At 35.8% G+C, this 144,179-nt stretch overlaps 1 pseudogene; it reads left to right on the top strand.

The window, feature by feature from the left end:
• Positions 1-12,694: 12,694 nt before the first annotated feature.
• Positions 12,695-15,730, top strand: LOC147006147 (killer cell immunoglobulin-like receptor 2DL2; annotated as a pseudogene).
• The last annotated feature ends 128,449 nt before the right edge of the window (positions 15,731-144,179 follow it).

Genomic DNA, 144,179 nt, shown 5'->3' on the forward strand with positions numbered 1-144,179 from the left:
ACAGAAATGGACTGGACTCACAGGGAAAGGAAGTGGGGAGGAAATTAAATGACTGGAGGGTGAAGAAACTTTTATCAGCATATATTATATCTGAAAAAAAAAGATCTATTTTCTCATAAATACATCAGAGCTATTATAAATATAAATTTCAAATTGGCATAACATCTTTTAGCGTGAATCTTCCAAAAAGAAACTATAACATACATCCTTCCTCTTCCTGTTCTCCAATTCTGTCCTTTTTACTCTCTCTTCAATCTATCTTAGCCTTTCTGTCTGTCTGTCTGTCTGTCTGTCATTCGGTGTGTGTGTGTGTGTGTGCATGAGTATGTATGTGTTATCTTTTTGTACCAAAAAAAAGAAAGAAAGAACGAAAGAAAGAAAGAAAGAAAGAAAGAAAGAAGGAAGGAAGGAAGGAAGGAAGGAAGGAAGGAAGGAAGGAAGGAAGGAAGGAAGGAAGGAAGAAAGAAAGAAACAAAGAAAGAAAGAAAGAAAGAAAGAAAGAAAGAAAGAAAGAAAGAAAGAAAGAAAGAAAGAAAGAAAGAAAGAGAGAAAGAAAGGAAGGAAGGAAGAATAGACCTGGCTAAACTATTATTAGGCATTTCTTGAGAGGCTTCTGCCCTTGCGTAATACAGTCTTCTCTGTCATCATTCAGTCCCTTATGAAACACCTTATTTTTCATTCCTTACATATAATTTTTTTGTTAACAATTCTAATTTTATGTATGCATTCATAGCTCTTTTATGCATTTAAACTATTTGATAGTTTACTCCCAATTTTGGTTTAGAAGTTACAAAATAATCTTAAAGCCAGCATGCCTAAATTAAATATGAGTTTCTTGATTACAACTAATAACTTTCCAGAGTTCAGTCTTAATGAAGGGGCCAATAATTATAGTCATGCCAGTGAATGTCATCTGATCCATCTTTGCTTACCAGTCATTATAATTTTCCAATATCAATTGTATACTAAAAATTCTTTATTGAACTTGCAATCATCATAGCCCATACTAATAAGACTTAATAATGCAGCTGAGACATCTAAAACCTTACTAGAAACTGAATGCATCTACATATTTTTATCAAATCATCCATGTCCTACAGACAATGATTAATGTTATGTTCAAATTAAAACAAAAAACCTAACAAATACAAACAAAGAAACAAAATAAGTGGCTGACTTTTAAACATCACAGGCTCCAAAATACTTTGTACAATCTATAGAAACAATACTTTAACACAGCCACGTTAGCCTTTTGAAGTATCATTGTAAACAGAACCCCAAGTGATATGCAACAACCCTGATCTACAGCAAATTTTTCTAGTTCCTCTGAGTACCATAACCCCTTTCATTACAGGGTCACTTTCTATCCAGCCCATTTCATGACTATGTACTTTCCTAAATCTATTTATTCATTTTCTCATTATGTCTAAAACTGTCACAATTAATAGACACTTTTGTTTAACCCAAATTTCGAAACTCAAATATCTTTTCATTTCAAAGCAGAACTCTATGAAAGCTGTGTTTATTCTTACTCTGTCTTATACTTCACTTCCAATCTTCTCTAGAACCTTTGACAGTCAAGTCACTGTCCCTTGCCCTTCAGTTTAACTAATCTTCCCAAATTCTTCTGAACAAATAACATGTGCTCATCTCCCAGGGAGTCATCTCTGCATGGAGGGGAGCAAAGTTCAGACCAGTCGAAGCAGCCCAGGTGGATGTCAATCTACTTTATTGACTGTGTCAAGATAACCAAGAAAGATGAGACACATTCAGGCATTAGATTGGGAAAAATGTTTTATCACAGAAAAGAGCAAGAAAGATCACATATCAATAGAGTAAAGAGCTCCTTGTCCATAGAATTTCACCCAGCAGAGAGCCTGCACCAGGACATGGCACTTGCACTGTTAAAAAAAAAAAATGATCCGACTACTTACCACTGGGAACACTTTTGCTTTCAATTCTACCCTGCCTTGAGATAAGACCCTTACTCTACCTGACTCTAAATTAGGGGAACTATTGATGAAGACAGTTTTTGTTTCAGAAGTTGAAAATAAGCAATGGGGAATATATGACTCAAAGCCATGAGAATGTCAAAAGACTCTCTCTGGTGAGCATAGCTCATGGTGAAATAATGGGACATATATGTCTATCTGAACTGGGTACATGTTTCTGTCTGGGGCTTCTGAATATATAACATCCTATTTTCACTGTCCTGAGGATAATTGTACTGGCTGATAACTCTGGAAGTACAGACAATTCTTTGTCTGTGGATGCTAATGCTGATCCTTACTTGCCTGAGTTCTGCAGATAGACAGGGCAGCAAAATCTCAGCATAGATATAGGTATGTCCCAGTGCCTTATCAAGCCATATAACAAATATGAAAATTGATGTTTCAGTTTATTTTACTAGTGTAAGGTTTGCTGTTGCCAATGAATATCTAAATACGTTCTCTGCATCTTCTGGTCTTAGTATAGGGTTTTGTTGTTTGTTTGTTTGTTTTCTATGTATCTCTCAATGAGGACTCAACAGAAGCACAAGGAAACAGCCTTAACTAACACTGTTTTTGTTTTGTTTTGTTCTGTTTTGATTTGTTTTAGGTTTTGTTTTGATTTTTTTATTCTCAAGTGGAATCTTGACTCATCCTCTGCTGCCCAGACTTGTAAGATGGGTGATAAAGGTAGTCACTTTCCTATATGGCTATAGTCATCCCCTTAACCCATCTGAACACTAGATTTCAGTGTGGTATACATGGTTCTAGGTTTCACCTCTAATACCTACTCTTTATTCCTTTCCCCTCTTCAAATGAGCTGATTTGTGTAGACTGGGTGTTTTAGTTAGTTTGAGGTTTTACTGCTGTGAAGAGATACCTTGACCAAGGCAACTCTTATATTAGGACATTTATTGGGGTTGGATTTCAGGGGTTCTGTCCTTTATCATCATGGAAAGATGCATCACAGTGTACAGACAGGCATGGAATGGAGTAGCGCACATTACTGCATCTTCTTCCAAGGACAAACAAGAGAAGACTGGCTTTCAGACAGCTAGGAGGAGAGTTTCAATACCCAATCCCACACTGACACAATTTTTCTACTCCACTGAGGTAAGAGTGTAGAGGAATCTTCTTCATGAAGTTTCCAACACATCCTTTTGCCCTCTCACAATAAAACCTGACACTACAGATTCTCACTTGTTACCTTATCTAGAGAAAATATTTTGGTGCCTGAAATTCTTTTCAAACTGGTATGTGCGGCATTTAATTGTTGGTGGATATACCTCATATTTTGACAGCTTTTAAAAGAAAAGAAAGTTTGTTATTTACTTTCTTACCCTATTAAATTTAGTCAAAGAGAGACAAGGTGTTTTTTTTTTTTTTGTTGTTGTTGTTGTTGTTGTTGTTTTTTCTGACATGAGCTTCTTTGTTTTAGTATGTTGGCTTATTAAAGAAGAGATAATATGGGGGCTGGTGAGATGGCTCAGTGGGTAAGAGCACCCGACTGCTCTTCCGAAGGTCAGGAGTTCAAATCCTAGCAACCACATGGTGGCTCACAACCATCTGTAACGAGATCTGGCGCCCTCTTCTGGAGTGTCTGAAGACAGCTACAGTGTACTTACATATAATAAATAAATAAATCTTAAAAAAAAAAAAAAAGAAGAGATAATATATATAATCTTATAAACACTTTGTAAAAGATGTATTAATACTAAAAAGAAACAAAAAGAATGCTCCACTATGAATATGCAGAAGAAACACAGTATATTTTTATATCTATTTAATTGATATTTTAAAACATACATTATTTTTAGTATAGTTTCACATTTTAGTTAATCTAGTACTTGACTTCAAGCTGTTCTTTTGTAATGTCATATATAAAGTCGTATTAATTTTATTAGAAACAGCTCTTTCAACATAACTAGGAATGTGTATATGTATATGTTTCTGATGTTTGTGAGTGTTACTACACCAATACCACATCTTTTCTGTGAAGGTCAAATGAAAAATTTTAGGAGTCATTTCTCCTCTTCCACCTTGTTGATATTCATGTCATTCTGTGTATTCTAAGGTATCTTACCTACAAATCTAGGAAAATCTCCCATTTCTGCCTCTAATCTTACAGAGAAAATATTGGAATTACAGATGTGAGCAAACAACCTGGATGCTTATTGTTTTACCTGTGTTTTGGGTATCAAGTGCAAAATTAAGACCTCAGTCTTGAATAATGTCTATGGACTAAAATGAAGATATGTCTTTATCTATCTATCTATCTATCTATCTATCTATCTATCTATCTATCTATCTATTTAATCTGTTTATCTATTTTCCCACCATCTATCTGCTTATTTATTTATCTAACATCAATCTCCTTATTAGTCTATCCATCTATCATCTATATTTGAGTACTTATATGTATGTATATATGTATATATCTATGAATATTCTATCTACTTAGGTCAATTAAGGCTAATCTTTTATACTTCTATTTTGAATTATTGCCATTTTCAAGTAAATTAAAAGATATAGCATGCAAATAGAGTGATGGATTAGTGCTTAAAGTAATTTTTTTTCATCACAAGAACTGGAATTTAGATTCCACCACAAGTCTAATAAATTTAATATCCTGCAAATAACTCTTAGTTCAGTACCAAATGATCCAACACCTTGTTCTAATCATTGCACTCTTTTCAAGCAAATTCTTGCATGTATATAAATATATTAATGAAAGTAATAAAATATAATAGATGCATATTTCTATATTTATATTATTATAACAAGAAAATAATTCATTTTTAATTAAATAATATGTTTTGATATAAAATCCTATATTTTAGTAGAACACTATTAAATAAGTTTTGTAATTAGGTTGTCAACAACACTTTATATCCTCTAACCAAAAGCAAATGATAAAGTTTTAGAAACCCATGAAGCAAAATGAAGCTAGAAAGAAACCAAGGCACCAGGAAACTTCTCAGCCTTGTGTTCTTTAGGAACTCACATTTCTTTACTCTCATGGGTGAGAGTGGACACATGAAACATATTTATACTCAACAAATGTGTGCTCCTGGTAGATATGTGCTCTAAGAGATGGCTTGTGGTGAGGTTGTGTTTCTGTTCATGAGCTGTTATTAACATAAACTGCATTTTTTATAGGGATTGTGTAATTACAATATACAAACTTACCTGGACTACAAAATAGTGAATGCAGTTGTTCTATAGCAGTGGTTCAAAAAGTTGAAAACACTTTGGGGAATGAAAGACCTTTCACAGGAATTGCATATCAGAAATGTATACTTCATTTCATTCATAACAGTAGAAAATTACAGTTAGGAAATAGCAATGGAAATAACGTTATACCTGGGGGGCACTAAATATGAGGAACTGTATTAAATGGTTTCAGTATTGTAAAGTTTGGGAAGCAGTGTTTAAGGTCCAGAAAGGCTCTAAGGTCTATAGCCTAGTGTTCAACAAACAAGAAGCAGAATTATATTATTTGAATGTCTTAAGGAAAATAAAATTATTTTATATCATTTATGTCAAATATGTTATGGCCATAACATTTACTTTTAAACTGTTTTGAACTTTAAATATTTATGTTAAAAAGAAGTCAATGGATATATAGGTCAACCATACTACCTCTACAGTTTTAATGTGGGTATATGCATGTTTAATATATTTGTATATGCTCATCTTGTTCATGTATACATTATTATTTTATATCTGTATATACAAAGTCAGAAGTCATTATTGTGTGTTTATTTCAGTAACATATCTACCTTATATTTTGAGAGGTTCTGTGACTAAAAATGTTGCTGACTGTTTTGGCTGATGGGCAATTTGAGCTCAAGGACTTTGTCTGCTATGCCTCACCAGCTATGGGATTATATACATACACATTGCTCCTGGTTGAACATAAGTGCCTGAGTCTCAGATTTACACATTAGTACTTTATGCACAAAGTTATCTCCTTAGACTCTAAGTGGTCTTTTGTGTATATGTGTGTGTGTGTGTGTGTGTCTGTGTGTGTGTATGTATGGTATTTATTTTAGCATTATATTAATTTTGCTTTCTATTGTTTTGTTAATTTGTGACAGTTTATTGTTACACAAACCAAGATGTCTCAAGCTCATGGATAGTCTTGACTTCAGCATCCTGTTCCCTAGATTTAGAAATGTGCATCATTATTTCCAACTCTAATACCTGAATAGTAGTTTAATAAAGTTACATTAAACAATTTCAACTTCTGAATAGTGAACTTAGATATTGCTTTATAAATTAGTGAAACATAATTCAAATATGAGGATATAACACTGTACAATACACCAATTGTTAATCTATTTGTAGAAAATATTTTTATAGTAAGCATCTATAAATACTCAATCAGGTTCTTGTACTTTCATTTTTATAAATCTAAAATTCTTACGATGCTTCATTAAGCCGGGCGTGGTGGCGCACGCCTTTAATCCCAGCACTAGGGAGGCAGAGGCAGGCGGATTTCTGAGTTCGAGGCCAGCCTGGTCTTCAAAGTGAGTTCCAGGACAGCCAGGGCTAATACAGAGAAACCCTGTCTTGAAAAAAAAAAAAAAAGATGCTTCATTAACAGATATGATAGTATCACAAAGACATTCAGATACAGGTTTATAACTTAAGGCATCTTCCTAGTAGTCATAAAATAAGATTTATACTTAATTCTAAGGCTAGTTACATTATCTAAGGTATTCAAATTTACTCAAGTGCAGCTCTTAAAGGATGTATTCATATGAAGAATACAAATTATTGAACTTTATATCTAAATTCTAATAATGCTTTCAAAATATTGTAGTTTTTTTCCTAAATAAGCCATAAACAATAGGCCCTTACATTGCAGACTCAAAACTCTTTTGTAAAATTCTTGCATCCAGAAATATAGTATTTTCCATAGACTTAGGTGTTACTAAAATTATTAAAACCTGCTTTATTATACTGAAAAATATATGTTACAAAACTACATGGCTCCAAATCTTTTTTTTATGGGGAGGGGGGGCAGTTAGATATTTTCTTTATTTACATTTCAAGTGTTATTCCCTTTTCTAGTTTTCTCTCCCCAAATCTTCTATCACCTCCCACCTCCCCCTGTTCCCCAACCCATCCACTCCTGCTTCCTGGCCTTGGTATTTCCAAGTACATGGCTCTGAATATTTAGCCAAAAATCTGGCTATGTTCATGTGAGAAATATTTTGGTTCATTTTCTTTTTTATTGGATATTTTCTTTATTTACATTTCAAATGTCATCTACTTTCCTGGTCCTACCCCTGAAACGTCCTATCCCTCCCTCCACCTACTTCTATGAGGTTGCTCCCCCCCACCCACTCTTGCCTCCCCACCCTGGCATTTCCCTACACTACAGCATCAAGCCTTCAAAGGGCCAAGGTCTCTTTGATGCCTGACAAGGCCATCCTCTGCCACATATGCAGCTGGAGTCATCAGTCCTTCCATGTGTACTCTTTGGTTGGTTATTTAATGCATGGGAGCTCTAGGGGTCATCAAAGTTTCTTTTGATGGTCAGTGTACTCTATTTTGTCTATACCTGTGGTGAAACAGAACATTCTAAGAGATCCCATTAGATGAAGCTTGTATTAGTCACTGGAAAGAGAGGCCCATTGGACTTGCAAACTTTATATGCCCCAATACAGGGGAATGCCAGGGCCAAAAGAATGGGAATTGGTGGGTAGGGAAGTGGGGGGGTATGGGGGACTTTTGGGATAGCATTGGAAATGTAATTGAGGAAAATACGTAATAAAAAAAAGAAAGTGAGAAAGGAAAAAAAAAAAAGAAGGATGTCATGCCTCATTATAGCCAGAAAGTAAAGAGGGGGGAAGAGAGAGAGAGAGAGAGAGAGAGAGAGAGAGAGAGAGAGAGAGAAGAGAAGAGAAGAGAAGAGAAGAGAAGAGAAGAGAAGAGAAGAGAAGAGAAGAGAAGAGAAGAGAAGAGAAGAGAAGAGAAGAGAAGAGAAGAGAAGAGAAGAGAAGGAATGAGAGGAGGAGGAATGAGAGGAGGAGGGAAAGAAGGGAGAATGAAAGGAGGAAGATAAAGTGAATGAGGACTAAGGACAGAAGAAGAGGGGATAAGGGAGAGTGAAGAAGCAGGGAAGGGCAGAATATTTTAAAGAAATTAGCTCCTTAATGTCATTTCTGTATACCTATTTGCTTCATATGTGTCCATTCTTATCTCAATAGTCATTTATGTTCAGAAATTAATCAATAAGTTAAATATGTCCTGGTCATTATAATCTTATCGGTTCTACATGCTTTTTCTGTAGACCTTGCTGCATTTAGTACCTAGTAATTATTATCCAGGATATGGGAGGATAATTCAGAAGAAAAATGTAGCACCCAGGATTATTCTTCAGACTGAAATACATATCTATCTCATTTTATTCTATTCATTGATATCCTAATACTCCATTAGAGTTAGAACTCATGTTTTCTCTTTATGTTTATAAAAACGATAAACAGTACCATTCAAAAATTATGAACTCATAAATATCAAACATTTCTTCCTTACCAATTAAAATTTGTTCTTCCCTATGCCATTTCTCGAGAGAATGAGTCTTCATGTTTATATTGAACCAATCTTGTCTCATTTAATATTCTAATGTTTTGCTTAATTAACAATATTGGCCTTCCTGACCTTAAGTTCTGAATTATTAAATTTATTTATTTACAATTTTATACTTGTACATAATGCATTTTGTATTCTTATCCTTACTATCTCTTATCTTCCTCTTGCTTCTTCAACTCCCAATCCATACACCTTAAAAGTCAATTAGAGCCTAATTGAATTGTTCACAAGTATGCATATTTAGAAATGTATCTATGTCTTTTAGAATCTACCATTAGATTATATAACTATATTGGATTATAATCTATAACAATTTATAGAATCTATCTATATAATCACTAGTTTACAAGGAAATATTGGGACTTTATAAGTCTCTTCCTTAGTCATGACTCTTCAAATGGTTAGTCTTTGGTAGAATTGGCATAGGTAACTAGAATTAATGTGTTTTCATTTTTTTCAAGTGGCTATATCATGTTCATAAAATGCATTTCATAGTTATAATCTCATTTAGGTTTTACATTCTTCTTGATCTCACTTCAGTGGTGTTTCCCAGTCTTGAGTCAAAGCAAGAGAGAGATACAAGTACCTATTTTACAGTTGAATATTTACTATGCCATGGACTCTTAACATGTTGGACAGCCATGAATTGCTTCATGAAAAATAAATAAATGAATAAACAAATAAACAAGCAAATAATAAATAAAATGGACTTCAATTCCAATAAGAGAACAAATATTTACCCCTATTTCTTCATGTCACTAATGGATTAGCAGGGACATTCTGACTTGTCATTTAGTAGTATGAAACTCGTTATATTGTATTATATTATAAACTGGTTCAGACTGGTTAAGACTATTGGGACAATTTCTCTATAAACAGCCTGATGTTCGATACTGAAAAAAACTAGAATGCAGAGATGGATTTTAATTAATTTCCAACTACATAACTTCTGTATTTTGAATTGATAGTATGTGGTACCTTCAGCAGGAGGGTCTTTTCCTTTTTCCAATAGAAAAGAGTGATAAGAATATATGTCTCTACAGGTTCTATCTGCCTTTTGGGGGGTGTTTTGGCTAATGTCATCTTTGTTGGACCCTGGGAACCTCTTGGTTTCCTGTCATGACACAGAGTAGGAGAATGCTAGGGCACTGAGGCAGGAGTGGGTGGGTAGGTAGGGGAACATAATCATAGAGACAGGGGAGGAGGAAGAGGATAGGGGGTTTGTGGTGGGGAAAAATTGGGATAATTAAATATGCCAGTTATGTTTTTCAGTTAAAAAGCAAAAAACAAAACAAAACAAAATAAACCCCATGTGTATGTCAATTTGGGAGCCTCTGTAGTTTTCTGGCCAAAAACTCTAACACAGTTATCCAACACCTTGGTAGTGAGACTTCTTTAGTAGTTCATATCATCTGCCAAAAGTCCCATCCAGAAATGAAAGATAGCTCTCTATTTTTTTTTTTTTTTTTTTTTTGGTTTTTTGGTTTTTCGAGACAGGGCTTCTCTGTATAGCCCTGGCTGTCCTGGAACTCACTTTGTAGACCAGGCTGGCCTCGAACTCAGAAATCCGCCTGCCTCTGCCTCCTGAGTGCTGGGATTAAAGGCGTGTGCCACCACGCCCGGCTGATAGCTCTCTTTTAAATTGGTTTGTAAATTATATATCTAACTAAGTTACTAGATGATATGTTTCCATATGCTTTTTTCTTATAACTTTTCTTTGTAATACTACCCCCAACCACTCATCCACAAGTTTCATCTCTAATTAAAAAATGAGTGGGTGGGGTAGCATTCTTATAGAAGCAGGGGGAGGGAGGAAGGGATAGGGCGTTTCCCTAGGGGAAACCATTTGAAATGTAAATAAATAAAATATCCAATAAAAAAAGAAAAAAATTCCAATGGGCAACCAGAGTTCTCACTCATTATTTCCATTGCACCTATGTTCCAACATCCTCTGTCTCTGAAACTAATAGAATAGATTATCAGATTGAGACTTAACCATATATATATATATGTTGTACATATGATTCAATGTATAGTGACATATATGTTAGAATCATGTAGGCAATTACAGAAAAACAGTATTAGTAATTTTTACTATTATTTGTGTGTTTACATTTAATAAATAAGTGATATATTTTGAAATATTGTCATCATTAACTGAAAATATGACTTTTTAAAGTATACTTATAAATTATATATGTTCTCTACAGATGATATCTTGATGAAACATGGAGTGATTGCCTAATAGCTTTTTCCTTTATTGATAATTGTGATTCAATTAAGTTCACATAAGACAAAACTTTTAATCAGAGTATTTCCTTATTACTTATCAGAATTTCTTTCTATATCAAATTTACATTGCTTATACCTGGTCTCATATATTCCTTTTTCTTTTTAACATACACTTTCCGTGATACAAATAAAAAACAACCTGACTCTGTGTTCTCTGTTTTAGATACTACTTCTGAATTTATAGCTTCAGGATTTATTTTCACAAAGAAGGCAACCTAATTTGTTTTTATTTCTCATATGGTTATATATCTAAAGGTATTTTTATGAGCAAAGTAATTTGGTTCATAAGAATATTTTGTAATTTGGCATACACTTGTAATAGGACAGAAAACTCAATGTATTATTTAAGTAAGTAATGTTTATGTTTGTAAATTTGTGAATCACTGTTACTGTAGCATCTTTATGAACATATATTGAAACTTGTATACTTATGACTATTCTGATCACTGTTAGTAGGATGACACCTATTAAAATACTTTATTTATTGTATATGTGACATCACATTTCCTACTACCTATATAAATAGATTGACAGATAACTTTATGAAACAAATGTGTAACCTTAAAATATTGGTTTAAAGATATGGAACTTTCTTATCTAATATTTGTTCACTCTTATCTTTCATTGAAGCTGGGATCTTCAGTCAAAGAGAAAATGTTGTTATTGCAAATTTTGTGTCAAAAACATGTCAGGTGTACGAAGTTTTTCTTGATAAATTGGATTCTTTATTTTTATAGCACCTATGCAGCATACCATTTTTCTCTCCAACTGACATCATTTGCAATAGATATTGTATTTTTTATCGTGTTTTTGGTTCTCTTCTCTTCTTCCTTTATACCCATAAAAGAGTTTTCCAAGTCAATGACTCATGAAACTAAAGTGTCTACTTCTGATCTAACATACGATTTGCCTGTGTAGTCTGGCCAATTTAGTATTCATTTCCTACAAATCCTTAGAAGAAGTCATTTTGCACACCTGAATATTATACGTTTCAGTTGTCTGTTGGCATACCTGGCAGTCTTACTTTCATCGTGGAATGTAATTTGTTCCTGAGCATTAGCTCTTGAATTTTATTTTCAATATATTGGCACTGTTTCAATATCCAAGCTAAACTTTGCTCACCCACCCACACAGTCAAGGAAATAAATAAATGACATATGAAATGAAAGAAGAAATACAGCTCACTGTTACTACTAGTGCTATGTTTCTCCATTCTAAAGTTATAAGAGGATTTGTTCTTGACAAAGATATCAATGTGTAGCCGGCATAAGAAAATATGGTTCTGACATAATATCATAGTAACCATTTTACTTTTTATAGTATATTCTGAAATATGTAATTTCATATGGCTCACCCAACAGTAATGAATACACCTAGCTGAAATAAATGAGTATAGATTTTTTCATTTTAAAAATTTGTATATTTTTTCTCTTGTGACTGTCGTTAATATCTCTTGTTCCCTATTTATTTACCTTTCATCCTCATTAGAATCCATACCCCACTTTCATCGAAGACCCACCCTTAAGATAGCCTCCCTTCATTATGACCTCTTTTTCTCCTTAGAGAAGGGAAAGCCCCCTTTAGTACCACCTCACCCTGGAATATCTAGTCCCAATAGTCTTAAACACACCCTCTCTCTCTGAAGCCCAACTAGGTTGTCCAATTAAGGTAAGGGAATCCAATGCCAGGCAACCGAGTCAGAGACAGACCCAAATGAAGACCAAGCTGCACATCTGGTACAGATATGTAGGAAGCGAGGTCCAACTCCTGCATGGTCTTCGTTGGTGGTTCAGTCACTGCGAACCACCATGGATCCAGGTTAGTTCATTTTGTAAGTTCTTGACCCCTCCAGCTTTCTTGGTTCTATCCCCTAACTCTTCCATAAGACTCCAAAGAGCTCAGCCTGATGTTTGGCTGTGGGTTTCTGTATCTATTTTCATCAGATGCTGGATTAAACACTCTTTAGATAGTTGTGCTAGGCTCCAGTCTCCAACCATAGCTGAGTACCATTAATAGTGTTAGGGATTGGGTTGGCTATATTACATGGGATGTGTTTCAAGTTGGGACAGTCATTGGCTGGCCATTCCCTCAATCTCTGCTCCATTCTTATCCCTATGCATCTTGTAGGGAGGACAAATTTTGGGTTGAAGGTTTTGTAGGTGAGTTGGTGTCACCCTCCCTCCACTGGAATTTCACCTGAACATCTGACTGAGCCAATTCAGTCTCCATATCTTCCACTCATAAGAATCTCAGCTAGAATCACCCCTATGGGCTCCCCAGAACCAGGCTTGTCTCAGATACCCAGGTGCTCCAAGAGATATGCCCCATTGATTGTCATCCCTTTCCCTTTCTCCCTCTCCTCACACCTGATCCCCATCCTGGTTCCCTCTCTCCATCCACCTCTAATGAATACATTGTTTCCTCTTCTGAGTGAGATTCACTCATCCTCTTTTGGGCCCTATTTATTATTTCATACCTTTGGGTCTGGGGATTGTTTGGGTCATGGTTATCCTATACTTTCAGACCCATGTTCCCATATAAGTGATTACATATCATGCCTATATTTCTAGGTGTGTGTTACCTCACTATAAAAAGAAAGGTTGAATACCTCTTGTTTAATTCATATGTTTCAGTTAAAAGTATTGAAAAATCATAAATTTAATTCATAATTAATGTTTCTTTTTAATTTTATAATTACTCCACGAATGTATATAATATTTTAGTTATATAAAACAAGGGTCTTGTTAGTCTTATTAAACCCATGAGTCACAGAGGAAAGATTGAATATGAGGACTGGTATAAATATCCTGAGAGGCTTGGCCATAACCTGACCAATTCAGATGCAGATACTCACAGCCAGCTATCGGACTGAACCCAGAGACCCAAATGGCAAGGTTAGGGGAAGGCTGAAAGAGCTTTTGGGGACTGCAACACCATAGGGAAAAAAAAATATCAATTAACCAGACCACCCAGAGCTCCCAGAGACTAAGCCACCAAGCAAAGAATACACATGGAAGGACCCATGGTTCCAGCCACACATGTAATAGAGGATTGCTTTATCTGTCATCAGTGGGGGGGGGATGTCCTTGGTCCTATGAATGCTTAATTTTCCAGCTTAAGTGGATGCTATAGCAGTAAGGCAGGAGTGGATGGGTGTGTGGGTGATCACCTTCATAGAGGCAAAGGGGAGGGGGAAAAGGTAAGATGGAATGGGGGTTTGTGGAGGGGTAACAAGAACAAGAAGGGGAAAATATTTGAAAATATAAATAAATAAAATAACAAATAATAAAAAAGAAAGAAATAAAATGAGGACTGGAACATAAGGATCTACTCAAATGAGGGATGTTAATAACAAGTATGGTTACGGATCTGAGAATATAGAACATAAGCCTATTTGAGAGTTGAGATGCAGAAACAACTTTTTCTCCATTAGGTTTTGATATGTCATAACACAGGTTCTGAGATTGGAAGTGATTGACATATTCAGAAAAGAAATTCCTAACAATGAAACCATGATGAAATACATAGGCAAGCCATATATTATGGTCCATGCTTCCTCTATAATGCAGTGTGAAAACAGGACCCAAGATAACTGGAGGCACTGAAAGCTTGCCTGCATGTTATAAATATCTGAAAGTTAGATTCCTTAACCATATGTATGTTGCTAGGTGCAGGGGCCTCCTCCTTCAATATGAAGAGGAGCACTAAACTCTTTAAGAAATAAATGAATGAAAACATAAACATTAGAGTAAAGGTTAACAACTGAACTGTCATTTATACTTGATGGAAGGTAAAATTACAGTTTTCTCCAATGGTATACCAACTACTCCAGGGGAGGCCTCATGCTCAGGAGTATTTGACCAACAGCTAATAGACTACATACTGTACTTATGTGCTTTTTTGTTTGGTTATAGTTTGATGAATATATGTTTTTTATTTCATTTTTGGTGGTGTTTTATTTTATATCTTGGCTTTCAGAAGGGAGGGTTGTTATATTTGGTTTTTGGCTTTTTTTTTTTTTTGAGAAAGAACACAAAATTAGGTGTATAGGAATGAAAAAATCTAGAAAAACTCACCAGGGGGAAGGAATGTAATCAAAAACATTTAAAGCAAAAAACCAAATTAAATAGGTGTATCTGGTGTTTATAGGGAGTAGCCATCCCTTACAGTTGATGCAGTATCCATATCCCAGGGATTCTCAGAAATAAATGTGACTCTCATCTGTCACCCACCTCATTTCTTTGACATTTTCATCCTCTGCAGAGATGGAAATGCTTCCTGTCCTCAGAATTGCTTACATCAGAAACACAACACATTCCTCATGTTCCCTGTGAACCTACAGATGCTTTTCCTCTTTCAAAGTTAATCCCCACTAGTGGTCACTGCCTAGTGACCCCAATAGCTTTCAATCCCAGGTCCATCTTTGTCTCCCATTGTGGTTTGGGTCTCAGTTGCTGCTGTCTGCTTCTTCCTCTTCCTTCTTCTCTTCATCTCCCTCTGCAGCCATTGGGCCAAATACAAGGTCATGAATAGTAAGACCAGGAACCAAGTGAAATATAAGAACTCTGGTCCAGCCATAGACAACGAGAAAAAATAAACATGATGACTTGGAGGATATTTAGTCTGAGAAATGCAGCTAGACTGACATACATGTATCTGCAGCAGAAGACTCAACAGAGGTGACTTATGCCTAACCATGCCAAGAGATCTTCGTGGAGATCATGGATTCATTTCCCTGCAATACTCTTCAGGGAATATCTTCACAGACCTATATGTATGCCACCTCATATTATCCAAAGAGGACAGCCAAGCTAGCAATGAGGTGTGAAGTTTTCTTCATTTAGTGAGGTGTCATGAATGAAGCTTTTCATGTTCTTCATCTCAAATCATTAGCTTTGAGCTCCAAGGAACTCAAGTATAAAGAAGCTTGTTAACTGCAAAGGAACTCTGGAGGTCATAAGCATCACTTAGCAAACTTGTGATTCCTTGTGATTAGCTCATTCACTCACTGGTGAACCTGTCAGTTGAGAGTAGATCACTCTTTCTATGGACTCACATTCACATAGTAAGACACAGTTCCCATCATTTACTGAAGGAGGGAAGCTGCACAGTATGGACTCTTGTTAGATATCAGAACACCTCAGTCCTTAACCTTGACTGTCAAGTTGATGGGTTTTAGAATCACCTAAGAGATACACTTGTAGGTATGTCTGCAGAGCTGGTCCCCAAGTGTTTATCTGACGTAGAAATACAGACTATCAATATAGGTGATAGCATTTTATGGGGCAGAGACTTAGATTAAATAAAAAGTACAAATTAAGTGAAAAAATATTTATTTTTAAATTTTATTTTATGGTTAGGATTAAAAAGAGCCTATTGCCTGTTCAGATAAAGGAATATTTTAGAAATTTACATAAGAATATTGAACAAATAAGAAAAATGGATGTACTTGAAATGCAAGCCCAAAATGCTAATAAGACCCAGAAAAGTAAATTACATTGTCAAAATTTTTCTAATGAGAACACAATTCAAGACAAAATTAGCAAAAATGCCTCTATGGCTCCAAACCATTTTTAAGTTTCTAGGTTAGTATATACCATTGTCACATGCTATAAATGCACCATATATGGATTGCTCCACATTAGCTCCACATTATTTTGTTTTATATTTTTTGTTAGTATACATATAATTTTACTACTGATTAAAGGAAAATAAATACTTCAGGACAAAACAGTGAGCTTCAGATTCATATTAGTGAGAACTCAAAATATAAGCAAGGAACAGAAGAGAAAGACACCAATGTTAACTCGGTTCTCTATATTAACTTTCTTTTTCTATTTTCTTTTCTAAACAAACTACTGAGTTACCAAAATATATATCATATCTCTCCAGATATATATCAGAAAAGTTTTATGTGATGTCATGCATAAGGGTATTGAATGAACTATTATCTATAATAGTAAAAATTAAATGAAAACATCTAAACATTTTCCAATACAATACATTGAATAGTACAATTAATGAAAGTGTATTGCAAGGACATAAGAATGATTTCCAGAGTGGTTGTACAAGCTTGTAATACCACCATCAGTGGAGGAGTGTTTCTCTTTCTCCACATCCTCACCAGCATCTGTTATCACCTGAATTTTTTATATTAGCCATTCTGATTTGTGTGAGGTGGAATCTCAGGGTTGTTTTGATTTGCATTTCCCTGATGATTAAGGATGTTGAACATTTTTTTTTTCAGGTATTTCTCAGCCATTCGATATTCCTCAGTTGAGAATTCTTTGTTTAGCTCTGTGCCTCATTTTTTAATGGGGTAATTTGAATTTCTAGAGTCAAGCTACCCTTAGTGAGGTAACCCAATCACAAAAGAAGTCATTAGATATGCACTCACTGATAAGTGGATATTAGCCCACAAACATAAAACACCTAAGATACAATTTGCAAAAGACAAGAAAATCAAGAAAAGGGAAGATCAATGGGTGGATACTTCATTCCTCCTTAGATTGGGAACAAAAATACAGAGACAAAGTTTGGAGCTAATATGAAAGGATGGACTATACAGAGACTACCCCACCTGGGGATCCATCCCATAATCAGCCACCAAACCCAGACACTATCGCACAATGCCAGAAAGATTTTGCTGAAGGGACCCTGTTATAGCGGTCTCGTATGTGGCTATGCCAGTGCCTGGCAAATACAGAAGTGGATGCTCACAGTCATCTATAAGATGGAACACAGGGCCCCCAATGGAGAAGCTAGAGAAAACACCCAAGGAGCTGAAGGGGTCTACAATCCTATAGGTGAAACAACAATATGAACTAACCAGTACCCCCAGAACTCATATCTCTAGCTCTATAAGTAACAGAAGATGGCCTAGTCAACCATCACTGGGAAGAGAGGCCCCTTGGTATTGCAAACTTTATATGCCCCAATACTGGGGAATGCCAGGGCCAAGAAGCGGGAGTGGGTGGGAAGGGAAACAGGGCGGAGGGAGGGTATACAGAACTTTCCGGATAGAATTTGAAATGTATATAAAGAAAATATCTAATAATAAAGGAAAATATTCAATAAAAAAGGAAAGAAGAAAGAAAAAGAAGAAGAAGAAGGAGGAGGAGGAGGAGGAGGAGGAGGAGGAGAAGGAGAAGGAGAAGAAGAAGAAGAAGAAGAAGAAGAAGAAGAAGAAGAAGAAGAAGAAGAAGAAGAAGAAGAAGAAGAAGAAGAAGAAGAAGAAGAAAGACCAAAGTGAGGATACTTCGCTCCTTTTAGAATTGGGAACAAAATACCCATGGAAGGAGTTACAGAGACGAAGTATGGAGCTGAGATGAAAGGTTGGACCATCCAGAGACTGCCACACCCGGGAAACCATCCCATAATCAGCCACCAAATGCAGACACTATTGCATATGCCAGCAAGATTTAGCTAAAAGGACCCTGAAATAGCTGTCTCTTGTGGGGCTATGCCTGTGCCTGGCAAATACAGAAGTGGATGCTCACAGTCAGCTATTGGATGGAACACAGGGCCCCTAATGGAGGAGCTAGTGTAAAGTACCCAAGAAGCTGAAGGGGTCTGCAACCCTATAGGTGGAATAACAATATAAAGTAACCCGTACCCCCCAGAGCTCATATCTCTAGCTGCATATGTAGCAAAAGATGGCCTAGTCGGCCATCATTGGGAAGAGAGGCCCTCTGTTCTTGCAAACTTTATATGCCCCAGTACATGGGGAAACCAGGGCCAAGAAGTAGGAGTGGGTGGGTAGTGGAGCATGGTGGGGGGAGGGTATAGGGGACTTTCAGGATAGCATTTGAAATGTAAATAAAGAAAATACCTAATTAAAAATTGGAAAAAGTTAAAAAATAATATTGTTAAGTGCATTATTGCATATTACATTGATGAACATAATTTCCCTTAATTTCATTACTGTGTAGTCTGTTAACTTGTAATTGTTATATCAAAGCTTGTAAATAATTTTCATTTGTCTTTTGAAATCAAAGTTAATTCTTTTTGAATAAAAAATGTGGCATTTTCATGGTTTTCTTGTTCATATTGTTTATGACTGCAAACAATAAAATAAAATATAAAAGAACAGCCAAACAAATGTCATTTGCATTCATTGTTGTGTCTTTTTTTGCCTTTTTGAATATTTGATTTCATTCTGACTCATTAATTAAATTCTCAAAAAAGGAAAAAAAAACAGAAAGAAAAGACAAGAAAAGACAAGACAAGAAAAGACAAGACAAGACAAGACAAGACAAGACAAGACAAGAAAAGAAGAAAGATGACAAAACAAATCTTTTCTGAAATGAAAAAGAGAAGTGGATCTGGGTGAGAGAGGATAGGAAGACTATAGATAAATAAACAGACAGATGGATGATAGATACATAGACAAACTAACTTTCTCCTGAATAAAATAAACACAGCACACCAAAAATAATTATTTCAGCCAAGTTTAGATTATTTAGCCAGGTAATTGATTGATGTTTCTTATGGGTGACTCAAAGGCAGCCACGTTACTAAAACTCCTGCACTAATACAATGTAATGGTTCAAGATAACTAGTTTGTTGGTGCTCTTGCATAATTTGTAGGTATCTTAGTTTATTGTACAGTCTCAGTTTCAAAGCAGTTATTAATATTTATTTAAATTTGGGTTTGGTGATTCTTGTAAATTTCAGAATCTTTCTAAACTTTACAAGTTTCCTTTTTCCTGTAACCTCATATGCTTCCCCCCTCCCCCTAGAAGGGAGAGTTTCAATTATAGTAAAATAGCAAGACAAGAACATAACAGTACGTTATGCAGAGTACTATGTAGCCAAGACATTCTATCATTAAATTCACAGCATTCCTGCTTAGTTTTCATGATTTTTGAGACAACACGTGTACCATTAGCATGGCAAAGTATGCTGTTACAATTCTGTAATTCTCAATCACAAGTAGGCTTAATTCAGATTTCTGATTTACAGGAAGTATCTTCAATGTTGAAGTTATTGCTTGAAGTTTTCAGAAAGGATATATGCCCATTTTCATCAGATTATGAACTAAGTTTTGTCCGACTGAATAGCTCCCTTCACCATTTCATTTTGTATCTCACTTATCAGTGATTATTTTTTTTCTTTCAGAAACTGTGAGTGTTCTTTGACTTGAAATCCTTTTGCTCATTTCAAAACCAATACAACCAGACATATCATATTTATGCTTTTTATCTCTGCTTTTGCTATTTGTACTTTCATCTTTCATAGCTCTGATTTTTTCTTCAAATCTAAGGATTCATTAACCAAATGAAACCTATACACAAAATCTTGCTGTTGTATAAACTACATATGTAGACACTTTGAAGTAATTCTGTTGTACAGCACAAGTTTATCATTTCTATTTCTCTAGAGTAATTTGAGATATTGCTAAAAGGAAAATAATGTGTGATTAGTAATTTGAATAACATTTACAAAATGTTTTATGGCAATATTTGCTATATACTCAAACAATTAGAGAACAAGGATATTGAGTCTGATGCTACCTGCTTATCACTATGATCAGAAATATCCAACCCTTTGAAACAAGGTAAATTTGCTAGTGATAAGACTTTAGTATTGACTAGAAGTCATAACACCAGTTACCTAATAAATATTTATTAAAAATCACAACTGATATCTACACTATGTTGTTTTTGGTGATAGTTTAAACTGCTGTAAAGAGAAATTTATTTGAAAAGAGGTGGTATTTTGATAGGTATATGCTGACTTGTTGAGAACTGGGACAGCAGAATCATTGCTTGCTGAATACTCTCTTTTTTTTTTTTTTGAAGACTGTCTTTAGTTATATTGTAACACTGTATGTAAAAGTATGTCCTGTTTGAATCATATTTATTATGAAATAGATCATAGTATAAAAGCATACAGCTTGATAAAGGCAACAATTCAACTAATTACTGCTACATCATAGAATTCTTATTTTAGGTAACAAAGAACAATTTTAACCATAGTTATTTTCATTTGACTGAGTATATGAAAAGTTATGTAGGTATTTTGAATTATAACTTCATACCACACTATAAGTGTTCTCTTTCAGGTTGTTACAAGGACATATATGTAACAATTATTTATCAGATGTAATTGGCAACAAATGAATAAGCTCATCCTTTCCAGTTCTTTCTGAACTCTGGCTGACTGGTTCAACTCAGCTGTTCTGGATCACAGTCCTCTCTCCAAGCTGATTGATTCCAATTGGCTTCTCTTAACTTCTGAGTGAATATTTCTGCTTGACCATGAGCTAACTCTGGCAATCTGTTCTTAACTTCCAGCTTCTTCTTGTTCTCTGACTTCTGTTTTTACCTGCAACTTGTCATTGTAAAACTGTTCCAGTAAAACTCCTCCTCCGACCTGCATGGAACTGCAGTGACTGAACTCACTGAGCTGCACACAGCGAATGGCATTGCATTCATTAAATTGTTTCAACTAAACTTGACTCATTTTGTAAAATCTTTATTCAGTTTTGTATTTTGCCTGCCCCTCATTAGACATCATTTTCTAATCAGGTTGCTTTCACAAAACACATGAAACTCTAGAAGAAAGACCAAAATGTGGATACTTTGATTCTTCTTAGAAGAGGGAACAAAATACCCTTGGGAGAAGTTACAGAGACAAAGTGTGGAGCAGACTGAAGGAATGACTATCCAGAGATGTTTGGAGTTTTAAAAAGGTATGCATGTATTTCCTCTTAAATACCTACTTTTATCATCTTCATGTAGTTTATTTTAAATTCTTTTACTTCTGTTTCAGCAATGTTGAAATATTCTTTCTTCTAGAGTTTCATGTAGTTTGTGAATTTTATCTTGTGTATTCTGAGCTTCTGGACTAATATCCACTTATCAGTGAGTGTATATCATGTGAGTTCTTTTGTGATTGGGTGACCTCACTCAGGATGATACCCTCCAGATCCATCCATTTGCCTAGGAATTTCATAAATCCATTGTTTTTAATAGCTGTGTGGTACTCCATTTTGAAAATGGATACATTTTCTGTATCCATTCCTCTGTTGAGGGACATCTGGGTTCTTTCCAGGTTCTGGCTATTATAAATAAGGCTTCTAGAAAGAGATGACCATGAACATACAAGAAGCCTACAGAACTCCAAGTAGACTGGACCAGAAAAGAAATTCCTCCAGATACATAATAATCAGAACAACAAATGCACTAAATAGAGACAGAATATTAAAAGCAGTAAGGGAAAAAGGTTAAGTAACATATAAAGGCAGACCTATTCAAATTACACCAGACTTCTCACCAGAGCCTATGAAAGCCAGACGATCCTGGACAGATGTTATACAGACACTAAGAGAACATAAATGCCAGCACAGGCTACTATACCCAAATAAACTCTCAATTACCATACATGGAGAAACTAAAATATTCCATGACAAAACGAAATTGACACAATATATTTTCAATGAATACACCCTTTCAAAGGATAATAATGGGAAAACACCAATACAAGGACAGACTACGCCCTAGAAAAAGCAAGAAAATAATCCTTCAACAAACCTAAAAGAAGACAGCCACAAGAACAGAACCACAACTCTAACAACAACAATAACAGAAAGCAACAATTACTTTTTCTTAATATCTCTTAATATCAATGGACTCAATTCCCCAATAAAAAGACATAGACTAACAGGCTGGCTACACAAACAGAACTCAAAATTTTGCTGCTTACAGGAAACCCACCTCACTGAAAAAGACAGTCACTACCTCAGAGTGAAAGGCTGGAAAACAATTTTCCAAGCAACGTTCTGAAGAAACAAGCTGGAGTAACAATATTATTTTTGCACACACAGTATTCACTTACATTTTCAAAATTGACTGTACATTACCTAAAGAAAATATCAATATTTATTAAAAATGGGCAAACAAGCAAATATATAAACATGTCCTGTGGCAATACAGTTTCCTTTTGATGCCTTAGAACTAAGGATAAAAATAAGAGTCTGTAAAATTATGTATATTTGATGTTTGAATGTCCCCCATAGTCCTCATTCATAAAAAGAAGTTTCGGTAAAACAGTAAACTATTATTTGATGTTGGTTCTGTGGCCTGAAACAACAAAATATGTAACAAGACATTAGAGAAGAGATGAAGGTATACACAATATCTAACATAAAGAAAGCAAGAAATTAAGAAGTCAAAGTTCATCATAATCTAGAAGACAAATAGCTATGTATGTGAAAGAGCAAAAGTTTACTTAAGTGCAGAATTCCATATAGAAAGGCCTTTCTTCCTACATGATGCATTATCAAACAGCCCCACACCATTAAAGTGTAACATCTACTTTTTTGTGTATGGCACAATATTATAGTCACAGCAGTGCCCTTGCACGTTGCTTATCACCACACTCTCTACTAACTTCACTTTGAGTAAGTAACTCACACTGCTTCACACCTAAGTTTCAGACACCTTTGAAGAAATTCTTTACAGGGTGGCACACATGTACTTCACAGCTTAAATAATCATTTTAGCCCAAAGTATTCCATGCCATAAATTTTCCAGTCCTTGTTGAGAGGCAGAGCCTTTCTGTCTTTCTTTATCTTGTCCATACACCAGTCTTATTTCATTTACTATATCTATATTGAATATTTGTAGTTCTTAAATATATCTTAGGCTAATTTTTCTGTAAAACCTATTTTGTGTATTCATGGAAATTATTCTTCAAAACATATACCCTCTGCCTTAATGATTTACTGATGTTAATAGACACTCTGATAAAGGACAACATTTAATTGGGGTTGGCTTATAGCTTCAGGGGTTCAATATATTATTTTCAAGGTGGGAGTATGGCATTGTTCAGGCAGGCATGGCACAGGAGGAGCTGAGAGTTCAACATCTTTTTTCCAAATGCAAACTGGCAAAAACTGACTTACAGGGAGATAGGATGAGAGTCTTAAAGCCCACACCCATAATGAGACACTTCCTCCAACAAGGTCAGACTGACCCCAAGAGAGCCACACTTCTTAATAATGCTACTCCCTGGGCCAAGAATATGAAAAACGTCACATTCCACTCCCTGTCCCCATAGGCTTGTTCAAACATGTGAGTATAAGGGGGTCATACATACCCATAGTACAATAAAAAAAATGTACTGTTAATACAACTTACAAAGAACCCATAGTCTATAATGTACAGTCTATAGTCTATAACAGTCTCAACAATGTTAAAAGTCCAAAGTTCAAAGTCTCTTCTGAGATTCATCCAGTCACTTAACTGTAATCCTCAAAGCAAGATAAGAAACAGCTAGGCAAATGTTAAACTCTGCATCTCTGTCTCTGATGTAAAAGCAGTCTTCAGATCTCCAACCTCTTTTTCTTTTTTCTTTTCTATTCTTTCCTTTTTATTGGTCATTTTATAAAATATTGTCCTCCTGCCCAGTGTTCTCTCTGCAAACCCCCATCTTTCCTCCCTACCCCCTGCCTCTATGGGGGGGGTGTTTTCCCACCCATCTACCCACTCCTGCCACAGTACTCTAGCATCCCGATATGGTGGGTCATTGAGCCTTCACAGGACCAAGGGCCTCCCCTCCTATTGATGCCAGATAAGATGCAGTTTATGCAGCTGGAACCATGGGTCCCTCTATGTGTACTCGTTGATTGATGGTTTATTCTCAGGGAGCTCTGGGGGGGGGGAGGGGTCCCGTTAGTTAATATTGTTTTTCTTCCTAGAAGATTGCTATCCCCTTCATCTCCTTAGTCCTTCTCTTAGCTCTTGCACTGGGGTCCCCATGCTTAATCTGATGGTTGGCTACAAGCATTCTCATCTGTATTGGTCAGGCACTAACAGAGCCACTCAGTGGACAGCTACACCAAGCTCCTGTCTTGGCATCAGCAATGGTGTCAGGGTTTGTTGTCTGCAGATGGGATGGATCCCTAGGTGGGGCAGTCTCTGTATGGCCTTTTCTTCAGTCTGTACTCCACTCTTTGTCCCTGCATTTCCTTAACACAGGAACAATTCTAGGATAAAATACCTGAGCTGGGTGGGTGGCCCTGTTCCTGAAACAGTAGCTGTGCCTATCTGCTGGATATGGCCTCTACAGTTTCTATCTCTGCCTTTGTTGTATATCTGAAATACAATTACTTTTCCTTCTTTGTTGACAGCAGCAAACTCAATTTTCCTGGGCTGGTTGCATTCCCTGTTACTAGCTTTCCTCAGCATATATCAGATAGCTCTAGCATCTCATACATCTTGGGGTCTTCAGTGTCTTTACAGGTTCTTGGTCTAATATCTGGGATCCACACACGATCTTCTGTGCTCATCCAAAAGCCTTGAATCTCTTTGCCAGCTCTGCCCTCTGTAGCATTCTAGGCTCTGGTTGATTCCACTACACCCCTCCTGTTGTTCTTTTTAATCATCTCATGTTACTGACATCTCCAGTCCTCGGATGTCTTCTGATGCAACTTTGCTGAACCAGTAGCCTCTCTTTATGGTGCTAAACCTCAAAATCTTTGCTTGACCCCTTCAGTCCTGGGTTGACAATCACAACTGAGGCTGTACCTGCACTAGTGGATTTCCTTAGATGCTCACAGTGCCAAGCCTCAGCAAACCTTTTAAATAAACCTGATAAATACTTGTTTATGAGCTTAATATTCATATAAAACTGATTAAAAACCCTGATGTAACCAAAAATTGGAATGGCTTATGATGCAGAGTATTAGAATGAAAAAAAGTAATGGTTTTATTTTCAGTGAACATAAACTTGAAGCATATACAATGTTGAGAAAGACTGATCATTTTACAAAAATATGTTTCTTTGCATTTTGATGTTTTATGTATGTGGTAACTTTCATACTATTGCTTGGTGTCACATTTTTTAAATTGGCAAATATTGAGGAAAACATTCCAGTTCAATAATAATTCTTCCTTTTGAAGATTCCACTTTTTAAAAGATTTTAGAAGACTTTGGTGATTTATTTTTTTAATTTGCATTTTTTTCATTGATTGTATGCCTGTCTGAGGGTATCAGATCGCCTGAATCTGGAATTATAGACAACTGTAAACTGCCATGTGAGTGCTGGAAATTGAACCAGTGCTCTTAACCACCGAGCAACGCTCCTGCCACACAACTTCCATGTTAAAGATTTTAAATCTAATTTGATATTTTTACTGGTATTTTAAAATGATAATCAAAAAGGTTGGCATATGTTAATTCATTGTTCTTAACACTGTTAGCCAAATTTTACCTGTCATACTTATCTGTGAAATACTCTTGTAAAAATTATCTCAGAGTAGAGTGCAGGATGGAAATTAGCAAAATCTACCTCCCTCCTCATAAGGAATCAAATGACAAACTCAGGTACAATTCCAGCAACATTTGCTTTGGGAATCAATCAGTTTAATTCTAGGGCATTGGATTGGGGATTGCAGACCCATTTGATAGCAATAATCACCTTGCCTTTGGCAATTCAGTGCTGCCACCTGTTTAATCCTACTTCAGGGGACCAATTAAACTCATTGCGTTGAACTCATCCAACTGAGCAGCAGTAGCTCCAATATGATGGTCTGGCATTAATGAAACGGTGACATCAAAGCTCTTCAAATGTGCTGTTGCCTCTCTCACTATTTATGTCTTATAGGCTTACTGAAAGGCATGTCTTCTTGACCTTCCCATTATGGAGGATTAGATTTTACAAACTCTACCCACTCTAGTACTGCAATATGTCTGAGCCTTAAAAATCCTTTCATCAACACTAAGCCAAGGGATATCACCTATCTCCAACTCCTTTCAATAGGCAGTCTCTTTTTCAAATGTTCAGGCAACCATTCAAACAAGTGTTTTGAACCTTTGCAGTTCTCTATATTAACCTAGAATCTTCTCTCAATGACTCCATATAAATAAACTCAGCCAAAATCCAGACTTATGTTCCTATCACTATTACTCACACCCTTAAAAGCTATTTCACAATATATCCTCAAGACTTCTGCATGAATGAATTAGCAAGATACCTGAGCTCTTTAGCAGTATAGTGTACCTCCACATAGACTACACTTTCTTCCTTCCCTGGGGGAAGTTATAAGTCTAGAGGCAACATTGGAAGACCCTGAGGTCTTTCCTGGTATCTTTTTCAGGGAAAGTCACTGCTGGTATAGCAGATAATGAAAGAATAATTTCTTCACATGAAAGTGCAAAAGACAATATATCAGTAGGTGGGAAATGGGTCCATTTTCTACCAAGGACAGAAAGACTACTTCCTCATTTGAGATAAATCATTAAGAACTGTAGATTTTAAAAATATCAGACTCAAGACAGTCTTCTTACACATCTCCATCCCAATTGCAATATCTGATTCTATACCAACTAATGCCTCTACTATAAACAGCAACACCATCCATGGATGGAACTTTATTTTTATATTTATAATTCAGTTGATCTCATAATAAGGGCTTTGTATGGTTTTATCCAACTTGAATTTTGTGCCTACTGGAGGGAAGGTTCTATTCCATGGCACACTTAGTAAATGTAAGATTCTTTCTATGCATCTGGAGCCAGTCAAGGTTGTCACAGAGATCATTGTTGTCCTCCACTGTCTTCTCAGATTATAAAAGTTGTTTAATTTTATCACAGGGTGCATTCAATTACTTTGTAATTTTTTCCCCTGGAGATGTTAGGAGCAACTATCAATTTCCTTGTTGTCTTTTTTTTCCTACAAATTATCCATTGTCTCTCATAACTAGTGAATCAGGATAATAAAATACATTTATCTCCTTGAGTTTGTAAAATAGTTCACATCATGAGTTCTCAATGTTCTCTCAGTTAGTTTAGATGTTTCAGTAACTGTATAGATTTCAATTTCACTACATGTTGGCAAATTGTAAAATCTATCTTTTATACTTTTATCTTTTATACATTTTTAAAAACATTCTTTATTTCCATTGTTCTAAAACTACTTCTGGCACCAAAATCTTTGTCAGTTCTGTTTCTGTGGAAGAACAAAAAATATAGAATATATATTGTATATACGATTTACTAGAGTGGCTTGCATTTTGTTCTAGCTAGTCCAACAATCACAGAAGGTCTAAAAATTTAATAGTTGTTCAGTCACTTCCCTGGAGTATGGAACTTTCTAGTGGTTACCCCAATTCCCCATCTCCCATTGCTACATGCTTCTATTAAATTTCCTGTCCCTCTGTACTTCTCCCCTGTCCTTTCCAATGCCTGATCCTGTCCACATTTTTCCCTTTCCCTCCTTTCTTCCTCCCAGGTGCTTACCTCACTTGACCTCCTGTGATTATATTCTTCTTCCTTTTATGTAGGATTGAAGCCTCTATACTTTGGTCCTCTTTTTCTTAAGATTCATATGGCTTGTGGGTTGTGTTGTGGATATTCTGAGACTTTGGGCTATTATCCACTTATCAATAAGTATATACCATATGTGTTCTTTTGTGTCTGGGTTACCTCACTCAGGATGATATTTTCTAGTTTTGTCCATTTGCCTGCAAATTCCAAGAAGTCACTTTTTTTAATATCTGAGTAATATTCCGCTCTGTAAATGTACCACATTTTCTGTATCCATTCTTCTCTTGCGGGACATCTGGGTTGTTTCCAGCTTTTGGCTCTTATAAATAAGGTGACTATGAACATAGTGGAGCATGTGTCCTTGTTATATGTTAGAGCATCTTCTGGGTATATGCCTAGGAGTGATATAGCTGCATCCTCAGGTGTAATTTTCTAAGGAACAGCCAGGCTGATTTCCAAAGTGGTTATACCAGCTTGTACTTCCTCCAGCAATGGAGGAGTGTTTCTCTTCATCCACATCCTTACCAGAATCTGCTGTCACATGCATTTTTGATCTTTGTCACTCTGATTGGTGTGGGGTGGGATCTCAGGGTCATTTTGATTTGCATATCCCTGATGAGTAAGGATCTTAACTATATCTTTAAGTAGTAAGGCAAAGGGCACTGTCAGGAGGACAAAACTGCAACACATATATTGGAAAATGATCTTTACCAACTCTACATCCAATAGAGGGCTAATGTCCAAAACCTACAAACAGCTCAAGAACTTAGACTCTAGAGAACCAAAAAAAAACCAACCAAACAAACAAACAAACAAAAAAAAACCAAAAAACAAAAAACAAAAAACAAAAACAAACAAAACCTATTAAAAATGGATACAGAGCTAAATAAAGAAATCATAGCAACTGAAATCCATATCTCAAAACTTCTCTCATTCCTTTAATTTCTGATACATGCCCTCCTCCCCACTAATTCCTTTGTCATATTCATGATTGTTGGGAGCTATTAAGACAATACTATTGTCCTGATCTCCAAATTGGGCCTCTCCCCCCCAGAAGAAAAGTGGGTCAAAAGCAGGCCACCGACGCACCGCTCTGAGAACAACCACAGATTGTTCCAGCCCTAAGTCAGCACTGGATGTCCTGACCTCAAGATGTACCCTGATATCGTCATGTCCCTGCTTCCCCATGTAGTCGCCAAAAGAAAATTTTCTGCTGCCCCATCCCTCCTGCTGAGGTGCATTTCTGCTGCCCCATTCCTCCTGCTGAGAAGTACTTCCCCTTTTGCTTGTTAAACCTTGAGCCTTGCTAATGCAGTGAGACCTTGATGCTACTCAGACTGCTTCTGTGTGTCCTTCATTGCACAAAGTTCTCATCTCTCTCTATCTCCCCCCCATTTGGTTCTTAGGAAAAGGTCCCCTCGAGACCCTCAAATAACTGGATCGGCTGGACGGGTCACATGATGATTAATTGTGTTTCTTCTTGGCCTTGGTAATATAAGTACTTAGTAGTCTGTATTTAGTATACAAGCAAGGACAGTGGTTGTCCAGAGTACATTTTCTCTGAAAGGAGCCATGTCAGCATTATGGAGAAGAACTGAGGAGATCTTACCCCATTTGAAATTATGAGATATTGTTTACACTGTCTGTATCATGTCTATAGTGTGGATTTTCACAGCACTTCTTCCTAGATTCCAGCAGCTACACACAGTCTTCTAAAGTGTTCCCTGAACATGGCAAGGTATAATATGACTTATGTTGAACTGAGCCTTCATCTGCCATCAATTGTCATCATCTTGGCCATGAATCTGAAGTCACCATTACTCACAGCTAAAGGATACTTCTTCATCGAAGGCTTGAAATCAGCATTTATCTAAAAATATAAATGTAATTAATTAAAAGGACATTTTATACACACACACACACACACGTGTGTGTGTGTGTGTGTGTGTGTGTGTGTGTGCAACAATAGTATTTTCTCTGAAAGTTCTTTTGTCCTCTTAAGTCATCAGTTTTGACCAGACATATACACTGAGAATGAGATCACATCCAATTAGAGAGTGGTTTACCAAAAGACTCATTTGTCTATTGTACATAAAAGCATTTCTAATTTGAAGATTCCTGTTTTAGTTTATAGCATTCACTGCTTGGCCAAAGTCTTGATACATCTCTCCCCGGTAGCCTGTGTTTCACCTTGTGACACTCTTAAGACTTAGCCATGTTGGATCGTGTTTCTAACTCTGGCATTTCTAGAAGTGTTAAGAGGGGAGAGAACAGGAATATCTTCTATTCTCTAGATATTAGTTCCATAATAAAGAAATCCATGTTGAGAAAATGAGCCTAGGCTATGTTTGAAATATATAGGACAGAGAACCTCCAGAAATAAGTTCATATACGATATATTCCCATCTAATCATTATTTTAAGATGGATTGACTAAACAAGTCTTTTTTATTGGATATTTTCTTTACTTACATTTCAAGTGTTATCCCCTTTCCCAGTTTCCCTCCTTCTGTGAATCTCCTATACCTTACACCCCTCCCCCTGCTTCTATGAGGGTATTCTTCCACCTACCCAATCAACCTACCACTCCCACCTCCCTGCCCTCAAATTCTCCTACACTGGGACATCTATCTAGCCTCCATAGGACCATGGACATCTTCTCCCATTGGTGCCTGACAACACCATCCTCTGCTACATATGCGGCTGGAGCAATGTGTTAATTCATGTCATTTCCATTAACAATAATGATGTTGTCATAAAGCATAGCTCTAAAATACTAATGAAGGACCATAGGAGATATAAAAATAAAATATGTGACAATAACTAGAAATGGTGTTAAAAACTGTAAGTATATTGCAACAATGAGCTACTCTTCCACATTTATGCCCTTTTTACCTGAAAGTAGTTTGCCATTTGTTCAAATTTATATTATGACACAGAATAATCAGTAAGAAAATTACTCCAAAATATAGCAAGGAAATAAACATTGTAATTAAGGTGGTACATTAAGAGGATTTCATTAAAAGGAGGGCTTCAGAGAAAAAATTAACAATGTAATCTAATAAAATGTGATTGTTCCATAACAGTAGAATTGAAAACAAATCTAATCATATAAATAACTAAAAGTAATCATTTTAAATAGAGTCCAAAACAAGAATATCAGATACATGAAGAGCAAGAAGAATTCAAGAAAGAGATGTTTTATGTAGAATATAATAATAAAATAATTTATTACCAATACTATAGTCATTGAATGCTATTTTAATATCAGACCAGATAAACTTCAGCATTCTTGCATATGCAGCATCCTCCAAAGTACAGAAAGAAAATTAAACCCATGTTCTCTGAGATATATAATTGAACCTCAGTTATTTCTTATGAACTGAGAGAGTATTCAGAAATTTTAAATACTTTGTTCAATGCCTTAGAAATAGAGATCTTGTGGAGATTTCAAATGTATTCAGTGTAACCAAGCCACCAAAAAAACTTTCAATATATTTCAGATTTCCATCTCTTTTTATTATGTAGGAATAGTTATAATTGAATATATGGTATAAGCTACTGAAAGATTAAAACATAAAAATGGTATGTCCCTTTGAACTTCTAAATCTTTTATGACTCCACAATACAGTTCTGCAATGGATACTACACATTTTCTTTATTGTGGCTATGCATATTATTCCTCATGAATTTTTGTTTTCATGTACAACCCAATATGTTCACAGCAAATGGTGAATATTGTTTAATATTTTTTTTATTTTAATAATACTGATGCTGGCTTCATCATATTATATTGAGATAAATAAGAACTTAAGTGTACGGATGTCTTAAATGTATGGACATGGTCTATTAATGCAAATGTCTGGATTATTGTTTGTGCTGGCAGAAAATTATAACTTTAGGAGGATATTTTATAATTTGTACCTGATATGGCATGTATACCCATAGATTTGTGTTTGCTTTGAATTTGTAGCCTGACTTCTCCACAAAGAGTTGCATAAATGCAGAAATGGACACCTACATGTTTGTATCATGGCATTAAGATAATCTGGAAGTATAAAGTCCTTTTTATTAATTATTTTATTTATATTATATCTATATCACATCTCCTCTCTTCAAGTCCCTCCCTTTCTCCTCCTCTCCCCTTGACTGGCCCTCCCTTTCACCTCAGAAAAATAGAGGAATCCCCTGCATATCAACCTGGACCCCTAAGGGTCCAGGTTAGTTGATTGCATGGTGGATTTTGTGGTTTTCTTGACCTCTCTGACTCCTTCAATCCTCCCTCCCACACTGCCACAGGATTTTCTGTGTTTTCTGTGGGTCTCTTTATCTGTTCCCATTATTTGCTGGATGAAGTCTCTCAAATGATAGCTATGCAAGGTCCCTGTCAGCAAATATAGCAGAAATATCATTAATAGTATCATCCATGGGCTCTATGTCATGCCATCAGTCTCAAGCTAGATGAACGATTGGTTGGACATTCTCACAATTTCTGTTCCATCTTTACCACTGTGCATATTGTAGGCAGGATAATTTGTGGGTCTAAGATTTTGTGGCTGGGTTGGGATCTCATTCCCTCCATTGGAAGTCTTGCCTGGTTATAGAAGATGGCTGATTTCAGGCTCCATATCTTCCATTGCTAGGAATCTTCGCCTACAGTTATTCTCAGAGATTCCTGAGTGTTTCCATTGATCTAGATTTGTACCTCATTTTGAGATGCCCTTTCCCTCTCTAATTCCAGTTCTCTTACCCAGTACTGTCTTTCTTCATCTTACCCCAACTTGATCCCATCTGTTGGCCTCCCCACCTGGCCTTCTTCCTCATCTATCTCTGACATAGATGCATATTTACTCTAGTTCTCCTTCTCAATGTGATTAACTGATCATCCCTTGGTTTATTTCTTGTACTTTATCTTCTGTGTTTCTGTAGATCATAGCATAGTTATCCTGTACTTTATTGCTGATCTCCACTTATAAATGAGTACATATCATGTTTGTCTTTCTAGTTATTTACTTCATTCAGGACTATCTCCTCTATTTGTATGAAATGTGTATGTATTTGAAATTTGTATGAAAATTTCATGCTGTCATTGTTTTTAATAGCTGACTAATCCATTGTGCAAATGAATTCTGTTTTCTCTATCTATACTTTGGTTGAAGGGACATATAGGTTGTTTCTAGTTTCTGGCTATGACAAATAAAGCTGCTATGAACACAGGCAAGCAAGTGTCTTTGTGTTATTCTAGAGGTGCTCTTGGGATTAGGCCCAGGAGTGATATAGCTAGGTATTGAGGTAGAATTATTTCCAATTTCCTGAGAACTGCCAAACTGATTTGCAAAGTGGTTTTAAAAGTTTGTACAAGCCGGGCGTGGTGGCGCACACCTTTATTCCCAGCACTCGGGAGGCAGAGGCAGGCGGATTTCTAAGTTTGAGGCCTGCCTGGTCTACAGAGGGAGTTCCAGGACAGCCAGGGCTATACAGAGAAACCCTGTCTCGAAAAACCAAAAAAAAAAAAAAAAAAAAAAAGTTTGTACAGTACCATTATTGGAGGAGTGTTCCCGTTTCTTCATAATTGTCTTAGGGTTTTTCTACAGCAAATAAACACCATGACCATGGGAACTTTTATAAGAACAAGATTTAATTGGGGCAGACTTAAAAGTTCATTATCCTCAAGGCAGGAGCATAGCACCATACAAACAGGTATGCTGCAGAAGGAGCTAAGAGTGCCAAATCATCAAGGTTTCTAGGACTCCCTTCCAGACATCTAGGGTGAGGATCTTAAAGCCCATATCCAAAGTGACACATCTACTTCAACAAAGTCATACCTCCTAATAGTGCCACTCCCTGAGCCAAGCATATAGAAACCATCACAACATCCTTGCCAGCATGTGCTGTTACTTGAACTTTTGATCTCCACCATTCTGATGGTGTAAGAAGGAATCTCAGAGTGAATTTGATTTGCATTTCCCTGATGACTTAGGATCTTAACCATTTCTTTAAATGCTTTTGTGATCATTAGAGATTGCTCTGATGAGATTTTTCTGTTTAGATCTAAACTCAGTTTTGTAATTGGCTTATTTGATTTGTTGAAATCTCATTTCTTTTCTTTTCCTTTTCTTTTTCTTTCTTTCTTTTTTTTGTTTTTTTGTTTGTTTTGTTTTGTTTTTTTTTGTTTGTTTGTTTGGGTTTTTTTTGAGACAGGGTTTCTCTGTATAGCCCTGGCTGTCCTGGACTCACTTTGTAGACCAGGCTGGCCTCGAACTCAGAAACCCACCTGCCTCTGCCTCTGCCTACCAAGTGCTGGGATTAAAGGCGTGTGCCCCCTTTCTTGAGTTCATTATATATTTTGAATATCAGCCTGCTATTAGATTTAAAGTTGGGGAAGATATCTTCCCATTCATTTTACTTTTAATTAATTTATTTTTTTGTACTTCATATTCCATTCCCCCCATCCACCCTCTGACTGCTCCACACCTCACAACTCCTCCCCACCCCTACCTCCATCCCAGTCTCAGGCTGTGATAAGAAGACGACCATCTTCAAAATAGAAAGAGAACTTCATAATAGCAGAGTGAATTCCTGACAGTAATCTGGTTACTATCCAAGAAGACAACAGTGTATTCAATCAACTATGCTTCTTAAAAACAAGGATAGCAGAGCAAGAATGCCATGGACCCTGGAGAAAAACTATTTGGGTTTAAATCCTGGCTCTGATTCTTGATCTCTATGTGGCCTTTGTAATAAAGTGTTGTCAGGAGGATGCATATACTTTGATGTTTAAGTAAAATCAGTTGTTAAGTTTAATAAAAATAAACTAAAAAATGTATAAATTTAAATTAAACTACATTAAATATAAACTATAGTGTATTTTATGTCATTTACTTAGATTATATATTAAGCTGTTTCTTTCAGTACAGTTATCCCAATGTGTTTTGTCATAAAAAAGTCACAATAGTACATTTTCATAATAATTAATATATATATATATTCCTTTTGTTAATGCACATTTTTCAAAAGAGCACATAAAATATGCAGCAAAGCAAAATCTTGTTGGAAGTATATTTTATTGATTTTACTTTTTAATAGTGTTTTTACAAGTAACATTTTTGCAACAGTAGGAAGTTTTTAAAGTGTAAACAAATTCTGTGTGTCATTTAGTAGATGTCTTTGAATCTACATATAATGCAATTAACATATGGTCTGTCCTGCTTATATGTTTTAGAATAAGAAAATGTGTTTATCTTAAAATATATATGAGAAAATAAAACTAACTTTCAACACATTATTTTTAACATTGTTGTAACCATCCCAAATGTGATCATAAATTTCATGTAAGATATGTATTTAATTGAGCCTAATGGTTTTAATACTGATGAAATATACACTATTATAGAAAGGTAACATACAATACACCTATTGTTCCTGTATAAGCATCAAATTAAATATACATCTTATATTTATTTGAGTATCCAATTATTTTTTACTTATTTATTAAGAAGTGATATTACTGTTTGACTTAACTCAAGATAATCCTGCTTTAATCTCAACAACAGTGGCAAACCTATTGTGATCTGCCACTTTCTTTAACACTAAATTTAGCATTTCATATTCATTGTAAACTATATAAGCAGTATGAATAATAATTAAATATCAATTAAAAATAATGTTAGACAAAATACTCCATCATTCAGACAAAGTGGTAGGCTTAAGAATGGAAAAACATTTTTACCAATTACATATACAATATTGTGGTAATATGTAAAATATATGAGGGATTCAAAAGACAGGTTATCTAGAGAAATAACAAATTTAAAAATGGAGTATTCATCTAAACAAGATTTTTCTAAAGAGGAAATATAAATGATCTCAAAAATACTTAAACAGATGTCCATCTTCCTTAGTAATCAAGGGAATATGAATCAAAATTACTTTGAGATATTATCTTACACCTGTCAAAATGGCTAAGATCAACAATGCAAGTGAAAGCTCATGCTAGCAAGGGTCCGGAACAAGAGGAACACTCCTTTGTTGTTGGTGGAAGAGCAAACTCATATAGCCACTATGAAAATCAGTTTGGGAGTTCTTAAGAAAGGTGAGATTCAGTCTACCTCAAGATTCAGCTATACTACTCTTAGGTGTGTACCCAAAGCATGACTCATGTTACCACAGGGAGACTTGTTCAACTATTTTATAATATCCAGAAATTGAAACTGCTGAGCCCAGCATCTCCCTGTGGGGAGAGAGTGATATTGTTCTTGCTTCTGGGACAGAGTCCTGGTATCAGCCTTCATGAGTGTTGATGGCAGCTGTGGGCATAGGGCTTATTTGTATAATAATGTACATATTTCACATTCTTTTAGAAATGTCCTCCCTGCTAATATCAATGATTCCATGATAATTAGAAATAGAGTCTAGGTGTCAAGGGTGTGACTATGTCTCAGGAAAATGGTAAAAACTATCATTTCAGGACATCCCTTAAGATTATGGGAAAAAGCTCTAAATACATGAGATCAAAAAATATACAATTTTTCATCTATGTAAAAGTTAAGGATACAAAATTAATTATATGATGATCTTCACAAATCAAAAGGAACAAAAGCAGCTGTGCTGTGAGTCAACTTGTTAAAAAATAATTTAAGTAAGGATTTAATTGTGGGGAGGGGTAATTGCAGGAGATTCCCTCCTAGCTAACTTTTTGTTTGTTTGTTTGTTTTTGCTTACAAAGGCAGGCAGATTCCTGAGTTCAGGAACAGCCTAGGACAGAGCCAGGTTAGGTTCAGGTGTGGTGAAAATGGTAATTAGAGGGCAAGGTCACACCCAAACATCTTCTGATCTGTGCTTAACAAAGGCAGACAGATCTGTGAATTATTTTCCAGTGTTGAGAAAAAAAAATGTATGTTTGTTCTTTCCCAAGAATCAAAGGTCTGTGGCTGGTTACAGGATGCTGATTCATAAGAAAATCAAAAGGAAAACCTGGAATAAATGAATTGATATGTAGAATTAAAGACTGAACCTACAAGAGATAGATATCTGGAGTCTTAGGATAAAAAGAGAGCTACTTGGAAAACTGACACACACACACAAGCAAAGAACAACATTAACATAAAGATCTCTTATAACAGCAAGCAAAACACTGACAGACTTCTCTTAGAAAAGCAAGAAAGCAGAATATAGACAGATAGATGTCCCAAGAAAAAGCAGAACATAGAAGCACACTGTAAAAGCTGTATCAAGCAGAGAAAACAAAACAAAACAAAAAATCAAAACACAACAACAAAAAAACAAAACAAAACAAAAAATAACCAAAAACCAAGTCAAACAAAAACAAAAACAAAACAAAAAATAAAACAAAAAACCAAACCAAAACAAAACAAAAAACCTTTTTGAGTTCTTTATATATATTGAATATTAGCCCCCCCTATTAGATTTAGGGTTGGTAAAGATCTTTTCCTAATCTGTTGGTTGCCTTTGGGTCTTATTGACAGTGTCCTTTGCCTTACAGAAGCTTTGCAATTTTATGAGGTTCCATTTGTTGATTCTTGACCTTACAGCACAAGCCATTGGCTTTCTGTTCAGGAAATTTTCCTCTGTGCCCATGTGCTCAAGGCTCTTTCACTCCAGCTTCCTGGCCCTGGCATTCCCCTATACAGGGGCATAGAACCTTCACAGGACTAAGGGCATCTCCTTCCATTGATGACCAACGAAGCATTCCTCTGCTACATATGCAGCTAGAGCCATGAGTCCTGCCACCTGTTTTCTTTGGTTGGTGATTTAGTCTCATGGAGCTCTGAAGATACTGGTTAGTTCATTGTTGTTCCTCCTATGGGGTGCAAACCACGTTAGCTCCTTAGGTACTTTTTCTAGCATCTTCATTGGGGACCCTGTGCTCCATCCAATGGACAGCTGTGAGTATCCATTTCTTCCTTTGTCAGGCACTGCCAGAGCCTCTCAGGAGACAGCTATATCAGGCTCCTGTCAGCAAGAACTTGTTGGCATCTACAATAGTGTCTGGGTTTGGTGATTGTATATGGGATGGATCGTCAGGTGGGGTAGTTAGTCTCTGAATGGTTATTCCTTTAGTCTCTGCTTCACACTTTGTCTCTGTAACTCCTTCCATGGGTATTTTGTTCCCCCTTCTAAAATGAACCAAAGTATCCACACTCTGGTATTCCTTCTTGTGCTGCAAGTGTTTTCTGAATTGTATCTTGGGTATCTCAAGCTTCTGGGCTAATATCCACTATCAGTGAGTGTATATCATGTGTGTTCTTTTATGATTGGGTTACCTCACTCAGAATGATATCCATCAGATCCATGCAAATGTCTAAGAATTTCATAAATTCATTGTTTTTAATTGCTGTGTAGTACTCCATTGTGTAAATGTACCATTTTTTCTTTATCCATTCCTCTGTTGAGGGATATTTGTGTTTTTTCCAGCTTCTGATTTTTATAAAGGATGCTATGAACATAGTGGAGTATGTGTCCTTATTACATGTTGGAGTATATTCTGGGTATATGCCCAGAAATGGTATATTTCTGACAGACACTTGCCCGTGGAACTTTAGAATACTGTGTGCCTTAAATTCTTTGACATGGGTTTTTAACTCTGTGATCAGAATTGAAAACATACATATTTCGCATTAAGATGTACTTACTTGCACAAGCCTCTTCCGGTCAGAAAAGCACCAGGGCAGCTGGGGCGCAGGGTCGGCTGACACTCGCCAGCTACCCACAACACCCGCCACAGGATCTTAAGACTTCTGGAGAGTGGAACACAGCTTCTGCTCCAATCCAATTGCGCGCGGGACCTGAGACTGCATTAGTTAGGGAAGCAGAAACTGGCCTGAGTAGGACCACAGGCCTCTTCCAGCTGGACCAGCACCAGGGTACCATCAGCTACCCACGACCCCCACCGCAGGATTTTGAGACTGCTGGTGAGTGGAACACAGCTTCTGCTCCAATCTTTAAACAGAGACAACGATAACAACTAACCCCAGAGATTACCAGATGGCGAAAGGTAAACGTAATAATCTTACTAACAGAAACCAAGACCACTCACCATCATCAGAACCCAGCACCCCCACTTCGCCCAGTCCAGGGCACCCCAACACACCGGAAAAGCTAGACACGGATATAAAAGCATATCTCCTGATGATGGTAGAGGAGTTCAAGAAGGACTTTAATAACACACTTAAAGAAATACAGGAGAACAATGCTAAACAGGCAGAAGACAATAAAGAGGAAGCACAAAAATCCCTTAAAGAATTGCAGGAGAACACTGCTAAAGAGTTACAAATCCTTAAAGAAAAACAGGATAACATAATCAAACAGGTAGAAGTCCTTACAGAAAAACAGGAAAACACATCCAAACAGATGATGGAAATGAACAAAACCATACTAGACCTAAAAAGGGAAGTAGACACAATAAAGAAAAACCAAAATGAGGCAACACTGGAGATAGAAACCCTAGGAAAGAAATCTGGAAACATAGATACGAGCATCAGCAACAGAATACAAGAGATGGAAGAGAGAATCTCAGGTGCAGAAGATTCCATAGAGAACATCGGCACAACAATCAAGGAAAATGTAAAATGCAAAAAGATCCTAACTCAAAACATCCAAGAAATACAGGACACAATGAGAAGACCAAACCTACGGATAATAGGAGTGGATGAGAATGAAGATTTTCAACTCAAAGGATAAGCAAACATCTTCAACAAAATTATAGAAGAAAACTTCCCAAATCTAAAGAAAGAGATGCCCATGAACATACAAGAAGCCTACAGAACTCCAAATAGACTGGACCAGAAAAGAAATACCTCCCGACACATAATAATCAGAACAACAAATGCTCTAAATAAAGATAGAATACTAAAAGCAGTAAGAGAAAAAGGCCAAGTAACATATAAAGGCAAGCCTATCAGAATTACACCAGATTTTTCACCAAAGACTATGAAAGCCAGAAGATCCTGGACGGATGTTATACAGACACTAAAAGAACACAAATTCCAGCCCAGGCTACTATACCCAGCCAAACTCTCAATTAACATAGATGGAGAAACCAAAGTATTCCACGACAAAACCAAATTCACACATTATCTCTCCACGAATCCAGCCCTTCAAAGGATAATAACAGAAAAAAAAAACCAATACAAGGACAGGAACCACGCCCTAGAAACAACAAGAAGGTAATCCCTCAACAAACCTAAAAGAAGACAGCCACAAAAACAGAATGCCGCCGGGCGTGGTGGTGCACGCCTTTAATCCCAGCACTCGGGAGGCAGAGGTGGGCGGATTTCTGAGTTTGAGGCCAGCCTGGTCTACAAAGTGAGTTCCAGGACAGCCAGGGCAACACAGAGAAACCCTGTCTCAGAAAAAAAAAAAAAAAAAAAAAAAAAAAAAAAAAAAAAAAAAAACAGAATGCCAACTTTAACAACAAAAATAACAGGAAACAACAATTACTTTTCCTTAATATCTCTTAATATCAATGGACTCAACTCCCCGATAAAAAGACATAGACTAAAAAACTGGCTACACAAACAAGACCCAACATTTTGCTGCTTACAGGAAACTCATCTCACAGAAAAGGATAGACACTACCTCAGAATGAAAGGCTGGAAAACAATTTTCCAAGCAAATGGCATGAAGAAACAAGCTGGAGTAGCCATTCTAATATCTGATAAGATTGACTTCCAACCCAAAGTCATTAAAAAAGACAGGGAGGGACACTTCATACTCATCAAAGGTAAAATCCTCCAAGAGGAACTATCAATCCTGAATATCTATGCTCCAAATACAAAGGCAGCCACATTCATTAAAGAACCTTTAGTAAATCTCAAAGCACACATTGCACCTCATACAATAATAGTGGGAGACTTCAACACACCACTTTCACCAATGGACAGATCATGGAAACAGAAACTAAACAGGGACACAGTGAAACTAAGAGAAATTATGAATCAAATGGATCTGGCAGATATCTACAGAACATTCTATCCTAAAACAAAAGGATATACCTTCTTCTCAGCACCTCATGGTACCTTCTCCAAAATTGACCACATAATTGGTCACAAAACAGGCCTCAACAGATACAAAAATATTGAAATTGTCCCATGCATCCTATCAGATCACCATGGACTAAGGCTGATCTTCAATAACAAAATAAATAATAGAAAGCCAACCTTCACGTGGAAACTGAACAACACTCTTCTCAATGATACCTTGGTCAAGGAAGGAATAAAGAAAGAAATTAAGGACTTTTTAGAGTTCAATGAAAATGAAGCCACAACATACCCAAACTTATGGGACGCAATGAAAGCATTTCTAAGAGGAAAAATCATAGCTCTGAGTGCCTCCAAAAGGAAACTAGAGAGAGCACACATTAGCAGCTTGACAACACACCTAAAAGCACTAGAACAAAAGGAAGCAAATTCACCCAAGAGGAGTAGACGGCAGGAAATAATCAAACTCAGGGGTGAAATCAACCAAGTGGAAACAAGAAAAACTATTCAAAAAATCAACCAATCAAGGAGCTGGTTCTTTGAGAAAATCAACAAGATAGATAAACCCTTAGCCAGACTCACTAGAGGGCACAGGGAAAGCATCCTAATTAACAAAATCAGAAATGAAAAAGGAGACATAACAACAGACCCTGAAGACATCCAAAACACCATCAGATCCTTCTACCAAAGGCTATACTCAACAAAACTGGAGAACCTGGATGAAATGGAGAAGTTCCTAGACAGATACCAGGTACCAAAGTTGAATCAAGATCAGGTTAATGATCTAAACAGCCCTATATCCCCCAAAGAAATAGAAGCAGTCATTAATAGTCTCCCAACTAAAAAAAGCCCAGGACCAGATGGATTTAGTGCAGAGTTCTATCAGACCTTCAAAGAAGATCTAATCCCAGTTCTTCACAAACTATTCCACAAAATAGAAAAGGAAGGTACTCTACCCAACTCATTCAATGAAGCCACAATTACTCTGATACCTAAACCACAAAAAGACCCAACAAAGATAGAAAATTTCAGACCAATATCCCTTATGAATATTGATGCAAAAATCCTCAATAAAGTTCTTGCTAACCGAATCCAAGAACACATCAAAACAATCATCCATCCTGACCAAGTAGGTTTCATCCCAGGGATGCAGGGATGGTTCAATATACGGAAATCCATCAAAGTAATCCAGTATATAAACAAACTCAAAGACAAAAACCACATGGTCATCTCGTTAGATGCGGAAAAAGCATTTGACAAGATCCAACACCCATTCATGATAAAAGGCTTAGAAAGATCAGGAATTCAAGGCCCATACCTAAACATGATAAGAGCAATCTACAGCAAACCAGTAGCCAACATCAAAGTAAATGGTGAGAAGCTTGAAGCAATCCCTCTAAAATCAGGGACTAGACAAGGCTGTCCACTTTCTCCATACCTATTCAACATTGTACTTGAAGTCCTAGCCAGAGCAATTCGACAACAAAAGGAGATCAAAGGGATACAAATTGGAAAAGATGAAGTCAAAATATCACTTTTTGCAGATGATATGATAGTATATATAAGTGACCCTAAAAATTCCACCAGAGAACTCCTAAGCCTGATAAACAGCTTCAGCGAAGTAGCTGGATATAAAATTAACTCAAACAAATCAATGGCCTTTCTCTACACAAAGAATAAACAGGCTGAGAAAGAAATTAGGGAAACAACACCCTTCTCAATAGTCACAAATAATATAAAATATCTTGGCGTGACTCTAACTAAGGAAGTGAAAGATCTGTATAATAAAAACTTCAAGTCTCTGAAGAAAGAATTTATAGAAGATCTCAGAAGATGGAAAGATCTCCCATGCTCATGGATTGGCAGGATCAACATTGTAAAAATGGCTATCTTGCCAAAAGCAATCTACAGATTCAATGCAATCCCCATCAAAATTCCAAATCAATTCTTCAACGAATTAGAAAGTGCAATCTGCAAATTCATCTGGAATAACAAAAAACCTAGGATAGCAAAAACTCTTCTCAAGGATAAAAGAACCTCTGGTGGAATCACCATGCCGGACCTAAAGCTCTACTACAGAGCAATTGTGATAAAAACTGCATGGTACTGGTATAGTGACAGACAAATAGACCAATGGAATAGAATTGAAGACCCAGAAATGAACCCACACACCTATGGTCACTTGATCTTCGACAAGGGAGCTAAAAACATCCAGTGGAAGAAAGACAGCATTTTCAACAAATGGTGCTGGCACAACTGGTTGTTAACATGTAGAAGAATGTGAATCGATCCATTCCTTTCTCCTTGTACTAAGGTCAAGTCTAAGTGGATCAAGGAACTTCACATAAAACCAGAGACACTGAAACTTATAGAGGAGAAAGTGGGGAAAAGCCTTGAAGATATGGGCACAGGGGAAAAATTCCTGAATAGAACAGTAATGGCTTGTGCTGTAAGATCGAGAATTGACAAGTAGGACCTCATGAAACTACAAAGCTTCTGCAAGGCTAAAGACACCATCAATAAGACAAAAAAACCACCAACAGATTGGGAAAGGATCTTCACCTATCCTAAATCAGATAAGGGACTAATATCCAATATATATAAAGAACTCAAGAAGGTGGACTCCAGAAAGTCAAATAACCCCATTAAAAAATGGGGCTCAGAACTGAACAAAGAATTCTCACCTGAGGAATACCGAATGGCAGAGAAACACCTGAAAAAATGTTCAACATCCTTAATCATCAGGGAAATGCAAATCAAAACAACCCTGAGATTCCACCTCACACCAGTCAGAATGGCTAAGATCAAAAATTCAGGTGACAGCAGATGCTGGCAGGGATGTGGAGAAAGAGGAACACTCCTCCATTGTTGGTGGGATTGCAAGCTTGTACAACCACTCTGGAAATCAGTCTGGCGGTTCCTCAGAAAATTGGACATAGTACTACTGGAGGATACAGCAATACCTCTCCTGGGCATATATCCAGAAGATGTCCCAACCGGTAAAAAGGACACATGCTCCACTATGTTCATAGCAGCCCTATTTATAATAGCCAGAAGCTGGAAAGAACCCAGATGCCCCTCAACAGAGGAATGGATACAGAAATTATGGTACATTTACACAATGGAGTACTACTCAGCTATTAAAAAGAATGAATTTATGAAATTCCTAGCCAAATGGATGTACCTGGAGGGCATCATCTTGATTGAAATAACACAATCACAAAAGAACTCACACAATATGTATTCACTGATAAGTGGATATTAGCCCAAAACTTAGGATACCCAAGATATAAGATACAATTTGCTAAACGCATGAAACTCAAGAAGAATGAAGACCAAAGTGTGGACACTGTGCACCTTCTTAGAATTGGGAACAAAACACCCAGGGAAGGAGATACAGAGACAAAGTTCGTAGCTATGATGAAAGGATGGACCATTTAGAGACTGCCGTATCCAGGGATCCATCCCATAATCAGCTTCTAAACGCTGACACCATTGCATACACTAGCAAGATTTTGCTGAAAGGACCCAAATATAGATGTCTCTTGTGAGACGATGCTGGGGCCTAGCAAACACAGGAGTGGATGTTCACAGTCAGCTATTGGATGTATCACAGGGCTCCCAATGGAGAAGCTAGAGAAAGTACCCAAGGAGCTAAAGGGATCTGCAACCCTATTGTTGGAACAACATGATGTACTAACCAGAACCCCGGAGCTCTTGTCTCTAGCTGCATATGTATTGAAAGATGGCCTAGTCGGCCATCACTGGAAAGAGAGGCCCATTGGACTTGCAAACTTTATATGCCCCAATATAGGGGAATGCCAGGGCCAAAAGAATGGGAATGGGTGGGTAGGGAAGTGGGGGGCGCTATGGGGGACTTTTGGGATAGCATTGGAAATGTAATTGAGGAAAATATGTAATAAAAATATTAAAAATCAAAAAAAAGATGTACTTACTTTATTGTTATTTATGTTTTACAACAAATTATCACATATGTGATAATTTGTGTATATATGTGTATATATATATATATATGCATATATATATATATATACATACATATATGTTCAGAGACTCACAATTTGATTTCTTTATGATAAAAACATACCTCAAATTCAATAATTCAATTTTTATTTTTACTTATCTGGATAAACGACAGCGAAAAGAAGCATATAACTTTTTCTTGTTTAATTGCATGTAAATATATGGGTTTATGTATTTTCAAAAGGTGTTTCTGTGTAACACAGGCTGACAACATATTTGGGGTAACCTGTTTGTTTATCCTGTCACTAAGATTTTAGGTTTATATCACAGTGACCAGTTGATATGATGGTTGTTAATGACAAAGAAACTTTGTGTAATATTCTACTCTTTCCATGAAAAATACTTATTTTTTAGTTAGTAGGGAAGTATGTTATTATTTTGAGACATATTTATATTCTGATATTTTATTTGAATTTTCTAAAATAAGTTCATATCAGAAAGTATCAGTTACGGCTACATAAGTAGATGATCCATTGTAGAGACATATGACTTATTATACAGGTTATACTCAACAATTTTCCCAAATGGTTTATATTTTATTAGTAATGTTTACTAAACTTTAATTAAACATGTTGACTTAGTTCCTTTTTATAATAAAATGATGTTTATTCATGAGGCAATAAATATTTATTTTTTCAAAGCTACATTTAATATGAATTAATTATGTCATATGAAGAGAATGCTTTAACTCCTTTATTTCACATAGTTATCTGTAGTATACCTCCTATATAAGAATTCTCTAATTAAGTTGCTAATGAATGTTCCATTATTATTTAGCCATGCAAATGTTACAAAATATAATTTTATTTTTGGGGAAAAGTTCACTGAGTTAAATATTCATGTAACTGTTTAAATTTAGTGAAATATAAGAAATGTTTGGCAATATATGTTTAAGTTTAGTTGGTTCTAGAAATAAAAACAAGTTAGAAATAGTAACTAGTTTTGCAAAGTAGTAATTTCTGAACAAATATAGAACATATACAGTAATAAATGGACAATTTTATGATATATATTTTCTTATGTTCCTCTTTTTGAGATTGTCCATTACAATATTTTTCTTTTTCCTTTTATCCCTCCAAAACTTCTCATAATTTACTTTATATTAATGGCCACTTTCTTTCATTTCAATGTTTCCGTTCATCTTAGAGAAAGAAAATTAACAATATTAATTTTACAACTTATTGCAAAAATAACCCAGCACTTTAAAATGAATGGGGTCATCTGATAATATTTAAGTCTGATTGTTTGTGCTGATTACATTTAGTTGAAGTTTAAAAGTAGTAATCTTTATGAATATTGGCTCTTCTTGCTCAAACCTATCCTTCATTGGTTCCTCTTCTCTGAGAACTATCAATCAGGTAAATCAATCTGAAACATTAGCTATATTTTTATTTTACAAATGAAATAAAATTACTTAGGGCTTTGTACATTCTATGGAGTAAAAATTATCTGAAATAATCAATATCATTAATATAACATCTTGAATATAGAAAAATCAAAGGAAAAAATCAAACTGCTTTGTGTGGTTGTTAACGACAGCATATTGTTATGTAGTGATCTTAAACTTACAATCCTCCTATTGTTCATTGTAGAATTTTGTAATTATAGGCTTATACCAACAGCATACACCAACTCTGACCTTTAAAAAAGATAATAAAGTTATGGCTTTTACACAAATTATATTATTCATTATTTAAAACAAATATATACAGCTTTCAAGTTAATATTTCTGATTCTATATACATTTATGAAATTAATAACTGAATTAATCTATAACACTGTTATAAAACAGGATACAGACATAATTTTAACTTATAATAAGGAAAATATCTATTTGTCTTGCACATATTAGGCATTAATTCTATTACTCAAATAGCACAATATTTTCCTCAGACTTAAATGCTGAACCTCCTAACGTTGATCTGAGGACATTAAGCAATATGAGTATGGGGGAATGATGATTCATTTAGAAAATTTATTTACCTGAATTAGAGTATTCTGGGAATATTCCAGAATAGATTACTGGAAAACATTGTATCTTATTTTGTCAATGTGTTTCCTTGAAGCCCAATGTATGAGGTTGGAAACTACCTACATAGAAAAAAATTCATTCTCAATGTAAGTGGTACCATCCAATGAGCTGGCAATCTGAAGTGAACAAGAGGTCAAAGGGAAGCCAAAGCACTACTCCTGAGGTCTATCCAAGAGCCTTTTTAACTTTAAGAAGCCCTAGCTTACATTTAGTACATTACTAAATTATTTTCCATTTTGCAAGTGGAAGGCCATGGAATTTATTTGTTCCATAAATGTTAGCTAAGAAATCCTAATTCCCCTATTCCCTTAATAACTTCCTTGTTTATCTATAACTGACCTATATTGACCTATTTATCTAATATATTTATCATATATATGATATATATCATTAATTCATTTTTATCATCTTTCTATCATCTATCAGTTAACTGCATATCTGTCATCTATCCATCTATGCATCTACTTATTTTTCACCTGCTAACTTCCTCTCGTGCATCTGTCTCTCTGGAGATCCATTAAACATTATATGATTAAATATATATGAGGTAATGAGAATGAATATCTCACACAATCCTATGAAATTTGTGTGTAAATAAAGTACAGGCATTAAATGGAAAACTCTCTTCCTCTGCTTCTATACTATTAGCATAATGAGGAGGTCCCTCTATACATCCCAAAATTAAAACCTGGACAGGAAGCAATTTACTCAATATCTTTCTTTGCTCAATAGCCACAAAAAATAAATTTGTGTTTTGTAAGTTATTTGATCTATTATGTTATGTTACAACAAACTCAGCTAATAATAATTAACATTATTTTTTCCACAAATCCTTTTTGCTGACAATTTTTTCAAACTTGTAGGAAAGAGGTATTTAACAATACTAAAAGTATAATGTTTCCATTTTTTATTTTTATTGCAACTGCATATAAAAATATATTGTTTGATGAAAACTACCATATTCAAAATCAAAGACATAAATATGCTATGATATAGAAAGTAGTGTTTTACTGGTTTTGGATAATCTATAAGTTAACATGGATATCAGATGGTTATAACTCTTCAAAACCACTTGGATAACATCCCAATTGTTGAGAAATACTTGTCTAATCATAATTTTTCTGGCCAAGAAATTTTTTCTTAATGTGTATCTCTAAATCGATCTATTGACTGGAAAAAAAAATATCTCCTTAAGTTTTCATTATAAATGGATAGATACCTTCATAAGCAAGCAGTCCCCCTCCCTTTTGTAAAAGATGTATTTGTGTATTATGTATACAATATTCTCCCTGCTTGTATGCCTGCACATTGCAAGAGGGCACCAGATCTCATTGTAAAGTGTTGTGAGTCAACAAGTGGTTGCTGATAATTTAATTGAGGACCTCTGCAAGAGCAGTCAGTGCCTTAACTTCTGAGTCATCTCTCCACCCCCAAACTTATACCTTTTGCATACACCTGAGTGGATTACTCGAACTGATGGGCTACTTATGAAGAAAAGGCAGTGAATATCCCACAATAGTTATAAGAAGCAAGAAAGTTGTTATGAAAGCCACACAAAAGGAGTTAATGACATTTCAAGCCAACTAGATTCCTTTCTAAAGATAGTCCCTCAACTAGAAAGAATTTTTCAGAAACAACATTATGTGTGTGTGTGTGTGTGTGTATTGTCTAGGGATATGATAAAATTGAAAGTTCAAATAGCAAACCTTAGACTAAAAGCTAGAAAACTTGGGTGTTGTTGTCACTCCTTCTTCCCCTGTGAGTACCTGAGTATCTGTCCTGGGGTTAACTTTGATCACCTTTGGCTGCCACCCAGTTCTCTCAATGTCTGTATGAGGTTAATTTCTAAGAGTATTCAGAAAATACAATTCAAATGGTATTACAAAAAAGATCCAGGCCATGTATTCTATTTATATAACATCTCAAATTAAACTGAAAGTTATTATAGAATACTGGCCTTCATCCCTTCTCTCCTTAATGATTTTGATAGAAAGGTCTTTTTAAGGAAGTTGAAATGTATTAATGTGGGGATAGCCTCAAGGATCTCAGGAAATTCTTAGAATACTGTGTCTGTTCCTTTCTGGTGGGGAATAGCCAGCTCCTGACTAACTATGAGTAATTTTTGGTCCAGTTCTTTACAGAGTCAGAAATAAGAAAGACCAGCTTAAGTTGGTGGAAGCACAGTGAAGATGAGTCTACCTGTGAAACAGTATTTCACAGAAAATTCAAAGTTCTATTATTTTACAATACACTCAGTAATCAGTTTAGGAAGTCATTTGTTTCTGTCCCCTGGATATACGTTCTTCTGATTCCCCAAACTCTCACAATAAAACCTGCAAATATAATCAAGGCACCTAGAGTTACCCTTTTTGAGCCTACTGCTTTATTGAAGTATATCTGCTGTTTCTTTTTCTCTTCAAAAAAAAAATTATGGATGGAGAAATGGTTCAGCTGTTAACAGCACTCATTGCTCTTCTAGAGGGCCAAGATTCCCTTCACAGCATAGACACAATACTCTTAGTCATCTGTAACTCTTGGTTTGGGTATTGGATTCCTCTTTCTGTACTCAGTGAATATTTCATAAAAATGATATACATAGATACATGCATGAAAAACACCTACTCAAGTAAGATACACTTTTAAAACTAAATACAATGTCTGGTTATCGGCTGTTTGGGTGTGGTTTACCTGTTCCATGGGAAAGGACACATGAAACTGCATCTGGGACAAATTATTACACAAGATAGAAACACAATTGTAACAAAACCATAGATATCTTTGCAGTTGTGGTTTTGATTTTACCCTAAGCTAGCAAGAAGTGCTACAGCGTTCTGTCTGTTAACAGGAGGGAATAGTACCATCCTGTGGGACACACAATTACAAAAACATATTACTGAACCTTTATGACATGTATCATTGTCCAGAATATATCTTTCTTACAAAACTTTCAGTTTATGATGAGATTATTGTTGCATATGTCATCACTACCTAACATAGGTAATCTGGATACTGAATGAATAAATAAGAGATAAAAAATACATCTGAAGAATGACAAGTAGAGGGAAAAACTCTGCATTTAATGTCACAAAGCATTAAAAATAAAATTTCAGAGATTCTATGAAATTGGGCTAATTTAGCATATGATAATTTTGTAATGATAATTAGAATATAAATGTTGGAAAGCTATACCTGAGAATACATTTCAGGAACTAATTTTGTGTTTTAGATGTGTATATATGCAAGTATAAATGTAGATGTAGCAGATGTTTATATTTCCTGAATACTAAAAATGCCCTTCTATAAGACCCAAAACCACAAGACAGAATAAATTGTTTAGTGTTGAATTTCTACTTCATTTTAAATCTTTTAAAAAGTGGAAAAATTCAGGCAGAAAATTTCACTCAAAAATGTTCAACAGAACAAATTATTAGTATAGAGCTGAAAATAATGATTTTTAGGTCATGAGGAAATTGAACAATTCTAAAATGCTGAAATAGAAAAACTATCAAACACATAGCCATAATGTAAGAAACTATTATTTGATAATAATATTATAAAAACCATCTGAACTGAGATGAGATGAAAATAAATTGTCATTACCGGCTGCTGATAAAGTTCTAAAGTGCAAAATTCAAACAGAAATCATTGGAAAACACAAACTGCCTGATGACCAGCCTGCAGACAACAGTAATCAAACATGAAGAAAGGTAGATAGAATGTATTGTCACTTACTGAAAAGAAATATATAACTAGTGATTCAAATAGAGAAGAGATCAATAGAGACCAGGAGGTAGGGCACATCAGTTAATAGCACTTGTTGATATTCTTGAAGACTCAAATTTTCTTCATAGTTTCCTTGTCATTGTTTATATCTCTAGCCACAGGGTTCCAATGCCTCATGTCTCTGGTGGAATGTAGACTCATATAGACACAACTTCACATGGAATATACATATGTATAGAGAACAGAAAATAATAAAGTTCATTTTCAAATGGTGACACTATAAAACAACCAACATGATAAAGCATAAATTACGAAAAGTGGAGAAACATATGGAAATAAGTTTTGATGTGCCACCCAAAATGAGGACTCCTGATAGATGAGTAGCACATGGAGAATGGTTGTATGTTTTATGATTAATATAAAGTTATAAAAAAGTTACTTTCAAAAGAAAATATAAGCCATTCAATAACAAATGCTAATGTGAGACACTTAAAGCCAATATATGAAGTCACTTTAAACTTAAATGCATACCTATACCAAGTAAAAGACAGAAAATCTCAAGATGAATTGAACTCAGTGATCAAGCCGTATGTGATGTTCAAGCAATGTATGGCAAAACCATTCATACAGTCAAATCAATAAAGACAAAAAGACATGATAAGGTGCACTAGAAGAATTAATCTTATATGTGTGCTTAATGTATATTCACATTAGTTATCAGCGAAATGCAAATCAAAATGACCCTGAGACCCTGTCTTACACCAGTCAAAATGGTGGAGGTCCAAAAACTCAAATGACAGCACATGCTAGTGAGGATGTGGGATAGGGGACCTCTTCTTTATTGTTGATGGGAGTGCAAACTTGTATGACTACTCTATAAATCATTCTGGCAGTTTCTCAGAAAATCTGAAGTAAATGTACCTGAGTTGTATAGTTCCTGTACACATACCCAAAAGATGTTCCACCATATCACATGGACACATGCTTCACTATGATCATACTTTGTTTTTTCTTTTGCATAATGCCCGGCAGCTGGAAACAACCCAGATGTCCCTCAAGTGGAGAATAGATACAGAAACAGTTTATTTACACAATGGAATACTATTCAGCTATTAAAGATAAGGACATTATGATTTTTAGGCAAGTGGATAGATCTAAAAAGTATCATCCTCAGTAAGGTAACACAGGCCCATATGGATATTCATGGTATGTAGTCACTGATAAGTATATATTACCCATAAAATGTGGGATACCCATGATTTACCCAATAGCCCCAAAGAATTTTAAGAAGGAAGGCTCAAGCAAGGATGCTTAAATATCCCTTAGAAGGGGAATAAAATAGTCATAGGAGGCTGATGAACGAAGGGACCTTGGTGGGAGAAAGGATGGGGAGAAGAATGGAGCATATCTCAAGATCAGGTATGTTAGACAGGAAAGACAGTCAAAGGCCAGGATAATAAATAAAAATTTGCAACTGACAGGGGGAGGGGGTGAGCAGAATCTCTAGGAGGTACCAGAAAACTGGGTTGGGAGAGTCGCCCAGGAGTCAAAGCAGTTGGCCTTAGCTAAGACTTCTAACAGTAGGCATATAGAACCAGAAGAAGCCACACCCTGAAGTGGAGTTTTATGGGCACCAACCCATCCAAAACAGTTTCTAAATAAATTGAGGACTGTTTAAAAGAAATGCAGGGACAAAGATAGAGCAGAAACTGAGGAATTGACCCACCAATACCTGGATGAGCTTGATACTTCTCACGTGGGCAGACCTGATACCCAAACATGCTAATGATAGTAGGCCAATTCTTATAAACAGGAGCACAGCATAATTGTCCTCTGAGAAGTTCCACCCAGCATCACGCTGAAACAGGTGCTGAGACCCACAACCAAATTTTGGATGGATTTGGGGGCTCTTATGGAAGAGTTTGGGGAAGGATTGTGTTCCCCCCCCCAAATATAGGAACTCGACAGGAACACCAACAGAGTCAACTAACCTAGACTCTTGGGGGTCTCTGAGAGACTGAACTAGCAAACTAAGAGCTTACATGGGCTGGACTGAGGTCCCTGGGACATAAGTAGTAGATGAACAGGTTAGGCTTCAAGTGGGTCCTCCCACAACTGGAGAAGGGGCTTTCCCTAAAGATTTTGCCTTTCTATGGAATCTATTTCCCTAACTACCTTCCTTGTCTGACCTCAGTGAGAGAGGGAGCACCAATCTTTGCAGAGACTTGATGTGCTACTCTGGGAGGATACCCAAGGGTATCCTTCCCCCTTCAGAGGAGAAGGAGAGGAAGGGATAGGGGTATGTCGTGAGATGGGGCAGGGAGGGTGGGCAGTGTTCTGGATTAAAATAAATAAATAAAATAATTAATTTTGAAACAGTATTAAAATAAAAACATTATCAGTTAATATGCCAGTTAAGTGATGTGAAGAGAGTTAAATAATGGACATATTATATGAAAAATTTCTATAAGGGAAATATTATTTTAAATGGCTGCAATTATGATATTTGTGTCTTCAAAGACTTCACAGTTTCCAAATATTCAATTTTGGAAATGCCTTTGAAAGAGAGTATTCTAAACCCAAGCAAATAAAACGGAAAACAAATTGCAACACAGTTTCATGAAACAAGGAAACATTTAAGAGCTTACAAAATACTGAATAGTTTTATAGTATGTAGGCCAAATAATAATTACAAGTTCTAGAGACACTGGCAAATCTAAAAGCATAACTTCTATTATTGTGATTTTGTGTGAAAAATGGCACATAAACTAATAAATTATATAGTACAAATGAGGAAATTTCACAGTAACTTTAAATTTTCAAAATGCTTCAATTTTAAGATAAGGTTGTGTTATTTCTCTTTTCAAAGTCATTTTAAACAAAGAATGCTGTATAGGGACACAGATAAAATCTATGTGATATATGCTTGAAACTCTAACATGTGAAAACACTCATGTTCAAATTATGGAACAAAAGTTTAAGTAAGGCTCTTAATGAATAAAAATTAACATCAAATTGTAAAATTAAATGTTATTAAAGTGGATACATTGTTTAATAATTTAATTTTCAATGTTTTCTCATTATATTGCTCTTTTGCTGTTAAAACAAAAATAAAGTGAAATATTTTCAGATTATACACACTGAAATATTGTGGGTTTTTCATTTTCACTTTCTAATTTGAAAGGTTATCTTTTGAAAGTTGATGATTTTAATTATTTTTATTTTACTAAATGAAACTACAAAACTGATCTTAGTTTGTAAAGCATGCAGGAATGGTTTGTTGAATTTCATTGGACCTTCGGGCAAACCATATCCAAGCCTTCTGCCTCAGTTCTCTCCTTCCAAATGTTGAAATCATAACCCATGAACATAAATGAAATACCAGATTTAATTTTGAGCATCTCAGCAGCATCATGCCTTCAGGAGGTAATTTATTTTCTATGGCTAAATCTATATTATCATGTACCACAAAGAAAATGTGTTACAATTGAGCTCTTGAATCAATTACTACTTTTCAATCTTAAAAAATTTCATTTAAAATGTTAAAGGCGAAAACTCTGTGAATATTAACTTTCCCACAAGGTCTTTGAAATAGGTGTAAGTATTTATGCTGTCCAGTACTAAACAAAATGAAATTAATTTAAACCATTACAATAACTATAAACATTACATTAAATTTTAATCTTTACAATGATTATTAGCATTTTATTTTAACGTAAAATACATTTTATCTTGTCATATATAAAATTATAATCTGCTCACTTCCTAAGATTCCTTTGCTTCCAAGCATAATATTGTTTCACATGTAACATGATTCAATATTAGTTTATAGCAATAAAATTATTGTAGTCTTTATTCATTTAGCAGTGTAATTGAGAAGAGATGCAAGTTCTGACGCTTAAGAACTGAATTAGGGTTTAAGCTGGACTAAAGTATTTTCCTCCTGATGAAAGTTTCAAGCACAATATTTGAGAAGTCCATTCTGTGTCTAAAATACATCAAGATAAAATAAGAACTCTGTGATTGTGTCTTTAAAAATGATTTTAAATGTAAACATTTCTATGACAAAATAGCAAACAAATCCATTTAGGAGTAAAATTAATGAGTGACTTACTCAAATATATCAATTCGTTTTGCTTTAATCTCAAATTCCATCCAAAGTTCTTTAGAATACACTATACTAAAACACTGATAAATTATCAAAAATTAAGCAAAACTGGATGCATGGGTTATGTACACAGTTTTGTAGGAAGAAACAATACAATATCATTTTCGACTAAATTATGTTCTATGCCAAAATCAAAGTAATTTGCCACATATAAGTAAATTTTATGAAATATTCATTTACATGCACACATAATCTATTACTGACCTCTTTCTGTAATTACTCACATGTCCTAACTTATGCAATCATTTAGATTAGTCAATTATCATTTCATTGTAATATGAAGAAATGAATAAGTCATTCTTTTCTTTATTAAGTTTGAAATCTTTTTTAAATTATTATTTTTTAATTTTATTTTATTTTAAATTCATTTTTACACTGCATATTCCATTTCCTATAACCCCATCGATGTTCCAACTGCTCAACGTCCTACACCTCCTCTCCACTCCACACGATCTCCACGTGGATGCCCCCAAACCCCACTCCACCTGACCTATAAACTCCCTGGGGCATCCAGACTTTTAAAGGTTAGGTGTTTCATCTCTGATAAACACAGATACAGAAGTCCTCTAATGTAAGTGCATTGGGGGCCTCATATCAGCTGGTGTATGCTGTCTGTTTGGTGATCCAGTGTTTCAGAGATCTCAGGGGTCCAGATTAATTGAGACTGCTGGTCCTCCTACAGGATGGCCCTTCTCTTTAGCGTCTTTCAGCCTTTTCTAATTCAACAACAGGGGTCAGCGGCTTTGTCCGTTGGTTGGGTGCAAATATCTACATCTGACTCAGATGCTTGTAGGGTCTTAGCAGGGTAGTCATGATAGATCCCTTTTTGTGGGTGCTCCATAGACTCAGTAATAGTGTCTGGCCTTGGGACCTCCCCTTGAGCTGGATCCCACTTTGGGCCTGTCACTGTACCTTCTTTTTATCAGGCCCCTCTCCAACACCATCCCTGTAATTCTTTCAAACAGGAATAGTTATGGGTCAGAGGTGTGACTGTGTCATGGCAACTCCCTCCCTCATTTGATGTCCTGTCTTCCTGTTGGAAGGGGGCTCTATATGTTCCCTCTCCCTACTGTCAGGAATTTCATCTAAGGTCCCTCTTTTTGAGTTCTGAGAGTCTCTTACCTCCTAGGTCTCTGGTGCAATCTGGGGGGGGGGGGTTCCCCACAAACTCCTATTTCCTGAGGTTGTCTGTACATTCTTTCTGCTGGCCATCAGGGATTCAGTCCTTTTCCCTCACCCAATACCAGAGCAGGTTACACTCCCTGCCCCCCCCCCTTTCCACCTACCTTGTCCATTTTTCCTCACAGGTCCCTCCCTCCCTCCCAACTTGTGATTGTTTTCTTCTCTCTCCCAAGTGGGACTGAGGCATCCTCAGTTGGGCACTTCAGCTTGTTGAGCTTTGTGAGTTCTGTGGACTATATCTTGTGTATTCTTTATGTTATTTTATTTTATTTTTGGCTAATATCCACTTATTAGTGAGCACGTACCATGCATGTCAATTTGGGTTTGAGTTACCTCACTCAGGAGATATTTTATAGTTGTATCCACTTGTCTGCAAAGTCAAGATGTCCTCATTCTTAATAGCTGAGTAGTATTCCATTGTGTAAATGAACCACATTTTCTGTATCCACTCTTCTGTCGTGGGACATTGAGGTTGTTCCCATATTCTGGCTATCACAAATATGGCTGATATGAACATAGTGGAACACGTGCCCCTATGGAATGGTGGGGAATCTTTTGGGTAAATTTCCAAGAGTAGTATAACTGTGTCTCCAGGTAGATCTATTTCAAATTTTTGGATGAATTTCCAGATTGATTTCCAGAGTGATTGTACCAGCTTGCAACCCCACCTGCAATGGAGGCGTATTCCTCTTTCTCCACATCCTCTCCAACATGTGTTGTCAACTGAGATTTTGCTTTTAGCCATTCTGATTGGTGTAAGGTGGAATCTCAGGGTCATTTTGATTTGCATTTCTCTGATCACTAAAGACATTGAACATTTCTTTATGTGCTCCTCAACCATTTGAGATTCCTCAATTGTGAATTCTCAGTTTAGTTTAGTTATATAGCCCATGTTTTGATTGGTTTCTTTTTTTGTGGGGGGGGGGTTGTTGATTAACTTCTCGAGTTCTTTATATATTTTGGATATTAGCCCTATATTTGATGTGGGGTTAGTGAAGATTTTTTTCCCAATCTGTAGGATGCCAATTTGTCTTATCGACTATGTCTTTTGTCTTACAGAAGCTTTCCAGTTTCATGAGGTCACATTTATCAATTTTTTGATCTTAGAGCATGAGACATTGGAGTTCTGTTTAGGAAAATTTCCCCTGTGCCAATGAGTTCAAGGTTCTTTCCTACTTTCTCTTCTATTAGATTCAGTATGTCTGCTTTTATGTTGACCCACTTGTATTTGAGCTTTGTACAAGGTGAGAAATATGCATCTCTTTTCATTCTTCTACATACAGACAGCCAGTTAGACCAGCACCATTTATTGAAAATGCTTTCTTTTATATATTGTTTGAAATTTTAAGTTCAGAAATTATACCTGTTTTTCTACTAATTCACATTACCTTCCACTCATTGTTCCACTCCTGCAGTCTTTTGCCACTCTCCCCATTTTCCTCTGAGCAGATGGGTGTGCCCCTATCCTGACACTTCAAGTCTCTGCTACTCTAGGCTAGATGTTTCCTCTTCCACTGAGGCCAGAAAAGAAAGTTCTGAAAGAAGAACTTATCTCACATACAGGCAACAGATTTTGGGATAGGCCTCATTCCAATTGAGGCATCATTCCAATGACCCATATGAAGACCAACCTGAACATCTGCTACATATTAGCAGGGAAGCTTAGGTCTAGCCCATGTTTGTTCTTTGGTTGCTGGGTCAGACTCTGAGAGCCCTAAGGGTCTGGGTTAGTTGACTCTGTTGATCATCCTTTGGAGTTCCTATCCCCTTCAGACCCGCAATACTCCTTCCCATTCTCCCATGGTAGCCACCAACTCCATCTACTGTTTGGCTATCGGTGTGTGTATCTGTCTAAGTCAGCTACTGTGTGGAACCTCTCAGTGGACCACATGCTACTCTCTGCAAGCATAACAGAGTATCAATAATAGTGTTAGTGACTGATGCTTGCCCATGGGATGGGTCCAAAGTGGGGTTGGTTTTTGGTTCTCTATTCTCTTAGTCACTGTTCCAGACCTATGTCTTCATTTTTGTAGGCAGAATAAATTTTGGGTTGAAAGTTTTGTGGGTGAGTTGTGTCTCTATTGCTCCACTGGGGTTTCTGCCTGGCTACAGGAGGTGCCTGTTCAGCTTCAAAATCCCCAATGTTGTGATTCACAGCTAAGGTTACCCCCATTGACTTCATGTGCACATCCCTTATACCAGGACTCTGTTTATTCCTGGAGATACTCACCACCTCTTCACCCCTGTCAGAGACAGATTTCCATTCATTTTCATGGCCATCTAGCAAACTCTTCTGTCCTTTCCCAAACATGGATCCTGAAATCCTATTCCCTTTCCCAATACCTATTTCTCCCAGTCCCCTCCCTCCATATGCCTCTTACGGCTACTTTATTTTCACTTCCAAATGAGATTAAAGCTTCCTTGCTTAGGCCTTTCTTCTTCTTTATCTTCTTTGGGTCTGTGGAATATAACATGCTATCTGTATTTATGGCCAATAATCACTGATACTTGAGGACATGCCATATAAGTACTTTTGGGACTGGCTTACCTTACTCATGATTCCCAAGTTGCATCCATTTGCCTGCAAAATTTATGATGTCTTGTTTTTCAATAGCTTAATAGGGTAGATGTACCACATTTTCTTTATCCGTTATTCAGGTAAGGAACATCAAGTTTTTTTTTTTTTTCTTTCAGTTTTTGATTGTTACAAACAAAGCTGAAATGAGTATAGTTGTCAATGTATCTTTGTAGGATGTTGCAACATCTTTTGGGTATAAGCTCAGGAGAGGTATAGCTGGGAATAAAGGTTGAACTATTCCCAGTTTTCTGAGAATTCACCAATTTGATTTCCAGAGCTACAAATTTTCAATCCCACCCGAAATGAAGGAATGTTCTCTTTGCTCTACATCCTCACCAGCATGCTATATCTCTTGAATTATTGATCTTAGCCATTCTGATGGGTGTAAGACAGACCCTTAGAGTTGTTTTGATTTGCATTCCCTTGATGACTAAGGACTCAACATTTCTTAGAGTGCTTCTCAGCTATTTGAGATTCCTTGGTTGAGATTTCTCTTTTTGGCTTGGTACCTGGATTTTTAATTGGATAATATGAGTTGTTCCTATCTACCTTGAATTATTCATAAAGTTTGGACATTAGTCTCCTGTCTGATTTAGGATTGGTGAAGATTGTTTCCCAATCTATAAGCTGTTAATTTCTCCTATTGAAAGTGGCATTGATAGGTTGAGGTGTGTGTTTGGGAAGAGGGGATCATGGTCAGGGAGGACATTCTTTTGGAGACAGGGGAGGGGAAGGAATGCAATGAGGTACTGTTGGAGGGCACATGGGGATGAGGATAATGATTTGGTGGTAAAAGAGATTAACAATAAATAAAAAGGAAAAAAAAAAGAAAAACACAAAAGAAAGTATTCTTTTCCTTACAGACGCTTTGCAGTTTTATGATGTCCCATTTACCAATTATTGATCTTAGAACCTGAGCCATTGGGACTTGAGTATTGTGCAGGGTGATTTCTATCATTCTTCTACACGAAGACATCCATTTAATCTGATACCATCTATTGAAGATGCTTAATTTTTCCATGATATAATTTTGGCTTTTTTATCAAAAATCAAGTGCCCATAGGTATGTGAGTTCATTTCTGAATCTTTGATTCAATTCCATTGATCAATGTATCTTTTTCTGTACAAATACCATGCAATTGTTATCACTAGTGCCCTATATTACAGCTTGAGGTCAGGGATGATGATGCCCCCAGAAGTTCTCTATTGCTTAGCATTGTTTTGGCTACCCTACGTTTTTATTTTTCCATATGAAATTGAGAATTAATCTTTCAAGGTCTAAAAATTATGTTGGGATTTTGATCAGAATTGCATCGAATAGATTGCTTTTCGTAAGATGGCCATTTTCACTGTACTAATTCTACCTATCCATGAGGATGGGAGATTTGTCCATCTTGTGATATTTTCTTCAGTTTCTTTCTTCACTAAGTTGAAGTTTTTGTCAAATAGATTCCTCACTTGCTTGGATAGATTCACCATGATATTTTATATTATTCATGGATATTGTGAAAGGCATTGTCCCCTTAAATATCATTTGTATACAGGACAGCTACTGAGCCATACCTGGAGACCTCCATTTTCATGCTGTCTCTCATCCCACATTCACCGGATACACGAACCATACAGGTAGTCTTCCCCCCCTGTCATTTTCCATGCTCTCTGAACCCTGTCCTACAAGCCAAGCTGCCCTTAGCAGCCTGCTATACTAGGAAACCTCCATTCTTCCCCCACCTCTTCTCTTTCTTTCATTGGACTTGAGGCTCCTGAACCATACAGACCTACAGAGATAAAACCATAAAACCCAAGGATACCCATCAGAGGCCTAACATACCAGTACCTTTGAGGTTCATCCCCTCCCCCTTACTGACTGTTAGGCTTATTGTATCATTTAATGAAGTGTTTTCCTGATATCTCTTGGAGGCCTGCTCTTTCCTGAAGGGAAAGGGGAAAGAGAGGAAGCCCAGAAGAGTAGATGAAAAGGAAGATGTGGTTAGGGATAAAGAAAAAGAAAAAATACATTAATAAATAAATATATTTTTCAAAATAAAATAAAAATTTGTTGTTCATTGAATTTGATTTCTATGTGTGACTGCATGGTTTCTTCAGGGCATGGCTCACATATGGAATTCAGTGGACAATTTCTGGCTGTCAGTTCTCTCTTTCCACCATGTGAATCCTGGCAATCAAAATCATGAAGTCAGACATAGCATCAAATGACTACATCTGCTAAGTTACCCTGCCAGCCTGTAGAATTCTTTTCACTATAGAATAATTTCTAAGTTATATTGAAGCTATTTTATAAAACAAACAAACAAATAAACAAAACAGGATTTGTCTCATGTCTTAAGCAGCAAATGAAAACCACATGGAAATCTTTATAAAAGCATTGGGGAAATGAAGGCCCAACTGGACATCTACACTTTCACTACTAGGATTTGGTTACATGTTGTTTAGTTGTTGAATAAATGTGTCCTGTGGGACTCATGAAACAAACCAAGGTATTAAAAAGATTATAGGGGGTTACCCACAGACAGACAGCAAGGCTACATTGCTACTATAATCCTCACTAAATATGGAAAAGTCAAGCTAGTTCCTACATAGTTCCTCATGTGTTCTAGCATCTTTTGTACAGGAAGGTACACTAAAAGGTATCAAAAGGAAAATGTAAAGGCCAGGCCAAACACAGATCCTTTGTTTTACAACGGAGTCTTTCGTGCAAGATATGCTGTGGCAAAGGTTGCACAAAGATTGTGGGAATGACCAACCAATACCAGATTTTATTAAAAGCCCATTCCATGAGATAAAGCCCATACCTGATGTGGCTGAGGGGATCAAGAACCAGAGACTAGATAACCCAGTGTCCTAGCGTAAACCAAACAATACTAGCCAAAACTGAGTATATAACAAACAAATTACTTAGCAATCAAATGACTCCTAATGACATTCTGCTATATTCATAGATCAGTGTCTTTTTCAATCATCATAAGAGAAGCATCCTGTGGTAGGAGATGGGGACATGTAAAGATATAAACAGCTAGAAATTAAGCAGAGAGTGAAATACCTAGGAATATCCCATCCTAAATACCGTGTCTCCCACAAAAATTATCGTATAAGTGGTAAGAAAACCTACAAAAGAGGAGTCAGAAACAGTGAAAGAGTCAGAGAAGATGGAGGATACCAAAAAGGCAAAACAAAACAAAACAAAACAAAGAACAAAAACAGGCTTGTCTAAATCAAAGTAAGCTAAGCTTATATGAACACTTATATGAGCCTGAGGCAGAATTTACAAAGCCCTCATAGGGCTTGTTGTTGTCCAACAACCTCTGTGTCTAGATCATGGGTTCCAGTTTATTGTTTTTATAGTATTTCTAAGCATGTGAACAAGTAGGCCCTTTGATTCTTGGCCATTCTCTTAGGATTTATTTTCCTTCTGTTTGTCTTCTCTGACTTTGATGTTAGTTTTATCCTGTACTACTTCTGTTTTATCTTAAATACTATGTAATTGTATATTATTTAAATACCTTATTTTGTTTTATCATATACATTATGTTATTATTAAAAAGAATATTTTAATCTTTTTGTATAGAATTTCTTTTCTTTTAATTTTTGAACTCAGATTGTAAATGAAGCAAAACTTCATAAATACTGCTTTGATCTGAATAAATAAATTAATTATAAAAAAGACAAAGTCTCACTGCATATAAATTATTGATGTACAATGAAAGCAAATATTTTGAGGTTGAATTACCACTTCATAGATACAGCAGGGCTTGAGGTGTACACACATGCAAATGAAGGTGGTAACTATAAAATCGTTGGCAAAATATTAAAAAGAAATAAAGAATATAATGTTATCACTTAAAACAATAAACATGCCTGCCTAACTCAACCAGATGGCTGAATCAAATTTTTGGTAAGGACTTTATGTTCATGAAGGGCCAATAATACTCATGGTAATAACTTGAAAATCTTGCACGACAATGTGCAAAAGATGTATAGTCATAAATATTAGGAAGATAATATTAACTTATGATTGTACATTGAACATTTCAAGTAGTTACTTGACCATAAGGATTACATTAGAAGAGTGTACAGACTGGTAGATTATTAGAAATAACTGTAATGCATACACACTCAGCATTTCCATTCAATTTCATCATTAACGTCAATGAATTCAAATGAATGAAGGTAACATGAGAATAAAAGGAAATTGCAACACATAATACAAATGAAACAGTGATTTATTATCAGAGTTATGAAAGCCCGTAGTTATAATGGTTTGTTTGTTTCATTTGCTTCTCATTTCCTAAATAGCCTATAGTTTTAGAAATAGCATCACATATTTTTTAAACAACAGACTATTTACTACTGGAAATCGAATTGTAATGTTTGTACCCTGCCTTAGGCAGTCACATATCGTGACTATATACCAAATAATAATACAAGTTACCGCACATAACACAAGCACACACAACACAAATATATGTGCGTTTTCATTTACATTCCTTTCTCAGCTGTGTATTTCATATTACACTTGCATTTCCTTTAATTATAAAGCATAACATGAGAAACTTGAAAGGGTTTTCCATCATTGAAATCTATTTCAAAATGAAATGCATAATACATTTTCACTGCCTTTTGACTAGAACCCAAAAATAATATTTTTCCTTGTCTGAAATATGTATGGCAGCATTCTTAAAATACTTCATTATGTGTTGACAATTTTAATGTCTGCATCACAAAGCAATTATATTTCTCCAGCAAAACTAGTAATGATCAAGGTTACATTATGTCTGTTTTAAAATGACTACTTTTTGAAAATATTCACACAGAATATTGTGGCATATAGTAGATGAATATTAAGAAAAATTACATATTGGAATGTAGTAAGTAATATTTTAGTTTTCTTCTGTTTGAAATAAGGTCTGGAATGTATCCCAGGCTATGCTCAATCCCAATGTTCTTCCTTTTTTTTTTTCTTGCCTTTCCAGGTTTGGGTATTATAGACCTGAGCTAACACTCTCGACTTCCATGTATTTTGAAATGATGTTTTTGAACATGAAATACATCATTTCCACAATTAACATAGCATGTAAATATTGAGCCATTGCTTTGATAAAGTTCAGGTCTTCCATTACACTTTTGCTTCTGGGATATTTAGGAGATGCCTGCTTACTCTTTGATCTAATACTATTTAATTTGCCAAAATCTTATATAAATGGATTAAAGTCTTTGAAATCTTGAGGAAGTTGTCAGGAGCTATAAGCTTTGTCTTTGCCTATAGCCCATGAGAACTCAACAACTAAAACCATACAATTATCTTTTTTTTCTGAAACATTCTAGAATTGGCTGTATACACACAGACTCTATAAGTTATCTCTGTAATAATCACTCAATCATAACTTGTACCTGAAAATATGCATATCACAATGAAATTTTCAAAAGATGGGAAAAATGGACAGGGGAAGTTGACTTATTCTTATATTTTTCTGTTTTTTTTTATTAAGATATAGTTGAATCACTTTTCCCTTTTCTATGCTCTCTCCATTCTTTCCTATGCAACCTCCTTCAAAACCCTACTGTGTCCCTTCACCCCACTCTCCTGTCCTTTCCTGACCAAAAAAAAAAAAAAAATTGATTGAAGCTTTTTCTTTCATGATATTGGCCTTTTTTTCTTTCTACTCTATGGCTATTTTGATGAGCATTGCCATTTTGAGTGTCATAATTTTATATAAGGTATATGAATCTCTTACTCTGTGCTTGTGTGTGTGTTGTACTTACTATGAAATATAAACCTCTGATTATGTTTTTTATATACTAATGATTATTTTATTTTTTTATATCCCAAATATCGCTCCCATCCAGTCTCCTCTCACAGAGTTCTTCCCTGTCTTCCCTCCCCTCTGATTTTTAACCTCCAACAATGTAATTAACTACAGTGAGGCATGGACTACTAAAAGGGCATCCAGCAATTTTGCATATACCCTGAAGCGAACTGTTAATACTTCGAATAAATCCATTCCAATAATTTAAGAAAAACATAAATACTTTGAAATGAATCATCCTTAGCATTTATAGATACTTAGAACAATTGTGGAACTTTCAAAATGAACAATCAGAATGTAATGCATCATTTTTATGTAATTCAAATTTATCAAGATGACTTTTTGCATCTTTTTTCTTACCCTACTTCTAAATTTCAACTAATTCAACACTATATTGTTTTCCTCACCTATAAGAAGATAGATATTATTAATACCTGTACAATTTTTCCTACTTGTTATGTGGCATTCATGTTACCTATTTCAGGAACTAAGAAAAGCAAAAATTATATTTTGTGTGTAAGTCACTGTGGTAGTAGATGTTACTGTGAGATGGTACATAAAATGTATATTTTGGGGCCCCGGTGTTCCATCCAATAGATAACTATAAGAATTCACTTCTGTATTTGCTAGCACTGGCATTGCCTCACAGGAGACAGTATAGGTGAATGCCAGGGCCAGGAAGCAGGAAGTGGGTGGGTTGGGGAGCCAGGGGAAGGGGTAGGGTATAGGGGATTTTCAGAGAAGAAACTAGGAAAGGGGATAGCATTTGAAATGTAAATGAAGAAAATATCTAATGAAAATATATATTTTATACTCCTACAAATAACTAGCATTGTTTTATATATACACCTATGTAAAATGATTATGATTTGTGTGATTTAATGATTTGTATGAAGAAGAATTATTTGATTTTTAATAATTATTCTATAATGCTTTGATGAAAGTTTGGGCATTAGCTGTCATTTAATAATAGCTTCGGTATCCCACTTTTCATATTGTACTTGAAAATCAATGATCAACAATCATGTGCATTTATTTAGGACTTGTAAATATGTCTGGGCCTTCCTTTACCATAGTTATAGTTCATTTTGTTGTATACTCTTCAATTGTTCAATAAACAAATTTCCTTTTTTTTTCTTGAATAGATATTTTCTTTACTTAAATTTCAAATGTTATCTCCTTTCCTGGTTTCCCCTCTGAAAACCCCCTATCCCATTCTCCCTTACCCTGCTTCTATGATAGTGCACCTCCAATCACCCAGCCACTTCTGCTTCCCTTTCCTGATACTCCCCTAACACTGGGGTATCAAGCCTTCAACAGGACCAAGGGCCTCTCCTCCCATTGAAGTCCAACAAGGCCATCCTCTGCTACATATGTGGCTTCAGCCATGGATCCCTCCATATGTACTCTTTGGTTGGTGGTTTAGCCCCTGGGAGCTCTGATTGGTTGATATTGTTGTTCCTCCTATGGGGTTGCAAACCTCTTCTGCTCCTTCGGTCCTTTATCTAACTCCTCCGTTGGGGACCCCATGCTCAGTCCAATGGTTGGCTGTGATCATCTGCCTCTGTATTTTTCAGCTATGGCAGAACCTCTAAGGAGACAGCTATATCAGGATCCTGTCAGCAAGTACTTCTTGGAGTCCACAATAGTGTCTGGGTTTGGTAATTGTATATGGGATCGATCCCCGAGTGGGGCATTCTCTAGATGGCCCGGAAAGAGAGATACAAACTCTAATAAAATTGAAAAAGGGTCATTGCACTGTGGTTGGTATAGCTCCTGCCTGAGGTCAATTTATAAATTGCCAGATCCCCAGTGTGTGAAGTCAGATCCTAGTCGATCTCTGGAGCCTTTCTGCTCATGTCTTCTCAAGTTTAATTTTAGTAGCATTATGTTGCTAACATGCTGGCAATATGTAAGGCATGGGAATCATTAAAACTACAGATCAAAGTTATTTTTCATTTCACAGAATTTTATATTCCAGGCCACAAATTAAAAGTTGGCAAGTTGGTTTTATTTGATTCCTTTATGGGAAAATCAGTTCCTGAGCCATTAAAATGACTCAGCAGGTAAAAATTCCTGTCAACAAACCTCAAATTCTGAGTTCAATCCTGGACACAGCATGATAAATGGAAAGTGCTGGATAAACATGTACAACTCACAAACATACACACACACACACACACACACACACACACACACACACAGTATAAATAATACAAAAATTTGAAAACTACAAATTTCATCCTTCTACTTAAGTAGAGACTCACATTATCCCAAAAGATTTTGGTTTGCTCAACTCATTAAAAATGTTCGTTATTGTTAAATTAGACAGTATGTTATATAAGATTTTGCTAATTCACATGGTCAACTATATTATTTTAAAACAAAATGACCTAGGACAGTGAAATCTGGTTTAATAAGAACTCAATTACCCAGAAGCAGATAGTTTAATAGAAATCACTAACTTTCTGGTAAAGGCTCAATTTCATTCTTAGAATTCAGAGAATAGAACAAAGTATTCACTATATTTGAAAACAAAAAGGAAATATTTGACGAAGGTTATTATTTTTATTCAGTTCTTTTTGAGTAATATATATGTTAACTCAAAGAGGAGGTAACAGCTAGTCACAAGACCTGAAGAAGTTCAAACCAAACAAAAATTCCTTTATGGGGAATGGGATATAGATACAAAGCCCCAACTCCCAACCCTAGCCAAGGGACTATTTTCAGTTTAAACTACTGGAAAAGGAAAATTTACATTTCTCAAGGATATCCTTGAGAAATTTACATTTCACAAGGGATATCCATCACAATCCAAAGCAGGACATGTACATATAATTAATTGATCAATGAAAATGGACTCTATATTTTGTTTTCCTGTACATGTGTGTGTACCTTGTTTTATCTTCATGTTGTTTGTTCATTTGTTTTCATATTTGTCTTTTGGCTTTTGGTTTTTGTTTGTTTGCTTGCTTGCTTGTTTTTGGCTGAGAAAGGAGGAAGGGCATGAATTTCTGTGGGTAGGGGGATCTAGAAGGTGTTATGGAAAAGAAATAATATAGTAAATATATTGTATGTAATTATTAATAAAATAAATGATAGTTGCTTTTCACTAAATGACTCAGGCTGGCTTCAAACTTTCAATCTATAATCTCCCAAACACTGAAGTCACAGGCATGTGTCACAGTGTGAGAGCGAATGTTTTTCCTCTGTCAATCATGTAGAAGGTCACTAATAATAGGTACAGTTATTAACAGCCTGCTTTCTCAGGACACTTTATAATATGTTTTAAATGACTCAAGTCATGATGAACTTAAGTTTATTGTGTTGGGAATGGCTAATCTCTAACAGCAAATGTTACTAGCAGGGACCCTATTAACTGGAAATGCAGACATGTAATCTAGTCCATTTCATCACATAATCTGCAGAGAATTTACTAAATAAATGCATAGATAAGTAGTGGAGAAACAGGATCAAATCCCCTTCTTGTCTGTCCACAGCTTTTCTTGTAATGATACCTAACATTTTGAATGTAATTAAATATTTAACATGTATACAAGATGAATCTTGTATTGCTCAAATTATTTGTGTATCAGGCAAGTAATATTTTGGTATATTTGGTATACAGTCTGTTATTTTTCCTAACTTATTTCATACTATTTAATAGGGGAAAAGCTGCTAAAAATATTTTTTTCCATTAAACACAATTTTATTACACTTAATTTTACTAGTATAATTCTGTTTATGTTTATAACAAATAATTTATTAAAGGAACAGTGGCATGCTATTTTAGTGATAATATTACATGCATTATACTAACTGTATATTACTACAACTACATGTAATATTTGATGAAATTTGTAGTCCTAAATACATAAAAAAACATTATGGAGAAATCATTATCAAATCAATTCTTCTACAGACACATGTAAATTTCTCATATTATTGACATTAGGTATGATACTCCATACCACTATATTGCTAGTACTAAACTGTTGAAAACCTGTAGTATGTGCTAAAAATTTTTCCTTCAAACTCTTATCATTGGCAAATGAAAATTGAAGCAAGGAATAAAATGAGGTTTTTGGAGAGACGTCTGCATCCATTCTAGCAAAGAATAAGATTTCTCATACTATGCATGCTAAAAACACAATCTTATGCCCATTTCTTACACATCCTTCCTATGGATGAATAGTTTGTTTGAACTATTGCATTGAGACATAAAAATAAGTTCCTGAGCATTTTTATATTACATATACTATTACATTTTTATATTACATATACATATATATAATATATGCATATATAATAAATATAATCATATATATATATATATATATATATATATATATATATAAATTTTTTAAATGACGTGAGTTTTCATGTAAGGTAAGTATTGCTTTCATGGTCCAGGTTTAACCTCAAATTTTAAATTAAAATCCACTCTCTGAGTCAAACAATCTCTTCACCTTTTCACTTGTTATCCAGGGATAACAACACACACATTATCTAAAGTCTGGCTTTTTGCTTCTTTTCCCTCTTTGGCTACAGAAGCATTTTGGTGGAGAGCTCAGTGGTAGAATAAAGATGAACTAGGTAATATAGGGTCAGTTTACTTGCTTTTAGTAAATTATTTGATACTTTCATGATATTGAAATTAATCATCTTCCATAGATTGCTTAATCATTTGGAACATTTAGATGCAATAAATTGTAGGTTTATAAAAGATGCCAGCTCCTGGCCCCACTTAGACGGGAACTCTGAGGACAGTCAGTCCCATGACCCTCTTAGGACTCTCGACACAATCTTAGGATCACTGGTGAATGGAACATAACATTGAATCCAATCCAATTGTGATGGGCCTGTGACAGCAGGAGCAAGGAGACAGGAGTCCTTCCTGACGAGAGGCTCACGTTCTTCCTGATCTGAACTGGTATACTTTGGTTTCAAACACACCAAACAGTCACCCAGTCCTCAGAGGAGATACCACTTCCAAGTGCTGTAACATGCCTAGGACCTTAGGAATCCAGGATCCCAGGATAACAGGAGCTTGGTCACACCAGGATCTAAGGCTGTCAGAGGAAGCTTGAACTGCAAAGAACTCTGACAAACCCAGAATCTCAGGTTCACAGGAGCCCAGAATCATAGGACCACAGAGAAAGCTGGACTCTGATGAGTCCTAATCAACCAAGATTATAGGAAGGAAGGCTCCAATCAGATATATTGAGGGCAGCAAGCACTTGAGATAATCAGATGGCAGGCACCAAACATAAGAACAAAAGCAACAGAAACCAAGGTTACCTGGCATCATCAGAACCAAACTCTCCCACCATAGCAAGTCGTGGATACACCATCACACCAGAAAAGCAAGACATGGATCTAAAGTCACTTCTCATGATGATGATGATGGAGGACTTTAAGAAGAAAATACAGGAAAACGCAGGTAAACAGCTAGAAGCCCTTAAAGAGGAAACACAAAAATCCCTTACAACGTTACAGGAAAACACTACGAAACGTGAAAGAAATGAACAAAACCATCCAGGATGTAAAAATGGAAGTAGAAACATAAAAAAAAAAAAAAAAAAAATCACAAAGGGAGACAATACCGGCTATACAAATCCGAAGAAAGAAATCAGGAATCATCAGTAACAGAATACAAGAGAAGGAAGAGAGAATCTCAGGTGCAGAAGATTCCATCAAAAACATGGACACAACAATCAAAGAAAATGCAAAATGCAAAAAGATCCTAACTCAAAACATCCAGGAAATACAAGAAACAATGAGAAGACCAAACCTACATGGATAATAGGAGTAGATGAGAATGAAGATTTTCAACTTAAAGGGCCAGCAAATATCTTCAACAAAATTATAGAAGAAAACTTCCTTAACTTAAATAAAGAGATGCCCATGAACATACAAGAAACCTACAGAACTCCAAATAGACTGGACCAGAAAAGAAATTCCTCATGATACATAATAATCAGAACAACAAATGCACTAAATAAGGATAGAATATTAAAAGCAGTAAGAGAAAAAGGTCAAGTAACATATAAAGGCAGACCTATCAGAATTGCACCAGACTTCTGAGGAGACACTATGAAAGCGAGAAGATCCTGGAAAGATGTTATACAGACACTAAGAGAACACAAATGCCAGCCCAGGCTACTATACCCAGAAAAACTCTCAATTACCATAGATGGAGAAACCAAAGTATTCCATGAGAAAACCAAAGTCACACAATATCTATGAATGATTCCAGCCCTTTAAAGGATAATAAAGGGAAAACTCCAACACAAGGAGGTAAATGCCCTAGATAATATCTCTTAATATCAATGGAATAAATTTCCCAATAAAAAACCCTAGATTAATAGACTGTCTACATAAACAGGACTCAAAATTTTGCTGCTTAAAGGAAACCCACCTCAGGGACAAAGACAGACACTACCTCAGAGTAAAAGGCTGGAAAACAATTTTCCAAGCAAACAGTCCAAAGAAACAAGCTGGAATAGCCATTCTAATATCGAAAAAAATCCACTTCTAACCCAAAGTTATCAAAAAAGGCAAGTAGGGGCACTTCATACTCATCAAAGGTAAAAACTACCAAGATGAACTCTCAATTTGGAATATCTATGCTCCAAATGCAAGGGTAGCTACATTCATTAAAGAAAATTTAGTAAAGCTCAAAGAACACATTGTACCTCACACAATAATAGTTGGAGACTTCAATACCCCACTCTCATCAATGGACAGATCCTGGATACAGAAACTAAATAAAGACACAGAAAAACTAACAGAAGTTATGAAACAAATGTATTTAACAAATATCTGCAGAACATTTTACCCTAAAACAAAAGGATATACCTTCTTCTCAGCAACTCATGGTACCTTCTCCAAAACTGACCATATAATTGGTCACAAAACAGGCCTCAGCAGTTACAAGAAGATTGAAATTATCCTATGCATCCGATCAGATAGATCATCACGGACTAAGGCTGATCTTCAATAACAACATAAGTAATAGAAAACCAACATTGACATGAAAGCTGGACAACATTCCACTCAGTGATACCTTGGTCAAGGAAGAGACTTTTTAGAGTATAATGAAAGAGAAGCCACAACATAGCCAAACTTTTGGGATACAATGAAAGCATTCCTAAGAGGAAAACTCATAGTTCTGAGTGCTGCCATAAAGAAACCAGAGAGAGCACACACTATTAGCTGGACAGCACACCCAAAAGTTCTAGAACAAAAGGAAGCAAATTCACCCAAGAGGAGTAGAAGGTAGGAAATAATCAAACTTAGGGCTGAAATCATCCAAGTGGATACAAAAAGAACTATACAAAGAATCAACCAAAAGAGGAGATGGTTCTTTGAGAAAATCAACAAGATAGATAAACCCATAGCCAGACTAAATAGAGGGCACAGGGAAAATATCCTAATTAACAAAATCAAAAATGAAAATGGAGACATAACAACAGAACCCAAGGAAATCCAAACCACCATCAGACCCTACTTCAAAAGGTTATACTCAACAAAACTGGATAACCTGGATGAAATGGACAATTTCCTAGAGAGATACCAAGTACCAAAGTTAAATCAGAATGAGATTAACCATCTAAACAGTCCCATATCCCCTAAAGAAATAGAAGAAGTTATTAATAATCTCCCAACCAAAAAAAAAAAAAAAAACCCACAACCAGATGGGATTAGTGCAGAGTTCTATCAGACCTTCAAAGAGGACCTCATTCCAATTCTCCTCAAACTATTTCACAAAATAGAAACAGAAGGTATTCTACCCAATTCATTTTATGAATACACAATTACTCTGATACCTAAACCACACAAAGACCCAACAAAGAAAGAGAACTTCAGACCAATGTCCCTCATGAATATCAATGCTCAAATAGTCAATAAAATTCTCACTAAACAAATCCAAGAAAGCATCTAAACAATCATCCAATATGATCAAGTGGGCTTCAATCCAGGGATGCAGATGCAGGGATGAATTAATATATAGAAATCCATCAAGGTAATCCACTCTATAAACAAACTCAAAGACAAAAAACACATGATCATCTCATTAGATGCTGAGAAAGCATTTGACAAAATCCAAAACTCATTCATGATAAATGTCTTAGAAAAATTAGGAATTCAAGGCCCATACCTAAACATAATAAAAGCAATATACATCAAACCAGTAGCCAATATCAAAGTAAATGGAGAGAAAGTTGAAGCAATCCCACTAAAATCAGGGACTAGACAAGGCTGCACACTTTGTCCCTACTTATTCAATATAGTACTTGAAGTGATAGCCAGAGCAATTCAACTACAAAAGGAGATCAAGGGGATACAAATTGGAAAGGAGGAAGTCAAAATATCACTATTTGCAGATGATATGATAGTATGTATAAGTGACCCTAAAAATTCTACCAAAGAACTCCTAAACCTGATAAACAGCTTCAGTGCAGTAGCTTGATACAAAATTAACTGAAACAAATGAGTGGCCTTTCTCTACACAAAGGATAAACAGGATGAGAATGAAATTAGGGAAACAACACCCTTCACAATACTCACAAATAATATAAAATACCTTGGTGTGACTCTAACTAAGAATGGGAAAGATCTGTATGACAAGAACTTCAAGTCCCTGAAGAAAGCAATTGAAGAAGACCTCAAAAGATGGAAGGTCTCCCATGCTCATGGATTGGCAAGATTAATATAGTAAAAATGACTATCCTGCTGGAAGCAATCTACAGATTCAATACAATCCTATCAATTTTCCAACTCTTTTCTTCACTGAGTTAGAAAGGGCAATTTGCAAATTCATCTGGAATAACAAAAATCCTAGGATAGCAAAAACTATCCTCAACAATAAAAGAACCTCTGGTGGAATCACTATGCCTGACTTCAAGCTGTACTACAGAACAATTGTGATTTAAAAAAAAAAAAAAAAAGCTGTATGGAACTGGTACAGCGACAGACAGGGAGGTCAATGGAATAGAATTAAAGACCCAGAAATGAACCCACACACCTATGGTCACTTGATCTTTAGCAAGGGAGCTAAAACCATCCACTGGAAAAAAAAACAACATTTTCAACAAATAGTGCTGGCACGACTGGCTGTTACCATGTAATAGAATTCAAATTGATCCGTTCTTATCTCCTTGTACAAAGCTCAAGTCTAAGTGGATCAAAGAACTCCACATAAAACCAGAGACACTGAAATTGTTTAGGAGAAAGTGGGGAAAAACCTCAAAGATATGGGCACAGAGGAGAAACTCATGAACAGAACACCAATGGCTTGTGCTGTAAGATAGAAAATTGACAAATGGAACCTCTAAAAATTACAAAGCTTCTGAAAGGCAAAAGACACTGCCAATAAGATAAAAAGGCCACCAACAGATTGGGAAAGGATTTTTACCAATACTATATGCAATAAGGGAATAATATCCAATATATGCAAAGAGCTCAAGAAGCTGGCCTCTAGAATTTCAAATAACCCCATTAAAATTGGGGTATAGAGTCCACACTTTGGTCTTCATTCTTCTTGAGTTTCATGCATTTACCAAATGTATCTTATATCTTGGGTATCCTAAGTTTTGGGCTAATATCCACTTATCAGTGAATACATATTGTGTGAGTTCCTTTGTGATTGTATTACCTCACTCAAGATGATGCCCTCCAGGTCCATCCATTTGGCTAGGAATTTCATAAATTCATTCTTTTTAATAGCTGAGTAGTACTCCATTGTGTAAATGTACCATAATTTCTGTATCCATTCCTCTGTTGAGGGGCATCTGGGTTCTTTCCAGCTTCTGGCTATTATAAATAAGGCTGCAATGAACATAGTGGAGCATGTGTCCTTCTTACCAGTTGGGACATCTTCTGGATATATGCCCAGGAGAGGTATTGCTGGATCCTCCCGTAGTACTATGTCCAATTTTCTGAGGAACCGCCAGACTGATTTCCAGAGTGGTTGTACAAGCTTGCAATCCCACCAACAATGGAGGAGTGTTCCTCTTTCTCCACATCCTCCCAGCATCTGCTGTCACCTGAATTTTTGATCTTAGCCATTCTGACTGGTGTGAGGTAGAATCTCAGGGTTGTTTTGATTTGCATTTCCCTGATGATTAAGGATGTTGAACATTTTTTCAGGTGCTTCTCTGCCATTCGGTATTCCTCAGGTGAGAATTCTTTGTCAGTTCTGAGCCCCAATTTTTAATGGGGTTATTTGACTTTCTGGAGTCCACCTTCTTGAGTTCTTTATATATATTGGATATTAGTCCCTTATCTGATTTAGGATAGGTAAAGATCCTTTCCAAATCTGTTGGTGTTTTTTTTTGTCTCATTTTTTTAAAAAGATTTATTTATTTATTATTATATGTAAGTACACTGTAGCTGTCTTCAGATGCACCAGAAGAGGGTGTCAGATATCATTACGGATGGTTGTGAGCCACCATGTGGTTGCTGGGATTTGAACTCTGGACCTTCAGAATAGCAGTCGGGTGCTCTTACCCACTGAGCCATCTTGCCAGCCCCTTTTTTTGTCTTATTGATGGTGTCTTTTGCCTTGCAGAAGCTTTGCAGTTTCATGAGGTCCCACTTGTCAATTCTCGATCTTACAGCACAAGCCATTGCTGTTCAAGAAGAATGAAGACCAAAGTGTGGACACTATGACCCTTCTTAGAATTGGGAACAAAACACCCATGGAAGGAGTTACATAGACAAAATTTGGAGCTGTGATGAAAGGATGGACCATCTAGAGACTGCCATATCCAGGGATCCATCCCATAATCAGCTTCCAAACGCTGACACCATTGCATACACTAGCAAGATTTTGCTGAAAGGACCCAGATATAGCTGTCTCGTGTGATACTATGCCGGGGCCTAGCAAACACAGAAGTGGATGCTCACAGTCAGCTATTGGATGGATCACAGGGCTCCCAATGGAGAAGCTAGAGAAAGTACCCAAGGATTTAAAGGGATCTGCAACCCTATAGGGGGAACTACATGATGAACTAACCAGTACCCTGGAGCTCTTGTCTCTAGCTGCATATGTATCGAAAGATGGCCTAGTCGGCCATCACTGGAAAGAGAGGCCCATTGGACTTGCAAACTTTATATGCCCCAATACAGGGGAATGCCAGGGCCAAAAGAATGGGAATGGGTGGGTAGGGATGTGGGGGGGGGGTATGGGGGACTTTTGGGGTAGCATTGGAAATGTAATTGAGGAAAATACGTAATAAAAAATAAAAAAAATTGGGGTATAGAGCTAAACAAAGAATTCTCAACTGAAGAATATTGAAGGGTTGAGAAGCACCTGAAAAAAGTCAACTTCCTTAAACATCAGGGAAATGCAAATCAAAACAATTCTGAGATCCCACTTCACACCAGTCAGAATGTCTAAGATCAAAAATTCAGGTGACAGCAGATGCTGGCAAGAATGTGGAGAAAGAGGAACACTCCTCCATTTCTGGTGGGATTGCAAGCTTGTATAACCACTCTGGAAATCAGTATGGTGGTTCCTTAAAAAATTGGAGATAGTACTACTGGATGATCCAGTAATACCTCTCCTGGGCATATATCAAGGAAATGTTCCAACTGGTAATAAGAACACATGCTCCACTATATTCATAGCAGCTTTATTTATAACAGCCAGAAGCTGGAAAGAACCCAGATGTCTCTCAACACATGAATGGATACGGAAAATGTGGTACATTTACACAATGGAGTACTACTCAGCTATTAAAAACAATGAATTTATAAAATTTTTAGGCAAATGTATGTATGTGGAGGCTATCATCATGAGTGAAGTAACCCAATCACAAAAGAACACATATGATATGCACTCATTAATAAGTGAATATTAGCCAAGAAATTTAGAATACCCAAGATACAATTTGCAAAACACATGAAACTCAAGAAGAAGGAAGACCAAAGTGTGGATAATTTGTTCCTTCTTAGAATTGGGGAACAGAATACCCATGGAAGGAGCTACAGAGACAAGTTTCAGAGCAGAGCCTGAAGGAATGGACATCCAGAGACTGCCCTACTTGAGGATCCACCCCATAAATAACCACCAAACCCAGATACTAGGCAGATGCCAATAAGTGCCTGCTAACAGGAGCCTGATATAGTTGTCTCCTGCGAGGCTCTGCCAGTGCCTGGAAAATACAGAAGTGGATGCTCTCAGTCAACCATTTGATGGAGCACAAGGTCCCCAATGAAGTAGCCAGAGAAATTCCAGGGAGCTAAAGGGGACTGAAGCCCCATAGAAAGAATATCAATATGAAATAACCAGTACCCACAGAGCTCCTTGGAACTATACCACCAGTCAAAGAAAACATATAGTGGAACTTGTGGGTCTAGCTATATTTTTATCAGAGAATGACCTACTTGGTCATCAATGGGAGGAGAGGCCGTTGGTCCTTGAAGGCTCTTTGCCCCAATATAGGGGAATGCCAGGACCAGGAATGGGAGTGGATGGTTTGGAGAGCATTGAGAGGCGATAGGGGACTTTTGGAGGGGAAACTAGGAAAGGGACTAACATTTGAAATGTAAGTAAAGAAAATATCTAGTAAAAAAAAAATGAAAAAAACAAAAAACAAAACAAAACAAAACAAAACAAAACAAAACAACAACAACAACAAGATGGATATTGTTTTAGTGGGCCCAAAGTAGGAACCACAACACTTTTTGAATTTAAGATTTGCATAAAAAATGATGGTAAATCTCACACTTGTGTTTCTCAGTTTCTGGGATGTGTAGATAATATTCAGATATATCTAGTAAAATACAAAGGAACAGCAAACAATTAACAATTAATTGCATATAAATTGTCTTGATGGCAGTTAGGTTGCTGAAAGTATAGAATCAGGTATACCCTCTGAATTGGAAAGTCTAAAATAAAATTTAATAGGTGAGCTTATTTAGTCTCCAGTGGCGATTATATTAATGATATTATATTCTTTGACTATAATAAAAATCCTCAGAAGTATTAGCTTACTTGTATAAGATCTAAAAATGACACTCAAGTCTATTTGAACTAGTAGAGGACACTGAGGAGAAAAGAACCATAAGCTACCAGAGAGCATCGTGCTGTCATAGCCCATCATTCTTAGCTTTAGTAAACATTTACATGCACAGGCACATTAAGTCTTATGGGCTCTGGCCTCTCCTTGCTTATACATTTCAGAGTAATAGCTTGAGGAATAAAACCCTCAAGAATTCAATAAAAGTTGCAGCAAATCTCTCTAACAGGCTGGATGAAGAGGTGGTTTACTTGGTGATAAACATTTCTCCTACTGAAGCCTTAAGATTGGTTTCTAAGGACCAACAAGCTCTGTAAGAATTGGGGTTATGAAATTTTCACTCATTCCTCTCCAAGATAGTAAAGCTAAGGGGGCAAGTTTATAACTGTTGCATTATAAATTAGGTGATGGTAATAGAAGCTGTCCAAAGGGAGCTATGATGTTGTGCTCATGGAAAATTTATACAACATCATATTTTTAAGATAGTTGTGGGGCTTCGATCTTTAGAGGTATTTGTGTGTGTGTGTGTGTGTGTGTGTGCGTGTGTGATTTGTTCTTACAAACAAATATAAATAATGTTAATATGTATCTATCAAATACATGGCATTGAGGCTAAATTAGGAATAAACCCTTTAAAATATATGTTTAGGATTTACAATAGAAATGTTAAAAATTTAGAGAGGAAGATAAATTTTACTGAAATTGGAAAAAGAAAACGACAAGACATGTGGAATTTTTAAGGAATCCACGGAATATGATCATAGTATCTGGATTACTTTATATATTAGAAATAACTTTGATTAAATAGTGGATATTTTTCACACAATTTGGAATTTTAAATAATTCTTTCCTCAGAAAAAGAAGAGACAGAGTGGCTTCCTAGGATCTCAGTCTGTGGGATTCTGAAACAAGGAAATTTCTGAGTTCAGAGCTAATCTTGGCTACACATTTGTTTCTGTGTTAGCCTGTGTTACCAAGGAAGACTTTTCTAAATGAAATAAAACCACCAAAAGGATTGCATAACAGGAAAGCAGGATTGTTCTAATGTCTAAGAATTTTGTAACTTGCAGTTTTCATATCAAATGAACAGTGGTGTTACATAATACATATAGAGCACTAATTAAATTCATTTAAAATTCATTATGATAAAGCTTTTTATGATAAAATGTTTTCCATAAATAAAAATATTTTCTATACTATATATTTTGATCATGTTCTTTCCACTCCACTACTTCCTTTAATTATTCCCAAGATATTGTCAATTCTTCTTTCTCTCCCTCCATTAATCAATCCCTCTGTCATTCTCTTTCCTTTCCCTCCATCAAAAAGGAACCAAATACATAAAATTCAGAAAAACAAATATCAAACAAACAAAAGTCCAGTTAGCTAAAGATGACAAAACAAAAATTAATGAAACAAAAATTCTGGTAATAATATAAAATAAATTACAGCAACAAACAAATAAACAGACCATGTGATTTATTTTGTGTCAGAAAATTATTCTTGGGAATATAGGCTGCCCTGGAGCATTGTTGCTGTACTCAATTATACTCCACTGGGAAGGAAATTATTTTCTCTTTTCCAGCTGGTAAAAATTCCAGAAAGATTCTAGGTCAGGCTTGGAAGCCCATGTCCAAAACTCCTTCTCAAGGCTAGGAAGAGTTTTGCTTGAACCTGTGTGTATCTTATGAGTGCTGCTGTGATCTCATTGTATTCCTGCAAGAATCTGTCTTGTAGCATCTGTAAAACACTGTTCCTTAGAGTAGTCCATAACCTCTGGCTCATATATTCTTCCCAACTCCTCTTCTATACACATCCCTGATCCTTGAGTGGAAGGTGTTGATGGAAGACATCCCATGTAGGACTGTGCACTATAATGTCTCTCACTCCCAGAAGATTCTAAGTCTCAGTGTTGATTTCCATTTTCTGTTGAATCTTTAAGTCAAAAGTTTTATATAAAACATTACAATATTTGACTTTTAAATTGATATTGATGTGGATACATGTGTGTTTGAATATGTTCATGTTCAGTTCAGACAAAGGACATAAGAGGATATCTGAATCCCTTAAGCTGTAATTATAATCATTTGTAGAATACTGCTACATGGTTTCTGGGAACCAAGCTGGGTTTGCCATAACACAAAGTTTTGTTGTTGTTGTTGTTGTTGTTGTTGTTGTTGTTGTTGTTGTTGTTTTAATGCTGATCCATCCCTTGAGTCTCAGTAAATGACGTTTTATACTTACACACTTACTATTATACTTCCATAATAGGTAGAATTGTATTTTTCCTTACCCCATATTATCCATTTTCTAATTCTTGAATCCTGCCTACATGTCATATCACAAGGGAGATGAAAGTTGCATGTAGATGGTCATGTACTTTCTGATGAGCCATTATTAAAATAAAATTGATACAAATTATCCACCTATGGACAGTGGGAAACAGGAATCTTTCTAAAGAAAAGAGAAAGACAGAAACCAAGAGATGCAGTATATGAATCTGACTGTTCTAGTCAAGGCAGTTTCCGAGCAAGAGAAAGATAGTTAGCAATGTATTCTCTCCTTTAAAAGTACAATATACTAGGAAATATTCTCTACTAAAATACCTTGAACAAGAGTATCACTGCAGTCCCAATATAAATTAATGAAGAAAATATCAGATAATATAGCAATACAATTAAATTTTGTTTCTCATATGTTGCAAAGTTTTCGGTAATTTCTACAACATGAAGCATAAAATAAAGATGGGGATGCTGGGTAGAAAGAACAGAAATAAAGAATCCCATTAACACTCTGCCTGAAAAGTGCTCTGGAGAATGCCCAGGTGCACAAAGCAGCTGCAAACTGTTCCCTGAAGCTAAATTGCACCACTTCTCTTTAGCTTCACTACCCCCACCAGGCCTTTCCTCATGTGGGAAACTTGTACTGCCCCCTTATTTCCATTGTACAGCACAAAGATACTCACCAGAGGCCTTCTGCATCAGGAAAATCGAAGTTAAGTCCACTCCTAATATCTCCTACACAAAAACATCCTGGAACAACAACATGGCTAAAGGCCAGGATAAGAACAAAATCAACAAAAGCTAAAGAGCACAGCTAACCCACTACAACAAGCCCCGGATACCCTAAAACAACCAAAACACAAGAAAAATTTTATATAAATGATAATGGTATTTAAAGAGGTAATTAATAAATTCCAGAGTACCATCCAAAAATCAAAGGTGAGCAACTGGATTATCCACTGGTGATGTTACAAAGAAACTAGGAGAGATGTGGAACAAATCTACAGCAGATGACAAGCAGCCCTATGAGAAGAAGGATTCCAAGCTGAAAGAGAAGTACGAGAAGGGTATTGCTGCCTACTGAGGAAAGGAAAACAAAATGCATCAAAAAGGGGGTGGTCAAGCCTAAAAAAAGCAAGGAAAAAAGGAAGGGGAAGATGAGGAGGAAGAAGAAGAAGAAGAAGAGGATGATGATGATTATGAATAAGTTGGTTCTAGAACTTTTTTTTATTTTTGCCTATAATGCATTTAAATCCCTGTATACAACTCACTCCTTTTAAAGAAAAAAAGTTGAAATGTAAGGCTATGTAAGATTTGTTTTTAAACTCTACAGTGTCTTTTTTTTTTTTTTTTTTTGTATACTTAACACACTACCAAATGTGTCTTTAGATAGTCCTGTCCTGGTGGTATTTCCAATAGCCACTAACCTTGTCTGGTGCAGTCTGTGGGTTGTAAATTGGCATGGAAATTTAAAGCAGGTTCTTGTTGGTGCACAGCACAAATTAGTTATATATGGGGACAGTTGTATGAGTTTTGTTTATTTTTCTTTTAGCTTTATTATGGGGTTTTATTTATTTTTTTTCATCTTCAGTTGTACCTGATTCAGCTTATATGAAGATAATTGTTGTTCTGTTAACTGAATGCCACTCTGTAACTGAAAATATATATATATATATATATATATATATATATATATATATATATATATATATTGAGGCTGTTTTGTTGACATTCTGACATTCTGAATTCTTCTTGAGTCCTTCTTGATTCCCAATCACAAAAGAACACACATGTTATGCAGTCATTGATAAACTGGATATTAACCCAGAAGCTCAGAATCCTCTTTAGAAGGGGGAACAAATACCCATGGAAAGAGTTATAGAGCTAAAATTTGGTACAGATCCCGAAGGAACAACCATTCAGAGACTGCCCCTCTTGGGAAACCTTCCCATAAACAACCACCAAACCCAGACACTAGGCAGATGCCAACAAAAGCCTGCTGATAGGAACCTGATATAGCTTTCTCCTGAAAGGCTCTGGCAATGCCTAGCAAATACAAAAGTGGATGCTCATAGCCATCCATTGGATGGAGCACAAAGTCCCCAGTGAAGGATCTAGAGAAAGTACCCAGGGAGCTGAAGGGGTCTGAAGCACCATAGGATGAACATCAATATGAAATAACCAGTACTCCCAGAGCTCCTTGGAACTATACCAGCAATCAAAGAAAACACATGGTGGTACTTGTTACTCTAGCTGTAAATGTAGCAGAGGATACCCTAGTAGGTCATCAATAGGAGGAGAGGCCCTTGGTCCTGTGAAGGCTCTATGCCCCAGTATAGGGGAATGCCAGGACCACAAATGGCAGTGGGTGGTTTGGGGAGCAGGGGAAGGAGGGAGGGGCTAGGGGATTTTTGGAGGGGAAACTAGGAAATAGGATAATATTTGAAATGTAAATAAAGAAAATATCTAATAAAAAATATCCACCTGAAATTTTAAAAATTGCTTAATGATTTTTAGTGTCTAAAATGAAAGCATAATGCATTTGGAACAATAACTATATGAATATATAGGAAAATAGGTAATACAGCAAACTTTCCATTTTAAATATTGATGGTTTTTATGTTAAAATGCTAAATTGTGTACATTAGACATGAACATAAATGGATAAATAGAATATATAAAATTCAAGGAAATAAATTCTATTAAGTAAGATAATTTATTCTGAAACTATAATATGTCAAGAGATAAATGGATCACCAACTAATTGCAATGTGACAAGTCCTTAATTGTTTGGACAACTGATAATCTCACTCCTAAGTATGTAGGTGAATGAATAATTCAACACACTGTATTAAAATAAAGAGCTAATCATTTAAAAATGTAATGATAACCCCACTTTAAATTAATCTCATTATTAGTTCTGCTAATTGCTATAATAAACATAAAATAAAAGTATAATTACCCATGTAATAGCCTACATAATTTTACCCATCAGAAAACAGCTTTGTACTGGCCTCATCTTTCCTCATATTTGTCTTACACAAGGTTTTGGAGAGACTTGAGATTAGGAGGGAAAGCAGATCAAAGGCAATGTCCTCAGAAGGGTGGCTTGCAAGTAAAATAGATGTCATTCATTTCCTGTTGGTTGGTGGTGTCACAAAATCAAATTTACATGATAAATATGCTATAATATATAATATCTAGTGTATAACTAGATGAGGAGCATGAGAGCTGGACTTTTACATTCCATACATTGGGCATGGAAATAGTTAAGGTATGAATTTAATTTCATAGATCGATTTTTATTTCTATTTATAAAATTTAGTACTCTAAGTAGAGATTGAAATATAATTCACTATGTGTATCAGAGATTGAAAAATTTATACATTTTTGTAAATGTACATTTTCAAAGTCTTCTTGTAAAATAACTCAAATCCCTTGTACAAATATTGAAAATGAAATTAGAAAAAAATGATCAATGAATGTACCTTGGACTATTTCGACAAATGTGAATATAAAACAATAATATATGTAGTTATAAAACACAATAAAATTGGGATAGTACTAATGCTCAAAGAAGTATGTAATTTTTACTTCCATAAGAAAAGTACAATTATACATCAAGAGATTGTGGAATATTCTTGTATTCCCACCACTCATGAGGCAGAGACAAGCATATCTTTGTGAGTTTGATGCCGACTGGTAAACAGAGTGAGTACCAGAACAGCTAGGGTTACACCGTGAAATTCTGGAAAAACCAAAAGCAAACCAACCAACCAACCAAAACAACGAAACAAAATAAAGTGTAATTATGACATAGGAAGTTCTGCTTTAATTTTTGATGGAATAAGATGATATACATTAAGTTACCCATAATAAAAACAAACTTAATCCTAAAAATAAAAAGTTTTAAAACAACTTCCTACAAACATTTAATCAAAATAAAGAAGGGGAAAGGGACTACAAAGGGTCCTGTTGACTCTCTTGTGAGGCTGTGCCAGTACCTGACAAATACAGAAGTGGATGCTCACAGTCATCTATTGGATGGAACACAGGGCCCCTAATGAAGGAGTTAGAGACAGTAACCAAGGAGCTAAAAGGGTCTGCAACACTAAAGGAGGAACAACAATATGAACTAACCAGTACCCCCCAGAACTGTGTCTCTAGTTGCATATGTAGCAGAGGATGGCCTAGTAGGCTATTAATTGGAGGAGAGGCCCTTGGACTTGTAAAGATCATATGCCCCAGTACAGGGGAATGCCAGGGCCAGGAAGTGGGAGTGGTTGGGTTGGGGAGCAGTGCTGGGGAGGGTATAGGGGACTTTCATGATAGTATTTGAAATGTAAATGAAGAAAATATCTAATAAAAAGATATATGTGTGGTCTAGTATAGGTATTAATGTCATATTTATGTATCATTTATGATATTTATACACTCAATATGAAATTTCATCACAATCATGTTTTTCATCTGTCTTTATAGTGACACTGAATCAATCAGAAACCATCAAATAAGCTTTTAAAAAAATCAATAAAATTGTCATTACTAAAAGATTGTCAAAATAAATCTACCAAACATTACAGGAGCAAATATTTATTAAGAACTTATTACATGCCGAGGTTTATGTTAGATGCTTTGGAAAAAATTAGAACAAAGACTAAGTTTGTCTAAATTGTGTTAATACTATGCACACCTGTTAACTATTTATTCCAGAGCACAAAACAACAACATTATTTTCATATTGGAATAAATGCATTCTTTGGAAAAAGAAACAATCATAAGAATGTGAGTGTATCTCTAGAAAATGAAACTACAAGGGGAGGGGGCATAAAAATCTCTTTTAAAGAGAAAGAGGAAGGAGGTTGGAAAACAATAGGCTAAATGAGACAGCAAATGGAAACTGGAAGTGGTTGATATTGAAATATATACTGCTCAGAGGAGCACAGTATTTGAAGAAATAAATCACACACAGGATCTAATAAAATGAAGAGGATATGAAAATCTTGAGGCCCACCTTGACATAGAGCCTATGCCCAGCACTGCATAGATGGCCTGGATAGTCAGGAATGGGACCCAGAGACTGAGATCTAAGGTAGAATGAAGCATGACTGGTCTAAATAAATAATAGACAGATAGATAGATAGATAGATAGATAGATAGATAGATAGATAGATAGATAGATAGATTAAAATATTTCATAATTCCATATTAGGAAAAATATGATTCCTAATAATATTGTGCTATAGTTATAGATAAGTGCCTTGTTCAGTAGTCATCAAAGAGACTTCCTTTAGCAGCAGATGAGAATGGATACACAAACCCACAACCAGATGTTATGTAGAAAGTCTAAATTAGGGGTCTCCACTGGGTACCTCCTCTAGGACCTTGGGGGAACCCTACAGAATAGTAGGTAGAAGACTGGAGAAGTCAAAGGAGATGATTGACCCCAGAAGACTATGGACCACCAAATCAACTAAGCAGGGCTTATATGCACTCATGGCTGGACAAGGCAACCCAATAGGAGACAAAATAGAGATAACTCCAATCCCACTGTAAGGAGTCTAACAAAAACCTCATGCCGAAGAACCACAGAATGTTTAATCCTTATGTTCATATAAAACTTAGAATGCAAATATTTACACCCAACCTTGACTGTATTGAATTTATGAACTAGAGGAATGTCATTACTGCATAGCTCTTATTCCAATTAGAATTGCAAAAAGGTCTAAAACATTCAGCTGAAGAATGATAAAGAAACAGAAAGACCAAGCTGAAGAAACATAATTGCATTTTATCAATTTAAAATATCTTCATAATAGTGACAGGCTAAGTGAGGTTTAATTGAAATGTGTCTTTACTTGTATTCACACACATACATACCTATGAACACACACACACACACACACACACACACGGATAGAGAGAAAGAGAGAGAGAGGAGAGAGAGAGAGAGAGAGAGATGCATACCTATACAAGTTACATAAGTTATAAATCTGTAAAGAGGTCAAATACATTCAGCATCTAATTATAGTAGTGAATAATTACATATAGCACAAATCATAAAATTATGTCAAATATTACTTATGCCCACTCACTATAAACTTAGAACATTGAGTTTACTGAAGTTACATGGGTATACCAAGAAATCAAGAGCTAGATAAATAGAATTAAAACTATTTTTCACGTTGGACAAATATAATAATTTGAAATTCAATCTCTATTGATTATGATTTTTCTTAGGAATAAGTTGATCATATATCAACAATGGGGTTGGAAGAATTCGAGCTTGGAATTGGAGGCTCAATGTCCTGAAGTTTCCCCAGAGAGATTGAAATGAGGTAAATGTAGTCAGAATAATATTATATTCCAGTTTTTGGTGATGGACTCTCTGGTGAGTTACTTCACTCTTCAGCTTCTCTGCAATTAACACTAGTGTGTATTAAACACATAGTGTGTATGGTATGACTGATGTTTCTCTTTTCTTGTAGCTTCAAATCTCCACACACATCTGAGAGTCTTTCAATATTTTATCAACTCTCCTTTGTACATCTCCTCTTTTTTCAGCAGTAAAATTTTAATTTTTAAATATCTAAAACTTTCCAATTATATTTTAATTATGTACAATACATACAGCTATAAACAGCAGAAAAAATTGTCTATCCTATGATAAAATTCATATAGTGTATTCCTAAAATTCTGTATAGTTATTACTTTGATCTAGTTTTAAAAAATAAAATATGACAAGATATACTCACACTAGAATTTATTACAATATCTGAGGTTATAAAATAATCTAAAAGTTCATGAAGTTATTATTCTATCTAATTTTACCTCTTTAAATATTAGGAAGAAATGAATAGTAATTTCTCTAACATTGATATGTTAGAGATTTTGATTATTGTTATATAAGTTATTTAGGCTTAATATATTTTCTCTTGTGAATTGCCACTTTCATTGTCCCTCCTTTCTATTTAAGGACTCTTTATTAACATATATGCAGACAAAACACTCATATACATTAAATAAATACATCTTTTCAAATAAAGAAAAATAATTTAGAAACTGGATCATGTGATTCATGGAATCAGTAATTTTTTTATTCAATTTATTTATTTATCGATATCTTTGCATCCCATGTGTGACACTGGATTCTCTAGAACTGGAATTACAGGTGGCTGCCAGCTACCATGTGGGTTCACACAGTCTTCTTGAAATGCATCCAAGATTCAACAATTCTTATTGTCCTTTAAGTTCAGATTGTTCTGTTTAACATAACACTATTTTTCTCCTCTGGGTGTCACTTCCGAGTCACTTCACCACAATTTGGCCTCAGGAAGGTATCTAGAGATAAAGAAAAATAACAATATTGTAAATTTATCTTTATTTTCACATTGAAATTTCATTTCCTTTGTCAATTGTTCCTTACCGTGTTTACATACATTGTTATACTGAACTCCATCTTACCAGAGACTAGTATTTTGAATGTAGATTTATTTCTTTTTTTTAAACTCTGCTTTTTTTAATTTTAATTAGGTATTTTCTTCATTTACATTTCCAATGCTACCACAAAAGTCCCCCATGTCCTCCCCCCCACTTCCCAACCCCCCCACACATTATAAACTATTTAAATTTTATTAAAATGTTCTCAGTATTTGTGGATTGTGTTTAAGTTGCAATTTACATGTTTCTAATTTCACTATATACACCTTTTAAAGAAGCTGCAAGCAAAAATTTTTCAGTACTATCATCTTTCTTTGAATTCCAATTCATTTTTTATAATTTTGTTCATTTTGTGTAACATTATCTAATTTCTGAACTCTACTTATGTATAATTCCTTTGTGTCATACAAGTGATTAGGTAAGTGGAAAATAGTGTTGCAGTCACTGAATTTCTATAAACATGCATATGCACTAAAAAGAAAAAAAATAGCAGAAAATCCATCTTAGCTATCAGGATATAGATGTGGAACAAGAACAGATTCCTTCTGAACATTCTTTCCAAGAACTTTCTGCCTTTTCTCCTTTATTCTTGCAAGTCAAATTCTGTAGCGCTCCCTATAGGGGACAGTTTTCCTTTCAGTTTATTTTTCAGGTAACTGTGAGGAATTTTTAATAATAAATTGGGCACTAAGAACATCATTTATGAAACAATGGCTTACTTATCTTTTTAAGCACATTTATCATAGTTTTATTATTCAGATGATGTGCTATGAATACTGTCACACATTTTGCCTCTTTTTAATTCCAGAAATATCTTGTGTGGTGCTAGGTAGAGGTCTTCAGTGAAACAGTGACAAGATAGACAGGATACCCAAGATACCAGCTTATGCCTCTTTTTTTTTTTTTTTTTTTTTTTTTTGGTTCTTTTCAGAGAGTGTTTCTCTGTGTAGCCCTGGCTGTCCTGGAACTCACTTTGTAGACCAAGCTGGCCTTGAACTCAAAAATCTGCCTGCCTCTGCCTCCCAAGTGCTGGGATTAAAGGTGTGCACCACCACCACCCGGATACCAGTTTATGAATAGAAGCTATTCTTCCTTCACTCTTCTCTCTCTTCCACACTTTTGTTTCTCCTTTATTAGTTCCTTCCTTTCTTCCTCTCCTTCATTCCTTCCACATTTCCCCTTTTTCCTCCTCCTTTCCTTTAATCATTTTTTTCTATTTCATTCTTTATCTCTTTCTTAGTACCCATTGTCCTCTATTCCCTTTTTCTAAGTTTGAGATATGAATGACTGCAATGACCACAAACAAGTGTATCTGAAGCAAGAAAATAGAAAAGATTTGTACTTGGAAGGAGAAATGATAAGCATCAGGAGGAATGAGTAGGACATAGGAACTACAAAGGAATAACAGGAAGAAATGAAATACAGAGAGAAAAAAGGAGAGACACATACAGACAGACAGAGACATACAGGGGGAAGATATTAAAACAGAAAACTAGTGTCTAGTGTCTTTTAAAAATCCATAAGGAATCATATATATATATATATATATATATATATATATATATATATATACACACACATATATATATATGTGTGTGTGTGTGTGTGTGTGTGTGTGTATGTGTGTGTATGTGTGTCTGTGTGTGTCTGTGTCTGTGTGTGTGTTTGTGTTTTTGCATGGAGCTACTTCATATGGGATAGTGGTACCTCTAATATGAACTGTACACAAATACCTGAATCCTAAGTGTGGAAATTTCCCCTTGAATTGTTGCAGAGATAAATAAAAGAGCTTTCCAAGACAATATGTGCCATTTCCATTGCCTTAGTTACATCACAGAAATTGAAGATAAGATCCTATTGCTAAAGAGAACTCTCTCTCTCTCCCCCCATCTTCATTCTTCCCTCCCTCCCTCCCTCCCTCCCTCCCTCCCTCCCTCCCTCCCTCCCTCCCTCCCTCCCTCCCTTCCTCCCTCCCTCCCTCCCTCCTTTGCTTCTTTCTTCCCTCCATCCCACTCTCCTTGTGGTTTTGTAGAGCATCTTTTGGACCCAGGAGTGGTAAATCTGTGTCTTTTGGTAGAACTATTTCTATTTTTCTGAGGAACCACCAGATTGACTTCTGGAATAGTCATACCAGTTTGAAATCCCACCAGAAATGGAGGAATGTTCCTCTTTCCTCACATCACATGCTGTCAGTTGAGATTTTGATCCTACACATTCTGATTGGTATAAGATAGAATGTTAGGGTCCTTTTGATTTACATTTCTCTGATGACTAAAAAGGTGAACATGTCTTTAAGTGTTTCTAGGCCATTAGAGATCCCTCTGTTGAGAATTCTCTCTTTAGCTTTGAAACCCATGTTTAAATTGGGTTATTTGGTTTTCTGGAGTCTAATTTCTTGAGTGTCTTATATTTTATGGATATTAGCCCTCTATCGGATGGAAGATTAGTGAAGATCTTTTCCCAGTTCATAGGTTGCTCTTTTGTCCTATTGACAGTGTCCTTTTCCTACAGAAGCTTTTCAGTTTCATCAGGTCCACTTTATCAATTGTTCTTGGAGCCTGAGATATTGGTGTTGAATGCAAGAAACTTTCCCCTGTTCCAATGTATTTGAGGCTATTCCCCCACTTTCTCTTCTACTAGATTCAGTGTATCTGGCTTTATCTTGAGGTCCTTGACCCTCTTTGACTTGAGCTCTGTGGAAGTTGATAAATATGGATTAATTTGCATTCTACCACTTTGTAGATCACCTGTAAGACCAGCACCATTTGTCGAAGATGCTTTATTTTTTCCACTGTATGGTTTTGGCTTGTCAATGATCAAATGTTCATTGGTGTATCAGTTTATTTCAGGATCTTCAGCTTTATCCCATTGACTAATATGCCTCTATCTGTACCAATTTCATACATTTTTCATCACTATTGCTCTTTATAGCACAGCTTGAGGTCAGGGATGGTGATTCCCTGAAAGTTCTTTTATTGTTGAGAATTGTTAGGTCTACCCTGTTTTTTGTTTTGTTTTTGTTTGTTTGTTTTGTTTTTCCATTGAAGTTGAGAATTAATGGCTCAACATATGAAAAATCCTTCAATGTATTCTACTACACAAACTCAAATAAAAAAGTCACATGATCATCTCATTAGATGCTGAAAAAAACCTTTGTCAAAATCCAACACCCTTTCATGTTCTATTTATTAGAGAGATCAGGAATTCATTACATATACCTAAACTTAAAAGGAGCAATAAAATACATAATTGACCCCCAAATTTCTATCAGAGAACTTCTATCACTGATAAACTTCATCAAAGTAGCTGAATATAAAGTTAAGGCAAACAAATTGCTAGCCTTCCTTTATAAAAATTATAATCAGGATGAGAAAGTAATTAGGGAAACCACACCCTTCACAGTAGTCACAAGTAATATGAAATATCTTGGTATAACTAACTAATCAACTGAAATACCTGTACGATAAGAACTGCAAATCTCTGAAGAGAGAAATCAAAGAAGACCCCAGAAGATGAAAAAATCTCCTATGCTCATGAATCAATAAGATTAACATAGTGAAAAATAGCAATCTTACCAAAAGCAATCTACAGATTCAATGAAAATCCCATCAAAATTCCAGCACAATTCTTTATAGATATGGGACAAGCAATTCTAGATATTTATATTTTAATAACAAAATACTTATTTTATTGCATGAAACTCACCATAACTTCATTGAGCTAGATTAAGTTAAACACCAAATCTCTTTACATCTCAGTAAACTTCAATATAGTTTAAATCCATTCTTATTTGATCACATTCTTTTTTATTCATAATTATATTTGGAGCAATGGGTTATGCCATATATATATACATATATATATATGTATATATATATATTTGCATGATATATATATTCTATATATAAAAATAATATATATATATATATATTTGCATGATTAAAATATTGGGAAGAATAAGTCATCACATGATTTGTGAGACTATTATAAAATATACTTATCTAAATAATCCTATGTCATTACTATATTATGTGAAGTTTTTTTAAAAAGTCTCATTAATTAATTTTATGTGTATGGATATTTTATCTGCACTTATGAATGTTTATAATGTGCATGTCTGGTGACAAAAAAGGTCAGAGACAAAAAAGGTCTCCTGAAATTGGATAGTTATTATATATAATAATAATGGATATAATATATATAATATATTATATACATAATAATGGATAGTTATTAGCCAACTTTCGGCATTTAGGAATTGAACTTAGGGCCTCAGAAAAAGGATCAAGTGATGTTAACTTCTTCCAACCTGATGATGGTAAATTTAAGGGAGCAACATTATTTGCTGAGATTATTATCAAACAAATTTCCATTATGTGAATCCTTACTATAAGCTTTGTGACCTTTGACTGTACTGGCCACATAATTTGGGTGTCTGCAAATATATGTTGATATTTGACTAAAATGAAGTCTACTTATAACTCCATTTTTAGAATGTATCTCTGTCATTCAGCAATGCAAAACTGCGTTTGTATTATTTAGACTATATTTGAAAAGGAAATATAAAATAACTTTGAATACATGTAACTAATCTTATTTTATTCAGCTGTGCATATGACACATTTGAAAAACTGAACTTTTGCTGAAAGCATACCCTGTCTTACAGGAGTACACATTTATATGCAAATATAGCTGAGTTTTCAAATGTTAACTGTTAATTCTAATGTAAATCCATATCATTTAAATTAAATTATCTTGAAATCTAGTTGATATTTTGGGTTGAAATTTAATTGAATATATTTTCATATCTAACCATTGACTTAAGGATAATCTATTCTTACAATTTTCAGGTAAAATTAACACTGAGAAATGTACCTTTTGTAAAACTGTCAGTCTAAATGTCAGTTAGAATTATGTTAACTCAAATTGAATTTCAAAAATAACCACACTGTAATGAGAAAGGCTATTCAAAATTATGTAGCATGTAGTTGTTTTTTTAAATGAAGCATAAAACTGTAAACAGGGTATGGTTGTAAATAGCACACTGAATAGGACATATATATATATAATGTAGATAAAGTGAAATAAAGCTTAATTTGCATCATTTTGGAATATTTTCGAATGACTTTCTCCAAATATCAGTTGTAGAAAGCCATTATCTATTTTCTAAAATAGAAAATGTTTTATGAATTAACAGTTTAATTATATCTAGATATTTTTAAATAATTGATTAATTTGAAGCACAATCAGTTTCCCCATAATTTCAATTGATAGAGACTCTGATAGATAAGAGTCATAGTAAATACTGAACATCTAGGGATATCTAGTAAGATAATAACAAATTTTTGCACATTTCCTGATCCAGGTCTACACAAGCCCTTTAAACTCGATCATCTTAATAGAGCTTTTGCATCTCCTCCTTTTCCCTTACCAATTCTCTACCTCTAATATTTGCCACTTCATTTGAAAATCCTATTAGAATTTACATTGCTTTTTCTCTACTTCATTCCAGTTTTTGATTTACATAATCCTACCGTAAATTTCATCCCCTATCTCAGTGCAGAGTCTCATCCTATGCCTCAGGATTCTTTCCTCCAATCTCAGATAGCCTGCAGGCACTACATTTCCTGTTCATTCTTGGAGCCAATTAAAGAGCATACTCTCTTCCAACAGAAACCCATCACTGCTTTCCAAGGTCTTAAATTCAAACTATTACATGGGAACCTGTCACCAACTTCACACTATAAAGCAAACATGTTAACTACCAAGGTGTAATTCCACTGACAAACCACTCTTCTAAAAGTGCATTTAAGTCTTTAATGAAAATATAAAGCTTAAACAAAAGTAGCACAGGAATGTTGTAGCAAGAGTGTGTTTATGGCATTTAAGAAACCCTTGGGAATTTTGTCCTAATCACGACTCAAAATTCACTTTAAAGACTTAGCCCTACATATTCCCTCTTTTCATTATTACAAATGGGATGTTGATTATAAATGTTTCAAGTTTCTTCCATATCATCTAAGTGGCATTTGTTCATGTGGTAAAAGTGTTAACTTCATATTAAAATGCTCTTCTACTAAGTTATGAATGTTTATTGTAAAACAAATCCTTTATATGAAACAAGACTGAAACTCAAACAGCAGTTTTTAAAATCAAACATTCTAACACAATACAATCCAAAGCATAGTAATCTAATAGTTAGAAGATTAAGAATGGTGATAGGAAATTTTAAATGTTCATTTTCCATAATTACACTATTATGTTTATATATGCAGAAATTTGCTCAATACAAATATTTAAATAAATAACATAAAATAGCCTCAAATCATAGCTGAGGCATGCCAGACATTGTTGGTATTTGTGGTATGAGAGGATGCACAGTAGAAAGAGATATTTTGTGCATTCAGAACCATTGTTGCAGTACAATTGAATGCTGTACCCACAGCAAACCCTGAAGCAAGTAAGATTCATTATGCATTTGACTATGAATTAATTTTTGGTTGTTGTGTGCCCAGAAATATTTTTCCTGTTGTTACATTTTCATAGCCCTTAGATTTTGTTACATTTGGTTACCTACAGTACAAGGAGCTGAGTGTTACAGAGCTCAATTGATCTCATAACTAGAAACTTTCCTGTTGCTTATAATGGAAATGCCCAACTTGGTGCAAACAGAAAGACACCATCAAAGTGCTTCTCCTCCCTGAGCCATCATCATTCACATTTCCCTGTGTCTTATGCAAGGAAGTCCACAGAGGGAGAAAATGAAAACAACGTGGAGAGAAAAGGATTCAGAAGCTCTAAATGATTCCTGGTGTGATGGCAAGAGTAAATATGTGCAGATGATGGATAAGCCAACAGGAAGAGAAGCTGGGATCAAGAATGTTAGGTTTAGATGACCTCATTTCTAGTTTGTGATTGAAACACATTTCAGTTACCAACATCTAGAAGGATGACATCAAAGTGATTTTTAATTTTAATTCAATTCGTAGAAAGGAAAATGAGGGGCTGGAGAGATGGCTCAGTGGTTAAGAGCACTGTCTGCTCTTCCAGAGGTCCTGAGTTCAATTCCTAGCAACATAGGGTGGCTCACAACCATCTGTAATGGATCTGATGCCCTCTTCTGGTGTCTGGTGTCTAAAGACAGCTACAATATTCTCATGCACATAGAATAAATCAACCTTGAAGCAGAAGCAGAAGCAGAAGCAGAAGCAGAAGCAGAAGCAGAAGCAGAAGCAGAAGCAGAAGCAGAAGCAGAAGCAGAAGCAGAAGAAGAAGAAGAAGAAGAAGAAGAAGAAGAAGAAGAAGAAGAAGAAGAAGAAGAAGAAGAAGAAGAAGAAGAAGAAGACGATGACGACGACAAAGTAAGAGGAAGCCATTTAAACACTGTGGAATATTTTCCTCTAAAACGAATAATATGGAATAATAATAATATGGAATTCTTCATAATCAAAAACATTTAGTGGAATTTTATTCAAACAAAAATTCACTCATATTAGAAATTGTGGAATACTAGTTAAACACAATGTTTACAGGTGTCTTTTTATGAGCTACAACATAGACTGACTTAACTAGTTAACAACCCTTTCTTGTTTGCAAACAGGAAAACACTTTATTTGGAAATTATTCAAAATCACAACAGCTAAACAAGCATGAACTCCATGGACTTCATGATTATGCATTCAAGATCAAGATCCAGTAGGAGAATAGAATTTAAACTTTCTGAGAGGAGTTCAACCATTATAGTATCCTAAAAGGTGAAAATAGCTTCATAGAAAATAAGCATGAATATTTATTTTAGTGCATTCCTGCTCCTTTTTTATTCCTCTTGTGAAAGGGTATCATGATGAGCCTAGATCAGTCATTAACTTGTCTTTCTCTTCATCCTCCCATACATTAAGATTCTAGGTATATGTCCAGCTAATGTAAGCAATTTTGAGAACAACTTTTTTTTCAAACTGTACAAGTGAAGACTAGTTGTATTGAGTAAAAAACACATATTTTACAGTTTTTAAAATAAATATTTTAGGATTTTAGGATAGTGTGTGACAAATTTGCAAATGCTCTATAAGGTCTCTAGAGTCTGAATTGAAGAAATGACTCTTAGAATCCAAGCATCTGCTGAATCAATAAATTTTCTTCAAAGGTAGAAAGAGGTTGATGAAATTAAAATTTTGCCCATGAAGAAAAGTGTAAGAGTGTAATACTTACGAATATGAATCACAGAGCACCCTTATTTTAACACCCCTACACTTATTTTAACACTACAGACTTCTATTTAAGCAATTGATTAAGCCAATAGATGTAATCTCTGTTATGATGCCTAATTTTCACTGTAATATCTGCATGAAGTAGATGTCCCTAATAATTACCAACTCAGCAATAACTTAGTCATTCTAAGCCACTGTCTAACAGATCAATAATCCTAGCCAATATTTGCTGATGTATGAACCTTATATTTGTAGCAGTGACTATATGAACAAGGAATTATTGGAAACTTTTCTGGTTTTGTTTTATTTTGTTTTGTTTTATGACAAGGTAGAGAAAGACAAAACCTTTTGCTTTCTTGATTGATTGTTATTAATTTTATACACTGTGGTTTATAGAACCTCCTTGACGGTGTCTTTAGTCTAATCTTTCTTCAACAAGTATCTGTTGCCTTCATAGAAAAATAAAGTCATCATTTTGATCACAAGCATGTAGCTTTATTTTCTCTGACTTCTTATAAACAAAAGCTTGGTCCTAGATATCATTACAGATACACTTGTTATTATATGTCTAATACTTCCTGGAATCTACATACTTAATATATATCATATGTCAGATTAATAATTTCTAGTAATTTATTACATAAAGGAAGGATCCCTGAATGATAATATATCAGATATTTTGGCTTTATCCTTAGCTGTTGATCCTTTTGAATTTGATTTTTTGTTTTCTTTTGTTTTTTGGTGGTGGATAAGTGCATTAAATACATTATATGCCTAATGTATCTTCTATTCTAAATGAAAATTTTAATGGATATAAGTTTATTAAGGTATGTAGGCATGGGTCTGATTAATTTGGATGTTTGGTTGTGTTTTGGTTTGTAAGCTTTGTCTTTCAAAGTTTATAAAAATACAATTTAGGATATAATTTTTATTTTTATTTCAATTTTGTCAAAAAATATTCAGACAGTAAGAAGTCAAGTATTTAAAATATGCAACTTCAAAAGAGAGGTTGGTATATAATGTTCTTTTCTATTGTGATTAAAGTATTCTGACTAAAAGCAATGTAAGAGTGAAAATGGCTTGTATGGTTCGTAGAGACAAACAAGTGTCCGTCATTGTGGAAAGTCACAATAGAAATTCAAGCAGCTGGACATAACTTATCAGGAGTCGAGAGGAAAGGGAATAAATGCAACCTTATTTGCTTGCTAGATGCTTATGTTTGCTAACTTTCTTCATTCACGAAGTTTAGAGATCACCCCACAAAATTCTGCAGCTTACATCAGGGTAAGTTTTCCATCAGGGCATGGCTGTTGACATACCTGATCTAGATATGTTCTCACCAAGACTGTCTTTTCATGTGATTCTATGTTATCTCAAGTTGACAGAGAAATCTAGCCATCATAATCTACCCCTGGTACCCTTGACATAAAGGTAGCTTTAGTCCTTAATTTTCCAATGTGTGACCCCAGGGGTAGTAGATTAATTAATATAATGTAAAATACAGACAGATTTTAATAATTCCTATAGTCTTCACCACACTTTAAAAGTCTTATGTCTCTCTCTCTTTTTTTTTACTTTGATCATTCTGTCTTGTTCTTTCTATGTAAGTTTTATGAATTGTTGAGAAATTTATCCATGCATATAATATATTTTAATCATAATTACTCCATTTTCCCCTGAAATACACATTTTGTCCCTTTTGGCAAATTATGTAATATAGATTTCTCATTATGATTGGAAACAGAACTTCTTTGATAAACCCAGAGACATTCAGTGAAGGTTTTTTTGGCAACATAATTGAGGTAGGTTTGCAGCTGGGTCTGTCATGACCCAACCATGGATTCTTGACCAATTTAGCGCAACAGCCATGTTTCATATTTTAGATTTATTCTTAAATCTCATCAAGATGCCACTCCTTTTGCAATTATACTTCACATGTTTTACAACTGATTATTAGTGTTGATGATTTTTTTCTTAACCACCAGCATAGTACATTCTGATATTATGAAAGCTACCCAGAATGGAGTAAGCTTCCAGTTTAGTAGCAGTTTGATCTCTCTATGTCCTATTAAGAAAGTGATTTTTCTAGAACAATAAAGTCTGACCATCAAGTTCTGATTTACAACCAGGAGCACTGGCAAGAGTCTATATTATTCTGTGGTTCTCCAAGCTATCCCTTACCATCCCTTCAAGGATAGGTATCCCACAAGTACCATGGAACATTATAGTTTTGGTACCCTCTGAATTCTGGGAGGAACATTATTCTCTTGAATTGTAACTCTGTTGAAAGGAGGGTGTTATAATATAGGAAGATTCCAATTTGCTTTTTAAATATCCTTAGTGTTCGTTACCTTTCAATTTCTCCTTAACTCTTTCCCCACGTTTCTTTTTTTTTAATTTTTAATATTTTTTATTACATATTTTCCCCACGTTTCTACCCTACATAAACTTCCTTTTATAATAGTGTCCTTTGCTCTTACATTTGAAAATCTAAAATCTCCTAAAATTCCAAAGTGTCTTAACAGTGGGTTCTTATAAAGTCATAACAAGTTACATATATAAGCACTCATGTGTGGGAAGGATGAGAGAGATGGCTGAGGTTAAAATCACATGTTACTCTTTTAGGGCACTGGACTTTAGTTCCCAGGGCCAACAGTAGATTACTCACAATTCCTTATCTCTTGCTTATATGTCTTTTTCTGGGCTCTCTGAGCCCTTACATGTGTACAAGCATGCACACACACACACACACACACACACACACACACACAGAGAGAGAGAGAGAGAGAGAGAGAGAGAGAGAGAGAGAAATACACACTCAGAAATTAAATTTATATATAAAGCAAAACCAAAATCCTGAAGTACAAATCTAAATCCTGTAGCTGAGACTCAGACATCTACATCATTTCTTGCCTAAAAGAGGCATAAGCAACCCTGTTCCACCAGTTCTGCCATTGCTATTATATGCAGTTTTTCCTTTAGACTAGACTCATCACAAACTTGCAGTTCTTAGTGTAAATCTCTAAGCCCTCACATTTCCAATACCTTTGTGCCTCCATTGCAACTGAGATTTCATCCTCACATATGAATGTTGTTAACCTCTCTGAAAATAGTGTGAACATGCCATAAAGTACCAATCATGTGCTTCTCGAGATGGTCCTTTCCTCCAGTTAAGTTCCTCCATTCCATGTAGGCAACACATATAAAACTTACTGTCTTAGTAAGGGTTTCCATTACTGTCAAGAGACACCTTGACTAAAACAATTTCTTTTGTTTGTTTGTTTGGTTGGTTGGTTGGTTGGTTTTTGTTTTTTGAGACAGGATTTCTCTGTATAGCCCCGGCTGTCCTGGAGCTCACTCTGTAGACCAGGTTGCAGTCAAATTCAGAAATCTGCCTGCTTCTGTCTCCCAAGTGCTGGGATTAAAGGCATGTGCCACCACTACCTGGTGGGCAACTCTTATAAAAGAAAACATTTCATTGGAGCTGGGTTATAGTGTAATGTAGTGTAATGGCTTAGTCCATTATCATCATGGCAGGAAGCCTGGCAGCATACACACAGGCCGGGTGCTGGAAACATAGAGTTCTACATCGTGATCCAAAGACAGCAGAATAAGATCGTGTCTCTAGAGTACCTTGAGCATATTATCACCTCAAAGCCCAGCTCAACAGTGACTTACTTCCTCTAACCAGGCCTCACATCCTCCAAGCCACACCTCCTAACAGTACCTCTCTTTAAGGACAAACATTCAAGCTCATGAATCTATGGGGGTCATAACTATTCAAACCTCCACACTTACATTGCCATATTCTGTTAAGATATAGCAGCCACATCTCTCTTGAATTAAGATCTTTGTACAGACCCTGAGGAAAAATGTTCTTCAGTGGTGCTATTATCTTTGCCAACCATTTCTACTTTCTCAGCCCCAACATTACTACTACACACATATTTTAGCCTACATATGACAAAAGTAAAAATGTTACTTGTAGCAATTAGTGTTAAAATAATTAATTCCTTCTGTAACTTTATGAACTGAGCATCTACAGTCTGTATTTCTCTCAGTATTATTATTGTCCAAGTTTCCATAAGAACTTTACTCTTTGGCAATAGATGTCAATGCAATTCCCAGGTCCATTTTCCCAAGTCTATACATTCTTCCTATAATAAACAGACAAGTTAATCATATCAACACAAAAACCCAACTTCTGTACCAGGTTCATTTCTGTTGCAGAGATAAAGTACTATGACCAAAAATAAATTAATATGTTAAAGACTTTATTTTAGCTTATAATTATAGGACATAGCCTATCATTTGAGGGAAATCAGAACAGAAAATCAAATAGTTAATTATATCACTTCCATAGTCAAAAGAAAAGAGAAATCAATGTATTTCTGTTTGTTTCTTATGCTAAACTATCTGTCTTTACTCTTATGCAGTTTTGGGCCTGGGCCATGAAAAGATGTAGACTACCCTCAGGATGTTTCTTCCAACACAATTAGTAGTAAAGCCAGTTACTTACAGACATGTCTTCTGTTCAACTTGATCCACATTATTCCTTAAGAGTCTCTTTCTAGGTAAGTCAAGGTTGTGGTATGTTGACAGTTCAAACTATCAAACACAGGCAAATACAGCTTTTAAAACTTGCAATAATTTTCAGAAAAACTCTGCATATTTGGAGTGTGATGAATCAAGATGTTTTGATAGAAACATATTTTGTAGTATGGGAAAACGATGTAACATGTATATGGCATCAATTTTCCTTTTGTAATTTATATAAATAAAGAACTTAAACTGATTTAGTTACTTTTTGGTGTGCAGCCTTATGTAGTTTGGACTCCATACTGTATACTAGATGTCTTATATCAGCTGCTCCAAAAACAATTTTTATGTCACTTGACACAAATCTTTCTGTAAACTTTTCATTCCTTAAACTCTAATAACTACTAATTACTTCTATTTTGGTAGATTGACAATATTGCTGACAGAAAATGCAATCATTCAGAATTTCTCTTCTGATGCTTGAATGATTTTATTCACTTAGTTTAACTTCTTCAATACTGTAGAAAAGTGATAGAATTCATTATTTTTTTAGGGAGAAAACCAATAATTTGAATATATGTGTATATATATATGTAGATATATATATATATTCACACACATATAACTGTCTATATGATTAAAAATTTGATGGATTTCATAATACGGCTATTTATGAGTAGTGCTGCACCTGCAGAACACAGCAAAATGCTCTTAATAATAGTTGTACTTCTTTACGGTTTTTTTTTTTTCAAAATGCTCACAAACGGTGGACTTTTTTATACTTTGTATATCCTCTTTTTATTTCTTTGGTTATTTTATTTATTTACATTTCAACGAGAGATTTGCTTTGTCTCCTGGGATTAAAGGTGTATGACACCTTGCCTTGGCTTAATCTCTTCATTGCCACAGTGCTTCAAGATCTAGTTCACAGATGTGCCCTACATTTTTAGATTGTAGTTTATTTCAGAAGTAATCAGATTGAAGACCTGGAATAGCCATCACAGCACACACACACACACACACACACACACACACACACACACACACACACACAGGTATGTGTATGTGTCTATGCATGTGAATCTCAACAGGAGGATGACATACAAGTCAGAGTCCAACGAATAGATTTATATAATAATTTGGACATTCTGTTTAATACCAGCAATCCCAAATATCTAAGGCAAATTTCAGTGAACTTTACTATATGAAATAATTTCTTTCTTCTACGCCAGAGTTCTTTGAACTTTACTATACACAGTGAGCCGGTCTTGAGGGAGTTAAAGTCTCTTCATATTGACTATAAAGTTAATTTTGTGTCTTTTATACACTATTTAATATTTTATGACAGCCATATACTGTTGTTTCTCAATTCACAAAATTCAAGGTACTTGTAAAAGCATAATTGATTGTAATAAGGGTTTCCTTTTTGAAAACACAATAAATTTCTTATCTGTCAAATTACTTCTTTTTCCTCAGGCAATTTAGTCATTAAACTCTCATTTTCAATCATGAATTTTTTATGCTTGCACTTTCTCATCAGGTAAGGTAAAAGACAGTATTCATTTTCTTCCATGATTTTATGTCTCATATTATGCATGTGACTTTTAAGAAAATATCTTATTTAGATCACAAATATACATAAACAGCGATGATTCTAAAAAATATAAAACAAAATGACTCAATGGGAAAAGAGGAAGGTTTATATGTGTTTTGTAAAAATGAAGTGAAGGAAGAAATATTAGTAAAGGGTTTTATAAGTATAAGCCCCTTCCTATCCCAGATTGTTATGATTTATAACTACATGATGGATCATAATCTTCCACATTCATTGCATGAGTTGAGATAACTTACCATGCATAATAGTATTTTGTACATCTGCAAATCTTTTGTTCTTGGTTGATGCATCCTTCACTCAAGAAATCTTTCTTTTAGTTCATCTCTTTTCTGGAACCTCATTTAAGTTGAAATAATAAACTACATTTCTATCTAATTCTTTCGTCTATCAATAATATGCATTTAAGATATTTGTAGCATTCATGACATGAAAGCTTTGTACCTCTACATAATGTTCCATTGCCTGGATGCACTTAAAATACACACTGTTCAGTAGTTGAATACTGCACAGTGTTATTTCTGCACACACAAAAAGAGAGCATCAATATTTGTATTTATACTTCCTCAAATTTGGAAGAAATCAGGATTCTTTTCCAGAGCTTAAATATGCAGAATAAGCAATGGAAATTTAGATATATATTAAAACATACAAACACTAATATACTGTAAACACAATTTGTCAGTTACATCCACCAGAAAATATGTTTGGATGTTGCATTTTGTTATATTGGGATAAAAAGTTAAGATACCTTATGTTCATAATTGACTAAAAGTTTAGTCAGTTATAGTCTTAGAGGACATTTTGCATATTGAAATACCTTTTTTACTCATATATTTACTGCCTAGCATGGAAAAACATTTGCAAACTCTCATATTTATGTTCTTCACTGGACTAGAGTCTGGATTCCTATGTTGGGGCATCCTCACATCTCTTTCCTACACCGACCCTTCCACTGCTTTTCCTTCCTGCTTATCAATGACATCATACCAGGACAGATTCTAAGGGAGGATTCCAATTCCTTCTGCTCAGGTGTGAATAAGAGGATTGTTATTCACCTTTCCTCTACCTCATTCATCTACTAACCTTTTCCCAAATGGCTGTCTTCTTTCCCATGCTTCATGAATTAAAAGTTCCTTTATGAAGAAAAGAAAATACTTAGTGCAACATAAATACAAATAACAAATGGTTCTTTCACCCCACTTAACCTGTGTGTGTGTGTGTGTGTGTGTGTGTGTGTGTGTGTGTGTGTGTGTTTCTTTTTTTACGGTGCAGTCATTCTCCACATCTTGGTCTGCCCTCCCATAATTACTCATCCCATTCCACATCCCCCCTGTCTCCAAGAGTATGTCCCTACCTCCTCTACCCACAAGGCATCTCCAGTCCCTGGAGCCTCAAGTCTCTATAGGGTTAGGCTTGTCTTCTATCACTGAGGCCAGATCAGGTAGTCCTTAGCTATATATTTGTCCAGGGCATCAGTCCACCTCTTGAATGCTGCCTGGCTGATGGCTCAGTGTCTAAGAGAGCTCAAGAGTCCAGATCAGTTGAGACTGCTGGTTATGTCTATGGTGTCACCCTCCTCCTAAGCTTCTTCCAGCCTTACCCCAATTCAACCATAGAGGTTCTCTGACTTCAGTCCATTGATTGGGTGTATCAGACATATGTATCAGCTTCTGTCTCAGTCAGGTGTTTGTTAGGTCTATCAGACAACAGTCATGCTAGGTTCCTGTCAGTAAGCCCACCATAGCATCAGTAATGTTCAGGTCTTGAAGCCTCCCCCTTGAGAATGATTGCATTTCGGGACAGTCACTGGATCTCTTTTCCTTCCATGTCATCACAGTGGGAATGAGTTTGAGGTTGTGCCAATGAGTTCAAAGCTCTTTCCCACTTTCTCTACTGTTAGATTTCTTGTATATCTGGTTTTATGTTGAGGTCCTTGATCCACTTTTCCTTGAGCTTTGTGCAAGGTGAAAAATATGGATCTATTTTCATTTTCCACATATTAACTGCCAGTTAGACCAGCACCATTTGTTGAAGATGCTTTCTTTTTTCCATTGTATATTTTTGGGTTATTTGTCAAAAGATCAAATATCCATAAGTTTGTAGTTTTATTTCTGGGTCTTCAGAAGAGCTAATACCAACACTCCTCAGACTATTACATAAAATAGAAACAGAAGGTAGCTGTAAATGAGACAGATCTTTCGGCATCCCACAACATGAACAAACACTTAAGTCCAGTGCTTTTACTATGATGTACTGCCTCTTCAAATGCTCAAGAGCAATGAGTTATCCAGCTATTGACTGAGACTTACAAATCTATAAGTCAAAGTAAGCTTTTTTTTTAAGTTAACTAGTTAACCTACTACATGGTAAATATCATTAACCTGCTCAAGCATTGTTTTACACCAGTAACATAAAATAAAATGTTTTATTTTTTCACCCATTTTCTTCCATGTACCCAAATATTCCATATATTCCTCCTTCCTATTTTTTAGAATTATGATTTCTGTTTTCATTAATTGTTTTATATGCACATATATGTATTCATACATTTTGCTGTATATGTTTTATTATATTTATATTATATAATTTCAATGTTTTATAAACATACAGGCAAGCTAACATACACACACACACACACACACACACACACACACACACACACATACACCTAAATATAACTCATTGAAATCGAACCTTCAGGCCAGGTGTGGTGGCGCATGCCTTTAATCCCAGCACTCGGGAGGCAGATGCAGGCAGATTTCTGAGTTCAAGGCCAGCCTGAACTACAAAGTTAGTTCCAGGACAGGAAGGGCTATACAGAGAAACCCTGACTCAAGAAACCAAAACCAAAACCCAAAAAAGAAAAAGAAAAAAAAAGAAAAAGGAATCAAACCTTCAGTGACAGAGAATTACCCCCAAACAAGAAGAATACATGTAAATAAATTCTGAATATTAATGAGATCTTAATATGATATTATACGTGTGCACCACAGAAGTGGACAGCTTCTGTGACAGGCGGAGCCACAGAGCCTCTGAGACAGCACCCTTTTCGGGCCACAGACATCTGGCCTCCCTCCAGTCCAGAGGACAGGTGTCTGCCCTGCCCAGGAGCCCTCTGCCTCAGGAGTGGCAGATGCCATCTTGGTTCCATGACTCTGCAGAACTTAGGAACTTAGTCTGCACAGGTGAGAGTGTGCAACACAAAAGCTGACAGCTTCTGTGACCTGCCAAAGCAACACAGCTTCTGGGAAAGGTCCTGTTTTGGGCCTTCTTCTTTGGCCAGGAGGAGGTCCAAATGCAAGATATCTGTGCACCTTCCCTGTAAGAGGAGAGCTTGCCAGCAGAGAGTACTCTGACCACTGAAACTCAGAGGAGAGAGCCTGTCTCCCAGGTCTGCTGATAGACAGTAATAGAATCACCAGAAGAACAATCTCTAAACAGAGTCAACTATAACAACTAATTCCAGAGATTACCAGATGGCAAAGGTAAATGTAAGAATCTTACTAACAGGAACCAAGACCACTCACCATCATCAGAACCCAGCACTCCCACTTCGCCCAGTCCAGGGCACTTCAACACACCCGAAAAGTTAGACCTGGATTTAAAAGCATATCTCATGATGGTGGTAGAGGACATCAAGAAGGACTTTAATAACTCACTTAAAGAAATACAGGAGAACACTACTAAAGAGTTACAAATCCTTAAAGAAAAACAGGAAAAGACAACCAAACAGGTAGAAGTCCTTAAAGAAAAACAGGAAAACACATCCAAACAGGTGATGGAAATGAACAAAACCATACTAGACCTAAAAAGGGAAGTAGACACAATAAAGAAAACTGAAAGTGAGGCAACGCTGGAGATAGAAACCCTAGGAAAGAAATCTGGAACCATAAATACGAGCATCAGCAACAGAATACAAGAGATGGAAGAGAGAATCTCAGGTGAAGAAGATTCCATAGAGAACATCGACACAACAATCAAAGAAAATACAAAATGCAAAAAGATCCACTCAAAACATCCAGAAAATCCAGGACACAATGAGAAGACCAAACCTACAGATAATAGGAGTGGATGAGAACGAAGATTTTCAACTCAAAGGACCAGCAAATATCTTCAACAAAATTATAGAAGAAAACTTCCCAAATCTAAAGAAAGAGATGCCCATGAACATACAAGAAGCCTACAGAATTCCAAATAGACTGGACCAGAAAAGAAATTCCTCCCGACACATAATAATCAAAACAACAAATGCACTAAATAAAGATAGAATACTAAAAGCAGTAAGGGAAATAGGACAAGTAACATATGAAGGCAAGCCTATTAGAATTACACCCGATTTTTCACCAGAGACTATGAAAGCCAGAAGAGCCTGGACCGATGTTCTACAGACACTAAGAGAACACAAATTCCAGCCCAGGGAACTATACCCTGCCAAAATCTCAATTACCATAGATGGAGAAACCAAAGTATTCCACGACAAAACCAAATTCACATATTACCTTTCCACGAATCCAGCCCTTCAATGGATAATAACAGAAAAAAACCAATACAAGGACGGGAACCATGCCCTAGAGAAAACAAGAAGGTAATCCCTTAACAAACCTAAAAGAAGACAGCCACAAGAGCAGAATGCCAACTTTAACAACAAAAATAACAGGAGCAACAATTACTTTTCCTAAATATCTCTTAATATCAGTGGACTCAACTCCCCAGTAAAAAGACATAGACTAACAAACTGGCTACACAAACAATACCCAACATTTTGCTGCTTACAGGAAATTCATCTCAGAGAAAAAGATAGACACTACCTCAGAATAAAAGGCTAGAAAACAATTTTCCAAGCAAATGGTATGAAGAAACAAGCTGGAGTAGCCATTCTAATATCTGATAACATTGACTTCCAACCCAAAGTCATCAAAAAAGACCTGGAGGGGCACTTCATACTCATCAAAGGTAAAATCATCCATGAGGAACTATCAATTCTGAATATCTAGGCTCCAAATAAATGGGCAGCCACATTCATTAAAGAAACTTCAGTAAAGCTCAAAGGGCACATTGCACATCACACAATAATAGTGGGAGACTTCAACACACCACTTTCACCAATGGACAGATAATGGAAACAGAAACTAAATAGGGACACAGTGAAACTAACAGAAGTTATGAAACAAATGGATCTGACAGATATCTACAGAACATTTTATCCTAAAAGAAAAGGATATACCTTCTTCTCAGCACCTCATGGTACCTTCTCCAAAATTGACCACATAATAGGTCACAAAACAGGCCTCAACAGATACAAAAATATTGAAATTGTCCCATGCATCCTATCAGATCACCATGGACTAAGGCTGATCTTCAATAACAACATAAATAATAGAAAGCCAACATTCACGTGGAAACTGAACAACACTCTTCTCAATGATACCTTGGTCAAGGAAGGAATAAAGAAAGAAATTAAGGACTTTTTAGAGTTCAATGAAAATGAAGCCACAACATACGCAAACTTATGGGACAAAATGAAAGTATTTCTAAGAGGAAAACTCATAGCGCTGAGTGCCTCCAAAAAGAAACTGGAGAGAGCACACATTAGCAGTTTGACAACACACCTAAAATCTCTAGAACAAAAGGAAGCAAATTCACTCAAGAGGATTAGACAGCAGGAAATAATCAAACTCAGGGGTGAAATCAACCAAGTGGAAACAAGAAGAACTATTCAAAGAATCAACCAATCAAGGAGCTGGTTCTTTGAGAATATCAACAAGATAGACAAACCCTTAGCTAGACTCACTAGAAGGCACAGGGAAAGCATTCTAATTAACAAAATCAGAAAAAAAAGTGAGACATAACAACAGATCCTGAAGAAATCCAAAACACCATCAGATCCTTCTACAAAAGGCTATACTCAACAAAACTGGAGAACCTGGATGAAATGGAGAAGTTTCTAGACAGATACCAGGTACCAAAGTTGAATCAAGATCAGGTTAATGATCTAAACAACCCTATATCCCCCAAAGAAATAGAAGCAGTCATTAATAGTCTTCCAATCAAAAAAAGCCCAGGAACAGATGGGTTTAGTGCAGAGTTCTATCAGACCTTCAAAGGAGATCTAATCCCAGTTCTTCACAAACTTTTCCACAAAATAGAAACAGAAGGTACTCTACCAAATTCATTCTATGAAGCCACAATTACTCTGATGCCTAAACCACAAAAAGACCCCACAAAGATAGAGAACTTCAGACCAATGTCCCTTATGAATATTGATGCAAAAATCCTCAATAAAATTCTTGCTAACCGAATCCAAGCACATATCAAAACTTGGTCATCCATCCTGACCAAGTAGGTTTCATCCCAGGGATGCAAGGATGGTTCAGTATATGGAAATCCTTCAACGTAATCCAGTATATAAACAAACTCAAAGACAAAAACCACATGATCATCTTGTTAGATGCTGAGAAACATTTGACAAAATCCAACACCCATTCCTGATAAAAGTCTTGGAAAGATCAGGAATTCTAGGCCCATACCTAAACATGATAAAAGCAATCTACAGGAAACCAGTAGCCAGCATCAAAGTAAATGGTGAGAAGCTTGAAGCAATCCCACTAAAATCAGGGACTAGACAAGGCTGTCCACTCTCTCCCTACCTATTCAACATTTTACTTGAAGTCCTAGCCAGAGCGATTAGACAACAAAAGGAGATCAAGGGGATACAAATTGTAAAGGAAGAAGTTAAAATATCACATTTTGCAGATGATATGATAGTATATATACATGACCCTAAAAATTCCACCAGAGAACATCTAAGCCTGATAAACAGCTTCAGTGAAGTAGCTGGATATAAAATTAACTCAAACAAGTCAATGGCCTTTCTCTACACAAAGGACAAACAGGCTGAGAAAGAAATTAGGGAAACAACACCCTTCTCAATAGTCACAAATAATATAAAATACCTAGATCTGACTCTAACTAAGGAAGTGAAATATCTGTATGACAAGAACTTCATGTCTCTGAAGAAAGAAATTAAAGAAGATCTCAGAAGATGGAAAGATCTCCCATGCTCATGGATTGGCAGGATCAATATAGTAAAAATGGCTATCTTGCCAAAAGCAATATACAGATTCAATGCAATCCCCATCAAAATTCCAACTCTATTCTTCAACGAATTAGAAAGGGCATTCAGCAGATTCATCTGGAATAACAAAAAACCTAGGATAGCAAAAACTCTTCTCAAGGATAAAAGAACCTCTGGTGGAATCACCATGCCCGACCTAAAGCTGTACTACAGAGCAATTGTGATAAAAACTGCATGGTACTGGTATAGTGACAGAAAAGTAGACCAATAGAACAGAATTGAAGATCCAGAGATGAACCCACACACCCTCACTTGATCTTTGACAAGGGATCTAAATCCATCTAGTGGAAAAAAGACAGCATTTTCAACAAATGGTGATGGCACAACTGGTAGTTAACATGTAGAAGAATGCGAATTGATCCATTCCTATTTCCTTGTACTAAGGTCAAATCTAAGTGGACTAAGGAACTCCACATAAAACCAGAGACACTGAAATTCATAGAGGAGAAAGTAGGGAAAAGCCTCGAAGATATGGGTACAGGGGAAAAATTCCTGCATAGAAGAGCAATGGCTTGTGCTGTAAGATCGAGAATCGATAAATGGGACCTCATAAAATTGCAAAGCTTCTGCAAGGCAAAAGACACCATCAATAAGACAAAAAGACCACCAACATATTGGGAAAGGATCTTTACTATCCCAAATCGGATAGGGGACTAATATCCAATATATATAAAGAACTCAAGAAGGTGGACTCCATAAAATCAAATAACCCCATTAAAAATGGGGCTCAGAACTGAACAAAGAATTCTCACCCGAGGAATACCGAATGGCAGAGAATCACCTGAAAAAATGTTCAACATCCTTAAACATCAGGGAAATGTAAATCAAAACAACCCTGAGATTCCACCTCACACCAGTCAGAATGGCTAAGATCAAAAATTCAGGTGACAGCAGATGCTGGCGAGGATGTGGAGAAAGAGGAACACTCCTCCATTGTTGGTGGGATTGCAAGCTTGTACATCCACTCTGGAAATCAGTCTGGCAGTTCCTGAGAAAATTGGACATAGTACTACTGGATTATCCAGCAATACCTCTCCTGGGCATATATCCAGAAGATGTCCCAACCGGGAAGAAGGACACATGCTCCACTATGTTCATAGCAGCCTTATTTTTAATAGCCAGAAGCTGGAAAGAACCCAGATGCCCCTCAACAGAGGAATGGATACAGAAAATGTGGTACATTTACACAATGGAGTACTACTCGGCTATTAAAAAGAATGAATTTATGAAATTCCTAGGCAAATGGATGGACCTGGAGGGCATCATCCTGAGTGAGGTAACCCAATCACAAAGAAACTCTCACAATATATACTCACTGATAAGTGGATATTAGCCCTGAAACTTAGGATACTCAAGATATAAGATTCAATTTGCTAAACGCATTAAACTCAAGAGAGCAAAGACCAAAGTGTGGACACTTTGCCCCTTCTTAGAATTGGGAACAAAACACCCATGGAAGGAGTCACAGAGACAAAATTTGGAGCTATGAGGAAAGGATGGACCATCTAGTGATTGCCATATCCAGAGATCCATCCCATGATCAGCTTCCAAATGCTGACACCATTGCATACACTAGCAAGATTTTGCTGAAAGGACCCAGATATAGCTGTCTCTTGTGAGACTATGCCGGGTCCTAGCAAACACAGAAGTGGATGCTCACAGTCAGCTATTGAATGGATCACAGAGCCCCTAATGTAGGAGCTAGAGAAAGCACCCAAGGATCTAAAGGGAACTGCAACCCTATAGGTGGAACAACAATATGAACTAATCAGGACCCCGGAGCTCTTGTCTCTAGCTGCATATGTATCAAAAGATGGCCTAATAGGCCGTCACTTAAAAGAGAGGCCCATTGGACTTGCAAACTTTATATGCCCCAGTACAGGGGAACGCCAGGGCCAAAAAGGGGGAATGGGTGGGTAGGGGAGTGGAGGGGGGTGGGTATGGGGTACTTGTGGTATAGCATTGGAAATGTAAATGAGCTAAATACCTAATTAAAAAATGGAAAAAAAAGATAAAAATATTTTTTAAAAAAATGATATTATACAGTCTTTAGCTTTCAGTAGATCCGTAGATCCATCCAGTGGCCTGTCCTCATCTCCTGGTACTTCATTTCCAAAATTCTCTCAATGACTTAAGTAAATTGTTCCATTTGTCCTCCCATCTAGTCCATTCAGAAGGTACTTTTCAGTCATATATTAGAAATCACTCTGTGGAAGTCTTCTTTCTCTGTAAGAATAACTCAGTGTTTGTAACAGTTTCTAATGCTCCTGAATTTTGTTTCATTTTTATTGGTTATTTTATTTTTTACATTTCAAATGTTATCCCCCTTCCCAGTTTCCATTCCTCAAGCCCCCTACCCCCTCTTCCGTCCTCCTGCCTTTATGAGGGTACTCACTCACATACCCACCCACTCCTGCCTCAGTGCCCTAACGTTCATCTATCCTGGGTCAACAAGCCTCCACAGGACCAAGAGGCTCCCCTCCCAATGATATCAGACATGGCAATGCCCTGCTACATTTCCGGCTGGAGTCATGTTCCTCCCATCCCCTGGTACTCTTTGTTTGGTGGTTTAGTGTCGGGAGATTTGGGGAGTCTGGTTGGTTGATAATTGTTATTCCTATGGGATTGCAAATCCCTTCAGCTCCTACAGTCCTTCCCCTTACTTCTCCATTAGGGTTCCCATGCTCAGTCCAATGTTTGGCTGTGTACATCTGCATCTGTGTTGGTCCGGCTCTGGCAGAGCCTCTCAGGGGACACCTATACCAGGCTCCTGTCAGTAAGCACTTCTTGGCATCGGCAATAGTGTCTGGGTTTGGTGTCTGCATGTGGGATGCCTCCTCTTTGAGTGACAGATGCCCTTTACTTGTACAAAACCAAGGAGTTTGTTTGCTTTGTCCTGATTTTTAAATTAATGGATATATTTTGAATGAAAGAGCTAAGCATGCAGTTCAATATTAGAAAGACTGTCTAGCTTCTGTTAAACTACTCTTTTAATCCCCTTAGCATCAAATAAAATACACGTCCTTTTCACCATGTCTTGAGGAAATTATTTTCAATGTATTTCATTTAATTACATACCGCAATAAGCATCTCACAATGTATCATTTTATTTGCTCGTTATTTTACATAAAATGTCACTTAATTTTAAAAACTCTCAGGACTTTGGCTAATATAACTGTCATTTCTGAATTGAGAAACATCAGCCTGAAGGGCTGAAGATATTTGTCCAAAATCACACAGTGGTGATTCAGTGGGAGAGAATATTTCTTGATGCTTACCGTTTGCCTTATGTTATTTCAAACAACAAAGATTTGTTGGGAATAAAAAACATGAAGATAGTTGAATTTATATTACTAACATTATTTTTGCTGGATAATAATCTGTTATATCAGAATATCTGAAATTGTGATTTATATCTAGAATACCAAGTTTATAGTCTATGAAATTTATTTGCATTAAATCTTGGTTTGTTGTATTTGAAAAATAAAATGGAAGGTCTACTGAACATTTTATCTGAAAACCTGAAAACAAATATTAATGGCCATGCTTTAACTTTTCTTAGTGGCATCTAGGCTCAAAATTTAGAAAGTAATACTATAATTGAATTAATTGTGAATAGGAAGTCATAACTTTTAAGACAAATGAGCAGTGAATGTAAAGGTATTATACATCCTACTACTATTGGTCTCAGGATGAGATTTCTACTCTTGCTCCAGGCCTGCTCTCCACGGCTCCATAGCTCGTCTGGGTTCACGCTAAGTAAAAACAAAAATTCAATTATTAATTTCATAATAGGCAAATATTTTAAAGTTACCATTAGAATGTGCAAAAAAATTTACCTGCTAAAATATTTTATTTGAAAAATAATGCTATATAATTTAATATATATATAAAATAAAAAATTAGAGTATCTGTTAGTGTTTTACTTTCTGAAGCATCTATGAAATTTTTCCATAATATTTTAATTTACTATTTTTCCATGACATTTATATTGATCATAGACATTCCCATCCTCCTATTACTCCCAGATCCTTTACGTCCACCTAAAAACCTAAATTTTTGTCCCTGCTCTTTGGTAAAAATAACACAAAAGAAAAAAAAATACATGAATTATCAATCCACCAAACCAAATAAACAAAACAAAACAAAAAACAAAAACAAAAACAACAAAAAAACAAAAACAAAAATGTGTAGACAAAGAAAATGCCAAAGTCAAACATTCACACCCAAAGAATCATGGAACTTATTTTGTGTAGACAAATTACTGCTACAACAAGGAGCCTGCTCTGGTGTGTGGTTGATAGACCCAGTGCCACATCATTGTACCAAACTGTTTTCCCTCTCCCATAAGGTATCAGTTGAAACTAGTTTTGTGATTAGTGTTGGGTCTTTGTGCCCATTTCACGGTGTCAGTTTTCATGCTGGTGAATTGTCTGTCTTGAGCATGTGCAGGTCTTATGCATGCTGTCAGTCTTTCTAAGTTCATATATACATCAGTCCTGTAGTGTCTGCAGGAAGCTATTTGCTTTTAGCAATCCATAACCTGTCTTTTGCAATCTTTCTTCCTCCTTTTTGGCATAGTTTCCGTAGCTCCAAATCTGATAATTTTCTAATGAAGTTCGAAGCTCATTCTATGTTTCTGTCATATACTTGTATATTTAATTGTAGAAATTTAATGAGAAAAAAAACAGAAATTTAGAGAATGATATTATTAAACCCTAGTAGGATAAATAAAAGAAAAAATATTACTTTCTAGTGTTTATTTGACATGTCAACAGATATTTGATACATAAATAGAAGATTAATATATTTGTTGTTTTGATTTTACAAGTAACAGCTAATAGATAGCAGAAGAATGCCATGGGTATATGTGTCTAACACACACACAAAGATATTTGTATATATATATATATATATATATATATATATATATATATACACACACATATATATATGCATATATTTGTGAACACAGATGTTTACTTATTTTTGTGTGAATATATACATATATATATCATATCCATATACATGTACATATCCATGTACATATACATGTACATATCCATATACAAAGTTTAATGGAAAATAAAGATACTTTGAGGAAAAACATTTTAATATGTAGTTTTGATTGCTTCGGATGGGCTAGACTTTGAAAATACCATCTAGAGACTAATTTAGACTAAAAAACACTTTCAGTTGCCAAGTTATGACCTTGCTTTGTCATATGTTCACAATACCATTAAGAAAAATCATGACATGAGAGTCTGATCCACACTGAGGTAACACAAGCCACCTCAATTTGAAGGAATGGCACTTAAAACATTACAATCTAGTAAGCTTTAGGTTTATAAAATAACTGAAGAGATGCCATGAATATGAGCAAAACTCAATTTACACATAGTAATATCTGTGTGCTGCAGCATTCATAAAGTGGCCAAAGAAAAATAAGTAGGTAGTGTCATGAAACACTTGTAACCCATAAAATGTTACTATGTTATTTTTATAATCTCCACTAGTTCTGTGGTATTTCATGATACAGAATTCTTTCTTAATACCATATATATTTAAATTTAATATCTCTAAAAATGTTTTCCGCTTTTAGCAAAAATTGTTTTTTCACATTTGAATACCCAGTGCTAAAAAAGCAAAATGTCCTCTAATGTTAACGAGATATCATTCAGAACACAAGAAACAGGCTTTTCTGTCAAGCATAAAACTCCACTTTTTCTAATATAATTATGAGGTAGATATTTTAAAATCTATTAAATAACATACATTTCTTTGTTTATAGCATTTTTTCTCACTGTTTCTGAAATTTTGTACAGTGGCCCATTTGAAATGGAGAAAATTATATTAAGATTATTTTGGTAAGTACTTATTTGTTCAGATATTTTGTATTACCCCTTAAATATTAATCTTACATATTTAGAAACTAAATAATAAACTATGTCCCTAAGTACAAATACTGAGTAGTTACATAATAAACTTAGAGTCAAGGTTTCTGTGTCATTTAATATTAACTCTGAAATCAGCTTTTGTCCAAAAAAAGTAAAATAAGAGAAATCATTAAATACACTGATGTAATCATATGATTTTATCATTAATTTATTTAATGATAAATTTTTAATATCTAAAGTAGACAGCTTCCAAAATAAATTACTAATGTATTCATAGAAATCCATTACCAAATTTGTCAAGCACATCGTTTTCAAGAACTGGTCAAAACTGCATCAGCCTGAATTTTCTCAGATAGTGTATAGTAGTTAGTGTAATAATCTGCACCTTTAACATTCAGATTTAATCCTCCATTGAGGAAAACCATTTACTCCCCCTTCAGTGTGGGAACCAAGAGTTTTTTGAGAACATATCCTGTCAGATATTTGGATTGTTACTTTATCTTTTCTTTTTTTTTTAATTTTTTTATTATGTATTTTCCTCATTTACATTTCCAATACTATCCCAAAAGTCCCCCATACTCTCCACCCCACTCCCCTTCCCATCCACTCCCACTGTTTGTCCCTGGCATTCCCCTGTACTGAGGCATATAAAGTTTGCATGTCCAATGGCCCTCTCTTTCCACTGATGGCCAACTAGGCCATCTTCTGATACATATGCAGCTAGAGACATGAGCTCCAGGGGGTACTGGTTAGTTCATATTGTTGTTCCACCTATAGGGTTGCAGACCCCTTTAGCTCCTTGGGTACTTTCTCTAGCTCCTCCATTGGGGGCTCTGTGATACATCCAATTGCTGAATGTGAGCATACACTTCTGTGTTTGCTAGGCCCCGAAATAGTCTCACAAGAGACAGCTATATCAGGGTCCTTTCAGCAAAATCTTGCTAGTGTATGCAATGGTGTCAGCATTTGGAGGCTGATTATGGGATGGATCCCCGGATATGGCAGTCTCTAGATGGTCCATCCTTTTGTCTCAGCTCCAAACTTTGTCTTTGTAATTCCTTCTATGGGTGTTTTGTTCCCAATTCTAAGAAGGGGCAAAGTGTCCACACTTTGGTCTTCAATCTTCTTGAGTTTCATGTGTTTCGCAAATATATCTTGTGTATTCTAAGTTTCTGGGCTAATATCTACTTATCAGTGAGCACATATCATGTGAGTTCTTTTGTCATTGGGTTACCTCACTCAGGATGATGCTCTCCAAGTCAATCCATGTGCCTAGAAATTTCATAAATTCATTCTTTTTTTTTTAATTTTTAAAATTGGGTAATTATTTCATTTACATTTCCAGTGCTATCCTAAAAGTCCCCCACAGTCTCCCCAAACACTCCCCTACCAACCCAGTCCCACTTCTTGGCCCTGGCTTACCCCTGTATTGAGGCATATAAAGTTTGCATGACTAATGGGCCTCTCTTTCCACTGATAGTCAAGTAAGCCATCTTCGGATTAATATGCAGCTAGAGACATTGGTTAGTTCATATTGTTGTTCCGCCTATAGGATTGCAGAACCCTTCAGCTCCTTGGGTACTTTCTCTAGCTCCTCCATTAGGGGCCCTGTGATACATCCAATAGCTGATGTGAGCATCTACTTCTGAGTTTGCCAGGCCCCAGCATAGTCTCACAAGAGACAGCCATATCTGGGTCCTTTCAGCAAAATCTTGCTAGTGTAAGCAATGGTGTCAGCTTTTGGAAGCTGATTATAGGATGGATCCCCAGATATGGCAGTCTCTAGATGGTCCAACCTTTCGTCTCAGCTCCAAAATTTGTCTCAACTCCTTCCATGGTTGTTTTGTTCTCAATTCTAAGAAGGGGCAAAGTGTCCACACTTTGGTCTTTGTTCTTCTTGAGTTTCATGTGTTCAGCAAATTGTATCTTATATCTAGTGTATTCTAAATTTCTGGGCTAATATCCACTTATCAGTGAGTACATATTGTTCGAGTTCTTTTGTAATTGGGTAAACTCACTCAGGATGATGCCCTCCAGGTCCCATCCATTTGCCTAGGAATTTCATAAATTCATTCTTTTTAATAGCTGAGTAGTACTCCGTTGTGTAAATATACCACATTTCAGTATCCATTCCTCTGTTGAGGGGCATCTGGATTCTTTTCAGCTTCTGGCTATTATAAATAAGGCTGCTATGAACATAGTGGAGCATGTGTCTTTCTTACCAGTTGGAACATCTTCTGGATATATGCCCAGGAGAGGTATTGCAGGATCCTCTGGTAGTACTATGTCCAATTTTCTGAGGAACCGCCAGACTGATTTCCGGAGATGTTGTACAAGCTTGCAATCCCACCAACAATGGAGGAGCGTTCTTCTTTCTCCACATCCTCACCAGCATCTGCTGTCACCTGAATTTTTGAACTTAGCCTTTGTGACTGTTGTGTGGTGGAATCTCAGGGTTGTTTTGATTTACATTTCCCTGATGATTAAGAATGCTGAATATGTTTTCAGGTGCTTCTCAGCCATTTGTTATTCCTCAGGTGAGAATTCTTTGTTTAGCTCTGAGCCCCATTTTTAATAGGGTTATTTGATTTTCCGGAGTCCACCTTCTTGAGTTCTTTATATATACTGGATATCAGTCCCCTATCTGATTTAGGATAGGTAAAGATCCTTTCCCAATCTGTTGATGGCATTTTTGTCTTATTGAAGTTGTCTTTAGCCTTACAGCTTCTTTGAAATTTAAGGATGTCACATTTGTCAATTATCCATCTTAGAGCAAAAGCCATTGCTGTTCTATTCAGGAATATTCCCCCCTGTGCCCATATTTTCGAGGCTTTCCCCCAGTTTTTCCTCTATAAGTTTAACTGTCTCTGGTTTTATGTGGACTTCCTTGATCCACTTAGATTTGATCTTAGTACAAGGAGACAGGAATGGATAAATTCGCATTCTTCTACATGATAAGCACCACTTGTGCCAGCACCATTTTTTGAAAATGCTGTCTTTCTTCCACTGGAATGCTTTTAGCTCCCTTGTCAAAGATCAAGTGAACATAGGTGTGTGGGTTCATTTCTGGGTCTTTAATTCTGTTCCATTGGTCTAATTGTTTGTTGCTATACCAGTACCGTGCCATTTTTAATCACAATTACTCTGTAGTACAGCTTTAGGTAAGGCATGGTGATTCCAACAGAGGTTCTTTTATCCTTGAGAAGAGTTTTTGCTATCCTAGACTTTTTGTTATTCCAGATGAATTTGCAGATTTCTCTTTCTGATTCATTGAAGAATAGAGTTGGAATTTTGATGGGGATTGCATTGAATCTGTAGATTAATTTTAGCAAGATAGCCATTTTTACTATATTGATCCTGCCAATCCATGAGCAAGGGAGATCTTTCCATCTTCTGAGATCTTCTTTAATTTCTTTCTTCAGAAACTTGAAATTCTTATCATACATATCTTTCACTTCCTTAGTTAGAGTCATGCCAAGGTATTGTATATTATTTGTGACTATTGAGAAAGATGTTGTTTCCCTAATTTCTTTCTCTGCCTGTTAATTCTTTGTGTACATCCCATAATCAATCTCCAAATGCTAGCACCATTGCATACACTAACAAGATTTTGCTGAAAGGACCCAGATATAGCTGTCTCTTGTGAGAATATGCCGGGGCCTAGCAAACACAGAAGTGGATGATCACAGTCAGCTATTGGATGGATCACAGGGACCCCAATGGAGGAGCTAGAGAAATTACCCAAGGAGCTAAAGGGAACTGCAACTCTATAGGTGGAACAACAATATGAACTAACCAGTACCCCGGAGCTCTTGTCTCTAGCTGCATATGTATCAAAAGATGGCCTAGTCGGCCATCACTGCAAAGAGAGGCCCATTGGACTTGCAAACTTTATATGCCCCAGTACAGGGGAACCCTAGGGCCAAAAGGGGGGAGTGGGTGGGTAGGGAGTTAGGGGGGTGGGTATGGGGGAACTTTTGGGATAGCATTGAAAATGTAAACGAGGAAAATACCTAATAAAAAATAAATTAAAAAATAAATAAAGTTTACAGTTTCTTCATAATTAATATGAGAATTTTGTAATATATTTGCTTTGTGTGTTTAATTCAAAAGTATAAATTTGTTGAATTTTTAATGTTTACTTTGTTTATTCATTGCCATTCTTTTGTTTTAAGAAAAATTATATGAGTTCTTTGTCATTGATTTAGTATTTAAATAATGTTAAACACCTTTTAAAACAATTTCTTTATATTTGTAATTTAATATGCTTGAATGTGAAATCTAATTTTTCATGAATTTTTTTATATTAAGGAAGTTAGAAATATTAATTTCCTGAAAACATAATCATGTCAAATACTATTCACTTATTATGCCCAATGCAAAAGCTGTTGTATTGTGTTGGCTGATTTGGAAAAGTTTCTATTAAGATGATTTAGAGAAGTTTCTGCGTGAAATATTTGGAGGTGAGTGGATGGCCCCATCACTCAACTGGGACCCTTGCCTAAATTCAGGAGAACAGAGACTAAAGGAAAGGCCATTCAGAGACTGTCCCACCTGGGGATTCATGCCATATATAAAAACTGAGCCCAGACACTATTACTGATGCCAAGAAGTGCTTACTGACAGGGGTCTGATATGGCTGTCTCCTGAGAGGCTCTGCCAGAGCCTTACAAATACAGATGCGGATGCTCACAGCCAGGCACTGGACTGAGCATGGGGACCCCAATGGAGGAGTTAGGGGAAGGACTGAAGGAGTTGATGGGGCTTGCAAGTCGATAGGAAGAACAACTATATCAACCAAACAGACCCCCAGAGATCCTAGACACTAAACCACCAACCAAAGAGTACACATGGAGCGACTCATAGTTCCAGCTGCATATGTAGCAGAGGATGACCTTGTTGGGCATCAATGGGAAGACAGGCCCTTGGACCTGTGAAGCCTCCATACCCCAGTGTAGGGGGATGCCAAGGTGCTGAGTCAGAAGAGGGTGAATGAGAGGGGGAGCATCCTCATAGAAGCAGGAGGAGGGGATAGGGAATAGGTGATTTCAGGAGGAGGAACCTGGAAAGGGGATAACATTTGAAATGTAAATAAAGAAAAAAATGTTTTAAAGATGAGTTAGAGACTAACCCTGAGAAATGTGATTTGAAACTGTTCCTAGTTCACATTACTCAGGCTGTTTAGAGTTTGATTCTGAAGATGTGTATTTTGTTCAACTTGTTTAATTTGCTATCATTTACCATTGTTCCTAAAATATTTCAAAAATACTGTGACTCCTTTCTATCTGGAATTAATTGAATATAAAAGAGTAGACATCCCCAATCAGCAAGACCTATGTATTGTAAATTGTTCGTAGCTGGAAAACTGCTTTCACACCATTCCATGATTTCATAGTGGTCTTCCTCAGCAGTCAGCCACTGCAAAAATTGATTGTGTGATGCAGCTGATTATGAATTATGAAAAAGATAAGCAGGTGTTCCTTCAGACCCAAAACAAAAGGCTGGTTTTTCAAACATTACTCCTTGAGCATTTGGAAAAGTGTAGCAGGGTAAAAACTGTACAAACAGTATGTGGCATGGGAGACCTGCTTTCAAGCTCTATAGGACTCCTCACACTCAAACATTGTTTGTATATTGTGCTTTGTTGAACAAAAGGAAAAAATGTAAAAAAAAAAAAAAAGAAAAAAATCAATGTTTTCCTTTTGCAGAAGTTCCTATAGACAATAGAATTCGGTTTTTATCAGTGTCAAAGACATAACATTTAATTATTCTAGGCAATTTGGATGAAGTATCTGCTTGTTCCATTAATTTAAGTACATTTGAATGAGTCAACGAAATCATTTGACTTCAATGTAGCTACTATTTAGAAATAAAATATAATGAATTTCAGTGTTAAGTAATAATACTTTATCTGACTGCTTACAATTACTGTTCATTGAAATGTAGTGATTAGGAAGGATGTCAGATGGGTTTGAGGACTGGTGTCAATGTGTTGTTGAAATCAAGCTACACAGAAAAATGCTGTCACTGAACCAAGAACAGAATGAATAAACAACAGTAGCAAAATTCCCAAACAAAAGCCATACTGCAACCTCTAGGAATAGCCTCAGGGGTTTGTGAATGGACCTCTTTATGGCAAGGCTCTTTTCAGATTCCTGCCTACCTGGCAGGGCCCTGCAGAGGCAGTGCTGCAGACCCCTGTCCAGATCCTAGGGATTGCAGGAGGTTCAAGCCCTTCTAACTTTTGCTATTCTTATTATCATGTTAATTCTTATTTTGATTTGACAGTTGTGATTGCTGTTGAGTTTGCTAGGAAAAAAACCACTCAAATGAGTCTGATTTTTTTTTTTTTTTTAATTTTCTCAGGGAGTTTAGATGTCTGGTGAGGTGGGGGTTGGGTGTTGGGGACTGGAGATATCCTCAACAGAGACAAGGTGTGGAAAAATATAGGATGAGGAACAGTCAGAGGATGGACTGGAAGGGGAATAAAATGTGGAGTTTAAAATTAAATAAATAAATAAATAAATAAATAAAAGATTAAAAAAAAGAAAGAAAGAAAGGAAAATGGGCCTCTTTGTAGTCTACCACAGAATCTGGTTCCTGCAATTGCACTGGAGTCTTCAGCTTTCATCCAGAGTCAGCAGGAAGAACTCACTAAGGTGAATGATTCTTGCTTACTTCACTGTTCTAGAAGAGATTACTATATTCCAAGAAATCAGGAGATGGTTTCTTAAAAGATAACATTAAAGGACAGGAGGATGAGGAGATGAACTGCTTGTGTTTGGGAAAGGGGAATGAGTCACAGAGATCAGGATGTAAAGTGAATAAATAAATTAACAGGGAAAAGGCAATATGTAGAAATAAAAAAAAAGAAAAGAAAAAGAAGAACTTATAGAAGATAAAAGGAAAAATATAAAAGGTCAGACATTCCTGAATGCCAGAAAATCAACCAAGGAATCTAAATCTCCCAGTCCCCTTGAAGGTAAAAGAGTACCAGTAGCAGATGCCTGGCTAGATATAATCATTTGGCTTGCAATATAAAATTCATGCTTAGATATGAAATAAAGGTTAATTAATGCTTAGATAATGGGCCAAAGGTCAATTAGTGCTGATAATGGAATGGGGAAGAGAAAAAAGCCAAATGAGTAAATGGTAAGGATTCTGGGAAAACGGCTAAAGAGAAATGAATTAAAATGTTATGCTTGAATATTTTGGAATTTATATGAATAAAGATGACTTGAGCTATTTTAGGGGCCATCTGTTTGAAAGACAAACAATGGTCAAACTCTTCATATTTGCTACTTCTACACATTGGTCTTACACCCAAAACAGTGCTGGAGCTGGACTCTAACAATAAAAGCACCTAAATAGTTAAGGAGATACTACCTATTGTAAGAAATGTATGTATATATGTCTCTGTGTATAATACTCATAATCATATGTTATTAATATTTAATTATGGATATAATTAAGATATTTATTATGAATAATTATTACATGTATAATTATAATTTTGTAGTTATAAATACATTATATTTATATGTATAAGAATGTATAAATACATAATTATAAATATATTCATGCATATACATGTATATGGCTGATTATGTGTTTATATTTTAATTTCTATAGTAGGTAATTAAACAAACCACTCTTACACTTCAATAAGAATATACTCTGAATAATATTAGTTAATAAAACAAAGCAGAAAATTAACAACCCTGCATAGTACATGTTTGATATATTTTAAAGTTATTGGTCACAAAGAAAAACAATTGAAACATGGAATGCAATGCTATATAACACCAAATATAAATATTTTAAATATATAAAGAAAATATTTATAATCCAAACTAATGACAAGTGTGTGTAAGTATTGTTAAGAAATAGTAGTTTCAGCCATGGAAATAGATGGACACAAATAACCAAACAACCTTTATAGGAGGCTAGGCATGCAAAGTTCTGATCAATACAAAACCATGGAAATAGATGGACACAAATAACCAAACAACCTTTATAGGAGGCTAAGCATGCAAAGTTCTGATCAATACAAAACCATCACCAAGTCATGAGGCATTATATGTGACAAAAGCAAACAAACCAAGAAACCACAAAACAACCTCACAAAACAGCAACAAAAACAAAGGCAAAGGTCAACATACTGTCTGATTACATTCATATTAGATCATTAAACATGGAAAAACTAAACTAAATCAATACAAGTCAGCATATTGCTATGTTCATTTAGCAGAATTATAAGAGATTTTCACTTAGTTCCTATAATTAATCTAATCGTACATTCTTGGTCACTTAACCTATACTTATTCCACAGCATAGCTCCTAAATCCAAATAAGAAAAAGTATGTTACTCTCATAAGATTTGTGTGTTTATTGCACCAATATAACTTGCAAGAAATTCATTACTCATAGATTTCAGGTTTTGCAGCTGTATAATATTGATGATTACTTTGTACTTTCTGTACTAGTATTTTGCATAGTACTTTCAAAACATGTATGTATGCATGTATATATATATATATATATATATATATATGGAATACATATGTATATATACAATATATGTAATATATATGCATATATGCACATATAGAAGATTCTGTATTAGTAAGTTTTCCTATGGCTTTTCAAATGTCCTTTAGTGTTACTTGGCCTTTTCCTTTTACTCTGTTCTCCCATTCTCTTCCCGATTTAATCTTCTGTTCTATTAATTCATATAACACTATATTTCCTCTTTGTTAAGAGAATTTGTCCTCCCCCACATTCTTTCCTGTAGCACGATGAGCAGGCCACCTCTACTAAACTCCAAAGGGGGTGGCATGTAGCCCAGCCAAAAAAGCATCTCCTGCAGGAGGAGCTAGTTGAAGACTGCCTGAGAGACCAAGGAATGCTGGTGCAGACAATCCCAGCCAATTGGATTTAGAAGACATACTTTCTCAGGACCAAGGAAGTGCAGGTGAAGGGTATTAAAGGAGCTTGTAGCAGTGTTCAGAAGAGCTTGCTGCTCCCTTCCCTGAGTCTGTGTCATTGTCTCTGAGCCACCTCACCTGCAACACCTAAGGGAGGGTCTGGCTGCTGAGATTAGTCCAAGCCACAGGCCGCATCTGGTATCCAAAGTGGTTGGTGATTGGACTTCTGCATTGTCCTTATTTTTGTGGTTGCTTGTAAACCTCCTTTTCTGGGGGCTCGTTTTTGCCTGTTCCTGCAAGGACTGTGCTTGTGGTTCAATCTGATCTGCCCTTCTCCTCTTCAAAGTACTGCTGTTGTGCCTTCTATGGTTGCTTCTTTGTTGAGTTGGTTCCTTAGTTTTTTGCATTGTGTATCCCACTAAAGTAAGCTCATGGACCTCATTTCTGCCTTCTTTGTCTTTCTGCGTATTCATCCCAGTGACCTTGCTTTTGGTCTTGATTCTGTTAGAGGGTTAGCATGCAGCAGCCATCTTTTCTGTCTTCTTTGTCTTTGTCCTCGCATTTTCACTTTTGGTATGGATTCTTCCTAGTACCTGACATACAAGCTGTTTTCCCAGGTTGTGGTACCAGGACACATTTTTCATCCTGGGTACACCATCCAGGCATATGGTCTTTGATCTACACCTGAGTGAGTTCCCTGCTTTGTACACCATGACTTTTGTCGCCTCTTCTGTCAGATTTGTCATATCTGTTCATTGTTTGTTTCCTTTGTGCTCATAGTTATGGGTTCCAAGATTATGGCTCTGAAAACCCTTCTGGTTACTTGTGGACTCCAGGTTAAGACCTATGACCTAGACCAATTTGGGGAGCAGGCTGCTATATTGCCCCCCTAACTATTGCCAGAGAACATGTGGGAACCTGACCTCTGGATGCCTGTTCTCTTCCTTGCCCACATTCTTCATTCTTTTGCATTTATCCCCATTTTTGCGTATTATTTTAATATGGCAGAAGAAAGTTGTTGCAAACCTCCATGCCAGTCTCAGGAACTCTTCAAAACTGAAAACTTCTTGAAGGAGAAGAGTCAGCTTTCCTTTACGATGTTACTGCTCATAGAGTGACCACATTTTAGTGCATGGCCCCATGCTCAAGAGAATATGGGCAGCACAAATTGGATTTTATTGTTGAAAGAAGAAAAGACACAAAGTGTCAAGAAGAATGAAGGCAGGATAGCTATGGCAGAATTTGGGGTGAACATATTCAAAGTACAATGGATATTATCAACTGACTGGTACCCATGGGGAGATGCAGAGATCATGGAGCCTGTAGGTGTCTGATCTAAGAATACTGCATAGATATTATGGTTTAGTGGCTTGGTGTTCTTGTGAAAATCCTAACAGGAGAACAGGGACTGTCTTTGACACTTTTGCATATCTTTGGTACCATTTTCCTCCTCCTGTGTTGTCTTGTCCAGCTTGGATTTGATTGTCTGAGCCTAATCGTATTGTAGCTTTTAGTGCTACTTTGGTTGGTGTCACTAAGGGGCATGCTTTTCTGTGACACAAAGAAGGGGAGGTGGACCAGGGCAAGCATATTTAGGGGAACAGAAAGGCTAAGAGGAGAGGAGGGAGGGGAAATAGTAGTGATATAATTTATGAGAAAAGAATAATTTTAATAAACTTTTCAAAAAACCCCAAATATTGAAATAAACTAAAAAAATTAACTAGATATTTCTATCTTATCATCATGTTTATATGTGATATTAAATGTAAATTATTCTATTGAGTACTTCTTGAAGCATCATACAAAAACAACCTAACAAATTTTATACTCTTTTGTCTTATGTTTCTTTTTATTTTATTATTTAAATCAATTTTAACCTTAAGTTATTTTGATCAAATTCTTCCCCTTGCCCTAGTACTTTTCACCTTTCCTACCCAACTGATGCTTAGTTCTTTAAAAACAACAACTCCTTCCAAAGAAAACAAACTAAAACAATATATGAAAGAAAAACAAAACAAAACAAACAAAACAAAAACCCCTTCAAACTGTAACCAAATTAAAACACAGAAATATACCTGTAGTCCTATATGTACCTGCACTTACTTATGTTGCCACAGCTTCATGATTTTGTGCAAAGAATTAAACCAGGCCATTGGAATGGGGGGGCAGGGAGGTCACAGCAAGACTGAAGCTGTGATAACTTTATTGAGAGCAATCAGGCATTTTATACCTTTACAGAATATAATGGCAATTATCAAGATCAATATAGTTCTAGCTCTTTGTCCACCTTCCACAGGTGAAGTCAGAATTTCATGTGTTCACACAAATATAGTCCCAGCTCCAAAGAATTACTGAACATAAGGACTTTCCAATGGATAGTGACTTTAAATATAATGTTCTGCATCAGTGCAACCATCCTTGTTCAAATTTTAAGTTTTTAAGACTCTATAGGAAAAGACAAAATATTCTGAGACTTAGCTCTATTACCTTGATCTCTCTCCTTTAGTTTTTAAATAATTTTTAAGTTGTCCATTAGTTTTTCCACAAAAGTTTTATCCTTGGGGTTTTAGAGGACACATGTTATGTGGGTTATATCAAACTGTTGGCAAGTTTCTGATAATATTTAGCAGTATATGCAAGTACATTGTAATTTTTAAATATTTTACAGAGCCATAAAAGAATAAAAGGCAGTGATAAATCATTCAAAGTGTTTAATATCTCTTTCTCATTATGAATACCATAAGTAGATTTAATATTTTATTATTTTAACATAAGCAGAATAGCATCCATGTAATATATACTCAAGGCTAAAAATCCCAACTCTTCAGTTCTATTTGAAACAAACTTTGGACATAAAGATAAACTACTTGACATTATTTATTCGTTGTTGTTGTTGTTGTTGTTGTTGTGTTGTTGTTGTTGAATGACTACCAATAGTTTAGGAATTGACTTTCACTGGAGGGCTGTAGCCAGAGTTATACAAAGGCTCAATATAAGCCTGGAGGTGGTTGTAATCATTAATATTTTGTTTATTTCTAATGTACACATAGCAGTCTGGCAAGCAGCATTAGCATTCCCGTATACGAGTTAACAACAATCATTCCTGCCTCTCCATCACCCACCCATTAAGTGATTGAATGCTTGCAAAAGAAGAAAAAGAAGTTTTGATATGGTTTATCGGGCTTCTATAGACATATCCTCTATCTTTTCCCCATAATTAGGTAATTTATGTCATGCTTACATTTCAAAAGAATTTAACCATAAGTCTCAGGCAGATATATAACCTCTCCTTGAGCAATCCTTTACATGCCTTCTCCTGCTAACATTTCAAAAGTTATCATCACACTATTTTGTTGATATATAACAGTTTGGTCATGAAATCTTTCTGAATCAGTCTTCCACAGTAAATATTTATCCACAATAATAAAAGCCTTTGCTAAGTCCCTCCAGTCAGAGGGTAGAAAAGTATCAACAGAAATACAATCGTGGAAAGAAAATGTAAACGGAGCATTTAGTCCATAGTGAACACAAGCCTGCCTACGATATTTTGGAGTCTTAAATGAACCATGTATGAAACTTCTCATTCTTTGCATTAGACACACTAAGATCCAGCCTTTCATTAACACGAAAAAGAGGAAAATCTCCTCTTATAGTCTCCAGGGCATGATACAAAATCTCTTGTATCCGAGACTTTGTACCTGGATTAAAAGGAGTGAATTTTCTCATGGAGGGTGAGAATTTTCCTGGCAACCTTAGAAAAAGGAAGCAATGTAGCAAAGAAAAGTTTTCATAGTATCAAGAACTGTACTTGATGGATAGGTATTAGGAGCAGAGAAAGCTGGAGCAGGAGGTAGCAGACAGAGGAAAATCAGCAAAAGAAGGAGAAACCTGAACCTTACCACACACACACACACACACACACACACACACACACACACACTGAGAGAGAGAGAGAGAGAGAGAGAGAGAGAGAGAGAGAGAGAGAGAGAGAGAGAGAATGAGATAGAGAGACTACATAATATATCTTATATCTTATATCTTTTGGATCTAAGGTGTTTTCTTTTTCTTTTCCCAGTGTTAGTTCTGGTTTTTCCTGATCACTTTTAATTTTAATTTTTACTGTCATTTTTATCTTTTATTGTTTTATCTTTTTCCAAAGTTGAAAAATCATCACTAGAAAGTTTTCTGTTCCCTTCCTTCTTACTCTCCCTAAATTGACGATTCTAACCAGGGCCAAGTTCCGAGATTTAGAGACCACTTTTCAGGGAAAGAAGGCCGAAGTTCATTAAAGAACTCCAGGAATTTCATCTAGGGTGGTGTCCTACTTTAACTCATTCTTCCAGCATCCAAGTTTGCACAAATTCTGCAAACAAATGTCACTCCTCTGACTTGCCTGCCCCATCGTTTTATTTCCACTGAATGCTCCTTCCTTGGTATATTTGTGTGTACACAATTCCCAGGAGTTCCTTGGATTTCTGTAAATCCCCATATTTCAGATCCCTGTTCCTGGTGCCACTTATAGGTGTATCACTTACACGGTCAAGATTACATGATATAGGTCCAGAAAATTGAACCAGACTGGTTCAAGCGACCACAACCAGTGTGAGGTGTGAAAATTTTAAAGAGAGCAATCAGACATTTTATACCTGTTCCAGAAACAAGATAATGGCAATTTCCAGGATCGATACAGTAGTTTCCAGGATGCAATAGTTTGTGAGGTATAGAGGGTACAGAGATTAATGTCAAAGATCAATTGTCCTGTCAAGCTTCCATGCTTCCTTGACATACAGAGAAACATCAAAAGGCCTGAATGCTTCACTGTCTGATGGAGTGTGTCTCTCAGAAAGTAGAAGGCACATGGTGACTCAGGAGTATTCTAAAGTGATAAATTCATAAAGTATACCTCTTAGGGTAGCTAAGCCAGGCCAACTCAGTAGTTCCCTGTAGAGTCCCAGTTCAGAATATATTGGTCAAGTACTCCTGAGAATTATTCCTGCCCTGGTGTGGTTAGTATACCCAGAGTCATTCCATTGGAGAAAACTGATCTTTCTGTGTCCTAGCAGGTAATAACTGACAGTTCCATTGTATGTTTATCCAATGGTTAGCTTTTCATTGTTAATTCACTCAATTTTTATTCATCATTGCATTTTTAAAATAAAACAAAATAAAATATAATAGATAAAATATCTTGTCAAATCTGGACAAGATAAACAAAAGGAAAAGAAGTACAACAATTAGAAACTACTCATTTGCACACTCAGAAATCACATAAAAACACTAAACTGGAAGCCATGGCACAAATGCAGAGGACCTGGTACACACCTGTGTAGTCCTTACACATGCTTCTTTGGTCTTTGTGAGTTCATAGGAGCTCAGCTCAGAATGAATTAGAGGGTCTTGTTTTCTTGGTGTACTTCAACCCCTTTGGGTATTACACTCTTACTGCCTTCTCTTCCAAGTTGTTCCCTGAGTTCTAAAGGGAGAAATATGTAGGAAACCTTTTGATTAGGGTTAAGTATTCCAAAGTATTTAGCTTCATGCTCGGTGCTAAGCTGTTACTATCTGTATTTGTTTCCACCTGCAGCAGGAGAATGATCCTCCATTGATGGCTAAACAAGACTTAATCTATGATTATATCTGAATATCATTAGGAGTCCTTTTACAAGTATTCTCTCTCTCTCTCTCTCTCTCTCTCTCTCTCTCTCTCTCTCTCTCTCTCTCATTAGACCAATATGTTTTGATTTTGCTCTAGTTCCTGGGGCTATCATCTAGTTAGTCTAGTTTTTGGTCACTTAAGCCATGTTGGGTATGGGTTCCATCCTAGAGTTTATTTGCTACTTTAGAAAAATATTTTAATTATTTGGTTCAATTCCCTTCTAGATGTTTTAAAATAATTTTGTGTAGATCTCTATTATGAGATATGAGAAATGTATTGGTTTTGATGATTGCATAATGAAAATAAACTTTAATAAATATTAAACTTTATTGGTATATCTTCGAATTCTTCCAAAAGACAAATTGTCAGCTCCAAAAACGAAAATACAAGTACCATTACATGCACTCAATAATTAATGAATGTGGGGTTTTTTTTGTGTGCATGGATGCATATACAAATGTGTGTATACTAGCATGTGTTGTATGTTTATGCTTACATATGTTTGTTTACTAATATATATGTGTGTATACCTTTGTCTGTTTTATTGTATGTGCATGCTGTATTATGTGCATAAGAGTGTGAATATGTTTGTATATATGTATATGTAACTCAGTTTGTATACACACATATATGTGTGTGTGTGTATGCATGTATGTGTGTGTGTATGTGGGAATATGTTTGTGTGTATAAGATGTATATCAGTAAGTATGTGAATATGTGTGTATGATTATATATGTGTTAATCAGTTTCTGTTTGCATGTGTTTATGTATATATATGTATGCCTTTGTCTGTATATGTGGATGTGTATTTTGTGTATATATGAATACATATATATTAATATTAACCTGTATGTGTTTGTGATTGAGAAAAATGTAAAGGGTTTTAGTTTCACAAGATCACAAACAGATTTAAGTTTATTTTCACACAGAAAATATTTGACAAAGAAGATTCTATTGCATTATTACAAAGCGTTCAATTAAAGAAACTGGATGTTGGTATTTTCCATTTTCTAGCACTGCTTGTCAGAGGTTTGAGTTAACCATAGGCAGGCTAACTCCATGACAGGCTGCCACTGGCAGTTTGGCAGACTAGCCTAAGTTTCTGTTTCTCAGAACTGAAAATACCCAAAACAAGTCAATCTCAGTGAAAGACTCCCTTCACAGGCAGCCAATCAGGAGGTGTAGAAGCTGCCCCACTACCTAGGCTGAGCCAAATATAGTAAGTCCAACAAATCTCTCAGATCCTTAACCAATCACAAAGGCCACCATAACCCTGGAGATAGGCCCAACCAATCAAGGGAAAGAAAGGCAAAAGTCATCCTTTACTACCCTAACAGGCTTTAAATTCACAATGCAAATTCCATAGCTCTGTCACAGATCCCAATATACGGTGGACTCTCGCATGCAGGATATCAGTAGAATAAACACTCTTTGCTTTTGCATACTCTTTAAGGCTGAGAATCATGTACTCTTATATTTTTTACATGAGAAATCGTGACATGTCAAAACTGTGCCATAAATAGCAACTGTAATTTAAACAATCCTAGTATACCGTTGTCATCTGCAAACTGCAAGATAAGTATAAAAATTGTTTGCATAAAATGCAAGCGAGTTCTACATGGATTATATAATATTACTGCATGAAAATCATGGAGTACCAATCACAGGATTGTAGTAAGTAACAACTGTAGTTATCCTGGCATCCTCTATTCCCTACTTTTCTTTTTTGCTTTTTTGCCTTCACTCCCTCTTCAACCCCTTTGTATATAAAGCCTTTTAAAATCAGTGTATTAGGAGCCTTCTTGACAAGTCAGAAGTCAACCAATTCTTCCCTTTCTGTTGTTTTTGTTTTTGTTTTTTGAGACAGGGTTTCTTCCCTTTCTTTAGGATCATTTTCAGTTGTAAATATGAAATCAACTCAGTTTTTTAGTGAGATTGTTTACAGAGTTTTATGTAAATAACATGAATATGTTAAGAAATATCAAAATGAACTGAGTATGGATGCTCACATTTGAGTTCTCAACTTTCTTGAGGACATGGTACAGCCAACATTTGGGATAAATCAATAATTTACCTCATAAGAGATAATCATTTTATTAATATAAATTATAACAAAATATATAAAAGCTTAAAGATTATCCAATAAAATTAATGTAAAATAGTATTCAAGTATTTTAATTTAAATGTCAACAAATTGTAGAACATAAACGTATGGTATATTTGATTTAATACCACTTTCTCTTTAAAAAGTAAATTAAAATTACATTTTTCAAGATATAAAGACACTTGTAGAAACAGATGAGCTTGTGTAGATTCCTAATTTAGTATTAGTGGATTTATCCTTTTAGAAACTAAGATAGAAGATTGCAGTCTTGAGTTTTAAAATATTTATGAAGGTTTTAGAGACTTTTTAGTAGAGAACAATTCTGTAAAGAAGCAGGGTTCTTTGCAACCTCTGTGGTTTGTTGGTTTGTGGGTTTGTTGTATTTTTATTGTTTTGTTTTGAGTGTACAAAAGTAAAGGTTCTGATTCTTCATTAGAAATTCATTTTTTCTTTAAGGATGGAGCCAAATATCTCTTTCTGTTCTCAAGCCTTCTCTTCTTCCTTCCCTCTCTCCTCTGCCAAGCTTCCTTCTTTTCCTCCCCTTTCCATTTCTTTCTCTTCCCTTCTGTTTCTTTGTATTACATGATTTTAAGATTTTTAACCTAGCAACTTTTGTGAGATTTAAATGGTCACATAAAATTCAGAACTGCATCCGACAATATCAAGCATAAAATAGTTCAACTTTTTTCATCTTTAAATATTTTATAAAATTGTAGATTCAGATATAAATTAAATGTTAGTACACAGTAGCAGTATTTATTTTTAAGTTTTCTAGATGGTTTATTTTCATTCATGATCTTACAATTATATATTTACCAGGCATAAAACAATGTGTGTCATATTTTTCAGAATTCAATTATATATGCTGGAAAACATTTGGCGACAACATTATCTGAAATTACTTACATGATATTTTAGTGTGTATTACTTAGTGGGTTTGTTTTTTTTTTTTTTCACAAATGTAGGACTTTGAGTATAAGTTCAGTAATTTTAATGGGTAATTTATTCGTTAAGGATACGTCAGCTGCTTTCAGTATATTTGTTTGATTTTAGATACATTATTTTATTTTAATCATCATTTTCCATCTAAAGGCATACATATGCATAGTTTTAATTATTTCTTTTGTCATATATTTTGAAGTGGAAGGTTGATAGCACATGATAATTATACAATAATTATATAATGGTACCATACTTCCAGTGATTTAATTTTACCTTGAAGTAAACTTGATGAACTTCTTATAAGATCCAAGCATCAAATTTTAAAAATTTTCATTAGCTAATAGGTAGTATGATACACTGTTGCAGAGAGTGTGCTAGCATGCAGTGCTTGGAAGGAGCAGAGAACAATACCACATACCATAATAAAAATGGCTAACATTTTACAGAGTTATTGCTCAGTCATAATTGCTGGCAAGTGAGGTAGACAAAATGCACTTTTAATTTGGTATCTGTTTGTATGCTGTATGTATGCTGTATGGTGATACTCTAAGTTGAGTAGAATATGTTGAATAGTATTAATATTATCTTCATTGTCATTATTTGCCTAACTTGTCTTTTTCAGGAAGCAAAATAAGTATTTTAGAATGGTGGATGTCACTGTTGAAGAACACTCAGAATTAATGCAAAAAGCATCTTTGCTACCAAAAGCAAACTAAATTTAAAGGCATACTTATAAACGGACACATAGGGCAACTATTCATTGAAATAGAAATTCAGTGGCACAGAATAGTGGATGCCACAAGTATTAATGTGGTATCATTACTTTTCTGTGGGGCAATGGGCTATGCACAGACATCCTGGTCTCCAGTGGAGCTTAGGTCTTGAACCCTGGTGGGACCTGGTGGGTGGTAATTTCCACCTACATGGGACAGAAGGTGTTTGATCCTATCTCCTGGACCTCTGGCTCTTGTCGTAGTTACCACCCACACAGCCCCCACAGGAGAGGCTCATGGCTATCAGTCAAGTAGGAACAGCATCAAACCTTCCCACATGCAATTAAGGTTTCCCCCAAACTCTCAGTCCAAGAAAATGAGAAGTACCTGCTGTTGAACCCTGAATCACCCCCAGAACTGTATATAAATCCATCCAGGTAATTAAAGCTGTGCAAGAACCACTCCTTCGTCTGAGTCTTTTGTTCTAAGAGTTGTTTGTAACACTTGGGAAGAAATCTTCTCTCCCAAAGAGCCACCTGAGGTCCTGCTGCAATCATCACTGGATAGTTGCATTCTCCTTGGCCCAGCTGACTTGACTCAGTTCAGAGCAGCTTGGAGTTACCAAGCAACCTGGAAGGCATGGCAGAGACTTTGTCTCCCTGCCTGCAGTCACTTCCCTTCACTGGAACCCTAGCACTAGGCCTAGAAAGAGATCTCTGTGGAATACCTCTGGTATCCAGGCCCACACTTCTCAGTTGATTTGCAGTAATACCAAAACTATAAAATCATTGTTATAATTAACTCTTAATTTTAAAATACTGCTGGCCACATTTGTCTCTTAATATGCTTTAATTAAAGTAGAATCAAAAAAAGGTAACTGTTAAAACTTATTTTGGCCTCAACATTATTGATAGAAATACACTTTAAAATTAGTTACGCTGATGTTATTTTGAAATGAAAAAACACGAGTCTTAATTTGTGTCAAATGTTCACCTCATAGTTCCCCTCATATTTTAATGAACAGCATTAATTTTTTTTCATAATAGAAACTAACAAAGTTTTGAAGTTTTTCTGTTGTCCCTTGACTAGATAAAACATCAAAATATGCTTAATAACCTTTTAAGAAAATACTGAATTCTTTCAGCCTAAGTTCTTAATTGAATTTCTTTAATTTGAGCCAAATGAAATACTCCTGTGATCCCAGAATTTAAAATAGGAGTCAAGGAGATCAGAAGTTCAAGTTATCCTAGGCTCCATAATTATCTGAATGTTAGTTGAGGCTAGACTACATGAAACTGCATTGTAAACAGCAAGAAATAAAAGTATAGGAAGTAAAAAGTAAAGTATGTGTCCCTGGGAGATGTGGACTCATCTTATCCTTTTGCTGTAGACCACACCACATATCAGTCTCCACTGAGCCAGCATGAAAACTATGACTTTAAATGTGAAATGACGACCAGTGCTAAATATGTTATGGGAAATGATTAACAACTTTACTGGAATTATTGTATTTATTCTCTCTATATGAGAAAAACAGGATGATTAAAGTTTAGAAAATTGCCAAGATCTGCAACTGGGAAAAGGATTGAACTCAGGCGCTCATGGTCCTAAATTCATATTCTGTAGTGAGATCTCTTGGCTGCCTTGCTTCATATGATTATAAAACCAAGGAAATGGAAGCCACTGTATTTAATGTACTTACACCAATTATGTGTATTGCAGAAATTACAGAAAAGCAATTTTAAATTTTTTCAGTATTCATATTTTAAAATAAAATATCCCCTCATTTATTGACACAAAACTTTTTTAAGATCTTTTAAAAATGTCAATTTTACATAAACAGCTTTTGTTTCACATCCACTATGTTTTTGTTTCCTTTTTTATATTTTGTCCCCAAGAACTTAAAGTCAGTAACATTATCATTACTAAAAAAATAGCTTCCAGAGATCTCTCAGACACTGAGGCACCAACAAGGCAGCATACACTAGCTGATATGAAGTCCCTGACACATATACAGCAGAAGACTTCCTGGTCTAGCCTCAGTGAGAAAAGATGCCCCTAACACTGGAAATACTTGAGGTCCCAGGGAGTGGAGTGGTCTGGTGGAGTGTGGTGGGGCTGGGGGATGAATTCATCCTCTTGGAGAAAGGAGAGGAGAAATGGGATGAGGAACTGTTGGAGGGTTCACCCGGAGAAGGATAATAACTAGCCTGTAAAAAAATAAAGTTATAATAATAATAACAAAACATCATATCAGAAATCTACAAATTTTTCAAATCATGACAGCACATTAACCACTAAATAATTTTAAATAGACTTTTGTCACAGAGGCTGTCTTAAGAAAGGCACTTTTTGCCAGCTGTTATAGGCATATTTTACACCTTCCCACATATTTAGCACATAGCTAATATATTTTTAGAGCCTAGTTTAAATGACAGATTCCTTATTAATTCTGTACTTTATGTCTTAGGAAACAATCTTATCTCTGTCCCCCACTCCTCTCTCCTCTCTCTCTCCACCACTCCCTTCCCTCTCTGTTTCTCCTTCACTCCCTTTCTCACCTCTGGCTGACTTGGTTACATTTTTTTTTTTATGTTGCCAAGATTTCATGCATTCAGGTTTTCCTAGTTTAATATAAAAATCAAATCCACATTGACCTCTTGGATTATTCATTAATTTGACTTAATATTAAAAGGAAAATAGATAAACTTCATCTATGCCATTATTCTGTTATCATTGTTTCTAGCAATGCAACCATTATAAGTTTCATATTATAAATAATTTATTTAAAAGCAAGGGCCTGGGAAGATGTTCAGTATTGAAAAGCACATGTTGCTCTTGAAGAGGACATAAGTTCAGTTCCTACTACCCATATAGCAGCTCCCAACTGTCTGAAATTTCAAGTCTAGATGATTCAACCCCTTCCTCTGGCCTCTTTATGCCCCAGGTATATAGATACATTTATATACATATTTATAAAACTCTCAAGCATGTAAATATGTATATTTATACATATATATAAATATTTAAAATTAAAATTAATATTCCATTGTGAAAATGTAGCAGATTTTCTTTATACATCATGTGTTTTAGGACATCTAGGTTGTTTTCAGTTTCTGGCTATTGCAGATAAATCTGCTATGGACATAATTGAGAAGTTATCCTTGTGGTATGCTAGACAATCTTTTTTATATAAGCCCAGGAATGGTATAGTTGTGCCTTGAAATTTATCTATTCACAATTTTATGAGAAACTGCCAAATTAATTTCCAAGTTTATGAACCCACCAGCAATGGAGGAGTGTTCCCTTGTAACAACATATCCTCACCAGAGAATATCCTCTGTCAAGATTTCTTTGTTTAAATCTGCAGCCCATTTTTCATTGGGTTATTTGGTTTGTTGATGTGTAGTTTCTTGAGTTATGTATATATTTGGATATTAGCCGTCTGTTGGATGGGAAGTAGGGCTGGTGAAGGTATGTTCCCATTTTGTAGGCTGCTGTTTTGTTTCATTAATGTTGCCTTTTGCCTTACAGAAGCTTTTCCATTTCATAAGGTCCCATTTATTTATGGTTGATCTTAGTGACTGAACTGTTGGCATTCTATTCAGAGTGTTGTCATCTCTGTTGTCACCAATGTATCCAAGCCTTTTTTCCACTGTCACTTCTATAAGATTTAGTGTATCTAGTTTTATGTTAAGGTCTTTGATCCACTTGAAAGTGAGTGTTGTGCAGGACAATAAATATTTATCTAAGGCTGGTGAGATGGCTCAGTGGTTAAGAGCACTGACTGCTCTTCCAGAGGTCCTGAGTTCAATTCCCAGCAATCACATGGTGGCTCACAACCATCTGTAATGGGATCTGATGCCCTCTTCTGGTGTGTCTGAAGACAGCTACAGTGTACTCATATACATAAAGTAAATAAATCTTTAAAAGAATATTTATCTATTTGTATTCTTGTGCATATAGACACACAGTTAGGCAAGCAATATTTGTTGAAGAAGATGCTTTTATATTTCTTTCTGTATAATTTTCCTTCTTTGTGAAAAATTGAGTGTTTACAGGTATGTGGATTTATTTCTGAGCCTTTCATTTGATTCCATTTGTCAACCTGTCTGTTTTTATGCCAATACTATGCAGGTTTTGTTACTATTGTTACTATTTGTTACTATCACAGCTTGAAATAAAAGATCTGATGTTGTTAATTGTATATTCTCACTTAGCCATTAAAAACAACGACCTCAGGAAACTTTCAGGCAAATGGATGGTGTTAGAAATGATCATCCTGTAAGAAGTAGCCCAGTTCAGGGGAGACAAACATGGTATATACTCCCTTATAAGTAGACAGTTTTCAAAAAGTAAAAGATAACCATACTTTAAACCATAAACCCAAAGACTCTAAGTAACAAAGAGGACACAAGGAGGGATGATTGAATCTCACTGAAAAGAGAAAACAGGTTAGAAATTAGGATGAAAGGAGGGAGAGGGCTGGGCCAGGATGTTGGAACAGGACGATTGAGGTGAGGGAGGATGAAAGGAGAGAATACAGAGATACAACTAGATTTGGAGGAGGCATCTCTGGGACAAGCTAGAAACCTAGAAAAATGTAATCTCCCAGGAATCTATAATGATGACCCTAGTTAAGTCTCCTAAAAATGGGTAATATGGTTTCTGAATTGGACATTTCCTATAACCAGACAAGACCTACAATGGAGGGATTGGGACACCAACCCAGCCACAAAACTATGACCCACAGTTTGCCTGCCTGTAAGATATTCAGGTATAAATAATGGTACAGAATTTGAGCAAAGGGCCAACCAGTGTCAGAACTTGTTTGAGTATGAATCCGTGAGAGCATCCATCCCTGATACTATTAATAATATTCTGATATACTTTCACACAGGAGCCTAGCATATCTGTCATCCGAGGAGCTTCACCCAGCAACTGAGGGAAATATGCAAAAACCCACAGACAAACATTAATTGCAGTTTGGGGAATCCTGGGAAAGAGAGGGAGGAAATATTGAAAGAGCCAGAGGAGTCAAGGGCACAAGAAAGCCTATAAATCAATTAACCTGGGACCAGAAGGGCTTATAGAGACTGAACTGTCAAACACAGAGCATGCATTGGACATACCTATGACCTCTGCACGTATGTAACAGTTGTGCAGCTGAGGCTTCACTTGGGACTCCTAAAGCAGGATGAAGCAGTGCCCCTGGTTACATTCCCTTCCTTTAGATCCCATTTTCCTAAATGGGCTGCCTTTTCTAGCCTCAATTGAAGGTGTGCCTAGTCTTACTGCAGCCTGATCGCAAAAGGCTGGTTGATATCCTTAGGAGACCTTCCCTATTCTGAGGAAAAAGGCAGAAGGGTTGAGGTGAATAAGAGTTCAGAGCAAGTGACTGGAAGAAGGAGGGAAGCTTCAATAGAGTAAAAAGTAAATAAATAACTTAGTTAATTAGAAGAACATGAAAATGTAGTAAGAAACATGTCAAATATAATATAATATAATAAGTAGCAGTTTTAAGCTGGAGATATAGCAGGGAGAATATTGTCTATTAAATTCAAAATACTAGGTTCAATTCCAACAGTACAAATAATTCAAATAAATTATAGTATTTTGGTAAGGTGTCCTCTTACCTTTATTTATGTAAACTAGCAAAAATATACAGAAAAATCTTCATTACTGTTTGTAGTACAAGTGCCTCCAAAAAGTTGTTCTTTGTGTCCTATGGATAGGGTAAGGAATGGAATTCATATCCATTCCCTTTTGATGTTAAGTACAGCAATACTGCATGCAAATGAGATAAGATATATTCTTTGTCTTCAATGTCAATTTCACTTTGTCTGCATGTTAGAAAGACTCTGACTGAAATCTTAGGGGAAAGATGAACTATGCTGATGTGTTCAAAAGCAAAAGTAATGATCAAAAGGTATTTTACTGCAGGCTCATGTTTAATAAAATGTGAAAGTGCATTAAAAGGAGTAATAATAAAAAGAAAGATATTCTTACAAGCTAATCTTCAGCAATGTCTACTTCCTATTCAAGTTAACACAAATCAACCTTTAGAAATCACTTCCCATATCCCAGGTGCCACTTTAAAGAATTACAAGGATAAGCCTGGTGTATTCTTAAAAGAGTATTCAAAAGAATTAGATGAACAATTGTTCTGCAAATTCTGGTGTGCGTCTGATGAGACTTTTACTGTACAATCCACAGTCTAGCCATCCCTCAGCTTCAGGAGTCGATTTTGATTCCTCCAGAAGGCAGGTGTTGATTTCTGTCTCAGGTGAATAATCTTGTCTCTCACCCCTAAAGACATCCAGGTGGCTCCTTCATACTATGATTGAGTCTAAGCCTTGATTATTGTTAGTCCTTTAATTAAACAAGAGGAAACCTAAATTAAATTTCTTAATCTTAAAATTCCATAAACCACCCATCTGATCCATTCTCCCATCTTCCTCTTGGAGAGTCTTGAAGTTTGAGAAAATGCCAGGTTGGCTTACGTCTCTTTCCTTACTGACTGACACCTGCATTATTAATTTTAATTCTGTATAGCCTACATTCAGTTTTGGTGGCAAGTAGTAAGTCTCATTTTTCTCCCCTATCACTCATCTCTTTAAATTTTGAACCTACAAAACTTTGACAATTCTGTTCATGTAGACTAAATTCACCATTGACACTATGAATTTCACTGTCATCAGGGACTCTTGAATCCATGATATGCTCCAAAGGCCTGAATCTATATGAGAATTGCAATATTTCTAACTACCAGATCTATGCATTTCTGGTTAAAAGGTTTATAGTTAAGATCAAACTCTCCAGAACTTGGTACATTTTATCTTTAATTATCCAAACCAATTTAAATGTATTTCATGCATATGTGTTACAGAGTCTGAATATTATGTTTACAATAAAAATGAGAATAATAAAATAAATTCCCTTAATTGTCTTATAAAATAAAACATCATATGGCTGTTCAAAGAAAGCTGACATATCTCAGTGAAAGAATGTCTGATAAATGAATTTTATAAGATCAAAATATGAAAGTTTACCAATAAAGTAAATTTCTAAGTTCTATATCTTTTTTTTTATTACGTATTTTCCTCAATTACATTTCCAATGCTATCCCAAAAGTCCCCCATATACCCCCCCCCACTTCCCTACCCACACATTCCCATTCTTTTGGCCCTGGCATTCCCCTGTATTGGGGCATATAAAGTTTGCAACTCCAATGGGCCTCTCTTTCCAGTGATGGCCAACTAGGCCATCTTTCGATACATATGCAGCTAGAGACAGGAGCTCCGGGGTACTGGTTAGTTCATCATGTTGTTCCAAATATAGGGTTGCAGATCCCTTTAGGTCCGTGGGTACTTTCTCTAGCTTCTCCATTGGGAGCCCTGTGATACATCCAATAGATGACAGTGAGCATCCACTTCTGTGTTTGTTTGGCCCCGGCATAGTTTCACAAGAGACAGCTATATCTGGGTCCTTTCAGCAAAATCTTGCTAATGTATGCAATGGTGTCAGCGTTTGGAAGCTGATTATGGGATGGATCCCTGGATATGGCAGTCTCTAGATGGTCCATCCTTTCATCACAGCTCCAAACTTTATCTCTGTAACTTCTTCCATGGGTATTTTGTTCCCAATTCTAAGAAGGGGCAAAGTGTCCACACTTTGGTCTTCATTCTTCTTGAGTTTCATGCGTTTAGCAAATTGGATCTTATATCTTGGGTATCCTAAGTTTTGGGCTACTATCCACTTATCAGTGAATACATATTGTGTGAGTTCTTTTGTGATTGTGTTACCTCACTCAAGATGATGCCCTCCAGGTCCATTCATTTGGCTAGGAATTTCATAAATTCATTCTTTTTAATAGCTGAGTAGTACTCCATTGTGTAAAAGTACCATATTTTCTGTATCCATTGCTCTGTTGAGGGGCATCTGGGTTCTTTCCAGCTTCAGGCTATTATAAATAAGGCTGCTATGAACATAGTGGAGCATGTGTCCTTCTGACCTGTTGAGACATCTTCTGGATATATGCCCAGGAGAGGTATTGCTGGATCGTCTGGTAGTACTATGTCAAATTTTTGAGGAACTGCCAGACTGATTTCCGGAGATGTTGTACAAGCTTGCAATCCCACCAACAATGGAGGAGTGTTCCTCTTTCTCCACATCCTCGCCAGCATCTCCTGTCACCTGAATTTTTGATCTTAGCCATTCTGACTGGTGTGAGGTGAGGTATGAGGTCTCAGGGTTGTTTTGATTTGCATTTCCCTGATGATTAAGGATGTTAAACATTTTTTCAGGTGCTTCTCTGCCATTTGATATTCCTCAGGTGAGAATTCTTTGTTCAGTTCTGAGCCCCATTTTTTAATGGGGTTATTTGATTTTCTGGAGTCCACCTTCTTGAGTTCTTTATATATATTGGATATTAGTCCCTTATCTTATTTAGGATAGGTAAAGAACCTTTCCCAATCTGTTGGTGATCTTTTTGTCTTATTGATGGTGTCTTTTGCCTTGCAGAAGCTTTGCAGTTTCATGAGCTCCCATTTGTCAATTCTCGATCTTACAGCACAAGCCATAGCTGTTCTATTCAAGAATTTTTCCCCTGTGCCAATATCTTCAAGGCTTTTCCCCACTTTCTCCTCTATAAGTTTCAGTGTCTCTGGTTTTATGTGAAGTTCCTTGATCCACTTAGATTTGACTTTAGTACAAGGAGATAGGATTGGATCAATTTGCATTCTTCTACATGATAACAACCAGTTGTGCCTGCACCATTTGTTGAAAATGCTGTCTTTCTTCCACTAGATGGTTTTAGCTCCCTTGTTGAAGATCAAGTGATCATAGGTGTGTGGGTTCATTTCTGGGTCTTCAATTATATTCCATTGATCTACTTGTCTGTCACTATACCAGTAACATGCAGTTTTTATCACAATTGCTCTGTAGTACAGCTTTAGGTCCGGCATGGTGATTCCACCAGAGGTTCTTTTATCCTTGAGAAGAGTTTTTGCTATCCTAGGTTTTTTGTTATTCCAGATGAATTTGCAGATTGCACTTTCTAATTCGTTGAAGAATTGAGTTGGAATTTTGATGGAGATTGCATTGAATCTGTAGATTGCTTTTGGCAAGATAGCCATTTTTACAATGTTGATCCTGCCAATCCATGAGCATGGGAGATCTTTCCAACTTCTGAGATCTTCTATAATTTCTTTCTTCAGAGACTTGAAGATTTATTATACAGATTTTTCACTTCCTTAGTTAGATTCATGCCAAGATATTTTATATTATTTGTGACTATTGAGAAGGGTGTTGTTTCCCTAATTTCTTTCTCAGCCTGTTTATTCTTTCTGTAGAGAAAGGCCATTGACTTGTTTGAGTTAATTTTATATACAGCTACTTCACCGAAGCTGTTTATCAGGTTTAGGAGTTCTCTGGTGGAATTTTTAGGGTCACTTATATATACACTATCATATCATCTGCAAAAAGTGATATTTTGACTTCATCTTTTCCAATTTGTATCCCTCTGATCTCCTTTTGTTGTCGAATTGCTCTGGCTAGGACTTCAAGTACAATGTTGAATAGGTATGGAGAGAGTGGACAGCCCTGTCTAGTCCCTGATTTTACTGGGATTGCTTCAAGCTTCTCACCATTTACTTTGATGTTGGCTACTGGTTTGCTGTAGAATGCTTTTATCATGTTTAGGTATGGGCATTGAATTCCTGATCTTTCCAAGACTTTTATCATGAATGGGTGTTGGATCTTGTCAAATACTTTTTCGGCATCTAAGGAGATGATCATGTGGTTTTTGTCTTTGAGTTTGTTTATATACTGGATTACGTTGATGGATTTCCTTATATTGAACCATCCCTGCATCCCTGGGATGAAACCTACTTGATCAGGAAGGATGATTGTTTTGATGTGTTCTTGGATTCGGTTAGCAAGAACTTTATTGAGGATTTTTGCATCAATATTCATAAGGATATTGGTCTGAAGTTTTCTATCTTTGTTGGGTCTTTTTGTGGTTTAGGTATCAGAGTAATTGTGGCTTCATAGAATGAGTTAGGTAAAGTACCTTCTGTTTCTATTTTGTGGAATAGTTTGTGAAGAACTGGGATTAGATCTTCTTTGAAGGTCTGATAGAACACTGCACTAAACCCATCTGGTCCTGGGCTTTTTTTGGTAGGGAAACTATTAATGACTGCTTCTATTTCTTTGGGGGATATAGGGCTGTTTATATCATTAATCTGATCTTGATTTAACTTTGGTACCTGGTATCTGTCTAGAAACTTCTCCATTTCATCCAGGTTCTCCAGTTTTGTTGAGTATAGCCTTTTTTAGAAGGATCTGATGGTGTTTTGGATTTCTTCAGGATCTGTTATTATGTCCCCTTTGTCATTTCTGATTTTGTTAATTAGAATGCTTTCCCTGTGCCCTCTAGTGAGTCTGGCTAAGGGTTTATCTATCTTGTTGATTTTCTCAAAGAACCAGCTCCTTGATTGGTTGACTATTTGAATAGTTCTCCTTTTTTCCACTTGGTTGTTTTCGCACCTAAGTTTCATTATTTCCTGCCTTCTACTCCACTTGGGTGAATTTGCTTCCTTTTGTTTTAGTGCTTTTAGGTGTGTTGTCAAGCTGCTAATGTGTGCTCTCTCTAGTTTTTTTTTTTTTTTTTTTTTTTTTTTTTTTTTTTTTTTTTTTTTTTTTGGAGGCACTCAGAGCCTCTTAGAAATGCTTTCATTGTGTCCCATAAGTTTGGGTATGTTGTGGCTTCATTTTCATTGAACTCTAAAAAGTCCTTAATTTCTTTCTTTATTCCTTCCTTGACCAAGGTATCATTGAGAATAGTGTTGTTTAGTTTCCACGTGAATGTTGGCTTTCTATTATTTATTTTGTTATTCAAGATCAGCCTTTGTCCATGGTGATCTGATAGGATACATGGGACAATTTCTATATTTTTTATCTGTTGAGGGCTGTTTTGTGAC

The sequence above is a fragment of the Mus caroli genome, unplaced genomic scaffold (assembly GCF_978045245.1).
Source record: "Mus caroli unplaced genomic scaffold, Mus_caroli_1 scaffold_1, whole genome shotgun sequence".
Classification (NCBI taxonomy): domain Eukaryota; kingdom Metazoa; phylum Chordata; class Mammalia; order Rodentia; family Muridae; genus Mus; species Mus caroli.